General features: G+C 46.2%; 1 protein-coding gene and 1 non-coding gene across 2 annotated transcripts; both read left to right on the forward strand.

Annotated features, from left to right (window-relative positions):
• The first annotated feature begins 39,344 nt into the window (after positions 1–39,344).
• Positions 39,345–39,417, forward strand: Trnaf-gaa (transfer RNA phenylalanine (anticodon GAA)). Its single transcript has one exon. It is a non-coding gene; the product is annotated as a tRNA-Phe (tRNA).
• A 7,739-nt stretch (positions 39,418–47,156) lies between these two features.
• Cad87a (cadherin 87A) lies at positions 47,157–119,135 on the forward strand. The gene is made up of 45 exons (XM_077683509.1): positions 47,157–47,488; positions 64,057–64,105; positions 64,556–64,630; positions 64,776–64,909; positions 67,584–67,652; positions 67,734–67,823; positions 68,164–68,262; positions 69,844–69,978; positions 72,236–72,349; positions 72,580–72,658; positions 73,765–73,877; positions 75,213–75,410; positions 76,456–76,611; positions 77,933–78,097; positions 78,192–78,265; positions 78,819–79,086; positions 80,074–80,219; positions 81,733–81,805; positions 82,874–82,946; positions 83,067–83,245; positions 83,725–83,851; positions 84,372–84,520; positions 85,727–85,859; positions 85,981–86,196; positions 86,280–86,437; positions 91,781–91,930; positions 92,626–92,748; positions 93,889–94,075; positions 95,169–95,389; positions 97,302–97,499; positions 99,088–99,201; positions 99,277–99,397; positions 100,029–100,168; positions 100,248–100,380; positions 102,224–102,510; positions 105,169–105,257; positions 105,350–105,436; positions 110,142–110,274; positions 110,820–110,944; positions 111,207–111,235; positions 111,322–111,355; positions 111,435–111,458; positions 112,224–112,248; positions 114,609–114,827; positions 117,956–119,135. Exons 2-45 carry the CDS (start codon positions 64,066–64,068, stop codon positions 118,127–118,129), a joined length of 5,676 nt encoding a protein of 1,891 aa, XP_077539635.1. The 5' UTR covers positions 47,157–47,488; positions 64,057–64,065; the 3' UTR covers positions 118,130–119,135.
• The last annotated feature ends 2,761 nt before the right edge of the window (positions 119,136–121,896 follow it).

Below are 121,896 nucleotides of genomic sequence, written 5' to 3' on the forward strand. Positions count from 1 at the left end.
TAAAACTGTCCGTACAAAACCGAACATGATATTGTGGGCACCTGGGGTAATTTTACCTAAGCGCCGGGACGGCCATCTCTTGTTGACAGCACGCGGACTAAGACGCACCCGCAGTGCTGTCTTGTATATTGCCCAGAAACGCAAGCGATAGGCTTCAGCCCTTCAGCCGCCACCACTTCACGCTTTACTAGCTCTTTCTCACGGAGTATTATTTCCTCTACGCTCCCTCCTGTTTTATGGACTGTATTGGAAGCGGTCTCGATGTTTTTGGCTTGCGGGAGCACGACTGCCGATATTTGAACATAAATCCAATGAATTGTTAAAGGAATTTTTTTTTTTAAAGGAAGGAAGGAAGAATGTAGAAGAAAGTCAGGAAAGTTAACCTGGCTAGAGCCTAGTTTGCTATCCTGCACGTGGGAAAGGGGAAAGGGGCAAAAAAGAGAGAGGAAAAAAAAGAGGAAAAGTTGGACCAGACACGTATGCCCAGCACTGAGGCACTGACAGTGATTGACACTGGAAGCTCTCAGTCTATAGCCTAGTGTTCAAGTTCGTCGCCCGTAGAAAACGTAATAGTTCCTTAGTCGCCTTCTGAGTGGATGACTGAGAAGGCCAGTGGCACAGAATCTTTCCCTTCGAAAATGGCCGCCGAGAGTCCAGGTTCCTCAGCGCTGACGACAGCTTTTTTCTTTCAGCCGAGTAGCGTGGGCACTCGCATAAAACGTGGCGTATCGTCTCCGATGTGCCGCACGTTTCGCACTCCGCCCTTGCTGCCATTCCTATTAAGTACGAGTAAGCATTTGTGAATGCCACCCCCAGCCAGAGACGGCAAAGAAGAGTTGCGTCAGACCGTGGGAGGCCTAGTGGAAGGGGACGTTGCAGGTGCGGGTCAAAGGCACCAATGCGTGCGCATGTGGAATCTTCTGGAGACCATTGGGAGATAGCTGTTTCCAGGGCAAGAATTCGGAGGACCCTAGCTGCGTCCGTCCTAGACAATGGGATGAGTCCAGTTGTCGCTGTTTGATGGGCCAGCCGGGCGGCAGAACAAATGACGCAAGGTCCGGTTTACTGACATCATTTTTTTTCTTTTTACTCCAGCGCTCCTAAAATTTTATGAATCTATTAAATATTCCCTTTTTCCCTTTTGTCCAAAATTACAGCAGAAAATTCCCCGAAAAAGGGAAAATTCCTCGCGCGGAACATCACTGTGAAGGCATTTTCTCCCAGCATTTCGCGATGATTGCAAGGCTCGAAGCTCGGCCCTCTTGTCTGACATTTCTGTTAACGACATCCCGCTCGTTCTTGGGCACTCTTCGCTCTCTGTTGAAGACCAGGAAGCAGACGCCGCGATTAGAAGAGCACCGCTTTATTGGCGACCTTCTGGTGGATAGCGTAATTCGATTGATGATGATGATGATGTCATGAGCCTCTCCGCCCGTTCGCAATTAGATCACATTTTCCAACACTCTCTAAGTACGCCGATGAGATTAAGCTGTATCGCGCGGTTTCTTCGCCGGGCCATCGCGCCCTGCTGCAAAATGACATCGATGGAATTTCGGCCTGGTGCGACAGTAACTATTTAAAGCTACATCTCTCCAAACCTACGGTTATATCATATACTCGCAAGACTTCTCGCTAATGTTACGTACTCTCTGCCCAATGAACCCGTAAAACGCGCTACTGTAGTGCGTGCTTCGGGGATAATACCTTCCAACTCGCATATGAACTGCCCGACCAATCTCCAAACGCTTGGCGTGATTTCCCGGGCCACCAGTGAATTCGCTGAGCGATCATGCTTCGTCCCACTCTACCGCGCCCTAATTTTACCTAAGCTCGACTTTGCCAGTGCCGTTTGGAATCGTTTAGGTACTTCGTCGTCCTTTCGTCCGGAAATGATTCAGAAGCGCTTTACAAGAATTGTATGTCGTCGTTAATCCTCACTGAACCATTATGCGCACGGCGAGCTTTTTAAACTTCTGAATATGGTTGAGCTATCTGCAAGACTCTCCAGACGAGTTCTAATTTTTGTTTTTAGCTGTATTCATTCAAAATTTGACTGCCCTTGTGTCTATTGAACTCAGTTCATCCGTGAGTGATAAGCAAACCACTGAGCCTGCATGGCTGTTTTTACATAGAACACTGAGCATTTCACGAGCTATAGCCGTTGCCAACACGCGTTTAACAACCTGTTTTTACATCCTATTGACATTTTTTTGTGTTGACACGGTTTTACTTAGGCGCTCTTTGAAAAATAGATTTTGAATACGCCTGCTCTTTTTTCTCCGTTCTCGTGTGCGTATACTCCAGGAGGCCCACCTTTTAGAGCTTGTTCGTGTTGACTCATTCATACTTTGTAGATGACCTCCGAGCTATTCTTCATAACCATTTTTGCGCCATTTCTTGTGTGTTGTCTGTTTGTATCCCTTATATTCTTCATGCGCACAGTGCATCACCCAAGAAGGCCCAACGCCGTTGGTAAGTACTTACAATAAGTAAGTGAGTGAGTGAGCGAGTGATTGAGTGAGTTAGTGAGTGAGTGAATAAATAAATAAATAAATAAATAAATAAATAAATAAATAAATAAATAAATAAATAAATAAATAACCTGCTTTGCAAGCGCCTCGGTACGTGCATGCCGTGTTAAGGTGAAAGCGGGAGGAAATGGGCGCCATAGTAAATTTGCATAAACTGCACGATGCGCGGATGAATATCATAAAGCACCTGCAAACGATGCATATATCCTATACATGATGGTTAACAGATCGTCAGTTCAAGCAAGAGTTACGACTCGCTCGAAAATCTAGCGCCAAAATACGAGAACCATCGTCCCTTGCCTGTTTTACTGGAAGAGAAAGATCGGGTGAGAATCCGGGTACAAAGGCAGAAGCGGCGTCGTGGAAGAAATCGGAACTTATCCCTGCTTGTCAAATGGGAGAAAAGGACAACGCTGCAGGCTGTTAGGTGAATAAAAAAATGATATTTTGCCTGGTTACATTGAAATTTGTTACTTCGCAATAGAATTTGCGGCTTTTTTTGAAGGGGACAAACATGAGATAGGCTAATACTCATGAACAGAAGCCAGGCGAGGTGGGTGTGCTAAGCATAAAAAGTTTTTAAACAACACAAGGACGTCATATTGCCATTGACTTCGCCCGTAACTTTTCCGATTTTCCGCTTTGTAGTTTGCTTTGCAGACCACCGTCACATAGTTTGTCACCGGTAGGGTACATCTTCGTTACAATGAGGCACAGAAGAAAAAGTTTCTTTTTCACTTTTAAATTAGTTGAAAACACTCCACACTGTATGCAGTGTAGAGGAAGTGAAAGGCACCATCACGGACCTCTAGATCTGCCACTCTCAAGCCTAACAAATCGATCGTTAGCAAAAAAAAAAAAAGTATAATTGGAACTGAGAACTTTTCTCTATACGGCAACTTTCAATTGGAAGTTGAACGCTCACTTACAAGTGCGTCGCGGTATGTATTTACAATGGGGCACTCGTTAGACAATAGGTTCGAAGGCCTTTGAAAGGCCTTTAAAATGGCCGTCGTAGCACAGGTATAATACAACTCACGACGAGGAGATTGCAAGCACCGTTCGTTTCCCAACCCCTTAAAAAAATAAAGAACGTTGTCAGACTTTATTGAGAGAAAAGATTTAGCGGCGCTGCGTGCGGCCGGTCTGCTAACTAGTGTTATTTCGCGCATTTTATTCGATTAATAGCAATTGCAGATACATGCAGGGTTAGCCTACTTTTCATTTTTTGTTTGACTCACGGATACGTTGCAGCGAGCGACAATTGTGGGCGTTGAAGCGAATGCCATGTGAATGTCGAAAGCTAAGGAACTCATACTTCTAGCCAATCATTGGACGAAGAAGGAAAAGACAAAACACACGCTAGACTTCAACTAGGTTTATGCCAAAAGGGAGCCAGAAAACACGCATTTCTGTACATGATTCGAAAAAAAAAACACACACACACACATCGGTGGCTGGTGTGCACACGGGTCGGTAAAGAACATCTCCTGTAATGTGACCAGGTATTGCCTGTGCTTCAATTTAAATAGTGATAAAAGCGAGTGCAAAGATTTTGGCGTTTCATTTTCACGGACTAATGCGTTTGTTTTTTTCGAATCATGTACATATATGCGAGTTTTTTGGTTTCCCTTTTGGCATAAACCTAGTTGAAGTTTAGCGTGTGTTTCGTCTTTTCCTTCTTCGTCCTGTGTTCTCTAGAAGTATGAGTTCATTAGTCAGTAACGAACTCCCCAGCTCTCCGCTTTAATATCGAAAGCGCCGAACTAGTGTTCTGTTTGTTAACAAAGCGAACGCACGGGAAACACAGACTATCCAAGGGCCCAATTCTTTGAAAAAGGGGCGTCGTTTTGAAGCGACGGGGTAGCGCCATACAAATGGTTGTGTTTTTTGAGGTTGGGGCGCCGCTTTGAGTTGTTTCGGGACGTGAATACCCCTGCAAAAATGCACTGTGGCAAGGGCGCGATACGACACCCACTGCCCCCCGTCTTTTCGCTTGTCGCTTAGAGTCCTTGTCACGGTGCTTTTTTGCAGGGGTATTCACGTCCCGAAACAACTCAAAGCGGCGCCCCAACCTCAAAAAAAAAAAAACCATTTGTATGGCGCTACCCCGTCGCTTCAAAACGACGCCCCCTTTTTAGAGAATTGGGCCCCAGGAGGACGAATTGCCCTCTTTCTCTGTAGCGCCACCTGGGAATCTGAGCTTAACGACGAAGGAGCGACGGGTAATTTGAAATTCGCAACGCTAATTCCGGAGTGAAGGGAGCAACGTCTGGCGTCGAACAAAATCACAGCAAGGTATCAGCTGCTATCTTTCGAATAAAGCCAAGTTGTATGTTGGCTTCATGGCTCCTCCAAGCCTACGCGCATATCGGGTACAGTACCAATGTTCTTTTCGCGTTACAACGGGTTCATGTAATTTTTATCACGTAGAGCAAACTGACTAACGTCTGCGTACACTGATAACGTGTTTTTATTCCTTAAAAAAGTAAAGCGAATAGGAATAAAAATGCTCTTTATTGATTAAAGTCTGGCAAAAGTTTACGTAAAAGCAGATTCTTTAATACGCAACTTGATTATTTTACACAGGGCACTTGGGCCTAAGGTCACGGGGCATCATCATCTTCATCATCAGCAGCAGCAGCAGCTACTCAGATCCACTGCAGGACGAAGGCCTCTCCCATTGACCTCCACCCGCTCCTGTACCGCGCTGCTCGAGTCCACACTTTACCCCCGAATTTCTTTATTTCATCCGTTCATCGGATTAATGGCCTTCCCCTTCTTCTAGATCGATCTCTTGGCATTCACTCTGTTAGCCTAATTGTCCACCGGTTGTCGGTTCGTCTCATCACATGGCCAGCACAAGTTCATTTCTTTTTCTTTGTTTGAACTATAATATCGCCAACTCTAGTTTGTTCTCTGATCCAGGTAGCAAATTTCGTGTCCCTGAGTGTTATTCCGAACATTATTCGTTCCATGGCCCGTTGATCCGTCCTTTCTAGTTGTTCAGTAAGGCGCTAAGTTTCAGCTCCGTATGTCATCACCGGCAGTACGAACTGGTTGTAAATTTCTCCTTTGAGTGGCAGAATAAATACAAAATATGCGGGATGGACTAATGAATACGACTGGTCTAATAATACGTTCCTGTGGAGAAAATGAAATCTGCGAAATCCAGTCCATGGCGCGAACTAAATCTGATGCGTACCGACACGGAAGGTTCGATGCCAGTAGTCGAAGCAACAAGCCCCATTTTTCATCGCTGCAGATGCTTTCAATCATTGTGTATTGGGCGTGTAAAGCAGTCACTCTCTCCTCATCTGCTCCTTATCTCCCTGCACCTGCAGTGCGTGAACATCGCGCTCACAGGGATGTCTTCCGCATGCACGCTTCCAGCGTTCCTCAGCCCAGTTTCCCAGTGATAGAATGCTCCATCTTTATTGCCTAATTTGGCTTTGACGCGAAAATGGTACCGCGTTCCTTCAAGTTCAATTGTGAGGTAACAAGCTTTTGAACATTAGATTCATGGATCAAAGTCACATTATCGATATTAATTAACGCTTGTGGTCCCGCGCCCGGGGCACGCAACCTAAGCGTTTCCGTCAGATAAAAAGACGCGTCTATTGGCGCGGCGCGTGTATGGCGTTAACCTCTTTTTTGTCGCCTTCGACCGCGTGTAGATCAGAGACGAGATCCTGCGAGAATAAATTCCGCCTGTGCTTCCTCATTTGCGTTCTCTCTTGCGGCCTTCCTGTTTCTCTGTCCTTTCATGAGCACGGCGACGGAAACGAATTCGAAGACTAAGGACAACGGCGAAGTGAAAAAAAAAGAAACTCCCCCCCCCCCCACCCCCCCCCCCCCAAATCAAATACAAATCCAAATTAAGAAGAAAAACATGTAGGCCTTCGTGTTATTCACACCGACGTAATGGAGGAAGCATTATAGAGTTTCTTCTGGGATACTGTTAGCGGTACGTGGATGTTGTTTAAAAACAATTTACAAAGCGTGCTCGATGTATCACCGGGAAAATTCGGACACGTTCTTTCACTCGAAGCAATTTCGTGCTGAACTGAATAAAGACCGTGTTAGGGGCGGAGTCTTCAAAGACGAGGAGCAGACGCTTTTGCACCTCGGCCATTCAGGCGAGTGATCACTGCGGAGAAGAATGTGTGGCCGTTCATGGGAAATTTTCTGCTCCCGTAAACTGGAAAACAGAATAAAGAAAACACAGGTAAGAAAACAAAGTATAAACAATTACCTAAGACGGAAGCAGTTGGAGCACTATTTTTGTGTTAATAATCTGCTACTCTAGACGCAAAGCAATATCGTAATGACAAAAAGGGTGGAGGGCTAGCCGAAGTGTACTTTTAGATACATATCATTCTGTGACCTTTGATTCTTTGCAGGAGGCGACATGCTACCTCTGAAGTACTTAGAATTTATTTCCGTATGAGTGCACTGCTATAACTACTAAAAGTAAGGATAATATTAATAATGTCAATAACTAATTTCCACGAAAAAGAAACAGCAATAATAAGCCACGCTACTAAGAGAAATGAATGAATGAAAGTATTGAGTCAATATATAATGCGCATCCCTACAGAGCAACCCTGAAAGGGATCTCAGCATTTTTATTTCTCTTAGTAAGACGCCCGGTCTCACTAAGAGAATTAAAAACGCTCAGATCCCTTTAGGCATGCGCATTATATGTAAATTGACTCAATAATTTCAATAGTACTCGCAGACAAGATTGCTAATTTGTATTTCAGGTTGTAAGTATTGTATGACTATATTAGGATCGCTTTGTAACTATTCCTTGTGTACGATCCTATTCTGTTAGAAAAGAAACAGCAGCCATTGCTAAACTGATGCTCGGCGAACGAGGGGGACATTTACATTTTTTTCTCGAGGCTTAACTTCTTTCCCACTTGCACTCGCAAGCGCCGCTAGTAACATAACACCAATTGGACATAAGCAGTGACACTTTTATAACTAGTCATTAGTGTTTTAGCATTGCGGGTAGCGTACGCTGCGCTAGCGGAGGCGGCGGGCACCGGGACCCCGCGCCACTAGCGTATGCGGTATACGCTACCCTCAATGCTAGAACACTCTATTTGCGAAGAAACGTCACCAGTCACTGACATGAGGTATCTGGAGGTGAATTATTACAAAATGAGGCCGCAGTAGTTTTTTTTTCCCTGCGAGTCTGGTGCGTGCCGTTACCTGGCATCGAACTTATAGAGAACGTGCGAGTTCACCCCGAAAAGAAACATTTACAAGCGGCAACTAAAGGCATTTCTAACGCAGAGAGAGCTTGAAATTTTAATGCTCACAGAATACCAGGTGAAAATTCATTACGTACTATGTTATCATGTAACTACACTTTAACAACCGTATTGCAGCTATCGTAACTATATTTATTTGGTAACTGACGGTCGCGAACGAATAAAGCACCGCCTCTGCGGCGTTTTAAACAACAATGTGCACTGCGGACCTTTTTTTGGACGCACTTTTCAACCTAAGATATATCTGTTAGAGCTCTGGAGTGCACATTAATAATAAATAGATAATTGTACCCCTCTGTTAGTGAGTTTTAACTCCCGTGCGGCCAAGATTTTGTAATGATTCACCCCCAGATACTATAATTCTCACATATTCTCACACAATTATATTCTCACACAATTCTCACGAATTCTCGCAAAAAAGCTCAAAAGTTGCCCGTAATTGCGAAAACCGTAACACCGTGACGAAAGGATTATTTAAAAGTTGTTTTAGGAACCGGAAGGTATAGGCAATGCAAGGCTTGTCCGTTAGGAACTTTGTACGTGCTACGTGCAACACAAACAAGCACAAAAGTGTTCTTCCTTCTGTTAATTGTGTGTTACTTCATCTGCTGTCTCGATTTTTGCGTGGTCAAACTAGTGATCGTAGAGCGCCCCGCCGTTGTGCTTGAATACTGTTCCTTCCGCGGGCTTTCCCGTACAGTTTCTGCGGTTAAGTACGGGCCCGGACACAGCAGCAATAATCCTAGCGCGCGACGCAGCGCCGTGAACTACACGTATGTGTAGACGAAAATATCGCTCAAAAGATCGAGGAGAAAAGAAAAGTGTCTATCACGGACAGCAAGAAACCATGTCGCAAACCCGGCAAAGTAAGCGTGGAACACTTCCTTGTGGTATAACGATGACACACGACTGCAGCGACAGATTTCTGTCTGGCACCTTTAATATGAAACTCTATCTAACCACAGTCGCGATTCCCGGATATCATTTCAACGCATCATAGATTCTACGGTCAGCTATGGTACACTTCGTTTAAGACTCGCTGCACATTATTGTCCCAAACAAAAGGACATGCAGGCCTAACACACCGCAATTTTATTGTCGCGTGTAGCCGAGCTCGCTTAGCCATTCTTCCCTGTCGCAACTTAAGTCCGTCCCACTGCCTTGCTTCGTGGGCCAATTCGTAAAATTGGTGCCACTACTAATCGCTGGATTGCATGACGAACATTGCTAAACACCGTCGCCTTCAGACACAGCCTGTTGCGTTGCGAGTGAAGATTAAGGTCGCTTCGCGGTTGTGCTGGCTGCACGTTTTGTCTACGGATGGTCTATACCGTAAACGCATTGGTGCGACGCAGGATTCCCAACCCCGGTGGATTGAGGGCAGTTTTTTTTGCCCGGGGCTGAACCTGACTGTGAACCATTGTGTTTTAGTATGCCGAACTCGAACCGGAACTGCATCCAAAAATAAATAATAGTTAGCGGTTTACGATGAAGCGGCGCAAGCGCTGTTGAAAATGTGCGGTCAACGTCATTTGTGGCCTTTCTTCCTATATCCGACCTGGTAATCGCTCACGCATCTTCAGTTGGAAAAATTAGTCCACATCAGCCTATTTTGTGTGAACAGGCTGGAGCCATATTAATAACGCCTCGTTCGTGAATCCTACCGTATTTTCCAACCTCGCTCCCTCAAAGGTTAAAGGAGCCATGACGACAAAATACAAGTTTGTTTTATTCGAAAGATTTCGTGTTTTATAGTGATGCCGTATTCACTGAGAAATTAATCAATATAGGTTAAAGTTTTGATTCTCCCGCCAAATCGTCGTTTTGGTGACGTCTACAATGAGGTCATAACGGCGCGTATACATACGAACTTGCACTGCGCCATTCGGCTCTGCAGCCTTGCTTGCTGTCAGTCTTCCCAGAAGGCGCTAGCATACTTAGCACTCCACCGTTGCAATGTTTTTGTCCGTTTTTCACCTGGCTTGTTTTTGTTACGGTAGAAAGTAATTGCTCCGTGAAACATGGGGTATGCTTGACAAACAGGATCACGTAAGGCAACGTCGCTTACGCCAATCGGCCAGCGTCATATTAAACAACTCCAAAGAGTCGGACTGCTGTGCAGCTAAAACAAGCATAGTGCGCCCAGTACCAACAGCAGTGCACATAGGTACTTCTATGTTTATGTGTATTTTCATAACTTTTGTTGTTTACCACACCATTCTTACTGCTATAAAATAGATATGCATTACATTTAGGCGCAAATAGCTCGTTCGGCAAGTTTATAAGCTCTGACTAATTTGCGTTTGCTTTTGCCGGCCTCCGCCAATCACAGAGCAGGCTGGTATGGCATCATAGGTTCTGTTGAGGGAAATGAGCTAGCGGGTCGCATAGCCATTCCCTTTTTTCCTAATTATATAGCCTATTTGAGCGAATTTCACGTTAAAAGTAGTGTCAGCATGATTCTAACGAGGCAATCTTTTGAATGAACCAAACCTGTGTTTTGTCTTCATGGCTCCTTTAAGGCGCATGGCAAGGTGGATGGCTGGCAGGCGCTTCGCGTACGGGTTTGCACCTATCTGCCACGCTTAGCACACCACCAAGGGTGGTCCCTTTTTACGTACTTCTCTACCTCTTTCCCTTCGTTTCCAGTGCAATAAAAATTATTATTATTATTATTATTATTATTATTATTATTATTATTATTATTATTATTATTATTATTATTATTATTATTATTGTTGTTGTTGTTGTTGTTGTTGTTGTTGTTGTCTGCGGCCGAAAGCTTGTTCTTTAAGCCCTTCAGGGGCGCGCTGCGTGAGTCTATGCTGCACTCGTCTGAAATTTCCTCTCCCGCGCAATGATTCGACACCTGATTGTGCACTACCAAAATGTACGTGGTCTCCCAACCAAGTCTGCTGAGTTCTTTCTCTCTTTAGCATCGTCCACATTTAATGTAATTATCCATACTGAAACTTGGCTCTCTTCAGAAATTCCATCCAGTGATTATTTTACTGATAATTATGCTGTCTTTCGTAGTGACCGTGAAAGCTCCACGTCCAAAAATTGCGGAGGTGGAGTGCTCATTGCTGTGAACAAGTCGTTGAATTGCCGTCGTCGCTCCGACCTGGAAACTGTTAAGGAATTATTGTAGGTAGATGTTGTCGGTGGTACAAAAATGGCATGTTAATTTACACTTTTTATATGCCGCCATCCATTAACTATGCCGAATTTCAGCGCTGTATCGCATCGATGCAGGGTATTGTTAATGCTTACCCAGACAGTAAATTTCTAATCTCTGGGGGCTTTAACGTACCCGGTGTAGAGTAGACTGGTCCTATTCTGCGTTATTCACGCGTGCGTGCATGCCCACCAAATGCATATATCGTCTACGTACATTTAGATTTTCACTGAGTACGGCAGACATCTCTCAAGACCAACCAGGGAAAGTTTAAAAATAGTTGGGCTCAGGACACCGCCCTGGGGGACACCGCGGGTTATGTTCCGCGATGATGTGTCACCGTCTGCTACGCCCATGTAGATGCTTCTGCAGGAGAGGGAATCACAGATCCAAAAGTAAGGCTGAATATGCGTATATCAACATACTCACGCACGTGGATTGCCAATGGCAATGACAGCAGCGGTCAGAAGCTAACTGCCGATCCACTCATTTTTACTTGGCTGTGCCGTCAACCCCCCCTCCCCCCCCCCCCCCCCCCTCCGATTACGTGCCACCTCAAGTCAGTGTCGCCTCCATTTCTGTCTCAGCCATGGAGGCTAGAACCAATTAAACTCCTCGGAGTCTACATTGTAACCAGGAACAGGCCCACAATATGGCTTAATCGCCTTAAGAACTTTGTGCAGCACACCCTCTGACGGCTCTCAAACAAACAGGGGGAGCCAAACAAAAGGCTATCACCACCCTCGGCAGAGCAGTAGCGGTGGGCAATCTTTCGTACGGAGGGACACATTATGGACCTCAACTGCACCCAACGACGCACGCTACAAGTTCTTCACAATTCCACCCTACGCACCATCACTGGCCTTCCACGTCATACAAAAATTGCAGCGATTGCAAGCAGCGACCCTCCCACCAATCGACCGCATCATTCAGGAACAAACGGACCAATACAATTTTAAACAACTCACCCACCAAGGCATGCTCCTCACCGCGTGGGATCAACGAAGTCATATTCCCCTACCTACTTTTCCAGCCCCAACACCCCCCTGGCAGCGGCCCCACTTCACTCAATCCGTCACCTCGCAACCCGTCGCACGCAGGAAGCCCAAGCTTCGACAGCAACGCTGCCGACACCTTGCCTCAACTAAACGACCAGGTGAAAATTGACGTCTACACAGACGCTAGCCACATAAACCCACACGTCAGCACAGCATGAATCAGCCCGGACAATTTATTTATCATGGGAGCCCAATATCACCGTATTCCCAATATTACTTCAACGGACGCGGAGCTCATCGCTATCCACGATTCTCTCGACTACTTCATGTACGATTACCATCTCCCCATACCCCCCAACCTTCGAATCCTAACAGACGCATATATGAAGCTCTCTAGGAACTTTGTCATCCCAGGCCCACCAACCCTTCTGTACACCACATTATTCATCAAATCACTGCGCTCCAAACATCAGGCTGCCAAGTCCGAATCGACTGGACCCCCGGTCATGAACCAGCCGCTCCTGGGAACCAAGCAGCTCACGTGGCTGCACAGGGGGCCCTTTTCACAATAGACTCCGATGGACCCCCGGCGCCGCCCTTCTCGGACCACCCCTGGCCAAACTGCCCTGACGATGACCCCACTCTCGCTCCCGCAATCAGGCTCCGTATAGATTCAGGCAACTGAAACTACAACGCCTCAAGGCACTCACCCCTCCAGGCCACCTCACCTCCTTCCCCACCCTGACCCGAGCATAATAAATCTTCTTGAACAAGTTCCTGACCAACACCTGTACGGCACCAGAGACCATTCGACAATGGTATTATCCACAGCACGCCCCCCGATGTCCCTACTGCCACCACTCCATCGCAGCCGATCTTCACCACCTCGTCTGGGACTGCCCAAAGTTTTCTCGCTTTCGTACATTCACTCCCCCTCACCACGACACCTCAACTCACATCGACCCAACATCCCTCTCACACGACACACTCTTCGAAATCATCATTTATGCCACAAAAAGCGGCTAAGTACGGGCAATTTAGCAGTGGTCTGCACCATAGAGTTTCATACAAATAACTAGAGGGGAAACTGGCGCTAGTGTCAACGCGAACATGGCAGCGGCGCTTACGCTTCAATGGGAATGATGGGTAGTTTTGGAACCGGATTGCGTAGGATCAAAACGAGCTTATGGCTGCGCAAATTGTGTTTTTTGACAAAAAAGCTCTTATTGTCCGGTTCTCCGTTTACAAATTACACGGCGAACAAAAAAGTTAGGGACGAAAAACCAGTTTTGTACGAAATAAAACGGTGCGTTTAAATAAAAGCAGACGCGGAGTTGAGAAGGTTTGTGGAGCAGGTTTGCCATTTTCCACCAACTACAGCAGGACGCGGACTTCTTTAAAAACTACTTGTAAAAGTTTCGACGCTGGTGGTTTGTAATAGTAAGAGAAGTTTTGTGCTCATAAGAAAAAAGAAACCGATTACCTTTGGAGAAGTTATTCTTGCGTGAATTAGTGACATCCATCAAGATGCGTTCCTATCAGCCGCCGGTACTGCTGGTCTACGCCGTAGGAGCCGGCGTTCGCACGAAAGGTGTGGCTGTTCCAAGCGATTCACAAGCGTCGTCAGCTTTGACAATACATTGCTCTGCCGAATGAGCAGCGCCGCAACTCCTAATTAGCAGACAACTTCGCCGCACAGAGCGCCGTCATTTGTATTTTCATGCTCGCTGTGCGGCAATGCATTGATAACCCACCCAATTCGCAACTCCGGTTGTAAACATTCCACTCAGGGCGGCGTCAGTGCACGCGAGGCATGCAGTTCAAGGAGAAACGTATTTTTGATCACTCCTCCCAACACCCCGCCTAAGCAAATGCGTTCATGCAAATCCAAAACGAAAACGAAACTGCCTGCAATCCATAGTAAGTTCCACGAGCCATCAAGCGCCAATCCGAATCCACAATTACCCATCACGCCCATTGAGGCGTACGATCGCAGCGCCAGTTTCCCCTCTAGTTATATTGTAAGAAACTCTATGGTCTGCACGACTTCTGAATAGATCCCTTGATGATGACGTCATAAGGACTGTGCTCCGCCCTCCCCATTCCCTCCTCCCCCCTGGCCTTTGGCCTTCCTTTCTAATAAAGTTAAAAACAACTTGGCTGTGAAGTCAGCACACCCACCCTTAATTCCCACATACATCCAAGGAGATTGGCGAATGCCAATGACAGCTGCCGGAAGAGGCGCACCGTCAATCCATAACTACTCATTTCTCCCAGTTTTAGGCAAAATAAAGTTATCATTACCATCATAATCATCATCATCATCATTGGACTGCGACGTCAACATACCAACTTAGATACCCCTCAAGGAGATTGGGAAGTGAGAGCAGCCATCAGATGCCCATGGCCGATTTACCAATTACCATTGACTTTGACTCAAATTGCACGGGAGAAAGCTTCGCGTTTTAATCATCTTTCTTTTAAGAAATGGGCTTTGAATTTTTTCAAGTGCTTGCTGTGTTGCAAGAGGTCCTTCAAAATTAAAATCATGCACCCCTGCTTCTAACGACGACGCTGGTTGTGAGCAAAACTTTCTCGTGATGGACTATTTGGCTGGTCAATCACACACTGCGACTGTGTGCTACTCTGGAGGTACGCACCACTTTTCTAGAATACCCACAGCAACTCTCCGGTGTGCACTCCGTACGCCTAACGTTTGGGTTTGGGGTGTTCGGCGCGAACCGCTACCTGTAGCTCGGCGTTCGCTGCGACCATATAGAAATGGAGCATCTTTTGTGTGCTCATTGTTATGTAATGTCGAATACCAGCAATAAAGAAAATGTTGAAATGGAGCAATTGGATAGACGCCGGCTTCATAATGCGTGAGACCAACTTTCGATTCCGGCCACAGGAAGCATTTTTTTTTCTTTCCACGCTCATTCATCATCATGGTCACAGAAAGTTGGCTTTCCTGCAGGGCGTACTGGCGTACAACGGCATCAGTGAGGTCACTAAAGCTTCGCTTTAATATTCACCTGTTCTGTACTCTTAAGGTCATCGTACACGTTGCGCTTCAAGGCGGCATTTGCCGTGCTCATTTTTTTTTTTTTTTTTGCCGTTAGCGATTTATCTCTGTGGCAGGTTCCACACAGAAAAAAATCCCCAATCCTGCATAACAGGTCATAGGAGATCAGCGCTGTGGCAGGGGACCATTCCTGCCTGCATCTGTTGCGTTTGGTCTACTTGTCTTTTGTAGACGTCGCTAAATGCTCAAGCCTCGAAGCGCACGAGCGGTGACGAGGTATGGTGGCTGATTTATAGGAGGGGGACTTAGTGAAGGAGGGAGAATTTCTTGACGTACGTGCATTCCGACATTTCTTTGCTGTAGTCCGGAATTTACGTCATTCTGCGATTACCCACCCGCGATTAACCACCTGCGATATATCGGTGGCTAAGGCGTTGTGCTACAGGGCACAAGGAATCGTGTTCGATCCCTGCCACGGTGACCGTTTTTGCGGAAAAAAATGAAAATGCCCGTGTGTCGAGATTTTGTTGAGCGTTAAAGATCCCCAGGTGGCCAAGATTTATCCGTAGTCATTCACTGTACTGCGCGCCTCAAAGCTGGGGAGCAGCTTCGGAGAGTAAAACCCCAGATTTGAAAAAAGAAATTCGGTGATAAAAAAATCTCGAAAGTTATAAGCATACTTGCACAAATGACGACAGGTGCAAATAGTGTCAAATGTGCTCGCTTAAACTGGCCGGCGCTACCATTTCGTATTTAACCCTTTCACCACTGATGTTCTCATTTCAGACCAAACATGGTTTTCTATGTGTTTTCTTAAATTTTAGGGCCCCCTTATTCCACAAACAAAATATGGAGCTGGTAGTGCAAGTACTAACTGATTTAATAATGAGGGAAACTGGTAATTGAAATTTTTATGTTGAGCAGAATCATATTTTTTGCGCGTTTTCATAAATTGTATGGTCATATAATCCCAGAAGCAAAAAATGAGCTTCGTATTGCCCGTACTTATAGATTGACAAACTTGAGAATAAAACTCGACACCTTCGGTTTTTCTAGCCTCAATATAGTCATTTTAGTATAGTATACTAATATAGTAATTATAGTAATATAGTATAGTAATATAGTAGCAACCACAACTAGACAAGGCAAGCGTGGCAGGGGACGGCAGAAAGTTAGGTGGGCAGATGAGATGAGGTGGGCGACCAATTTATCTCCGCAAACTTCTTAGTTTGCGGAGATAAATTGGTCGCAGTTAGCACAGGACCAGGATAATTGGAGATCTATGGGAGAGGCCTTTGCTCTGCTGTGGGCGTAGGCAGGCTGATGATGATGATAGTAATTTTGTCTTCACTAGAGCTTTGTCTTTTTTGTAGCGTCCAGCTGGCGCTAAGACGCAGCAACGGTGTTGTCTATCGCAGTAGGCATCCGCGAAGAACAATTCCCGGAACAATTCTTATGTGGTGGCGTTAGTTGACACGGCCAGGGCCGAAAGAATGAACGACATACAGAGCAGGTTGAACGTTCCACATTTAGCTTTTAAATTCAAGTATTTAAATTGAAGTTAAGTGTTGTTTCCCTCTGTCTCTCGCTCTCTCTCTCTCGGACTCACGCCACTTCTTTTCAGGAATCAGTATTCTCTGTAGTTGCCTGTATCTGTCTCACATTCTGTCACGCGGAGCGCGCCACGAGTCTTTTTTGTGCCATCGGTAGACAGTCAACGGTGGGTTTTTCGACTCATGAGGTAAAGAAGCCGGAAACTTCAAGTGCGGGCTGGCAGGCGATATTCCGTTTTCCCCTCCCCGCGTATATGCATACTGTCGCGTGCCTCTAGTGCAGTGTCAACCCGTTTCCTAGGATAGAAACAATCAGGACGAACGATCGTGCGTCGCTAAAGGAAACGTTCAAACAAATGCTGAATATATTCGCCTCCTTTACCGCGAGGATGTTGACCGGAGAGCGTGCGCTTGTGCGGGGCGCTCGAAATACGCAGGCCTTTTCCTACACGGCCGGGTCCCACTTAATGCCATGCTGGCTGCTGGCTGACCACGCTCGCAGCATGTCCGCGACGCTGCGTTAATACGCCTTGGCCTTTGAACTGGGCAAACAAGACGCTGCCCGGACAGACTGGAGGAAGCTGGAACGGTTGCACGAGTGCTCTTGAAACGGTGGAGAGCACGCGCGTCGTGAGTGCGCCCGGCAACGTTTCTCCGATGACGGGGCCGCATGCAACTCTCGCGGTGAGCGCAGCTCGTTCCATTGCTTTGGGGAATAAAAAAAAAACGTGTGCATACATGCATTTACACGTCACGTCCCCGCCACACACACACACACCGGACAGCTTGTCAGTTCTCGCCGCGAGGTGCGCATGTCTGCACGCATCATTACGGAACTGTTACAACGACGACACCACCAGTCCCACGCGAGGGGAGAGAATGGCTTTGGAGGAAGAATCGGCAAGGTAAAATCAATGCCGTCTATACATAGAGGCTGCAGCGTCCGCGCTCCCGCCCGATGCCCACGTTTGCGCACTTGGTGGGACGTACTCGTGATCGAAATAAAATGCTTTTCCTGTCGCTGTGCCAGCGCCCCAAATATGACACCGCGGGTCAGCTATGCACTGGATGGCCGCACACCGTATGCCATACGGTATGCACGTCGGTGTGCCGCCCAAGTTCCTCCTTTCCCGTTCAGTAGCAGCGAGTGGCAGTCAACGACAACTTCCGAGAAGGAGTACTTGTGGACGGTTTTTGGGCCAGTCGAGTCACCTGGGGCAGAATTCCGCACCATAAGCGCTCCAGCCCTTCACACTGTGGAAGCACGAACAAGCATAACGTGTGATGCGGTATCCGCAGCTTCGTGGCAGGCTTCCTACTGTCTGCACGCTGGCGGCTATGAATAGTGACGGCACGAAGGCCATAAAAAATAGCGCTAAGGTCATACTCGATCAGAAGGATAGAGCGTTCTCTATTATTGTATGCAATAAAGAACAATAACTGATTAACTGCAGTCAAATTTTAGCAGTTCTTAACGCCTGCGTGAACATATTTTTGAGCCGTTCGTTCACTTTCTAAAATCTAATTATGTGTTTGTACAAACGATTACTCCTAATAAATGGCGTTTTTTACGCATACAATTTTTTCTGAACGGGGATCCTTACTGCTGATCGTCTCACGTAGTGGTAAAAAGTTTGGTAAAAAAAAAGCCCACCTCAGTAACCAAGGTTTTTTTTTTTTTTTTTGCAGGAGCTCTATGCTTTTTGGCGCAAATTCTTATGATTCGTGTTCTTACCAGTCTATAATTAATGAATGCCATGACTGCATAAGTGAGAGAAAAAGAAAGTTGGACTGGGAGCTTCCTATTCATATTGGCGGTGAGATGTTTGAGTGGCGCCCCCTGGCTCCTGACGTCAGCTTTGGTACTCGCGCCGTTGTCTGCTACACTCCGCTTGTGAGGGGCAGCAGTGTCTATGCTAGAAATCGACAGTTTTGATGCTTTACTGCATTAAAAAGCGTATATCAAGTAATTCAGCAATTTTGCCAGCTTCTGACACCTCTGAACAATTTCAGGCTGTGTTAGAACTTGTGTTTCAAACAAGCTTGTGTTGCAAACTTTTGTTGAAACATGTGTTGCGAACTTGAATAACTTCAAGTTTTGCAACACATGAGCAGAGAGAGTATAACTTTCTTAAGAGGATCAGTCAGAAGGTCGTGTGTAACTCGTCCTTTCTAACTTACTTGCCAGGTTCAGTGCTCAGAGCTCCTCGATAAGTATTCAGAATACGTAAGCTTCCCTAAAGTATTTTTGACGTGCTTTTATGAAGATTCAATAGTCTGTAATGCAGTGTATACGCGCAGCAGCGGGCCCCTCCCTACACGTGCATCGCACAGCAGGAAATAAAACGGCTGTCTTCTATTTCTTTCGTTGTTGTTGATTTGTATCAGATGAGCGTTTTTTTCTGTGCCCAGTGCTTTACATTTCCTTCACCGTCACAAACGTCTTATTAGGAGGTTTGTGGATGTTTCGAAGGCTCACATGGTTCGTCTAGATATTTTCTTCAGGTTGTATGGCCTGCATTGCCTTCTTCAGAAATTGGCTTTCGTTATGATTGCCTGCAAGAAGGTGCATATCCGTAGCATGCGTTGTTTATTCACATGCAAATACAATCAGAAGGTTTGTGCTACGCCACCGCGAAACGGCGCAGACAACGTTGTCCAGAGTACTCGCAGACGGCTTTTGTGCCCCGGATTTCTATCGTAATATGTTATCATACCGAACTGACTCTTAACTGGAATATGGCATGATTGCGGTGTTGAAGACTCGATACACCCGCTAACGAACGCAATAAATAGTATACGTGCCGGTTTCCAGTATAACACGAATGGAAACCGATGAATATGTCCAAGCATCTCTTTATTATTTTCCAACCCCTTCAGGCGTAGAGAGCAAATCCTGGCCTACTCGGGATGACGTCCCATACATTGAGAAAGTTGCTCTTGATCTTTTTGGTGCAGTTTTATTAAAACGCATATATAAATATGGGGAAGATGTGGCTAAATGTACCGTAAATATCCCTCCAGGTCTGAACAAACATAGCGTTAGTGTATTTTTACCGTACACGTTATTAGCATGGGTGCATGCGTGTGCGTGTGTGTGCGTGTGTGTGCGTGTGTGTGTGAGTGTGCGTGTGCGTGTGTGGGGGGCATGTGCGTGTGTGTGTGTGCGTGCATGGGTGTGCATGTGCGTGTGCGTGCACGTGTCTGCGTACGTGCGCGCGCGCGCGCGTGTGTGTGTGTTATGGCGGAAACATGTTATGGTGGCGCACCCGCAGAATTGATGAAAACTCGACTAGCAGTAGCTCCTCATCGTACTGATTTTAACACTCTATACTGACTTTTTATAAGGACAGAAAAGCAGTAATGAAAAATGGGTGTGTCATTCCTAAGTATCTGTGATTTGGTTGACGAGGTTGAAACCACGATTGCTTTGTTATGCCTCCGTTCCCTGTATACGAGCACGGCCTCTGAGCATGAACCGACCACGTTACTACAGCAAAGCTGTATACCTCTAACCCCCGACGGTTCCATCTCCGTGGGTTAAAACGTCAAGGCGCCAAGGCCTAAGACGCCAAGCGAATGCGTCAGGCTATAGAGCTCAGGAGCCGTTTAAGGAAACGACAAAACAAGAATCGAAACCGCATTATGGATGATAAGGCGCCTGTGAACAATGGAACCCCCACCACGTGTTCCTGGTATAGATTATGTTTGCAGATAATCTCTGAAGGCTAGGCAGGACTAGTGTCACTAAATAGAGCAGTTCTTGCCCAATAAGCCGAGCGCATGCGTCAAGCTATGCAGGACCCAGCATTTGCCACACCTTAGAACACACTTCCGCGGCGACGGCAGTTGCGTGCAGCCGCAGAGCAAGGAGGACAAGCTAAGCCTACCAGAGCTGACCGACTAAAACGCATAAACAACAAAATGGTGGCGCCAATGAACCGTCGCAGTGGAAACAAATGCCACGTAATGCGAAGTGACCATTGATCATGGCGGCGACACGGAACAATAGGAGAAAAAACTGTCGATATTCTGTACCACTTATCTAGTGACACTAGCCGAGCGCAAGCGACAAGCCCGCCGAGACGACGGGAAACGTTTCATACCCTCCTCCATCACCATTTGTATGAAATGTTTTGCTCAATATACCTCCATACTGGTTAGAAGCCTGGTATAAAACCAGCAGGCGCCTATACACACAGTAGGCTATTTGGAACTCAACCTACATTTTTTCCGCCCATAGTGCATGTCGGCATACTCTCATGCCATGACGACGAAAAGTGACCTGATACAATACTTCCGAGCGTTCAGCAAGGTTACAAAAACTGTTTTATTACCATCTCCTTACATACGATTACTGGTAATCGTAATGCCTTGTGCCAAAGCCAACAACTGCGAAGGCCTGGAATTTGTTTTATTCTTGCATTTTCGCTGTTGCCAGTTAGAAGCAGCTGGCTGTTCCCTTTGTTCGAAAGATCGCTCGAAACAGAAGCTGACGCCTATAGCTAGGGCTCTTCGCGCTCCGCACAGGACCGGCTTCGCAAGGAATGGGGCGACGCCGGCAATGTTTCATCCGGAGCGCGATCAGAAACTCTACTTTAAATCAGCTAGTGTACGTAATTTTAAGCCTTTTATTATGATAAAAAGTTATGCACACGCAAAATCTAGTGCGTAAAAACATCAAAGTAAACCGAGCGCAAAGAAAGAACAGGGAGAGGAAGCCCGAGTGAAGCAGACGACAAATGCGAGAATCCCTAAGCCGACGTCACGAAGTCGCGCTTGCCAGCGCCGCCCGTGGTCGCGCTCACCCCCAGTAGTGCATAACGTTCTTTCTAAGCTTTTGTAGTGCTTTCTTCATAAATTATTTCGCCTGTGTACGCGCTCGCGTGCGTTCCAAGGCATCGTATTCCATCATGGCTCGACACCTGATGATGTTATATTCTACCAACTTGCGAAGGGACTCGTGCACAGTGAAACAGTTGGCGTGACTACATCATTTTTTTTACAGCCCCCAAAAACTTTAAGCTTGTTTTAAAGACCCTGGAACTGCATAAAGTAGCGTCATTGTCTATTCTTAGATTTCGCCGTTTTCCGCCCTCTCCGACGTATTTTTCTCCGCAATCTTTTTTTTTTTTTGTCAATTATCTTTATCTCCTGCGAGTACCACCTGCAGTCGGATAACTGGATGTCCCGTGGCAGGGCGACGCATATTTTTTTCTTGGACGCTGGGAAAGCGGCTTTGAAGAGCTTCGCCAATTTTCACGACGCCATTTTGGACGGCCTTGCAGTCTATAGGAGCAGTCGCCGTAGTGTCGGTAGTGCGACGCAAGATGGTGTACGTGTCGCTCCCGCTTCACGTAGCTTTATGATGTCAATTTGCTGTGGCTTCAGCTGCACAAATAGGGTCAGTGATAGACTTGCCGAAGTTGCGTCCGATAAACGCGGCGCGGCTAAGAGAAAGATTTAAATACATAGAAGTGGGCCGTCCAATTTGATGGCGGCGCCATCGGCACGTCTTTACGAGGTAACTACTCGCGATTTTTGTTCGAGTAGTTACCTCGAGTACCCGGTGCTTGAAAATAAGCGTGTACGCTTTACCCACTTATCGTTTCCTCCTGGTTTGGTGTAGGGTAATTTAGTCACAACTGCTGCATTTCTTTCAAGTTTAAGGGGGCACTTAAGTCCTCCACATTCGTCTGAACAGTTTTTGCGAGGAACTTTTGAAATATTCCCATCCTATATAAGCCTGTGACGACTGTACCACACAGGTCCTGAATCCCATGTTTCTATAGTAGGCCTTGAGCATAGCGGACCGCTCATTACGGCGTAACATTGCTTCAGGCCTGAGGTCATGTATTTTGTACATGCGCGCTTACTGCGCTGCTTAACTGTTCACGGCGTAGCAACTGAGGCCGGTAAGTTGCCGTAAGGCTGCCATGTCGCAGTGGTGAACTTCTCTATGAATTTTTCCCTTTCGTTGTCCAATGGCAGCTTTCTTCTGACGCTGTAAGATATTCTAATATGCTGCGTTCCAAAAGCGTGTAGGTTCTTTCACGGATTAAATGATGTATTATTGTATGCGCGCTCTCTGGTGGAGTATTCAATCGCGTTGTTACGGCGTTCGGACTTGATTTGCTTGCTGCGTGGCAAACTGTTGCTCCAGCCCGCGCTTGGGTACCCCATCCTTCTTAGATAAATTTTGTTCGCAATTTTGCATCACGCTGCGAGTTTTGTATCATTTCATGCGTTTTATAGGTCAAGTACTACGCTGCAGTGTTTGCCACACCATTCACATTGTTTTCATTGATTAGTGTATTCTTTGCGATACTTTGTTTCATATAAATCCTGGTACGTACTTGTTTTACGACCCAGACTTATTTTTCTGTGTGTCGTCCAGCTCATTGTTTGCAAATGCTTGCGGCATGGCTTTGATTCTTAAATTTTGTTTTTTGGTCCCATGTATACGTACAAACGTGCCGATATAATTGCAAAATAATTTTTCCGTGTCCCTGCCTCTATTAATACGGCTGTTACGCAACACTCAAGGTTCGACATTTGGTGATGACTCGCGTGGGATGCCACCGCAAATTCACCACTTTTCCCAACCACAACTCAATGACTCAAATGCAAGAACGAAATCTGCAACATAATAATTTGCAATGCTCATGTTTGATGTTGTTGCGCTCCCGAACTCTATTTGTTGTCTGTAACAAATGCCGTGCGCGTAAACAAAATTCGCGCGATGCCCATTCGCGTGAGCCGAAGACAAGACAAGAGAAGATAAAAAAAAGGCAAGAGACAAAAGAAAAAAGATGAAATAAAAATAAAACGAACCAATTTGTTCCGCATTGCTGAATCAGCATGATCGAAGTGATATATAAACCCCGCCACAAAACAGTTCAAAACGAAGAGCAAACCGTGAAAAACAAAAGACTTTCCACTTTTTCAGCCCAATAGGGTTTCAACGCGTGCTTGCTTCACAAGAACCTCAACATGAGGCGGAACCGCCAACGCGAGGAGGCGCACGTGCGGACTACGTAGTGAAAAAGAGAGTGGCGGGGAAGAGAGGGGTTGGCTCTACTTTGGATATTTTAGGGTATTTGTTCCGGTTGCGGCGCCACTTTTTCAGTTTATTTTTGCAACAACCAATTCAGTGCGCGTTTTAAATTAAAAAGACACGCCGAAGCTTCCTTATGTGCCTGTGTTTCTCATTAAATGTGCCCAAGGCTACCCGTAATCTAAGCAATGTTGACGTGTATCAGCCGTGTCACCAGTGGGTTTAATTTGGAAGAGTTTTGTCTATATAAACCTAGTAATCATGGCCTCTATTAGAAAAAAAATGCACAATAAACTTTTTTAGACCCTTTCAGACAAAAAGGATGTAGCATAAGTGGAAAAAGGGTGTTGAGAGGCCTTTACAACCTTTTTCTTGAATCTCAACACCCTTTTCCTAGCTCTACTCCCTTTATGTCGTAAAAAAAGGCTGTGATCAACTTCAACACCCTGGGTTTTTCTTAGGGTGTTGAAAGGGTGTGGAAGAGGTGTTCAGCTGCTCATTGAATAAGGCCTTAAACCTGGATTTAACCAAACTCTATGTAACGAATTCCTGGATTTAACGAAGTTTTTTTTTTAATTCCCCATTGGCAGCCCCGTTGAAACCCATGTATTTGCGACCTATATGTAACCAAGGCGTTGTCACGGTTAACCTTGATGTAACGAATTCGCTACGCTGATGAGCCATTGTTTCTTGCACTTCTTGTGAAAAATCGGCTGCGGAAATGCACTAATTTAGCGAACTCCGCCCGCACCACAAACTATACTGTGCGTTTCCAGTGTGAGTGCCGTGTCGGTAAGGTGCGAGTCCTGCCTGTAGCTCGCAATTTTGAACGCCGTTACCGTCGGCGAGAAAGAAGACTGTCCCCGCCAGGTACAGTATCCCAGCTATAGCAACCTGTCAACAATTTTGAGTACGGCAAAAAGTGTCAAGTTTGCAAAAAGGCGCTCTTTCAGCATAAGTTTGGTTCTTCAAATGGTTTAAGGCACCGAAAAGTGTTAAAACGCAAAAGTGATACTTAAGTAACGTTTGTGAATACGGAGGTAAGTGCCCTTGTTTCTTTTGGGTGCCGTGCAGTTCGTAGGAAAGCAACAGGTGCCAATCACGCAGTTTTTAATTGTGAAATAGATCAATCAAGGGTGAGTTCACCATCCCTGATGTCTAGCATTTTGGTTTTGTTTCTGCTTCATTCCCGGGAGCTTGAACTCGAAACCCGCATGTAACAAAAAAAAATGCGATTTTTTTTAACTTCCTTATATCCAGGTTTAACTGTATTTTAAGCGGCGATAGCTACTCTCGTGTTAACGTTCATGCACTCATGGCGCTCGCAGTTATTCGCAGCACGCACGCATGCACGGAGCGAACAATTTGGGTCAAACCTCCGGAAGCCCCAGTCCTAGACAAACAATGCTAGGTACTAAAACCGCGCAAACATCGTTTTGTTTCATTCGGCACACTTCACTGCCGTCCTGTTGGCGCTTTTCTTCTCAATTGTTAGCCAACTTGGCCAACTTGCCGTTTTGGCGGCCGAACTGACCCCTCCCAAGCCTTTTTGAGTCAGCAGAAATTCTCATAAGCACACCCGAAAACTCGGCCGAAGCTTCTTAAATCGAACGACAAGAACCATTACAGTCATATTTGAATGTCTGCCCACCATATTTAAACACATCTGAACAGGTTGAACTTTTTTCGAGCATTTGGTGACATTAGCTGAAACTTTGTAAGTATATATGCGAAGGCAACATATACATTTGTTTGTGCTGAGAACGTACATTCGTTTTGATTGATTGTAAGGGTTAACGCACCGACGCAACGCAGGCGATGAGGCGCGCCGTAGTGGAGGGCTCCGGATTAATTTTGACCACCTGGGGATCTGTAACGTGCGCCGAAATCTTGTACACGCGGGCGTTTTTGATTTTCGCCTTCATCGGAAAAGCGGCCGCCACGGCCGGGAATCGAACCCGCGTCCTCGTGCTCAGCAGCGCAACGCCTTAGTCACTGAGCCACCGCAGCGGGTCCGTACATTCGTTTGGCGTGTTTCGGTTGCCTTTCGGTCTGTCCTGCTTCGTTCTTTGGTTGTAACTGAGAAAACTAGTGAGTGAACAATGTTAATCAAATTACAAGATTGAATACTTAATCTTGTCCAGCAAGTCTGGACCAACAACTTATTCAAAGGAGAAGCTGAAATACCGAAACACACCAGTTTGGTGCATGGCGGTCACATCAGGCTGAAGTGCGGAGGGTTAAGCGGGGGGTGCCAGTCCTTGCCATAATTTCTGCGTGCATGCACTGACGGTGTTGAAAGTTCGGCCAGAATGTCTAAAGGGAGACGAACGACTGGAACAAAAAAAAAGTAAATCATCGATTTTAAATTCGCGTGTTTAAACTAAAATGAAATCACCAGCTGTCACACGCCATATGATAACATCACCTGATACCCCTGTCAAACGTGCCTTTCTGAGTGCACTTCCACCGAGTGTACTCGCTTAAAATGTCATTCTGGCATAGCTAGGCGGCATGCGCGAATGACACTGACCAAGGAACGCACTCGGAACTGAGTGTGTCCCGAAACAGGCTGTATCCGGGCCGGCCGAGTGAGTAGTCTCGTTAACTTATGTATGAAAATTGTTAAGAATAACATGAAACAGCGAACGGTTAGATGACTAACTAATGTTGAAAATTAATTATAAATTTATTTTTGGTTTATTGTAACAAAATGAGATTTAGCGATGAAAAACAAAAAGAAATAATCTCACGTGTTTAAACTATAATGAAATCATCAGCTGTCACGCGGCATATGATAACATAACCCAATACCTCTGACCAACGTCAATACCCCTGTCAAGCAGGGCCGCCTGCCTGCCTACCATCACCGTACCCATAGTGCCATTTTGACCTTATAATGGGGGGAAGAAGTACATATATCATTTGCAAATGAAAGCAGTTAATAGAGAACACATGAAGAGAACAATTACACATCAGGGCAAATCGCTTACACAAACCAAGAGAAATAACCGTTATTGTATACACGACAGGAACAATAATAACAACAACAAATGAGATACGCAAAGCATAATCGTACATGCGCGAAGCGAAACAAAGCGTTTTTGGTGGCGCAAGTACCAAAGTAAAGAAAGGAAATGCAAATGCAATCACATAGCTGAAGCAAATTTCATCACTTGAAGATAGCGATACGACATCACGAGGCAACCTAATCCATTCACTGATCGTGTTATGAAAAAAAGGCATCTTAAAAAGTTCAGTTCTACATCTATACTCTCCAATCCTAAATGGTGGTCACGCCTTCCAGAAGTGTAGTCTGGTGCCTTTATGTAGCTATCACAATTGAGGCCGGTTTTAGAATGATATATATCATGCAAAAATTTTCATCTGAATGTCTTTCTACGATTTTAAGTATATTCCAGACCAAGTTTTCTTTTGTTTGGGATGCACTAAAGTAAAGAGTATAATTTGAACCACAGAGCGGGCTGCAAAGCTTTGTGCTTTTTCTGGTTTCATTATGTCTGTCACAGTCCAGCGGTCCCGGTTGGTACAAGAATATTCCAGTATTGGCCTTTATGTTCCTTGTTTCTAAAGGAAAGCACTTGGAATTTCTACGTAACATACCAAGGACAGTACTCACCTTAGCAATTATATAGTCAGCATGACCGTGCCAGCATAGTTGAGGGGCCAAATACACACCAAGGTATTTATATATATTCACACACGGATGAAAAATTTGCCCCGTTAATGCTATACGTATATACTTGTGGTGACCTTCATTTAGTAAAGCTCATCTGCAAAATTTTACCAACTGCCATTGATCACACCACTCTGCACCCTTGTCTAAATCCTTCTGTAGTTCATTGTAATCATCGGGACCTTTTATAACACAATACAAAAAGCAGCAATCTTCGAACAGTCGGTTACAAGATGATATGCCAACGGCAATGTCATTCACGTATACAAAAACAATAGCGAACCCGAAACCGAACCTTGAGGGACCCTCGATCAATATTATGCGATCGTTCACCGCCAACGACTACGCATGGTGTCCTACAATTTAACTATGCTTTTATCCATTTAACAACCACTTTATTTATGTTGCACCACGAGAATTTTTCAAGCAGCCAAGAATGGGGAACTACGTCAAAAGCCTTCCTTAAATCTTAAAAGGTGCTATTTACACAACCCCTTTGTCAATGGTTGATGCTAAGTCGCGCGTTAATTGTGTATGTTGAGTAATACAAGAAAAAATCATGCACCCCTCCGTCTAACGGCGACAGTGGTTCAACGTGACGCTTTCTCGTGACGTATTCGTTGGTTGTCGTGTGGGTTTCGACTGAGTTTCAACCATGTCGCAATCGGATAGACACCGGCTACCACAACGCGAGGTACCCAAGTTCGATTCCGGCAACTGAAGCGTTTTTTAGGGGCGAAGCCCCTTAGTGGCTGGGGCTATTGGCGTCTCCTGTTGTCGTCGTCGTCGTCGTAACCGTCGTCTGATGTAGTCGTCTCATGCCGTAGTGGAGGGCTCCCCACTAATTTTAACCGCCTGAGGATCTTTAACGTGCACCGAAATCTCGAACACACAGGCGTTTTCACTTTTCGCATCCATCAGAAAAGCGGACACCGCGGCCGGGAATCGAATACGCGTCCTTGGACTCAGCAGCCAAACGCCTTAGCCACTGATCCACCGCGGCGGGTTTCGCACAAGAGTGACGTTGCTCCCACGCACATAGTGGACGTATTGGAGCTCCTTTACACCAATTCCGGTCCTTCCAGCCAGATTTTGCCCGTGCGGCGACGAGCTTCACGGCGAAATGCGAAATGTTCTTCAGTAAAATGTGCTGTTGGGCTCGTTGGTGCATTATGAATGAATGAATGAATTTATTGTCAAGGAAAAGGAAAGGAAAGACCACCAGCAGGCGTAAATTGTCACACCTAGGGGTGGACACCGGAACGCCTGCTGGTGTGGGAGTTGGGGCAGAGGATGACAGATTCATAGGGAGGAGAGACACAGGATAGAGGTGACATATTTACAGAACACAGGGGAGAGAGGGGCATATTTACAAGTTAACACACACTCACACACACACACAAAGTCTGGCCTTACCAAAAATATTGCGCCAACTGGACATGCAAAGTAAGGAAGACAAACAATGTCTTCCTTGTTTGTCTTTTTTACTCTGTCTGTACAGTTAGCGAAATATTTTTGTAAGGCAAAATGCTCTTCAACGTGAAAGCAAGGTCGATGAAGTTCCTTAATGGTTTAATGAACTGAAGGGCTTTTAAATAAAGTATGCTAGTCAAGAAAGCAGCATGGTACCAGTGTGGTTTATTTGTGAACGTTTACGCTGGTATAGCTAAGAGGCGGGTCCGCACTGATCAGTTTATTCTAGTGACTGACTGGAATTACAGGTATGACCGCTACATTTTACGCGCGCAGGCGCAGGTCGCGCTGCGAGCTAAGCAAAGCTTGCGAGGATGATGACTACATTTAGCGCCACCTCACGGAGCACGACGTCCCTACTCAGCAATTTCTCTGCGCGCTCGCTCCCATTGGCGGCGTTGGCTGCTAAGGGGAAGGCCGTTATTTATAAAGCAAATCACGCGTTTGACAGGGGTACAACTCAATCACCTGTCCCTATGAAGCAAACGTTAGTAGTAGCAAAAACCTCTAACTATACGCTGATTACCCAGCCAATTGCATGTTTTAACGTCACAAAACGCAACAATTACGCAAAGCTCGGATGGGTTGCTGTCATTTGGCAGGTTTTAAACTTCGATCCAAAATAACGCCCCACATTTGAAGCAGAGCCATCCACAGTTCATTGGATTCTAGATGATCAGAAATGTACCGGAGTGGCCACACTCGTTGAGAAGCCGCACTCAACGGTTTATTTTTTAGGTAATTCTGCATGCACTGTAAGGAAAAGCTCTAGAGAACGCAGATTTTATATTTAAAATCATATCATAACACAACACTCCCAGTGGAAGCCATGAACAATTGCGGTATTTGTGGCGTAACCTGCTTGATATGACCCGTCACTTTCTATCCGATTCCAGTCTTAACTTACTTTCTGTTGTCGAGCAGAATATTCTGGCGCTGACAGCTGCCTTCCAGATGTAATTTCACCAAATTTTAATTCCACAAGCACTAAATTTCTCTGATTTGCCAGTGCACTTAACAAGAGATGTAAGAAAAAAGGGATACCGTAGCAAGCAGTGATCCACACTCAGCAGACTACTAGGACCATTGCGACGGTTGAAAGTTCAATTGGCGGATTAGGGACTTAAAATTCAGAAGCGAGATGTAGCCCAAGGCGGCCATCTATGAAAAACTGTCCAAGGCGGCCATCTATGAAAAACTGTGGACATCTGTTCTTAATTCAGTTTTGATAATTAACTCGTTTATGAGACTTGTAGACAGCACATTGTAATAGGCCGCTATTCACGGAACAAGTATTTCGTGTTCTCTGGAACGATAAGGCTAGCGCCGTTCTATAAATCAATGGTCGAAGATAGGCAAAAATTGCGACGAGTGCTTCGATTATTTTCACCTCCTGTGGGCAAAACAAGGAATGCAGGACCTTAACGAGCCTGCATGGTATAACTATACGATTGAAGATACTCGAGAAAAGAAAAGAAAAAGTTCACTTCAGCAAAACTGGCTCAACCTGCGTCAGCACACAACAGAACCTTTCAAGCGCCAACTCTGCATATGAAACATGAGAAATAGTGGGTGCACAACAATTAGACGCATCATGGGAATTTTTCAAGGTGCCGAAACCTGAAGAATTTGCCAAATGTAAGGCAAGTTCTTGAGATTTTAGCTTTTTGGGAAAACTTGAGGAGCTATTCACTGATTGCGGGTATTTGAAGCTAACCGCGCATCGTATGTTTAAGCTTCGCGGCATTTTCTTGGTCTGTGTGCTAGTAGGCCGGATAGATGCAGAGAACGCATTATTCTTGTGTGCCTCAGCGTTGCAGACATGCCGCGCCATCTTTGTAGGGAGTCGAGGACCATTCGTTACGATTCTTGTTCCGTGATCGCGGCGCGGCAGTTCGAAAACAACAGCCGTACGGTGCCTTGATTCATGCGCTGGCATCGAGGCACCCCAAACAGCCGTGAACGAAAATGATCCCGTGAGACCGTCGACAAACACTACGACGGTCGAAGTAACTTAGCACACAATTCTATGTTTAATGCGCGTAAGTTTGAGCTTGGTCATGAGGCTGGTTGTTACGAAAGTCTGCAGAATAATTTGAACCCCACGGGAGTAATTTTGAGGCTTCGCGACCGGTGGTGTTGGTTTAGGAGAAGCGTGGCTCTACACAGATGAAAACACAGCAGGCGATGACAGCAGTGAACGAAATTCAGTTGAAAAGAGCGGGGTTGCATCAGCGAGAACAAAAACAATGTAACTGGTTAGTTAAACCAGCTTCGCTACATTGTATTACGTGGGAATAGTTGCCTGATCCCTAAATTGGGCTTATTACGTGGCCCTCTATAGCCTAGAGGCTGTAGCAGATATGACCAGGGCAGTGGCGTACAGAGGAAGGGGAAGGGGGGCCGTGCCTCCCCCCAGTGATTTTCCGTTTTCTGTGGAAAGGGAAACAGCCGAGGCCACCGAATACGGCTATCGTCACATAATGACTACCGCCAATAATTTTTTTTTTTTTTTTTGCCGTTGGAGATGCGCTGATCCAGCATGTGCGGTTTCCACGGCTGCCCTCGCTGCATTCTTACAATGATGAGAAACAAAAAAAAAAGAAATTCCAAAGTTTAATGGAGTACGCCGCTGCACCCTGGAATTTTTTTAATGATTCGTTGTTTTTATACTTTTTCGTCATCATTATGCTCTCCCTCTACATTTTTTTTTTTCTGATCCAGACCCCTCAGAGATGAAATCCTGCGTAGGCTACTCGAACCGGGTGTCTAGCAACCAGTAAAATCAGGATTGGCTAGAGAATGCTTCGGCACACACACACAAAAAAAAATCCTGAAATTGTGGGATTTCGCTGACAGTTCATTGACAAGGATATCCTTACCGCGACAGTAAAGGCTGGATAACGTTTATTTTACCTAAAATATCCCAGCTTTCGGAGCTCGCGCTTCGTGTCCTGTACTCAAAGCAGTACTTGACTTGTTTGGAGGGAAAGTATCAAACTTGACTCTTCTGCCTCTCGTTTGCTTTCGATTTTTTCGCGACGTAAAAGAGCACGTCACAAAGTGTGCCGATCAATCCCTAGCAAACCCCGAACGAGCACGAACACAAGCAAGTCTATGAGTGGATGCCTAATAATACACGAGAAATCCGCCAGAATGGATCACTATGCCGCTGACGGCTAGCTTCGACCCGCAGTCGACTGCGCGAATAATATCGCACTTTTTCCAGGCGTCTGCTGTATTTACGCTGCGCTTAGGAACTGACAAAAGCTTTTACATTCAACAGCATAAAACGTCTGGCATCAGTCGCGAGCATTTTACTCACTTACTCAATCAATCATCCATCGCGCAAAAAATTGCAAATCACTCAGCTGAAACCATAATTGACAAATGACAAGCTGTCCTACCCTCGTGGCAGCGAGACAGCTTGTATGATAATATCTCAATGTTCAAGTCTTTTACAAAATACACGAAAATACTTTTCGGGTTTATTTATTTTAGTTTGACGTCATTACCTCATTTTAATATCTGAAAAAATGCCTAACAAGCTCCGCGATTGCATGGTTCCGTAATAAACTTTAAAAAATCCACCAATAGCCCTTTGCAGTTCACAATCTGTGACGACACAAATCATAGCGCGGAAAATTGTGTGAGATAGCGATACTCAGTTTCATGGTTCTGGAATCTCCTGCCTTATTAAAAAACTACTGCTCCAGAGAGTGATACATTTGAGCTCTCAGCACTGAAAGCTGGCGATGCAGGGCAACCTATTTTTTCCCTTTTGAACTCCAGCCTAAAAATGCGAAAAGAAAACATAAATTCTGAGAAAAATATGCCGTTTGAGAATATGCGAATTAAACCTCAAATAAATATCCAAGAGCGTTTGCTATTCGATTCGCTTCACAGCAGGCTGTTGGTGATCTTGGCGTTCAATTTTTGTTCTTTCTGGGTTGTCTTTTTCTTAACAAATAAATCACGAATGCAAGGAATAACAGTTCACTTTGCCGACAGACACGCCTTTCCTCTTGGCTTCACCACACAACCTCCGCCTTGTGCTGGCATTCCTGCACTACAATACAGCCATGCAAAGAAGTCTAAGTGGCGTACGGCGAAACTGGGGAACCAGTTTTATAATGCGGAAGCAATAGTTAACTATGTAGGTTGAAAATCCGGTGGTCATGGTACACAAAATTCCCGAAGGATGGTACACAAAATACCGATCGCTAAAAGAACAAAAAACAGTCAAATTCGTGCTCGGGACGACACCGTATTTGTCAGAGGAGTTCCTAGAAACAAAATACCAAATATAGTCGAAAAAAAAGTTCGATAAGTGTGGCTCGGGGTGGGATTCAAACCAGGATCCTCCGGATTGTGAGACGAGCGCAGAAACCCTGGACTACCGCAACTCGATGGTTCAGGCTGACGAAAGGTGGACGTAGGGAATTTAGTTGTGGCCTGCGACTAAGGAACGTGTGTTAGACATGTACTACTGCGGCCTAAAGGAGTAAACTCTACGTGAACGGAAGTAGCAGTTGGCGACTAGCGCAGACCTTTACCTCTGAGAGCGCTGACCAAGCCTCCCAGGCGAAGTAACAAAGAGATGAAGAAAAAGACGCAGAGGGAAAAGCATGACGGTAACAATGAGAGGACACAAAGGTGCAACTGGACACCTTCGTCCAAGCCGATATGAAGAGGGGGGCGTCACTGTAAACACTACCTCATGACGGTACACAAACACAAAATGAGCGCGCTACCCCCCCCCCTTCCCCCCCCCCCCCCCCCCAACGCGACACATGTTCTTCGAATTCCATCGCTGGCTTGCAAGCGGTGATGGACTTTAGAGCATATGTGAGACATGGTCACCCACGGCAATGCGGCTCCGTCAGCAGCAGCATATGCGAAATGTGCCCACTAACGGAAATGCGGCTCCGAAGATAACGGGAGCGGCGAACAGAGTCAAACCAGCAATGAGCCTAGCACCTAGATACCTGAAATCGCCCACCATAAAAAAGACCCCATAGAAAGGCGCAGCAGGGGAGACGGTGGGAAGGGAGAATCCATGAGGTTCTACAGTTCACGTGCTGAAGCTGCTGCAATTAGCTATGAGGCGTCTACCTCGACCGCAGCTATTGAACTTCGATCGTATCTCGCTGCCCTAACAGATTGCGCTCAAGCAGTATACCATGTACAAGGCGAATGAAACACGCCACGACGCCATCCCCAATACAATATGCCAACGCACAATTCGGCAATTCAACATTAATTCTTTCGCATTGATTGCTTCATAAGGAATGATTAGATGTCATAAAGTTTTGATTAGGACGAAATGCTCTAGGCTCATTTGGGGAAAGGGGTGGGCTGGGTTGGCGTTAGGAGCAGACTCACACCTCCCGACTGCTCGCGTAAGGCGGATCATGATGGAGAATCTGGCAGTGAGTGTGAGGATACGGGTGTCGACAGTGTCAGAGCTTATAGGGATTGACGAGTCCTTTGTAAGGGGTATGAATGTAAGGTAACATGAATTTGGGGCATAACCAGATTAGGTGGTGGAGATCAGATCTGGTGGAAATGAAGACGTAAGGGCATTGAGGCGTTGACAGAGCGCCGTCCCATCTTCTGAGCTTTCTAGGGGCATAGCTAAATTGCCGATATGCTTATTGACCAAGACTTCGGCAAATCATAGAAGTTTGAGAAGGGATGCGAAGAGGCTTGGCAGATTAACGGTTTGGAGGCGACTTTTCTGGCATATTTTATTTAGAATGATCCCCATCGCCGGGAATGAAGAGGCCACAATGGAGGCTTGCCGACAAGGGGGAAACTGCGGATATATGTATGACCGAATTTCCTGTGCCACTGTGTGAACTGTGTGATTCTAGATCAGTTCTCATAGCTCGGCGACTACTCCATGCGGATGTCATTGTTGTTGCGGCTGCAGGCAGTAATCTGATGAAGTATTTTGTGAGCGCATGGATTTAAGAAGGCCGGGTTGTTGATAGTTTGGAGAGCTTCAAAGGAATCAGTAAGGATACCAATTTGGGGTAGAGTGGTTGATGTAAAACTCAAAAGTAAGCAAGGCGAGTGGTGGATGATAGCGTAGTGTTCAGCTTCGACAAGAGTAGCATGTGGTACGTGAAGGGTGCGCGAGCCATAACAAATTGGGAGGTCAGGGAATTAAAGTACCCGCCGCGGTGGCTCAGTGGCTAAGGCGTTGCGCTGCTGAGCACGAGGTCGCGGGTTCGATTCCCGGCCGCGGCGGCCGCTTTTCTGATGGAGGCGAAAAGCAAAAACGCCCGTGTGTACGAGATTTCGGCGCACGATAAAGATCCCCAGGTGGTCAAAATTAATCCGGAGCCCTCCACTATGGCGCGCCTCATCGCTTGCGTTGCGTCGGCGCGTTAAACCCAACAATCAATCAATCAATCAGGGAATTAAAGTCCTTGCCGTGCCGCTTAATGACGGGTAATGCTGGCATCGGTGCACATATCTATACCTTCGGCTCGATTGGCCGTGGTAAGCGTGTGAATTTATTCAAATGGCAAATGTGGATCTAGCTTCGCGAGGAATGTGGTGAGAGAGGGCAGAATCCGTCACAATGTGGCGGTGCCATGGAGACAAGGGAGCAGAAATGGTCGCGTACTGTGGAGGTTGTAAAGAAACCCAGGCCACAAGTTGGATTGCAATTTCCCTGTGAGTCAAAGGGCGCTTGAAGGCTGATTGGTTGATTTCCTTTTGAAGGATAGCTTGCAGAAGTGGTAAAGGGGCAACGGCATATAGAATGCAGAGGTATGTGTGTTTGCGTATAGTCCACTAACGGTGCCGAGACTGGTTCGGTGCAAGCTTTGAACCTTGCGGAAGTGTGTGTGCTGTTGAGGTCGCAAAGACGGGCTCCGAAAGTGATAGTATTGATGGCGATGGTGCGTGGTCGAGTTTGGATGGATTTTTGTTTTCGCGTGCAATATTTGTTCAAGAGGCAATGAATGGAATGAAGAATCTTTTTCCGTTGAGCTTTTAGTTGGTGAAGCGAAATAGCCGGGATATAAGACAGATTTACGGGCCTTAGCGTATTGCCGGGTGCTACGAATCAGCGCGCCGCTATGCTGCAGGCTTCGTGCAGGGCTTTTGTGCTTCGTGGCAGAGCCACCACTAGGTGCGCCTCTCTGTCGGTGACTCAAGCTTGCCGCGACAGCCAACAGACCCCAGCAAGCCGCAATATGCCTGGGAAAGGCCGCATCGCGGGCGCCTCTCTGTCTGCGTGATTTAAACTTCGGCGGCATCAGACGCAGCGAGCCGAGACTTGTCCGAAGGATGCGGACGTCGTTGCGAAGATCTCCTCTCTCCCTTCTCTCGGATTCAGCGTGCGCCGCTAATACCGACCCCTCACGAGCTCTGTGAAAGGAGCCATGAAGACAAAATACAAGTTGGGTTTATTAGAAAGACTGCTTAGTTCCGATAACAATGATACCAATATCATCGCAATCTTCGAACAAATAACGGAGATATTAAAGAAAACGTGTGAAGCCGTGGCGACCCCCTAGCCAATTTCACGCAACTTTTCTATGACGTCACGGAACCTTGTTTGTGCGATTGGCGGCCGCCTAACTGACCTGTCGCGACGACACATGACTGGACGTCTGTAATGGGACCTCTAGTTCCGTTTGACCGCATCACTTGAATGCTAACGTGCTGTTAACACACTGAAAATTATGTTTTATTGTTGGCCCGTTTGACGTCATTCTTGCTCATAACACGTCACTGTGGCGCAAAATTTGAAAGTTTTTAAATATTTCTTGCTTTTTTTTGTTAAAAAAATATTTTGTGGCTCTAATGGAGCTGAGTGAGATACTGAATCTTAGTTCTTTCAAATTAAACGAAGATGTATTTTCTCTTCATGGCTCCTTGAAGAGCTTTGTGTGTGTCTGTACCATGTGGCGTCGGGTGCAAAAGCGGAGGAAAACCTGTTTGACCGTTAGCGCTTTGTGTATAAATACGAGCCCCAAGCGCCGAAGGCATTCATTTTGGAGCAGTGAATCAATGCTGTCACTCCTCTCGAGTCCTGTACTATAACCTCGCCCGGAAGGGTATCGTTCCTGCCTTGCTTCGTCTCATCTCTCGCCACGCAGTAAACCAGTTAAGTTTACCTTCGGATTCTTGTCGTCATTGTCAAGGCAGCAACTGGCCGCTCACTACCATGCTACCACTCGCATGACGGAGGGGACGGAGCCCGGTTCTGGGACGCCTTTCCGTATGCAACATGGGCGTAAAGCGTAGGGTACATTCGTTGCGACGCGCCCTGGGGTAGTTTTAGTGCGGCGTTTTGTCAGCGTACGCTAACGCTTGCGGAGCCACCTGTTGAGCCCAATGCGAGCCCAATTAGCCTATTGCCTTCACGCTCGGCAGCCGGCGCCGCGCTGGCAGCTGATCGCGGAGGCCATGATTCGCTTTTCCCTACTTGACTATCCTAGGCAAGCTGTAGCTTTAGGGAGAGATTTTTTTTTTTTTCAGCGCGAGAGCGCTCGTTTTGATTGGAAAAATCTTGAAAGTACGATAAAATGACCCTTCTACCATCATTCAGTATTAGCGGGAAATACGGTATACCCGTCGCAATGTTTTGCTCAACCGCGCAGCCTAAGTTTTGAAGCAACACGCAGTGCTCCGCATACTCATTTTATTCAGCTCGGAAATACCAGTACCATGCGACAAATACTACCAAGCAAGAGATGCGACGCTAATGCGACGAGCAAAATTAATCAGCGGGTAGACTGACACGGCGGTTTAGTGAAACACTTCAGTCGAGTGTAGCAACTTAACAAAATATACAAAGCATTCCTATTTCAGTAAAAACACGTTAATTCGAACTCGGTTAATTCGAACTTACAGTTAATTCGAACTGACGCCGTGGTCCTGGAACAGCTCTATATTTCAATGGGGGAAAACTCCCGATAATTCGAACTCTGCGGTATCCACAACGGTTAATTCGAACTCGGTAGAGCCTAGTACACTCTACCGCAAGCGCCCCCGAATACGTACGCTCCAAGCCGTTGTGTGCGTAGCAACGCATCGTCAGGGCGGCTGCGTAGCTTACTGCGCATGTGCAGTCGCGACCCGCCTCTTTATTGCGTGCGCTTCTGCGCCCAACTAAATTTGTCTATTTTTTGTGCCCTGTTGGCAAGCCAAAAGCTCGGGTGGGATCTAATGAAGCGGTAAGTGTGACGCCACCAAGGAAAAGAGAGGGCTTGATACTTTTGGCATTTTTGGGGGGCCGAATAGAGAAAGAAGTTTCTGTTTCTTCAAGAACTAGTTCGATGCGTAAGAGGTAAGGGAGTTATACTCCTTAAAGCTAATAAAGGCTGCTTGGAGGTCTGCTTGCATTGCCTGCGGGAGAAATAAAGTCTGCTTTTTCCCGTCATGCAAGAAGGACAGTCATTTCACTCGGCCCACACGGTAACGTCGTCGGCGTAAGTTCGGATTCTTTCGCTGCAGTAAATGACTCTTCTCTCTTCCCAAACGCCTGCTTATTGTTGCGCCCCTTGTTCGTCTGCGACCGCGTCTCGTGGCTCCCCCCCCCCCCCCCCCCTCCCCAAATATTATTGTTTACAAACGAAAATTCGGTGCCCTTCCACTCTGTGAAGAAGGATGACCAGCGATGGTGGGCGCGGTCCAAAAACTGGACCACGTTTGTTTATAATTTGCGGTCGAGCATCCTGCTTAGTTAACTGGCTCAACTAAACTTAGAGAGCGAGAGAGAGATAAACTTTATCAACTAAACAAATTGGCCCTTAGGGTGCCGTGGTGACCGGTAGCGTCAGCTGGCCGGCGACCTTGGCTGCTGCCCCCGTGACGCTCTGCTGGATCGTCAGGTCTGAGAAGCCCAGCGCCTTAACCCAGTGGGGCGGTGCGGGCGGAGCAGCGCCAACGTGGCAATAGCAAAACACTGGCCGCACGTTAATCCGAAATGAGCAGGTCGCGCGTCAAACGTATTCCCGTACAGCAGGCGGCTTACGACGAGAGAGGCCGCGAGCAGAAACGGGAACGAACTCGCCTGCAACTCGTCACAGCTCCGGTGGGCAACCATCTGTACGGAGCGCATTCCCGAATTTTTAAATCGAAGCTTTAGTGTCCTCACTGATGCCGTTGTACTCTAATACGCTCTGCACGAAAGCCAGCTTTCTCTGACGATGATTATGAATGATCGTGGGATGAAGTGAAAGAAAAGACACGCTTCCCGTGACCCGTTCATCCGACTGCTCCATTTCGACGCGGGTGGAGCAAACCCCAAGCAGCAGGTGCGGATTGGCACTGTACACCCGAAACCCGAACGTTAGGCCTACGGAGTGCACACTCGAGAGTTGCTGTGGGTATTCTAGAAAAGTGGTGCGTACCTCCAAGAAACACATCCTCGCAGTGTGGGATTGGCCAACGAAAGGATCCATCACGAGAAAGCTTCGCGGTCAACCATCGTCATCGTTATGATTTTTCTCAGTCGGCTTCATTTTATTTCACTGGTTCGGCGGCGAAGCCGTCCTCATAAACACACTTATGCGCTCTCACATGCTGAAATAGTTCAGTTGGGAGAGCGTTAGACTGAAAATCTAAAGGTCCCTGGTTCGATCCCGGGATTCAGCACGTGTTTCATTTTTCTTCTCCATACACTTATTTGATATCACTCGTTCACCGTCATAGCAGTGCTCGTGAAAACACCTATTACATCTGACCCCGCCGAAATAGCTCAGTTTGGAAAGCGTTACACTGAAGATCCTGGGTTTCGGCATTTGTCGCCTTTTCTTCTTACAATTGTATGTTTATCATAATACAACCCTTCAAATTACGTGAACAGTTTAAAGGTGTACAGTAAAAAACGGCTGTTTCGCTCTTAACCCTCCGGGGAAGAAGCATCGCCTGCTTCGCAGGATGTCGCATGCGATGCGTAAAACGTCAAAGCTGCTCATTGCTACGGGTATGCCGGGCCTCGGTTCCTGCATCCAGCTGACTTTGAAACAAAGAGAATCGGCTATCTGCTAACGTCCGACCACCGAGAAAATGCAAGAGTAAAAGAATTGTAGGCTTTCTTTTCGCAAAGGTTTGTGGGCTCTGCCAGGAGGTACTACGATTCCCAGTTCATTTCCAAATACAGTGTAAAAGTTTTTTTTTTTTTTGAAACGCCGTGGAAAGACCGAAAATATTATATCACATGCTCTTGCTTTGCCACCTCATGTGCGTGCATGCACTAGGGTTGCAAGTAATGTTAGTTAGACTCAATATAGCCTCCTGTTTTCTGGTGCATGCAAGTTTTATAACTGGCTTCTAAGTAGGACGGGAGTTTATTGAGGCTAAGCTTAGGGCTCGAGCCCGTACCGGACGCATGGTCGGTTGAAAGTCAGCGGCTGTGAGCGCACAGGGCACGGCTGCCACAACCGACTCGTCCACAAAACAATCGTAGTTTCAGCCTAACCCGATATTTATTGGTGCACACAATAGGAAATAAACTTTAAAATAGTAGAGCCTCTTTTTGCATTAAACAATGTGTCCTTAATTTAAGCAAGCTGTTGTAGAATAGTCAGCGCGGAGTTCGATGTCTACTTTTTCTGGCGATGCACCGTCAAAACTTAGTTACGCTAAATGATGTTGCCATCTTTTTAATAAAAGCGATCTTGTTCAATAAAAATAAACATATTTGAATGAAGTCAAATAAAAAAGGCTGTCAAGAACTGTATTTTCAGACCAAGAGGTAAATTTTGCGGTAGATCTATGACAGCCCGCATTGAGATCTACCACAGATTTAAACATGCGCTATAATGAAACTGCACCCAACAGAGCAAAAGTACTATAGAGTCAGTTCAATAAACCTCCTAACAGCTGTGGCAACGGCTTGTTATTAACGCCTGCAAAGGTTGGATAAGCGGGAAGATCCCACAAGAAAGTCTTTGTACATATTCATTTATCTATTTAGATTCCTATTGTTTGGGTAACCGACAGGGGTAGTATGTCGAAAACTTGTTCGAGAGTATTTGAAGCCTTTAATGGTGTCATAACCAGGCAAGTTGAAAGAGCCTGTCGTTTAGGTCCCCGTTGCCTGCAACAGAAATCTAGTGGCCAAAAGCAGCCTCCGAGTACCGTGGACAACGGTCACTGTGTTGTTGCGCGGTGACGTGTCACAACCCTTCTCCGTGAATTTGCATCTGAAAAAAAAAAAATAAAGTTTTCGAAGCGAATTCACTATGCTGCCTGAAGCTCCGCACTCCCTAAACCTCCAACAAAGGCTTTTATGAAGGCATAAAAATGCAAACGAAAAACGTACTTGGCACAGAAGTAACCTTCACCTGATTCAAATCAACAAGGAAACAAAAAAACTTCTGCGCTATGCAATTGTTGGCATTCGCTGCTTGTTGAGCAGTATTAGAGGCTGTTGCGTCGTCTTGATAGCATTGAAAAAATACTTAAGTTAAGCCTACGGAGTCTGAATATTTAATAGGCAGCTCTGAGCATTCGACTCGCAAATAAGCTAAATAGACAACTAGCCCTGATGTGCGGCTAATGTATTTGTTAGCGTATACAGATTTAGGCCATATAAAGTCATCAGAAGGTCACAATGTATTTGAACTGAAGCTAAATCTCTTTCGCAAATAATGCCATCACGCGTCAAAAAGGGCTCGTCCGAGCACAGGAACTGCAGCCGCGCTCAATCGAAGTGTAGCAGGCGACAGCAGTGCGAGTCAACATGCAGGCTGACGTCAGGAGTCAGAGAGCACCCCTTTAAGATTTCGCCGCCAATATCTATTCGCCGCAACATAGGCCAATAGGTGGCGACAGCGTCGCGCTGCTAGTCAGTAAGTATGTTAACGTATTAACTCTCTGCGGCAGGTTCCGCGCAGAGGGTAGCGTGTGGACGTGCGGTGTGTGCACGCGTCATGTCAATTATTTGGTTATGTGCACATGTGTGCTTTTCAGTTTCCACTGTACTCACCGGAAGCGGCGATAAGCTTGCACTACTTCATTGAACAAGCGGCAATCTGGAATCAATAACTGAACGGCCAAAATAACCGTCGAAGAAATGTGCTTTGGTTTGCAGCAAGCGATTTCTTGAGGATGACTTCGAACAACGAAGAAAAACGTAGATTGGATCAAAATGTGTTTCACCACACTATCCCAGGTATCAATCGGGACGTCTGCAGGACTACAGTGGACATAGGTGCCAGTCACCAGAGTGGTCGTCGTCCCACGGTTGCTTTGAAACATGCTATAGAAGGTGTGACAAGTAATCTACGGCAGTCTGTTGGCGTCGGCACTTGTATACGACACAGGAAAGTCGTACTCTTATAAACGCAAGGCCCAACGACCTCTTCGGCCGATGGGTTCACGCAGACCTACCAGCCACACAGTAAGGGTGGTCCGCGATGACGTAGAAGTGGCACGCATACAATAGGTATGGAAGAAACATTTGAACGGCAAAAATAGTAGTGAGATTTCTGTATCAGTATATTTGCGTTCGACTTTTGTTGGCGATCGGCTGACATTAGCGGTAACATGCTGGGCCGCATCACGAAGCTGGGTGAGTATACTCCAAATTCCACTCCATTGGTGTCGGTGTGAAGTTCGCCAGGGGCAATCGAATCGGAGTGATGACGAACTGGGCTAGAAGGGGGCAAAAACTTGAGCTGCTGAAAGGAGAGCTGAAATTCTGGTGTCCACAAAAAGGGTGTCCATTTCTGAATCAAGCAAGTCAGGGGGTGAGTCGGGCAAAACCTTCAAAAAACCATTGAAAATAAAAATAAAGCCTCAAAACTCTTCTCAGATCTTTCAAGGAACGTTTTGTGCCGAAGTCCCTAACTGCTGAAATTTCAGGGGGGGGGGGGGGGGGGGGGAGGCAGGACAAATGCCGTTCTTACAAACGAGCAATCCATCACAACCGGCCTCACATTCCCGGAGGTGACATTTCTTCGAACTCAAAGTCAACCCCGCTTTTTTAATCCGGATGAGAACAATAACGAGGCACTTTTTATGCGCGTTAAATTTCGTGCCATAGATGATAATGTCCCCTAAACAATAGATGCAAACATTGCACTTTCAGGCCACGCAGAATTGATCCAAATGTAGTAAGTGCTTTGCCCAACCAAAAACGTATGGCGTTAAATTCCATGAGGCCGTCTGGTGTAATGGGGGTGTTTTTTCTGCGATGGACGGATTTATCGGGACTTGCCAATATCCTGACCGGAGATCTCTAGCGGAGAAGTATCAAGCGGCATGAAGGCAGTAGATGGCATCATCTATGCGCGGTAGGGGTATACGACTTTTTATTTACAGGGTATACCATACGCAACAATGATCTACAGAAATTTTCATGAATCGTACTTTTAATTAACCAAGATGGCTGGCTTGGCTGAGGGGGTTGACGACTCGCGAATCACCTTTTTTCTCAGCATTCCTTATGCCTGGTTATTAATTATTTCACGCTCCGAAGGTGACACACGATATGGCTTTTGGTGTACAGGGACAGCATCCTCGGCGTTGATTCAATGCTAAAGCCGAGACGCATACTGGAGAAGAATGATCATCCTGTGCGAAGTCAAAAGTCGACGCATAGGGAGTGACCACTTCGTGTGCAGTTCTATGGCGGTGAAGGGATGCCGTTAATCATGCGCTTGAAGGCGGCGGAATAGTCATGTCTTGCTAAAATTGAATACGGGGTGCGGTCCACCCGTGAATGGTGACGTTGACTTGTTTATCAAAATTTTCGAACTTAAATTAGCAGGGAAGGACTCACTGAAGGCATCCACTGTCCACACATGAATTCGGCGGCCTGTGGCCTCCACCAACGGGCGCCAAATTTTTTTGTAGCGTGGGCTACAATGGCCGAGGTTGATTAGTTTCGCGTGGCTCCTGGAGAGCCGTGCTGCGCATGCGCGAGGAGCAGTGACGTCACACGGCGCACAGAACGTTGCTCGCTGCCCGGCGTCTCTCACACACCCCACGCGCCCAGCGTTTTCGCTGACTTCCGTTCCGCACGTGGCGGCCCGATCCACTTGATCATGCGAGGGGTGGCCGGGTGTGGAACCGATGGCTCGTGCGTCGCAGCAACACCGGCGTGCGCCTGTGGAACCAGCTTAGCTTTGGGGTGATCGGAGACGCTGCGCCGGAGCCGCTTGATAAATATACATGTCACATAATGCGTATACCGCGTGTGTGTCATTGAAGCAGCAGTAAGCATGATAATCAAGCTAATCCTAGACAACCAGGAAAGCTAAAAGTACCAGCTGAACCTTAGCTCACGCTACGTATAACCTGGCATAGCCGAGCTAAGCGACTGCTAATTTTTGTCCATGTTGTTAGCATAGGCCGGCAAAACAGAAAGAACTTACTCAATCACATTTTTCCCTTCATGCTGTATTCACTCAAACAAAGAAACAAAAATCAAGGCCTCTTCGTCAAACCACAAAGATGGTTGAAACTGGAAGCTTTCTTCCGCCGCAAATCGAGTCGAATCAAAGGCCAATGTCGTAAGCGATTCAGTCGTTGTCGTCTGAGTTTGGACACTGACAATGACGATGATGATGCTTTTGAATTGATCGGCACGTACTCATTCGGGAGGATGGGTCACGGATAGTGTTGACTGGGCGCCTGCGCTTGATGCGTCTATGTGGAAACCCATTGCGTAAGTTGGCTTTTCTGCAGTGTATTTTGGGCGTAACGATTTCTATTTTTGTCTTTGGCTTTGGTCTTTGAAGAGTCTGGCTTTTGAACTGAGAAAGCTTCGCGTTTCAACCATCTTTCACTTCAGCCACGATCCTCATCATCGTCAGAAAAAGTTGGCTTTCCTGAGGGGTCGATATAAGTGAGGCAAAGAAAGCTTCGCTTTAAAATTTAAACTGTTTTCGCCGTGTCAGGATAGCGCAATCGGATAGACGCCGGCTTCATGACGTGAGGGACCCAGGTTCGATTCCAACCACGGGAAGCGTTTTTTTTTTCTTGTGGCGCTTGTGTAAAGTTGGCTTTCCTTCGGTGCGTTTTGCCATGCGCCGGACGCATCAGTAAGGCCTAGAAAGCTTCGCTTTAATAATTTCAAGAGACTTAGAAGCGTGGTAACTCCATGTTAGCACCCAATCGGTACAACAAATATTACCGTCCCTTCCTGAAGAAAGATGGGCGAAGCGCGAAAGGTAAAAGTGCGTCCAACCTTCGCTGAAAGTGCATCAAATCGATCATCAACCCCTGAAAGACTGAAATCAAGACTGAAATCGCAAAAAAAGAACGAACCCATGCGACGATTTCTCGCGCACTAAGTAAACGCTTCTACGAACGATCTAAATGTATAGCGATACGTGGTTTATGAAGTAAAGGTATACATACTCCTTTTTCCTTTTTCATGATCGATGTGTGTATTGTCTTATCCAGAACCGTTCCTTTTTCGCGATTTTCAAGTAGCCGTTTTGACACAATGTAAGCCCGGTTTCACCTACGCGCCGTGTGTCCAGAGATCTTATCAGAGCTTTTCGGTGGACCAACCGGTCTATGGGGAAATGCTGTAGTTTTTTTTTACAGAAGGCCATCGGTCGCATTAAGTAAGAAAAAAAAATCGCAGAGTCGTTTCTCTTGGGGTGGCTTCATGTAGTCTCTACGCCGACATTGCAGCTGGGTGAAAAGGTGGCCGGTACGCTTTTCATATATATATTTTTCATATATATATTTTTCATATATATATATATATATATATATATATATATATATATATATATATATATATAGAGAGAGAGAGAGAGAGAGAGAAAGATAAAACTCACAAAGCGCGCAGAAATAGTATAAGTAAAGAGTCGGATACACAGCAAGAACAATAACAAACAAGGTTTACTTACGTAGCGGCAACGGGACTTGCCTTCATCAGAGTAAAGTTACATGATTTTGCTGTCGCAAACATTTGGAACACATGTCTTATATAGGTTTGCAGAAAACTGTGAGAAGGAGCGGAAAATGTTTCGGAAAAGGAGAGTACGCATACAGTCGGGCTACGCCTATGTTACAACAAAAAAAAAAAGGGGGGGGGGGGGGGGAGCGACAGAGAGAAAGGGGTCGTGTTAACAAAGCAGCGTTCAAGGTTGCACCATGACGGGTCAACGTATGTCGCGCGGGCTGCAAGTTCAGACAATGCGGTAAACTGGACAACCGCGGTTTCAAAAGAAAGGGAAGAGTATGCAGTAAGTATTCATATATATATATATATATATATATATATATATATATATATATATATATATATATATATATATATATATATATATATATATATATATATATATATATATATATATATATATATATATATATAAGGGTAGGCAGTCAAGAAAGTCAAGGAATGCAAAAGGGAGAATGTGGTGGGTAATTTGTTATTGTTCAAACAGGTGCAGATTTTTAAAAGAAAGAAAGTGAAGACGGCATGTTAAATCAATGTTACGCATTGATTTAATGTCCGATTATATCAATGCGCTGAGTCGGCCTCCCACCGACACTGCTTGGATGGCGGCTGCAAAGGCACCACAACGGCAAGGTCACAACTGCGCAAGAGAAGACAACGGTTGACAGCCAATATACAGAACAACTGTTCTGACTAAAACTGTTGTTTATTCTTTAAGCACCCGTAGCCACTGAGCCACCCGCCGCGGTGGCTCAGTGGCTACGGCGTTGCGCTGCTGAGCACGAGGTCGCGGGTTCGATTCCCGGCCGCGGCGGCCGCTTTTCTGGTGGAGGCGAAAAGCAAAAACGCCCGTGTGTACGAGATTTCGGCGCACGATAAAGATCCCCAGGTGGTCAAAATTAATCCGGAGCCCTCCACTACGGCGCGCCTCATCGCCTGCGCTGCGTCGGCGCGTTAAACCCCACAATCGATCAATTATTCTTTAAGCATCCGAATTTTTCTGCATTAAAAAAAAAAAAAACAGACCTACGCAATGACGTCGTCAAGCTTCCAGAGGGCTTCTTGTAGTGTTTACGTTTGCAAGGCCGTAATCGTTCCGTGAAGGTCTCCTAGAAGAGGTAAATGCCGCATTTTTTAACTTCCCTGACATAGACGAAGCCCTGTCTCAGCGACGCCTCACGATATGGCTGCAGCACACGTTCTCGCTCCCATCGTGGGTGATCGAACAATAGGTCAATGGGACAGTGAATCGCCTACTATTCACAGCGCTCCTTGACCAGGGAGTGGTCTAGCGGTCTAGCTGGGGGAAGCCTAGCGCGCACGGCTTCCCCCCGTTTCCTCCTCATCGCGACGGACAGCTGGAAGCGAGGGCAGGAATTCCTTGGTCGCCGCGGCTCACCTGAAGAAACAGGTTTGGGAAGAAGGAGAGGGCTCGGCGCGTTCATGTGGCTTCGACGCGAGTAGCCACCATACCGGCCGAAGGAGGGCGCCGCCGCTGGCCTCGAGAAGCTTGCCAGAAAGAAGAAAGTGCGTACAGTTTTGCGCGAGTTTCTTCTTCACCGGATTTCCTCCTGCATACCAAGTTTTCTGTTGACCCGGGCCCGCGGTGGACGAGAACAACAGGCGGTGCTGTGCCCGCGTTGAAGAGACGGCAGCATGTCCGTCCACCGGATTCGCCGCCGCCGCCACTGAAGGCACCGCGAACCTGCCCGTCTGGCCCTGCGACTTCGCTGGGAATCAGCGCTCCGGAAACGCGGAAGTTTTGGATGCGGCCAAATCAGACGCGCTGCACCGGTAAGTACGGCCCGCGTTGGAGGCAATACAGTCGCTGGAGGTTGTGCACCCCTCGCTGTCCAAGCGACTTCCCGGGTTTGTTATTTCAGCCGAATGATAATTTATCGTAGCATTAATCAGACGTTATGTTTTTTTTTTGCCAGGGTAGCTTGTGATGCGCATTCGGGCCTAAAGCTGCAATGTTGCTGTAAGTCAACCCCGCTAAGTGTCTTCTGGGATGGAAGAATTTAAAAAAAAAAAAGCATCGTGCATGTAAGAGCAATGGTCGTGTTGACTGCCGTCAGCCTCCGGCAGTTTCCATTACCGTTGCTCGTACATGTAATGTGCAGGTTCTCAAAACTGAATGAGGAGTCCAAGTTACCAGGATCGCTTACGCTCCACGCAACAGCGCGTTAACCAGTTTTGCCCCACACGTCCTAAAATAAGCACATCCTTGAGGGAATTCCTGGCGGCGTCCGTCAGAGGCTTGCATGAGCGCATTATTCAACGAGTTTCGCAAGATCAGTACCCGCGTTGTTGATACAGCCGCCCTTTTGTTGTCGTTACATCTTAAGGTTATAAGCCGCTTGTCACGCCTGAACTTCGGCTCGATGAGTTGTCAGCGATCGTGCAAGAATTGAGGTCAGTAATTGATTTTTTCCTCATTACGTAACACGTTCAACGTCGGCCTACAGGAAAACAAAGACAAAGAGGTAGATAAAAGGCAAGGCCTGTCGGCCGAGTTCACGTATGTCGGCTGACACGACGGCGTCGACCGTGGTCTGCCTGACTGCCGCGACCCCGCTCCGCCTTGCGCAGAACGAACCGCAGTCGCGCGTGAAACGGTCCACCAACGCACTCGTGTCAGCGGGCAACGGCTTGGCACGCTTGATCGGGAAAGATTGGCGACACGGATAGAGCGCGCGCGGGACTGCACGCATGACCGAGATGCAAATGTAACTGTTGGAAGTTACATGAGGTCGCGATCGTGGCACGAAGTCGTAGGGCGACCTGGCACGTGCTTTCACGAAGATGGCAATCGGACTTCTATATTATAAGCATTGATACTCCCTCCACCTCCCACCAAGAAGATAGATATGTGGACAACGTGGGTTTATTCCGCGCCACTTCTCCACTGCTTACGCTGCGTCCTTTGGCGCAAAATATGCGGCGCGTAGGGAAGGTCGAGAGGGGGCGACAACCACACACGATGCCTTGTGTTGCTGGTCGACCCTCATCGTCCCCTCTCATATGCGCTGCAGGGTTTGAGCAAATGGGAAAACAACTTTCCCATCTCTGAGATGCGGTTGTGGACAAACACACGCGATAGCGCCATTCAAAAATGTCTCCACGCTCCGTGCCGAGGGAAAGGGGTGGTAACAGATTTTGGGTAGTGCCTATTCGAACTTCTGCTAGTGGCGGCTTTTTCGGCAGTGGCTGTCACTCAATTCACTTGCCCGTGTGGTCATCAGGGACCGCGAATTCCTAAAATGATGCTTATTTTTCGGCAAATAAAACGGGGGAGGGGGAGGACAAAATATGAACTTGCGTTTGTTTTGCAAAACTTCAGGGTAATATTTATTTATTGCCTTCCATGCATTTTACCCAAGAAGCAGCATTTTTTTTATCTGGTTCAGTTACGCTTGAGAGATTCAGACATTTTCAATCAAGAGTTTTCTAGAGCCGGAAAGAGTTTATTTTTGGCTTCGTATGGTGGCCTGGCAAGCCAGGCCAACACGACGGATACCAACACGAAGGTTGGTATCCGTCGCGGTACGGTTGGGACATGCATGTCGTGATCGTGCCGCGCAGGACAAAAATACGCGGTTTTTTCGTGTTCCTCGACTTCACAGTCATTGCCTGTTTACGTTAATATACCTTCGCTGCTCCTCCCTCGCGGTATGAGCTTCCACCGAGAAAAACTGTTTTAAAATTTGAGCCGACCAGTTGGTGCATGCAGAGTATACAAATGATAAATTCCGGCTGCTCCCATGCCTTGAGAACATCGTCCAACACAGTTCCAACGGCTTCATATAAAGAATACCTTCTTTCGAAAACAGAAAAATAAGATATGAACACGAAAGAGCCCAAAATGTGAAGCTAAACAAGAAAACGAATTCACTTCAAGTGCCAATTAATTCAGGAACTCGACCGAGCAATATGAATAGCAGTAATCACAGGATTGTGAGGAGCATAAATGCACTAGAAAATCTCGAAAAATTATTCTCAGGATGCCTTCAGACGTAAATGGTGCCCCTATTCTCGAAAAATGCCAACCTAACTCTAGTCTACATGAAGGGAGATATTTAATAGCTTAGGAATTGCGGACCCGGCAGCCTACACTGTTGTACAAAAGTAGTTTAATAAGGTAAGTTAACCACAAAAGTGACACCCTCGTCTCCCAACAAACTATAGCAGTTAGGAGTTAGGAAGGGCTACTCAACTTTGGATCACATTCACGCCATCAACCAAGTAATGGAGAAATCCGTGGAGTACAATTAATTCCTTTAAATGACATTTATAGATTGCAACAAAGCCCTTGATTCAGTCGACACTGTCGCAGTACTGGAAGAACTGAGAGGTCAAAGTGTGGATTAAACACACAGAGCTCTTGCAGATATAATGAGGAATGCCCGGGAAGGATAACCCTTCATAAAAAGACACCGCCATGACAAGGAGACACCATCTCTCAGGGTTATTTGTATCCTGCCTAGATGGGGTATTCGGGTGCTTGATTGGGAGGAGCCGGGGGTGCTGGTAAATAGAAAATATTTTAGCCATTTGAAATTTTTGGATGGCATTGTCTTGTTCAGTGAATCGCAGGTTGACCGGCAAGTAATGATGCAGGAACTGTACTCTTAAAGCTCCGTCATTGGGTTAAATATAAATAATAACGAATCGACAGCTGAAAGAACAGGCGCAGAATTAGTATGAATTTGGATGCATTTGGCAAGCACTCCCAAATAATGAATAACTACGCTGTACCTCTGTAAGTGGCCGAAAGCAGGTCGGTTACCCGATCCACGTCGTTAGCAGCCCAACGGGGAAGCTACCAAGGTTGGTCAAGGTACAAGATCGATCGAGCTGCCCAAACGGCTTAATCACCAAACAGGCAAAACAAATTCCTGGTTGTGGCGCCCCGCGCACAAGTTGCCGCATGGCTTTAAACATGGGGCCACGTGACACGGAAGAATAGTTTTGTTGTCTCAGCGTCATGAAAACTAACATTTGTCGGATGTTTAGGATAAGGGTAAAACGTTGGTTCAACGTTCGTGGTACTGTAAATTGCGTTTTGTCATTCGTCGTATGTGTGGTTGGCTCCGTTTACCTATCGTGCCTTACCTGTGGAAAAGTGCACAGCGGGAAAAGCTCGCGTTGTATCGACACACGCCTGCGAGAGCATAAACAACCACTGCCAGCCTCTGGTAACCCACCCCTTCACTTTCCGGTTCACTTTCGCCATTTCAAGTGCTCTGCAGTTTTTGAAGACACTAATATTGTAACTTGACCCTGGCAACGTTCAACGCACGCGCTCTGTCTGTACTTCTAGAGGAGCTCTCAGACATTAAGTGGGATAAAATAGGGTTAAGCGAAGTTAGAAGGACAGGAGGAGGGTTCAAGGAGCTCACTAGAGGGCATATTTTATGCTACAGTGGACCCCAAGAGAAGAAAGAACACGGGGTGGGATTTTTAATCCACAGAGAAATAGCAGGGAACGCGGAGGAGTTTTTCAGCAATGGCGAGAGAGTCGCGGCTGTTGTGATCAAGCTAAACAAGCGGTACAGGTTAAAGATAGTACAGGCCTATGCGCCAACAACCAGCTATGATGATGAATCCGTATATAGCTTCTACGTGGACGTCGAATTAGCAATGAAGAAGGCAGCAATGCAGTTCACGACTGTGGTGGGAGACTCTAAATCAAAGGTCGGTAAGAAGCAAATGGGACAGGGGGAATCGTTGGAATAGACAATCCCAACAGTCTAGGAGATACATTGGTGTAATTTAAAAAGAGAAATAACCTAGGGTTAATGAACACATTCTTTTACAAACGAAAGAATAGGAAATTGACATGGAAAAGCCCCGATGGTACAACCAAAAATAAAATTTACTTCATTCGAAGTGACAACCCGGGTATCGAGCAAGACGTAGAGATGCTATGTAAGATTCGGAGCAGCGATCACAGGATGGTTAGATGCAAATTAAGGCCGAATCTCAGAAGGAACAGAACGAAACTCGTAGAAACTAAGAAACCCAGGGAATCAGTACGAGCCAGATCGCAGGAGTTTAAAATAACTCGTCAAAACAAATTATCGCTTTTGAACGAGCAGAACGAGGTCAGTTTAGACAGGCTCAATGACAACCCAACATCGGCACTCAGTGAATCAGCAGCAGTTGTGGAAGAAGCAACATGTAGAGAACAAACTGGAAAACTAACTACGAAAACGAAGGTACTAATTGCCAAACGTAAGAACATGAAAGTGTCAAGTACGGTTGATCGGATGGAATGAGCCGAGCTGTCAAACTGATTAACAGAAATAAAACAAAAGACATTCATGCATATTACATTTCAGCGATCGAGAAAACGCTGCAAATAGGGGGAGCCTGAAAGCAACTAAGAGAAAGCTAGCCATCGGCAAAGACAGGACGTACGCACTCAGAGATGAGCAGGGAAACATTTAGCACAATTTGGACGAGATAATTAAGGTAGCAGAACGATTCTACACTAGGCTGTATGCCAGCGACGTTAGACCAGGGGAAACTACTGAGAATGCAAGCTCAACTTGCGATGCCGATGCCCCACTAGTGACTAAAAAGGAAGTTGGAAAGGCTCTCAAAGCCATGAAAATAGGAAAAGCAGCAGGTGACGACGGCTTAACCGTAGATCTTTTGAAGGAGGGAGGAGATGTACTGGAAAAGCTTACTGTACTATTTTCAAATTCTTCAAGACTCAAAGAGTGCCCATAGCCTGGACAAACGCCAACAATATTCTCATTCATAAGAAGGGAGATCTCAAGGACCTCAAGAATTACAGGCCCATCAGCCTGCTATCAATTGTTTACAAGCTGTTTACCAAAGCTATAGTCAGCCGCATAGGTGACATCCTGGATACCCATCAACCCAGAGAGAAGGCTGGGTTTAGGAAAGGGTACCAAACCATGGATCACATCCATGTAGTCAACCAAGTGACAGAAAAATCCGCAGAGTACACTAAACCCCTTTACATGGAATTTATAGTCATGAGACAGCGTTTGATTCCGTACTCACCGCAGCCGTTTTAGAAGCACTGAAAGACCAGGAAATGAAGGAAACCTACATAAGGCTTCTAGAAGACATATGTAAAGGATGCACGGGAAGGATAACACTCCACAAGCAAAGCGGTACATTTCCGATACGAAAGGGAGTAAGACAGGGAGATGCCATCTCTCCAAAACTATTCACAGCATGTCTGGAAGGGGTATTTAGAAAGCTTGACTGGGAAAACATAGGATTAAGGATAAACTGGGGATACTTGAGCCATTTGAGGTTTGCGGACTGCGTAGTCTTGCTGAGTGAGACTGTAGAAAACATGCAAACAATGCTTGAGGAACTACAATCAGAAAGCACGGCCGTGGGGCCAGAAATAAATATGAATAAATCTAAAGAATGAGAAATAAGCATACCAAGAACGTCTTCTTCAGCTTAGGAAACGAAACGCCAGATGAAGTAACAGAATATAACTACCTTGGAGAGATGGTTAGTGCTGACCCCAACCACGAGAAAGAAACACGGCGCAGATTAGGTATAGGCTGGAGAGCATTTGGCAAGCACTCCCAAACAATGAAACGTAAGCTACCTCTGTCACCCAAAAGGAAAATCTACAACTAGTGCATACTGCCGGTGATGACGGAGCACTTGGCGCCTTACTAAACAACTAGAAAGAAAACCTAGGTCGGCTTAGCGGGCCATGGAATAAATAATGTTAGAAATAACACTCAGGGACAAGAAATGAGCTACCTGGATCAGAGAACTAGCGTTGATGATATAATAGTTCAAATAAAGAAAAAGAAATGGACTTGGGATGCACTGTGACGAACCGCCAACCGGTGGACAATTAGGGTAATAGACTGGATGCCAAGAGATGGGTGTGGAAGAAGGGGACGGCCAATAACATGATGGGGGGATGAAATTCGGAACTTCCGGGGTAAACTGTGGACTCGAGTAGCGCAGGACAGGAGCGGTTGGAGGTCAGTGGGAGGGGCCTTCGTCCTGCAGTGGACCTGACAAAGCTGGTGCTGCTGTTGATGATGATAATGATGAATATCTTGTCATGCCATCGAGGCAAGAAAACAAGAGAAATATTGAGGCTTGCTTGTCCCATTCAAGGTAGGGCGAGAAGTACATCAGTGACACATAATATAACTGCGTGGTAAAACAAGGAAAAGAGGCACATACAACACAGGACGCGGCGCAGACTAACAACAGATTTTTAGTCAGTAAATAAGTAATTTGTATGAAAAGCGAAAACTTCACTGCTGCGCACACAATCAACGCATAATACGCTCAAATCATAAAAAACTAAAAGTCATATAAAGGTAGGCACAAGACAACTGCCGTGCTTCGACACACGCGGAGCCCCTTCTTTCCATCTCCGCTTATTCAAAACCAAGAAGCGCTATCTCGTTCTAGTGTAGGGCGATGGCCAGACGGCTTACACATATGTCGTGGTTTTTCTGCATGTAAAGAGCTTCCATGAATACCCCTGACAAAGTGTCTTTGTGTCTAAGCAGCCGGTCGTGGTCTAAGCTACTGTCACTAGATAAGGTATCGAGGTATCTCCACTGGGGCACGCAAGTCAGCAACGGCGGCCATTTTCGTGTTTATCAGTGTTGCGATATTGCCGCATCTACGGCCTCTCCGCTAACTTAGACTGGGTCGTTTGTTAACACTGCCCGAGATGCGGCAAAACGGCATCTTTGGACACACTTCTGCTTCTGAAATGCTGCTACACGCGTTATCTGTGATTCGCGCTCGGAACGATGACAGACAGACAAAATAAAGGGCTATAAAGTAAAATAAAATCCCAACCCGTACCACATACGTATGACGGGTGCCGCCAATTAAAAATAAACTAACTGGACCGAAGTCAAAAGGAGTTTTTAAGAGACGGGAAAAGAAGAAAGAAAGAAGAAAGAATAGAGATCTAACACGCGAAACCAAGCCGAGGGAGGGGCGGCAATCAGCTGTATTTTTTAAAGGAATATGTGAAAGCTCAGTTATGAATAAACATGTTCTTCATACATGTGGTCTTGTCGGAACGATGACAGTCGCGCGCCGCTTTAGGGCAGGGAGGACAAGCTAAGCCTACCAGAATTGACCGACTAAAACGCTTAAACAACAAAATGGCCGCGCCCATGAACCGTCACAGTGTAAACAAATGTCGCGTGATGCGCACTAACCAATGATCATGGCAGCGGCACGGAACAATAAAAAAGAGTGCCGATACTCTGTACCCTTATCTGGTGACACTAAACAACGCGGGTGTCTGGCCGAACAGAGGGGGACATCCGCAGTCCCCACACTCCTTGCAGTGCGCCGCTAGGTGTGAGCTGACGGCGACTCCTTTCAGATTGCATTGGTGTTCTCTCAACCTTATGTTCAGACACCGCCCGGTCTGTCCGATGTACTTCGTGCACATGCGAGAGGAATCTTGTACACGACCCTGCATGCAGGAGCAGCTCACGAACCTCTCCACTTGGTTGAACGTGCTCGATGAACACAGGTGTTCGTTTCCTCCATGCACCTGTTTTTGAACGGCTGAACAGATGCCTCTGAATCTTTTTTTTTTCCGAGAAAACCATCTTGGTTCCTTACCGGGTTGCCACCTTCTTTAGCCGGTGCGAAATGCCATCGGCATATGGGATGACGGCATGGTATGGAATCAGTGACACGTCCCTCTCTTTGACGTGTAAAAAAATGTGGTTTTCAGAAAAAAAAATGTGGTTTTCAGAAGGTCGGCAACGACATTAGCATGTTTCGCTTGTAATGCTTACGAGGTACGCCGGTGAAGCAATCATGTGGCTTTTATTTTCTTCGTTTCTTTATCCTTGTTATCCGTTGCCCAATGAGCAGAAGAGAACTTAATGCCTATATATGCTCCATTTTTCACCAAAACGCGCTCAGCTACGAGAAGTTCTCGTTGTTGTCTTCGTTCCTCTGTGATCACGTAATTTTGCGCTGAGTTTCTGAGGTGACCATCCTAGCTGAAATCAAGGGAAGGCTTGATTTTACAAACCGGGCATGCGATGCAGAGTACCACCCGAGTAACGGAATTGCTCCCGATGTAGGGTGAAAGAAGTAGCGGAAGCCGGAGAACTCGGTTGAAATATGCGATTTTAAACATTCGGGAGCAACGAATGGAAGCGGATGTCGGAGAACGGCAATGGTCTGCGGTAGAGGCCTTCATCCTGCAGTGGACATTATTATACTGACGGTTGTGGCGGTTGTGATAATGGGACTCACGATTTTATTTTTTCCTTTTTTTATTTCTTTTGGTTTTTATTTAAACATTGTAAATTGACTTTATCAGAGCGCGACGCGTTAACAAAAACTTATACCAACAAAAAATAAACAGGACCCCCAATCAATTGTCGTGCAAAATTAAACACTTGCACAAAGTACTGTGGACGTAAAAAACACACCACACGGGAACAGCTTGAAAATGCATATATAGGAACACACATGCTTCAGCCATCGAACTTTCTATACGCAGGAAAAGTAAATTTTTTCCTGTATTCCAGCAGCCCGCCATAGGTTATTGTGAGGACGAAGGTAGCTGTACATCATATTAAGCTGTATTGATTACTACGTCGAGGAAGTATGAAAAGCTGGGCGCTGGCATTGATCTCCCCGGGGTTCTTTGCGCTTCGTTGGAATTGATCTCCCGAGTTCTTTGCGCTTCGAAAGACAGGAAGGGTGAGTAAATAAGTGCCTTAGAGTCAGTTACTGACTTCGACAGGCAGCGTCTTCTACTCTTGGAAGAAGGTTTTTTCGGGCCGCATTCCTTGCAAAGGAAGCCGTATTTTTACGACCACGTATGTATACAATCTCCGCTCTTTTTTCCCCGTCCAAAAATAATCGCATGCAGTCACTGCACAGGCAGCGGCGAAACTCCTTCATGTCTAAAAAAGCACAGTCGCTCAATCCAAACTTACGAAAAAAGCGTGGTTCCTGATCTCACGCTTCGCGCTCCTCACTGCGCAAGCCATTTTCGTGACGCAGAGTCGCCGACCCTGCTAGTAAATTTCTTTACTTGATGTTTGAACAACAAGCAGACAAAAAAAAAATACCAGCTCCCTCACGCATTTTGTGCACGGCGCTTTCGTAACTCGTCAAAGGAGGCCACATGGTGAGTTCGCCTCCTGCGTAGGACGCGCGCAAAAATTTCTCAATTATTTCGAGAGAGAGCCGGCCAAGGCTGTCCGCGAATTTTGTCACAACCGGTCAAAAGAAGCGGGAGCACTTTTTCTCATCGTTCCCGCTACCTTGGGGCTTGGCGTTAACGAATAGCCAAGTATCGCGAAATACTTCGCGAGGACAATGCAGTCGTGAATCGTGTAGGGAAGTGAATGCAATCGAGCTGCACAAGCAGTTCCACGCGCGCAAAAACGTACCATACCTACGCTGAGTGCAGACATGTCATTCGTGCCAACATGGCGCTGTACTTCGTGTGATTTCGCCACAAAAAAATTATATTTATTTATTCATTTATTTATTACATACTGCGGACACTAAGTTGACATTGCACGCCCATACACAACAACAAAGCAACAAAATTGTTTAGTCTACGACTCCTCGTTCGGCTGGTTTAGGTTCCAAATATTCGGTTATGCATTCATGACTATCTCGGGAATAGTCTTTGGAGCTGTGTATTATTATATTTTTGTTTATGTTTCAGCGGACAAGTGGTATTGTAATCCGCACAAGACGGTGGTGAGAAAGGCCATGTTCAACTGAAACATTGAGTTCATCTGAAACAAAAGGGAGTTCACCTGAAACGATACCGCAAGCCTCTTGTGCACGAGTTCGCTCATGAACCAGCTGCGTCTAGCCATGTTCCACCAGTATGTCAGAAATAGCGTTTTCATGTTCACCGTCATGTGCAACAGGCCTACAGAGCGCACAGTATACATCGGGCAAATTAAAATCACGTACGTGGGATTATTTTTTCGGTTTGCGTGTTTTGCCGTTTCTCGCTCAAAATTCCCGCATCTCAGAAACTTAGTAAAACAATCACAGCAAACTGAGATGTTGCATGCAGCAAGGAGTCTGCTTTAGTGTGGACACTGCGAAAATATTTTTCAGAACTCTAAACAGTTCTTGTGCAATTTGGTGTCAGAAGTTACTACCCATACAGTTTCCATGGCTCAGAAACCTGGTAATTGAGCAACGTGCTGAATTCAAAACAGCGAACAAAGCAAGCTTTTGTCACCAATATTAGCTGCCCGAAAAAACTTTGTGTTTTATTTAATAACTCCACAGTAATTACGGTAGAAAGAATTGAGATGAGTCGGAAACCTGCACCTCTGTAGATAATCTATGAGGGCATCGGAGAACTTGTAAAGCCCACGATAAAACAAAACCGAGGCCCAGCAGTTAAATTTTACGTATAAACACTCTGTTTGGGCTATTTGTTCTAGTAAAACATCTTGAAATTCATATTTGATTTGTATCCCCCTTACCCCTTTTCTTGATATCGCATCCTTTCGGAACACAGTGTCTTGATATCGTATCCTTTCGGTACACAGTGTATGTGGGGGAAAATGCCTTTATTGTTCATTTTGTTACAAAGCCAAGTCCCAATGATGATAGGGAGGTGCGGCTCTTGTTGCCATAACATTATTTTATTTGAAAATTGACAGTTCATCCCGCAAGCGCCTATCTGACGGGGTAACCTGTTACTTATGTACGCTTATATTCAGTTCCATTCCAGGCCTAAACTTCGTTATCCGTCTTTAGTTTGTAATGGACCAAGTACACCCTCTTGCCCTGGTTCTATAGTTGCTCTGTTTTGCCCTTCGCGCTTCCCCAAAGCTGTTTAAGTTTCTTGGTGTAGACTGGGAGTAGTCGCTCTGTGCTTTTTTTCGTAAGTAACTTGCATTCTCTTCTTTCTGTTAAATACACGAACGCATGCGATAACGGGTCGTTTACTGCGTTGCTTGAGGAGTCTATGAACGTATACAAATGCGTTCAACGGATTCACATTTCGCGTCAAGTTTGTCCTTTAACACTTCGGTTTTTTCTTTAAATCGGTATCAGTCTTATTATCACTGCCGCGAATAATGCTATATCTCCTGCTCCGGTACTCAAGGTTACTGAGCTTTACAGTTTGAAAAGTCATTATTTTTTCGATAAATTATGTGAAATGGAATTGTTCAGGCTTGCACGAAATGGAAGAAGGCTGAGAAGCTATATTTTTAATTTCAATAACGACACCGTGATAGACGCTTACTACTTTCTTTATTTTCAAAAGCTGGTTTTTCATATCGAACATTTCGTCCCGAAGGGAAGCCTAATCATTCAGCACCTGTTGAAGCAGTGCAGTCTGCATGGGACCAAGGTTAACTTCAATGTGTCTGCTAACAAGCAGTCAAGCTACAAAACCGTAGAGTACGGGCATTACGCGCCGAACCAATATATACCGGGGCGTTGGGGCGCGCCGTAGTGGAGGGCTCCAGATTAATTTCAAACACCCGGGGACCTTCAATGTTCGCCAAAAAGTCGACGCACGTGCGTTTTAGTACCCACTTACTTCCTTCAAAAAATAAACAAGCGTCCGCCGCGGCCGGGATCGAACCTATCAGCGTATTAGGGCTCAGCAGAAAGCTACAGAGTGGTCACACGCCATCTCAAAAGCAATAAAAAAGCCATATCGAAAAATCGGGGGGGGGGGAGACGGTACAACCCAGATACCGCGGCAGTCACGGTGTAACGAGTAAGGTGGGTTGTTGGACGAGTTGGTTCATATTACAGAAAAAATATTTAGCGCAGCGAAGGACATGGACGGTGGACGGACGGGACGAGCGCTAGTGCTAGGACCAACCTAGAGAAAGCAGACCAGTCTCGGTTGTGACGGTATACTGCCCGGATTCGCCTTGCGCACACATAATCTGAACTGGTGCGTTTCTTCTTTTATGCTGGTCGTGTCCGATGACCTCACGCTGCTTTGCTCAAAAGGTGTCGCTGGTGCAGTGGCATCACCAGGGTATGGTGGTGCCGTAGAATACACGTTCGTCAACTCGTTGTCGCAGGAGTTTGTGTGCACCACTGAAAAAGTGTATTAACTGAAAGTTGATGTTTTTGATTTCCCTCAACGAAGAGACAAGCAAACACATTTATTGTGCCGTGGTAAACCAAGGCTTCGAGTGATTTAGCTCAGTAACTGTCATGGTTTATGTTATTAGTATTTCCTTTTATGAAACAGTTGAGGCATGCGCAGTGGTTTGAACGCCATATTTACAAGCCTAAAAACAAGACCTGATCATGCGGCGTAGCTTCAACAAATTTTATTTTATTTCATCATGAGTACATCACAAAAAAGTCATTTTCAGCGCGCCGTTTTAATTTTCGCTGCATGACTTTACCAGCACCACTTTTCACTTTTATCTCTAAGGCTACACACCAGTTCTTAAACGTCTGCTTTCCGAACAGTTTGATAATCGTAACAATCACAGCCTCTGTCATGCAGGATTCCCTCAGGATGCGCACACTTTTGAGCAGTTGCGTAGTAGCTGGCTTTAGTAAAGTGTGCTGATGCGAAGATACAGTAAAACCTCGTTAGTGTCAACCTAATTCATTTATTCATTCATCCATCCTTTATTCGAAGAGACCGAAATACATAGTGTGCTACAGGGACAGAGACTAAAGGCTGAATCGCCTGACGAGGACTCTGCCCCTCTGCAGTTCAACAGCTGTGCGTGTACATTTGACGCAAAAGAGATAGGCAGTTTGGGTACCTGTACAGAGCAAGTTTGCACAAAAAAAACAAAAAAATAAAAAATAAAGCAGCTTGTCTAGTAAAATAACACCAGCGGATAAACTACATTCACAACATATACAAGCAAGTTCACAACATAATATAAAGCAGCTGATACAACCGATACAACAATAACAACAACAAAAACGCTTAAAACATGATCAAAGAGTTACACCAACAGTACATGCATTTCCTCATGACACATGTGTAAAATTACACAAATGTTTACAACGTTTCGCTAAGCACGGTAACGTCATTCACAAAAATAAAGAAAAAGAAATCTCAGCCAGATCACGTTAACAAAAGATGGTAGGCAATATCAATTGGCATAGTGAAGACCCAGGGACTGCAATACATTTTAATACGCTGTTTAAGCGCGCTTACTGAACGTGTGGGATCTATATTACCGTTTAATTGATTAAGTATAAAAAGTGTCTGGTGTGTAGTTGTGTGTTTCCCATAATTTGTCCTGGGGTTCGGCATTTTCCTCTTTTTTTGTCGTATTGAGTAACGAGAATCCTGATCTACGCCCGGCATATACAGCTTATTTTGTTGTATGTACTGAAGCAGTTTAAAATAGTAAAGCTGGTCTGCTTTTCAGATGTCGTGTTTTAAAAACAGAAGAGATGTTGGCAGACTGGTAGTTTCCATGATAGTTTTCAAAACATCTGAGAACTTTCTTCTGTAGCACAATTTTATTATAATTTCCTGACGTCGGCCTTCCCCAGATCAGTAATCCTTAACATAGCTTCGTATAGAACAAAGACTGGTAAAGTAGTTTTTTTTTTTAGCCAAATCGGAACTAAGGTCGTTAACTTGTACAGAATGCCAACTGTTCGAGCCAATTCTATCCATAAGTGTTCAACGTGTGCATTCCATGACAATTCCTCCTGAAACCCCACGCAAAGGAACGTTGGCTCTCTAACCCTTTCAAGAAGCTGGTTATTAAACGTAACTTTGAAAGTGGAGTTTATCGGTTTATTTATAGGACGAAATATGATGTACGTGTTTTTTTTTGGCATTCAATTGTAACCTGTTATATTTCAGCCAATTTGACAGGCGTCGCATGTAATCGTTAACGCTGCTTTCAAGTGACGTAAGATTATTGGACGTGAAAAAAATATTAGTGTCATCTGCATAAATTATGAGTGATGGTGAATGAGGTGTCAAAACAATATCATTTATATCTGTAAGGAAGAGGAACGGTCCTAAAATCGAGCCCTGGGGGGCACCCTGTTTCAGCATTAATTTTGTAGACATTATACCATCAACACTCACAGTTTGGTAACGGTGGTGCAAGTAGAACTTAATAAGTTCAAGGGCAATTCCACGTACTTTTAAGCAGCAGGTCATATTGTATGGAGTCAAAGCCTTTCTTAATGTCTAAAAACAGCCCAAAGGTGTATTTTAGATTTTCCATGTTAGCTAATATAGTATCCTTGATAAGAAGCAACGCCTGCTCAGTCGAACGCCCTTTTCGAAAGCCGCAATGGCTGTCTATTATTATACCGCGTATATCAAAGAAAGAAACGAGTCTGTCCAAAATAACACCCTCAAAAATTTTAGATAGCGTTGTTAACACGGAGATTGGGCGGTAATTTGATGGGTTTTCTGGATCGCCACCCTTAAATATAGGGGTGACTTTTGCAACTTTTAACTTTTTTGGGAAGACACCAGTGCTTAAGGTAAGATTTATTATGTATTCCAGAACCTCAGAGATAAACGGTGCAATTGACTTTATCTCGGACGGGCCGATGTCATCAATTCCTGCTGTAACGCTTAGTTTCAGCGTCCTTATCAAAGATTCTACCTCCATGAAATCAGTAGGCCTTAAAAGTTTGACTCGGAAATACATATGGCAGATGTCATAGTTTCAGCATCATCGTTATTGTTACAGCTGTTATATGAACCTGCGCCCAACAGCTCGCAATCAGCTCGGTTTGCGCGGGTCTGCTCGGTGTTGGGAACTTTACGCTTAGTATCGCGGTGGATATTTGACGGCCGCTATCGTTCACAAAATTCGCACTCGTAGCAAGATGCCAATTCACACAAGATGCTCTAATAGCTAACCTGTTTCCCAACAAATCATCGTTACTGTTCCAGAAGTTATATGAACCTGCGTTTACAAAATGCGCATTCATATCAAGATGCCAATTCACGCAAGATGCCCTAATAGCTAGCCTGTTTCCCAACCTTTCTATGATCCCCTTTTCCTGCACGTTTCTCAATTTGACATGCCTATGCCGCGCCCAGAACAGTCGAGCGCGTGCTTTATGCTTTAAAGTTTGTCGCCCAGCTGAGCCCAGCACCAAAATCTCATGGGCGCTTTAGTACGTAGTCAGAAAGGAACAACCCACTTCCTTTCATTTGGTTATGATGGCTAGACTCCACGACCACGCTTTACAGCTTCCCTTGACTTCTACGCTGAGCAATTTTCTGGCAACCCTGTACCTTTCTGATTTCTTTGTGTTTCATTGTCTTGTTCTTTCTGTACTCCGGGTTTACTGTTACCTCCACTTATACACCTTTACTAAGAACGTTTCGTGCCCGCTTGCCTGGGAGAATGCAGTTCGTATGTTTCCTACACAATACCTCCTCTCTCTGTCTCTCCTGCCGTGCTGTACATAGGTTGTTCGGATCCACGATAGCCCAGCTTTCTGAATATTTTGTCAGCTTCCTTGCAATCAAGTGCTATCGTGAACTAATGGGGTACAAATCCTAATAGTTGACTCCCTTATAATTCAACCTTGGTTGCGTCAAGCGTATTACTTTCGATAAAGCTTACAGATCACACCAGCGTCAAAATCAATGAGAGTCGACTGCCAGCTTTCCGCAGGATTCACCTAACCAGGTGTCTTGTTCGTTTCATGGCATGATTAAAACTTGTCGCCACCAGTTCCGCAAGTAGATGGTTGTGGCTCTTGGATGGGTAGTCGAAGAAGAATACTTTATTCATTTCCGGATTCCTGTGATATCAATGGGCTGACACTATCATTTAAAAAGAAGAAAAAGGTAGAACCCTAGCAAAAACTGAGCTTACTCTGAGACAGCTATGGGAAGACCCATCGGCGACTGCTTCTCCTCACCGTCAAGAGCAGAATGAGGTCGTTCTTACAAATGCTCACACTTTCATGAAATGAAGAAAAAAAAAGAGGCTGTACCTCTGTGACATGCCCTTTTCCAGCTCACTAGCGGAATTAATCTTATGTTTCATGGGGAGATGCCTGCCTGAAAAGACAACCCATCGTTTCTTAATGCAGGCTGTAGGTTTTTTTCATATGGCTGATATTTAATCCATTTACGGTCGAGAAAGCCAGCTTAGTTTGTATACTGCAGCCCTTTGTATTTCCTTAAAAGGTCGCTAGATTAAATGACACTTAATTGGATTTATTAATGAGGAAATTGAGAAGTCAAGAAATTGACGAAGGCCGCCTGTGGGCATACAGATAATTTGACAAAGGCCTCATTGTCAACTTATTTTGCCTACCACAGTTGATTTGATTCAAAACGCATTCATGCGTTCTGTGAAACAACTCCTTCATTGATATTTGTTTTGTTTCGAAATCGTTGTTTTCAGGCCTGAACCATGAAGCTCGTTTTTCTGGTCATCTCTGTGGCGCTGCATTGTAAGTATATTTTGCTTCAGCTAGGGGCTCAGCATACCTAACGCTTTTTCGCATCTGTTATAAGTGAGCGTGTTATAGGGTCCTTTCACGCTACTGACATTCCGTAACTGAAGTTTCATAATGAATTCTTTTGCATTTAATGTTGTACGGTGGTATTTTTACAAGTGAAGGAAATTGCAATAGCAGTTGCATGCAGTGGTTTGTTTCAGCACCTGGAATTTCTTATTTTGTGTGAACTAAAAGCAAAAGAATCCTAACCCCAATAATGTTTTTCAAAGTTCATTTCCAGGGTGACTTTGTATGTCTTGTCTGGCGTTAACTGGAAGCTCTCTCTGGGAGAAATCTCGTTGACTCAGTTTTACGAAGTTTATTCAATATGAAAATATGTCACATACATCATGTTGTCCTGCTATGATAAATCCTTCCCGCGACATATTCATTTTCTTACAGTAGGCAACGCGAATATGCCACCCAAGTTTATCAAGACAATCGACCTTGCTGTGATACCTGAAAACACCCCCGTTGGTATGTGCCACATGCTTCTCTGCTCACCATGCCTTCAAAAGAGTCTTACTTTCTCTAAGAACGCTCATTTTTGACATTTTGTTGAAGTAAATTGAAAACAAAAAATAGTACAGAATAAAACTGCTCAATAAACGTTTGTTTGTAGGAACATCTGTATTTCGCCTAGAAGGCGTGGACCCTGAAAACTCGCCAGTTTACTATGGGATCGAAGGAACTGACCTTCTTTCCGTGGATCGCAACACCGGCGACGTCACTGTGATAAACAACATTGATCGTGAGGTACGTTATCGGTTCGATTTATGGCGCCATTTTTCTTGGTGTGTTAGCTGTTATTGCGAGTGTCTACCTGTATGCCGAGGCTTGCGTAAAAGATAATATTAAGGAAATACTGCTATTCCTCAGTATACACTGCACAAGAGTGCGTACGGTTATTGAAGTTGCGATTAATTTTCTTGCAGATTGAGCAAACGCAAAATATATTGGGAACAAGTCCGAAGGAGACCCTCCCCTTCCAGGCTCCCCTGGAAGTTTATTTTACTGAAATTATGAAGCATTGCACTTGCACTTATCGCAGCCTGTGGATGAAAAGTGCGACTTAACTATGCTTTCACGCGTGATTAGACAGACAGACAGACAGACAGACAGACAGACAGACAGACAGACGGACGGACGGACGGACGGACGGACGGACGGACGGACGGACGGACGGACGGACGGGCGGACGGACGGACGGATTGATATACTGCTAAAGAAATGAAGCTGAAACAGCTACCGCCTCCAAAATACAGGCTCACGACATGTCACGAAGGGAACACCAGCTATCAATGAAAAACAAAACAGGGTTGCATATTCCACACCATTGCTTCGCCTGTGGGGACAGGCCGTGTCAACCGCTGTTGAATGAAACAAAAGTGCTGAGCAGAAGCCGGGAACGAGTAGCCTGCGAGTTGGTAGAAGCCTTTTTTATTCATAAAAATCATAAAAATTGTGTGAGCGAGGTATCTGTTACGTTGTACGGAAGTCAGTTTGAGTTTTTGAGCAAAATGGTGCATTGATAAGAAAAGGGCAAGAACTGGCTCCGTTGTGCGCATGTGCAATATATGGTATATAGTCATGTTCGTTTTTTAAATAAAGCTAGTTGTGTGTCTGCGCCCGTCCTGTCCCTTCCTTATTTTCTTGTCTTGTACGCGCAGTTTTTTCACCCTTGGAGAAGTCACAAAATGTATCTGGAGAGAACTCAGGGGTGCGAATGTTAGGGTAAGGTAGGGAGAACAACAAATCTAGAAGAAAGGCCGAAACAGAAAAGGAGAGATGCGAGGAGGAATTAACGTTTATGTCAAGGAAAACGGACGATGGGGGGGGGTAGAAAAACTAGGAGCGACACGGGCTTATTATATTAAAATCTGGGCTCAAGACCAGCCGTGTGGAAGAAAGTTAAGAGAGGTTTCAAAGTGTGAGATCGAAAGCTCCCGCCTCCAGGTAAAGACAGCAGACGACATGTCGAAGAAACCTATTTGCAAGCTTCCTGCCGATTTTAGTATCGCGAGTTCTAATCCATTCCATCGAAGTAATTGGTAAGAAAAACACGACAGCGGATGGTGGCTGCATTCTCTCTCTCTCTCTTTCCCTCTCTCTCACACACACGTGCACGCATCCTTCTCCTCCTCCACAATATGTCCCCCAACAGTGTGAGGAGCAAATTACCAGCGATTGCTCTCCTTTGAGGGGAGTAAGGATCATGGCCCTGATCAGGAGGGGGATCATGGTCCCGCTTTTGAATAGAGACACTAGGGGTCGTTTTTGATGCTAATCCCCCATTGTCCGTCATGAGGAGCACGATGTCTCTCCTCGTTCCGCTCCTCTCTGTCTCCATGAGGGGCCACGACCGAGATACAAACCGTTAGGCCCAGGAGCAGGTCATCTCCTGGTAAGGCAAGAGTAGGTCAAGGTCATGTTGACGCGATGCATTGTGACGCACGGGAGTACCTGAGGGCTCAGTTTTGCTTGTAGCCGCGCATGCGTAATAATACTATATGACAGAGTACTCGACACAGCTGACAGTACCCACAAAACAGGGCAGCTGAGCTTTTAATGCCGCAAGGAACAAAGCGCATGACGCTTTACTCCACAAGCCGGGGCTCAGCTGAATTAAGAGGGCATCTACTCTTTTCGTTTTTTTCCTTCCAGTTCGCAGAATTTATGTGAAAGCACTTCCTATCTTCTTGTATCCTTTGCCAGGCACAGCCTATCTACTTTTGGCACAAAGGCCACAGAACAGCTCCGGTATACGCTCCTTGGCGATCACACATTAGTAGAGGGTTTCTCGAACCTATTAAGACACAGCATTGATGTGTGTTCCCCAAGGACAAAAGCGTATAGTGCGCGCTTAGACAAAAAAATTTTCTGTTAAACATTTCTTTATGAAGACGTTTCTTAATTTTTACGGCAGTAAATATTACAAAACCATAGCATATGCTCACTGGGAGCAAGAGCTCACATCCTTATGGCTTCAATGGTGATTGCCAAGTTCGTTTCGATCGAAGCTGCTTTGAGCTACCTGAGTTGAAGGGTCGGTCTGAGGCCGCTGGCGCATCTCGTGACGTATTGCAGCGACTTTTAAATGAACAAAGTGCCACATGTCCCCGTTACAGGAGAGGTGGTTAATTTTTGCAGCACAGGCGGAAAAGGTTTTACCGTGTGTGTACATTCCTCGACATCAAGAAAATTGTACTGCACCTAGTTTAAGGTTCTTTTGCCAACATTGCAAAAAAGCGACCTATCCAATGTACAATTACTGACCTAGTCAATGTATGCCTGTGAACCTGAATTTTCTTATGCAGCACCAGCGGGAGTGTTACAAAGTGCAAAGTGCTCTGCCGATAACACGCATTTTTTCTTTACGAGATGTGTCATTTGTGATGTGCAGTGCCAACAATGTAATTTACCTCTATAGGTAACAGACACGCTGAAGTTTTTTGTAACCCTTGAAGACATCGTCGGCGGAGTTCACCAAAATAACATTGTGAGTGTTGCCAGATTTCGTTTTATTCACTATCACTCTAAGAAGACATTGCACAAAATTGAATTTGATGTTTCTGATCAGGTCAAAGTTCCCGTGAGCGTTATTGTTCTGGATGTCAATGACAATATTCCAAGGTTTCAAAACGTTCCGTACGAGGCGAAGATCTCAGAGGTAAGGATATTATTTCCCTCAACCTTTTTTTTATTTGTAGTGGCAAGTCGGTGTGCATGCGGTAGTGAACAGAAGTATTGACTGTATATCCTCATTGGGTTACCCACGTAACTAGTTAATAAGATATAAATCCGCTTTTAAATAAAAAAAGCAAAATGACCAACAATAATTTAACCAATACGATTCGAACAAATCATCTTTGCTGGTCACATTGTTTTTTTTCTTTTGTCCATTGCTTTCAGAGTCACTATTTTGGGACAGCTGTCAAAAATACGGTCATTCACTTTTCCTCCCTCCTTTTGTTTGTGCTAAACCAATGGTTTTTTTGTCTATTATTTAGGACACTCAAGTAGGACACACTGTGCTCAGAAATATCAAAGTGACCGATATGGATTCTGTAGGAAACGTACTGCAGGTTCAATGTTTGCCAAACGACAACGTGAGTATCTTGTTAATGGTATTCGTCACTCCGACTCATCCCCATAAACAGAACATCAGGTAATGCAGGTCACCTATCGCGCCGTTATTCCGTTAACTCCAGGCCATGCTTTGATTATAGGAATATTATCACAGCCAAGGAAGCTTTGCGCTCCGAGATCTTACGGGTTCTAGGAGTTGTGTTCTCGGCATTCTTTTGTTGAATAAAATGACAGCCAAACACAAAACTCCGCTACCTGAAGTAAATATATGTTAGAGTTTGTGCTTTTTCTTGAGCGCAGCTAGTAAGTCCCTCAAAAGGGTTCCCAAATTCGTTCGCTTCTGGATACAGGAGCGTAGAAAATAAGTGGTAGACGAAGACTTACCACAAGCACTGAAGGCGTGATTGATAGGGACGACATCATTAAAGTAAAATACGGAAGGCACGCAGGGGGAGGGGGTAGCAATCGCGCCTACTTCCCCTTGTGTGACGCCCCTTCGGCAAAAAAATATATACGCCTTGCGACAAGGGAAAATGTAGTGTATCAAGGTTTTCTTTTCAAAATCAGAAGAGAGTGAGAAATTTACAACGTTTATTCTTGCGTGCGTGTGTTACGTTTGAACAGACATGGCTGCATTGCTGGTGTCTTCAACATCGAACTTGGCGGACAAATCTAGCCATCTTTGTCGGGTTAGCACATTCTTCGATTACTGCATGTTGTTTTACTTAGACAAACAGCTCACCAAGATTGAAGTTTGTAAAAGCAGTGCACCACAAAAAGGCGGAAACGCTCACTGCTCGCACCGCACTTCACAATTACAGGTTGGGTGGTTGAAAGGGCAGAAGGGGCTTATGACTCTTCCCCTGCACTTCCAAGCAAGGAGAGGTAGACTGAGAAAAAAAATACCGAATCTGCGCCTCCGGGACACCGACCGTGACTTTCAGCAGATAAACGTGGTTTAGGCGCCCAGTTTGAGTGTCCGAATACGTGCCTTTCCGGAGCACGAGATTTGACGTTGGCAATTTTGAGAGACAGAAAAGTGCAATGCAGTTAAAGTGCTGCAAAGTTTGAATGAATTGTTCGATTTCATTACCAGCCTATCTACGCCCACTGCAGGGCAAAGGCCTGTCCCATTATTCTCCAATTACCCCGGTCCTGTGCTAACTGCGACCAATTTATCCCCGGAAATATCTTGATCTCCTCTGCCCATCTAACTTTTTGCCACCCCCTGCAACGCTTGCCTTCTCTAGGGATCCACTCTGTTACTACCCTTAATGACCAACGGTTATCGTGCCTTCGCATTACATGCCCTGCCCGCGTCCATTTCTTCTTCTTAATTTCTACTAATATTTCCTTAACACGCGTTTGTTCCCTGACCCACTCCGCTCTCTTCTTGTCCCTTAATGTCACACCTATCATCTTCCGCTCCATTGCCCGCTGAGTCGGTCTCAATTTAAGTTCAACCCTCTTAGTGAGCCTCCAAGTTTCTGCCCCGTAGGTGAGTACCCGTAGGTGAGTATTTAGAGGCCCTTTTTTCGCAGCAGCACCGACGTGGACCTCGGAGATGCGGATACAACCGCCCGTGACATAATCTGTTTCAGGTCCCTGAGGCATGCAACAGCTTCTCCGTGATGGTTACAAGGTCTAGTACCCAGGAGCTAGACGCATCCCTAGTGCTGCGGAAGGCGCTGGACTACGCTCTCCGTCAGGTGTACGAGGTGTACCTCGTGGCAGACGTAAGACACCGCCTCAATACGCATGCACACTATATACGCACAGGCGCACCGCATAACCATGTTTGAGCCAAGTATTTCTGCTAGAAAAGCTGCATTTTCTGGTCGCAAAGCTATGTTCGTGATCGTGTGAGCAACTTTGCCATCTCATAGTATTTGCAACGCTTTACATATTTAGTTCAGTGCACCAACTTTGTAAGAAGTGAACCTTTCCAAAATTGTTGATTTAGACGAATTCTAGAGAAGTCAAAAATTTACCAGATTCCGTAGTTTTGTATCACTCAGAAGAAAAGAAAAGGTTTGATGATGTCCAAATTTGCCAAGAACTGCGACCAAACGCTGAATGCAACGGCGACAGTTCGTCATTGTTTATTTTAAGTGTTCACATGATTTATTTATTTATTAAGTATTTACTACAAAAGCTCATTTAGCTTTCACTACCATGAATGACTGCTCCGTTCCCGAAAAAATTGAGCTTTTATAAATTAAATATGTGGCTGAAGTTGCCTATATAGCGCTTGTATGTTTAATGACCAGTTTAGGCGCGCCTTTGAAGCTGACTACTTTTGGGTGGTATTAAAAAAATTAGCAGCTTTTGTGAAAATTAATGTAGCGTGTAAGCTACAAACCGATTACGCATATACGAGCGAGGCAGAAAAATAAAAAAATTAGAACACTTGTAAATTTTTCTGAACATTTTGGCAGATACAATCACCCTCAAAGTGCTGTTTTTGAGAATAAATACATTTATTTCATTGTTTTTTTAACTATTGCCAAGTTCAATTCCGTGAGGTTATTGTCGTGGTACGCAAGTCACTCGCCTCACTCTCCCTGTGCTGCATTATGCAACTCAACTTCTTGAGCACTTTCAACTAAAAATTCTGGTTAGCCATTTGCCGTTGGGGTACACATTCGCCGGTTCTGCTCGTTGAAAAACGCTCAAGTCGCAGTTGGCCTTCGAGCGACATACCGTCAGGTTTTAATTAAGTGACGAAACCGTTCGCTGGACTTCACCTTGCTGAAATCTTCTTCTTTTAAATCTTCTGGAAGCGTTCTGACAGTTTCGTAGTAGTTTCCTCCCAAAAGGATGCGGAATTGACTTGGTGCGCACTAATCTGTCGACGAAGACCACCGGTGAATAGGCTCAAGGAAAGCAAGGAACCGCTCCAACGAGCGTGTAATTTAACGACACCACTTCGCCATCTGATGAAGAGAGAAGTGTAATGACGCGAATAGCAGCAAGCGTTGGTTCTAATATCCCACCTCTGTAAAAAAGTATGGGTATTTTAGGGGCAAAGCCTTTTAGGGGCTCGGGCTGTAGGCGTCTCCTGTCATCGTCGTCTCATGCATACACGGCACTAAAACACCAGTACACTCGTTTTCTAACGCCTCGTGCTAGAACGTAACGCGTGCTAAAAGAAAAGTGTATAATTTATAAAACCGGTTCAAAATAAACTAACAACCGACGCTTCTCCCTCGCCACATCAGCGCGCGCCGTGGGGCAAGGGAGAGTCTTACAATCTTTGAATACTTACACACTGCATGCTTCGCCCCTCCCCAGGTTTCACGTTAGTGGAGATGGCCCGAGACTTTTTAAAGGGCAGCTTACATGAATGAGATTCCATGTATTTTTCAGGCTTGCGAACAAAAACCCCCGAGGCTCCACTGTCTTTGAAGCGCGAGGCGTTATATAACGAACACCATAGAGAGTGTCCCGTCATGTTTCAAACGGCCTATGATTATGATGGTGACCACGCAATTAGTCTTATAGAACACACCGGGACATTCGTTTTTTTTTACGGAAGGAGCTCTCATTTAGGATCGATCAAGTGCGGCACCCGCCCCGTACGCGTCAAGAAATTAGACGATGAAGGGGTGCTACTGCGGGACGGATACAGGCTAGGGTTTCATGCATTTTCATTCTGCGCCTGCAGAACGCCTTGATGCCAAGACAACTTTATTGCAAATGCTCAGCATAAAGCGGCTCTAACTGTGTGTGCCTTCCTTAGGGATGACGGCCGTCAAGGCTTCGTACCTTTCACCTAAATTATGTGTCCCCTCTATGCCGTGTGCTAACGAGCTTCGCTGGTCATCCACTTTCACAGAGCAGAATGGTTCATGATTTTTTTGGTCCTGCTCGTTCGTCTATATTGACTCACTTGTTGCGTTCATCCTTGCCTATTCTGCTACTCATATCTGCTGTTTGTACTGTTTTTTTTTTTCGGCTCATACGTGTAAAACGCTACGATTTATTTTAAAGGATGGTTACTTCAATGCTACCACAATAGCCGTGGTGAAGGTGACGGACGTTCAGAATCGACCGCCTGTTTTTCTGGGATCCATGTCCGCCATCGTTAGCGAAGACGTACCAGTGGTGAGTTTTTTTTTTAAAGCACACATCATGTAACGTCTCACCCATAAAATAAAGGGAAACGACGGTGTCCCTTTATTTTTTTATAAACAAATATTTCATTACACAAAAACGCCTCCAACAATTTCAAGGGTCTTGTCTTGAAATCGCATTTTGTGAATAACGGTTTTTCATGTATCGCCGTAGAGTGGCTATCAAACTTTATGTTATTTAAATCTCAATTTCTACCCCAGGGTACGTATGTGATGACCGTCAAGGCAACTGATGGGGACAGAGGTGTTCCAAGGAGCATTCGCTATTCCATCGTTTCAAGTAAGCCCACAAGCTTTGAAATTCAAACACCTTCGTCTTATAATAATACCATTTTCGATAGAAAACTTGTATTGTAATTAAAAATCGAGGCTAATTAAAAAGGCCATCAAAACAACCCGCAACTGTGCTTTAGTGTAAAAATTTGGCAGCTGCTCCCTCCATTCAGTTTTGTCCAGTGGCAAATGACGCGTACAACGGAGGAATTTGCATATAAAAGGACAGGTTTCCAATTTTCTTCTCACTTTTTGACCTCTTTTACATCCCAAAATTTTTTTGTGGCCTATACGTGGGGATCAGACATAAACAGTCAGTCAGTACGCCTACTACACGTCAAGGGACGCAATCCCGCAGGAACAGAAAGCTGACCTGTGGGCGTTACTCTAGCGGAGTGGTTCACACTTCCTCACCATGGGTACCATGCTTCTTCAAACGATAAGCCTTTCGCTTAGGCTTACGTCTTACCAGAATTGGACAACTAGAGCCCGCCGAACACTTCATGTCTCAGAAAGAAAACAAGCATTTTTATACTTTTTCTTCTTTTTGCTTCGACTGCGCATTACCAGATTAGATTATGCGGCACTTTCACGTCGGTCTCTCGCATCGGGTCTATCGTGTCGAGACTAGAAACACGCTATGGTAACGTGTTTGTGGCGCAGTTGTTGAGCCACAAAGGAAAAGAGAACACTCTCCCGCAAAGGATCGCGCATTGGTACGAGAAACTAACGACGCCGCAAGCAGAGACAGGAATGTAACCGTCGCTGTCGCGTCGGTGACGCGGTGGGGAGAGAGCGAGAGCGTCCCCGTGCCTCCGAATGTAACCGCCCTCGGGCCGATGCGCCGGCCCGGGAAACATAACGGGGCCTCGTCGCCGCAGGCAAGCGTGAACGTTACACAGATCCGGCAGCACGGGAAGAACATCGGGCCCGCGACGCCGAGCGCAAGAGACGGCGTCGAGACGGCAACGGCGCTGCGGCTGGGAAAAATTTATCTAAAGTGTGATGCAAATGTAGTCGTAGTGTCGTACCGTCGTGCCACCAATACAGCTTCGCTGGTCAACCACTTTCGCAAAGTGTAATGGCCCATGAAGTTTTGTCTTCTAATTTCAGATCCCGAGAACTTCTTCGCAATCAACCAAAATACGGGAGTTTTGACAACCGCAAACCTACTCGACAAGGAAAAACTGGGCTCTTCAAACGGTGTGGTGACCGTTAAAGTCAAAGTAAGTGCTGCTGTTGAAACGCTAGAGCCAGTTGAACGGAATTCTATAGCAGATGCATAGTATATATACGCAAGAGCGACAGCTAGGAGATATCTCTAGCTGGAATACCCCTTAATTTTTTAAACACGTATACAGATACGAAAGATACCGAAACAAAAACGTTATTTTTTTCTTCGTTTAAGACTTAGGGATGTCACTGTCGTTAACTTATTATCAAATTAAATGTTCAGTGAAGCACCTCGCAGTTTCCCTGGTCCTCATATCTTGCTCACAAGACTAACTTCCTGCCATTTTTTATCCTTCTTTCATATCGCAATGATTTGTGATGTAGTCAAGCGATAAAGAAATATCTCGGATGTTGCTATAATTTGAATATCCCCGCACTTAATCTGCAGACAAAATAACAAAATGGGAATAATCATGGTACGCGAAAGGTTTCACGCCTTCAGTGCTCTATAAAGGGGCTCCGAATGCGCTCATATTTTCACACAGACTTCAAGGAGGTCAACCCCTGCTACAGTGAATAGACCATATTAATGCATCAGGGGTTTCAATGCAAAACTGTCCATAAACTGATAGTCGATACTATAGATATTTTTGACAGCGATAATGTCAACGATCTACGAGTACACCTAGACACTGTAGAAGTGATTGACTATTCACTATAGAAAATTATTACGTAATTAGCAAAATCTTGTCGAAGCAACATTTGCATTAGGCTCTTTCAGGTTCTCATAAGGTTCCTCAATGATTATTTGGAAGGTTCTTTTAAAATGGCTCTTTCAAGAGACTAGATCTTGCGGGAGGGATAAGGAGTTTCTTTGCTGCCTATCAAAAGTGCTATTGGCAACATTAGTATACCTAACTGTCAATGATTTCACGACAGTTGACAATCGACATTACTATGCGTAACAATTAATTACATTATAGCAATACTTTATACATTACAATAATCAAAAATAGACAGTACTATATAAACAGTTTTGCGGTAGTCTACTATCCATTGGATTATCACTGTCAGCTTCGCCGTAAAATACGTGCTGTCGATGGCGCATTGACACACAACCATAGATAGTGTTCTCAACAGTTTTTGTTGTTTACAGCTCTTTTGTGAGTTAACCATTAATAAAATTGATGGTAGTATCGATAGTTTTGCATTACTAATCAATAGTCCTGCGTGTACACTAGAAAGTGCACATAGGTCTCAGTAAGGGGCAAGCGCCTTTGCCTCACAATTTCGCCTTCCCAAGGCTGGCACCTAGTAATGTTGCAAACTTTAGAGTCGGCATGTTTGCCAAGGAAGGTGCTTGTAGCTTCTACGCCGACGCCGCCCAGGCATCCGAGTTGGAAGGGGACCGGACGCTGGATGAGCCGGGCTCGTCTACAACAGCTGCGCTGGCCATCACGGTGAAGGACGTGAACGACGAGGCGCCCACGTTTAGCCGGCCCAGCTACAGCGTTCGCGTCAACGAGAACATCCCTGTGGGCAGTCCCCTGCCGAACCTGGACATGTTCGTGCAGGACACGGACGCGGTGAGCCCGCGGCCCTCGTTTCTCCTCATTTTGGGCGGTTAAGGCGGAAAATAATATGGGCGCCAATCACTTCCTCGCGAATTTTGTTCGAGCTGAAATCACCCGCCAGGGTTCTACCTCAAAGAAAAAAAAATCAAGCCCGTTTTCGAAAACAGCGTCCAAGGATATCAGCAGAGAATAGCTTGCTCCCTTTCGGAACGGAAGAGGCGACTGCATGATGTCGTCCAACCCGAAGCATAAAAAAAAGCTTTGAAGTGAAATTCACGGTGGGTAGACATCTGACATTGTCTTTAACATCGTGGCGAGGGTTTACAAAGTTTCTCTCAGAAGAACCTTCTTTTCGCGTTTACCCGAGCGCAGGAAATATCAATATAAAACAGTGCCGTTACTAGCAGTGAACTAGTAAGCTGGGTCATGCTTTTTTTGTTATGTATTGGTCGGTGTGAAACAAGCGATGTCTGTCTGTTTAGCACAGGCTGTCGACGCGTTGATATAACAACGAAAACTGATGAAAAAGCACCTTAGTACAAATGTAAAATTCTTGCACTTGTTTGCCCACCGTTCTGTTCCCAGTTGATAAGGGTTCCTGGGGTTTTAGCGGACGATGCGGTTTTCTGAAGAAAGTCACTCGTGCATGGCATTCTACGCTTACGTTAGGCAACTACGGGTTGTTAAATTATACCGTAGCCGTTAACTACGACGGGTCTCACAGCCCGGGCATTTCATGCGAGATGTCCATGTCATAGGGCGTACTTGATAAAGTCTTGAAACGACATCCCCTCCTCCTATTTAGTCGCTGTAGCACCAGAATACATGAGGAGGTGCATGCGCTATTTTCATTTGATTTGCTCCAATGCCCACAATATTTTTTTGTTAGATAATTAAAAATTATGAACCGAGATGCCCTTTCGAGGCCGACTCCTCCTGAAACATATTGCCACTTTACGCTCCCCTTAACATTTCTTAGACTCTGTTAACGTCATTCATTCACTTGAAGCACGCTCGATCTTGCGGGGTATTAATTATACTTCCCTTTCTTTTTCAGGGCTCAAACTCTGTTTTTAACATCAACTTGATGGATTCTTCTGGAATGTTTGCGGTGGAGCCCACCATCGCGACAGGGTCAACGTCCGTCAGCATTCGCATTGTTAAAGGGCCACTGGACTACGAGAACCCGAATCAGCGGAAATTTATACTGTTGGTGCGTAGACAAATACCACATGCAGTGCTTGCTGAAATTGTTGCAGTAAACAAAGCTATGGCGATACGATTGACAACTGGTCCTTTAAAAGCATAATGTAAAACTCCTTCCATCTTTAATTAGTATAGTAACCAGCTGGCACTATGGACTGTACTGGCACGAAGGCTTTATCATCACAAAGGTGGAAAAAAAGGTACACGCAAGGGAAAAAAATGCTCTGACGATTACTATACTCCCAAATGCGAAACTTGGGCGCAGCACGAGCTGCAGTCTTCTCGGTCACGGCTCACATCTGCTGCGTCTCAGGAAGTGATCGCGTGATCAGCGAACGCGCAGCGGCGCGCTCTACTCTGCTCTGCCGCTGCCGGCCAGCGTGTTGCTGCAAATCGTGTTTTACCCTCCCGCGCAAATGTCACGTGGTTCGTATTAGCCCAGCACGGGGGTGCAGCGAGCACGTTAATTGTTGCAAATCGTGTTTGAACCTCCCGCGCAAGTGCCCCGTGGCTTGGATGGATTAGCGGCGAACGCAACAGCGTCTGGGGAAAGTGCCAGAGCCTTGACGGCAACGCTTGAAACAAGAGTGACGGGGAGGCAGTGAGAGATGACGCCATAGCTGCGCGTGCCACCCTCCTCCTCACCATTCGCCAGACGCTCCTCTGCGTTTTCTTTCTTCCATCGCTGCTGCGTTCGCTCACTCGGTTACGCGGACATAAACGCCGACGCCGCGAAACCCAGGTGACGGCTGCCAGAGTGCTGCGCCCTAAAAGAATCAGTGTCATTTCACTCTGTTTGGAAGGATGACCAGGGCGCAGTGCAAGGAGTACACGAAACAAAACGCGTTTGTTAGTAATTTTGCGATCGAGCATACCTTCTGGCTAATTAGCTGAAAGAAGCTTGGAAGGGCTACAGTTTTATTCCAGGGGACGATCATGGGGCTGTCCGTTTCCCTCCCACGTCGTAGGCATTTTAACGTTTGTGTAACCCAAACCGATCGACCACAGAGGGAAGCAAACAGGTCGCATCGGGCCGTCAGACGTCCACGTTGAAATCTCCCCCCAGCAGAACGGGAACACCAACGGTGAGCGCTTGAAGCCTACCTGCGCACGCACACCCTCCCTATCCCCAGCAACCGGCGATGTGCGCGTGCTTAGGCGTGAAAGACGCCCGGCCAAAGCGTCGCTCGTGGAGCTCACCAGGAGATAAAAACCCTCGATAGGCATAAAAATGGCACAGGCAGGACTCCAGTTAACGAAAACGCGGTACACCGTTAGGCTCACGATGCGGGTGAGGCCATGTCGTGATTGTTCTGTCATCTTTTCAGGTGGTTGCTGAAGAGGCCTTCACGAATCCTAAGCTGTCAAGCACAGCCACAGTGACAGTGAACGTGCTCGACATCAATGACAACGCGCCAATGTTCGAGGAGGACAGCTACACAGCGACGGTGGTCGAAGATGCTTCGCCTGGCAGCGTGGTCACCACCATAGTGGTAGGTTTTCAGTAACATTGGCGCTACACACTAAAACGACATGCCACAGTGCCAGCCTGAACAATCATTTATCGCTCCCTTTCCTCGTTTCCAGGCTACGGACAGAGACACAAGCCCTCAGGGTGAATCCGGCCTGATGTACTCTCTCCTTGGAAACGGCGCAGACAAGTACGTTCAACCGGAGTACATTTAAACAAATGCCAATAATGGTTACAAATCGAGTTCGCAGACATGGACATATACACTGGCACTCAATCAGTTCCTTTTTCGCAGTTAATTTTGCAGTACCCCTTTAAGTAGGGAGACAAGCAAACTCCGCCTATTACGTCGGTGGAGGAGGTGGTCGTACAAATACCTATTTGCCGTTTAGAAATTGAATAAATAAACACAGAATAGAGGACAGTCTTTTAGTGTCATTTTAAGTTGAATTCCAAGACCTGTGCCCAATCGCGTGAGGGGCGCACAGCAACAGCGTTGGCGCCCTTTCGTAGTCGCATATAGCGCCCGCATCCTGCCACTGCGCGTATAGCTCTGGAACCGCATCTATTCGCTTCACGTCGCTTTTGCGCCTCTTGGTAGATCAAGTTTTAAGGCGCCACGGAATGAACGATCGATGTACATAGTTGCCACACTACGTACATCGTCCCCTAATCCACATTCTCCTATTCCTAATTCGCCTCGTGATTCAATTGGCCTTGCCGCCTCCGCCTTTGCCCGGCAGGTTCCACGTGGACCCCAGCTCGGGCGTGGTGACGGTGGCTCATTGCGAGACGCCCGGGCGCGGCAACTGCCTGGACTTCGAGGCGCGGCCCGCCTACTTCCTCTCGTACCAGGCCACCGACGACCGGGGCCGCGGCCAGAGCGCTGTGGTGCCGCTCACGGTCCGGCTGACGGACGCCAACGACAACCCGCCCGCTTTCGAGCAGCGCGTCTACACGGCCCTCATCGACGAAGGCGACGCGCACTTCGATCCGCCACTCAGGGTCCAGGTGGGCAGTCGCCTGCACCGCGCACGCGCAGTAGCACAAGGGACGACTGAAACGAAAACAGGAGGGGCAACCTTGGGACCGTAGCATGAGCGCCCAGCGAAGCTGTAGGCAGTGCCTAATAGGGTAGTATAGAAACGATTATCACTGGACATTCGCAATGAAATGATTCGTAATTAGCAGTGTGTAAGTTAATAGATAATTGTACCGTTTCCTCACATAATATTCATTTTTGAGTGATTGATCAGCCACAATTACCACCAATTGACTGGTTTCGGTCATATTTATTATTTCAGAATATTTGAAGGCACTAGATCGTGCATTGATGACTTATGCTTCTACCTACTGCACTGGGGTGGCACAGGTCTGTAACGTTAAGGGTCTTTGAATTCTGAGCCTGCGGTTATCCAGTTGGTATTGTGCCACCTTAATTGCTGCATCGGAATTCACACTTTTCAACCACGATGGTTTTCTCATCTTTTAATTGTCGTTTCTTTTTGATACTCTAAGCTAGAACCTACAGTTTACATTAAAAACGCCCGTGCTGTGTTAGAAAGTGCGCAAAACGGTAAGTAATGCGTATAAAATTCATGTTAATGTCTCTAACTCAACATTTTTCTACAGGTATTAAAAACCCCTAAAATGGCGCCCAGATACAGGAAGTGTTTTTTATCCTTTTCTCGGCGTTCAGTCATGCCGTGAAGTACAACATATACTCTGCATGCCAAGAAAGACAGATGGCGGGCAGGGCAACTGCAAAACGAATGTTTGTTTTGTCATTCCTGTGTCTTACAGTTGCTCTTATTTTTCCCTGTTGCTACAAAAGCGATTTCTTTTGTTTCTCGTCACGAAGATAGACGCGTTTCTGATTTGCATGGCCAATCAAATGGATCGCCCGTAGCCATGCGGACGAGTAAATGCGTTTAAATTTAAAACGGCTGCAATGCTTACATGATACGAATGCCGTTTTTTTTTTTTTTTTTTTTTCAGGCACGAGATCCCGATGTGACATCATTCATTAAATACAGCATCGTATCGGGGAATAGCTACAATCTCTTCACCATCAATCCGCAAACAGGTGACATTACGGTCACAAGTCGCCAAGGCTTGGATGTTTCCCTTCTTAGGACGGATCTGTAAGTCCTGGCCCTTGCATTTATGTTCTTTGTTAGCGCGTTTTTAATCGTAGAGTGTGATTAGAGTTCCTCTTTCTTGGTTTGGTGATTTGTGGACTTCGGGGGTAAAAATCGGACTTTGTTTTGATATCAGGGGCTGATATCGAAAAAGAGACTGTCGAACTTGCACGAGTTATTCATGCGTTCTCTGCAAGTATTCACCCTCACCGTGTTACGACTGAGAGCCCCTTGAAATCGAAGTTGCTGCTGAGCTGACGCGAGGACCTCTACGGTATTCCGAGAATTTCCAGAACACAGTACACAGAGGTCCGAACTTGCGTCCTGGCAGTTCTCTCCAAACGATTCCAGAAGAAACCAAGTTTAAAGCACGCTTTTATATTCTGCCAGTGAAGGAGAAAGGAGTTTTAGTGGTCAGATAGATAATTACGTGACATTTCTGTCCAATTTCATTAGGAAGTACTCCTGGTCTGAATTTCACACTGCGAGAAAAATCTTGCTTCAGACAACAGCTCACATCTGTGACTAGATTAAGATTTAGGGGTGCTAATTTTTTTTAATGTCATTCGTGTTTCAAATATATCGCGTACTATCGTGTTTTAAAAAGAAAAAACCCTAAAAGTTATGTGTGCTTGGCTTCGAACGCAAGTTTGTCCGACTGCACTTATTGTACCTCGCGGCATTGCCGTCGTCATCGTGATCATCACCATGATGCACTGCTCCCCAAACACGGCATACTCGCTAATCTGAGGATGAGAATGGAGATCGTGGTGCCACCCATCAGGAGACGGCTCCAGGAACTGCTGACGCAGCCGGCGCCTACGGTAGCCAGTGTGCGGAGAAATCGCGGGTGCGGAAGGCGCGCTCCATCAGGTAATGCTACATCTAATCCGCAACTTCGCCAGCTTCGCTCATTAGGACGACCTGCGACTTCTCGAATAAAACGTAGCGGTAGAAATAATCAATACCCACCGTACCGATCAGTGCGTAGAACCTAGTGGCCAGTTCGAATGCGTCTCTTCGCCATGCAAACGTTAACGAACGCAAGTAAACCCCACTGGTACCGTATGTCAGGTGCGGAACGAGGAGCTGTATCTCGCGCACTCCCCGTACGAGAGGCCCGTGCGTGAGGGAAGACTGTGGAGCAGAATGACATGCAATGACCCACCCATGCAGCTCCCAGTGAGACGAAAACTCCAGCTGTAAGAGGAGCATTACCCTTCCCCTCAAGCGGGACAATGCCATGTACCCCGCTCCACGCTCACGTGAATAGTCGATTAACGAAAGGCGTGTGTGAGTTGACGTCGGTGGTAATGCGCCCATCGTCTACTATAACATTCCTTATTGTAACCAATGCCACCTAATGAGAAATTAACTCTGAATTTTTACACCAGCCTCTCATACACCAGCACACACAACTTCTGGCGTTTATTTTATTAAAGACATAATAAATATACACACGCAGGTCTTTTGGAGCGTGAATGATCTTTCTTTTCCGTTTTTTTTTTTTTTACAGTATAACGTTAACCATTCAAGCTTCCGACGGTGGTTCCGGTATCGACACTGCCATAGTGAAGATTACCGTAAGGGTGAGTGTGGCATTTCTTTGTATATAAGAAACACTCTTAGTGGCGAAGCGCATCTCAGTGAACCTCCGCAACTTTCCGGCGTTGATTTTCTAAAGCCGAATTCAGTTTATATCTTCGATGTTTGCATTGAAAATAGCGGTACTCACTGACGCCAGTAGTTCCTGTAGTTTGAATAAGTCAGACATAAGGTGACCTCACTTTTGTTTTAAAGGTACTCTGCAACACTTCCGATAAACGTTTTCACTCTCTCCTTCGCGTCTGGAAGCACTGCGAAAGGTATAGTTATCGCCATCACGGAGCGGCACTGCGTCATCCGCTTGTCGCAGCAGATCCGCCTTCCGTTTCTAGTTTGCTTTTCCTTTTAAAGTGGCTATCGAATCCGTTCATTACTACATCTGAAGGAAAGCCAGACAATAGCGGCTACACCACTGCAGACGTAATTCGAGCGCTCGAAAAACGCCAAGACCGGGAAACGGAGAAAAATCTTTCGAGCAAGTTTCTAAGCTATCTAATTGGCATAGAGCAGTAATTTTTGGCTGAGGTACTTTGCGACCCCTTAATCTAAGTACTGGATGTGTTGGTTGACTACGTCCTGCAAGAATTTAAGACTTCGAAGAAAGTTGAAAAATTGTTGCACAGGGTCCCTTTAAAGCGGCACTGCCCTTTAGAATAGGTGTTTCATTTGTTCTTTTATCGAAAATAATAAATGTGACGCGTCTTGGCCGATGATTATGTTTCTGAAAGCCAAAATTTTCGCAACATGCAAATTGTCGCATTGCATCGTTCCTTTAAAGAATTTCCGGAGAAGACTTAAAGTTTCAAACAGCGGCGCTACAGTCGTCCGCCACTGTGCACCCAGGAGAAAGAACAGCAGGTCTAGCATTAGCGGTGCGCTTAATTCGAGAAAAGAGCCGTGACTATCGCTCCCGTGCGTACCGTACCCTACCGTACGCTAAAGCAAACTGTACGATGTTTTGTTGAGAATAATGTACATGCACCAAAGAATGTGTTAATCGATCACTGTGGTGATTTTTTTTTTCCACTCGCTGTAATTCATTCAACAATTAGGATGCCAATAACAACAGCCCCATCTTTCAAAAAGACCGCTATGTGGCCTCAGTTCCGGAAGCATCTCCACCAGGTGGGTGAAGGATAAGCAAAGCCTAATGACCTCTCATTGCGCACAGGGCATTTCAGGAACTGTTCAACCCCCTCCCCTACCCCCTTTCTTTCTACTTTTTTTTTTTGTGAACCACTCTAGGAACCTTGGTTGAACAAGTGTCCGCGACGGACGCCGACGCGGGCGCAAACGCCCTCATCACATACCGCATCCTCAAAGGCGCCTTCGACGACTTCGTCATAGATGCCAACACCGGAATCGTTTCGCTGTCAGCGACAAGTCGTTTGGACTACGACAGGAGAAGCAGCTATGTTATGGAGGTAACAAGACCACGGTTCAAAGGCGCCACGTTTCTTTCGTTGTTGTTGTGATTCCTCTGCCACTCGTGATCGGCGTCCAGAGTTTTTTTTTTTTTTTTTTTGCGCATTCGAAGCGTATCTTGAAAATATTATTTGAGCTCAGAAAAGGTTCCGCAGCATATATTATAGATGCTTTTAAATCAAAGACATAAAATGACGTTCGTAAATTTCGCGATCTTTTGTGGACATAAACGTGATTTCTAATGTGGTGGGTTCACAACGGCGTGCATGTTTGCGCATAAGAGTCGTAACTCTCGGTTCAAGATATCTACTGTGTGGCCAATTATATCCCGTTTTTTTCACTCGCTTTGTTTGAAGCAAATCGGAGAAAGGACCGCTCACAGAGATTACCGCTCACGCGATTGGACGCACACGTGCTTCATATAGAAGTAACTCTCCGAATGACCACTCCTGGCATTTTCGTTCTTTGTCGTCCCCAGATTATCGGAGTGGACGGAGGAGTTCCCGAGAAAACGGGAACGACAACTCTCAGCGTGAACATCCTAAACAGCAACGACAAAATGCCGTACTTTCAGCCGACGACGCAACGAGCGCAAGTGTCTGAAGGTACGTACGCTACACCACGAAGAATGGCCGCCCACATGTTCTGTTCGTGATCGCTGCTAGCGCAAAGCGCTCATGGCACTGCGTGCGGAGTTCGTCACCATGGTTCGCACCGGAGAACGCAACGCATTTAAGAATGAAAGCGCGGCCTACATGGAGCGAATTTCGCTAACAAACTTCGCCCAGCAGCAGCAGCCGCCGGTACGACCCACGGACTCCTTCGCCTGCCTAAGCCCCACATATGCTAGTTCACTCTACCACGGGGGAAATAATGATTTCCTCTATGTAGATAGCGAAGCTATATCCGGTCTGTCGTCGCTGCGGTCACCCGGCGGCCGCTATCGGGCAGGTTCGCCGTTTTTTCGCTGTCACTTCGTTCCACGCGGGCCGCGCTTAATGCGAATATTGCGCGAACGATGTAGTCAGGCGGGATGGTATCCGACATTATGCTTGTATTTTGCTTCCTCTTCGCTGCCTCTCCGAGTGAAGCATCGTCGACGACGTGGACGTTTCGCGCACGCAGGGGCACCAGTCGGGTACGGATTCTACAAACTGGTGGCAAAGGACCCAGATGCCATATCCCCAGAGTTCTTGAAGTACGGCATCGCAGAACCCGTGACAGCTATTGCGAAAGACGGAAGAAATGTGAATGAATCAATTCAAGCTTACAAGGTAACTAACTCCCTCACGTCGCGAGCTTTACTATGTGCATATTTCATAACACCGATGTTATGGCTTAATATTAGCTCCTTTACAAACTTTAGGTTCAACTGGCAAAGCTTATTCTTTCGAACAGCTATTAGTTGGTTGTTAGAAGAAAAAAATAAGCCGAAATAAGCCGGCGATCAAGAAGAAAGCTGTAGGTCAAAATAATTTGTTATCAATTCTGTGTGACCTGTTGAGTGAACAAAAAAACAGTACATAAATACCGGAAAGTTTTACAAATATGCGAGCGATTGGGCTGCCTGGTTGATGTATAGCAGAAGTGCACGAACATATAAATTAGACGAAAATAATGGTGAGGGAGGGGAGGGGGGGGGGGGAGCCAGAGCGCATGCGCGCGCAAAAGGTTGCCCACAGGAATGAAGTTGCACAGTCCAGCCAAGGGGAAGAAAGGAACCCGCCTACGCAGCTTTTCTTCGGAAGACATGGATGTTACGTAGGAGGGTTGCTCCTAAGAACGAATGAAGGGCTATGGTCCAATGTGGCTCGTTGAAATACAACCGGTGCCTGTTCCAAAATAAATGAACACTTCGTAACACGGATAAATTGTGAAAGTAGTAAGAAATATGTGTAAATTTTTAAATAGTAACTTATTACTCATGGCCTCTTCTCAATGACCTAGGATTTTTTCCTTGCTTTCCTCTATTTCTCCAACTGATCAGCCTTTCTAGATCTTGTTTAAGAAGCAACATAAAAACAAATGTTCTCATCTATACTTGTTCGTCTCTGATTTATAATAGCGCCATTTTTTAGCAGCAACATCCTTAATAAACTGCGTGAAGACAGAGGCGAAAAAAAGACAGGTCCGCTTCTTTCCCGTCTTCCGACTGCTTTCTTGAGAATGCTACCCAACACCAAACCTCATGGTAGATTTTTTTCAGACACCCATCATGGCTTATGCGGCGCCTCCCTACCCACCCAGGAAAAAAGAAAATGGAGTGTTCCCTCACAAGTCCTTTCATAATGGCTAAATTGACGCGACGAAAATATTTAGCTGACTTTAAAAAAACTACAAGAAATAAAATCCCTGAAGGTCACTTACTCTACCCTCTTATTTCTGTGCCCCGCCGTGCATTAGGCTTTTGCATTGCCTATTGCAAAAGTTTCTTTCATCCTACAGTGCTAGTAGCTGACCCTGGTACTCTGTTTGCTCAGGCATTTTTCCAAGTGGACCCTGACTCTGGCGAAGTCAGAGTTGCATCGAGGCTGAACCGCGAAGCTGCTGCCGTCGTCATGCTCACAACTGTGGTGACCGATGTCAGCGCAGTGCCACATCAAACTGGCCTAGGTACCGCCGAAGCGCTTCTAATATTTCCTCGCGCGAAAAAAAGAGGGGGAAGGGGATTTACGTTTGTGTGGGAAGTACTACTGCACGCAACTTAGCACTTACTTCCTCTTCCTTGCTTTAGGCACCTTGGTGATAACCATAATAGACCTGAACGACTTCCCGCCATCGTTTCCACCGCCATGGAGCCCCGACCACCCGGAGTTGTCCATCAGCGTCATGGAAGAGCAGCCAGTTGGAAGCGTGGTCGCCTCGTTCGTTGCCACGGACCCCGATTCGAACATCGCTAGTTACTCAATCGAGCCTGAAAACCCTTACTTTGCCATTGATAAACTTTCTGGTAAGACAAAATATATCCGCAGGGCATACTGAGGGCTGTAAATGTCGATCAAACTGTTGCTTTTTTTTTTTTTTTTTTTTCAGGCGTGGTTACAATACACAGAAGGGTTGACTACGAGCAAGTGCAAGAATTACAGTTTTCGGTGGTAGTGCGGGACACTGGAGTGCCTCAGCTGTCGGCGGTCGCGTTGGTCACAGCAACTGTAACCAACATTAACGACAATGACCCCACGTTCTCCCAGGTAAGGTTCCTTTACATTTTTATAGTTATTAACATGATAGCGTTATTTGGCCAATTTCTCAGTTTTCCCGTGCCTGCTAGCCGTGCGCTATCAGCCGTGCTCACCAAGCGTCCGCGGAAGCACGTGCGTAATCGATGCTGACAGGAAACTATAGCTGAGGCATCCAGCTTGCCCGAATAGAGAGTCCACAGCAGCGGCAACTGGATTGTGTAAAGGATAACAATGATACTACGGCCGAGACGGGCAGACGGGCACTTTTTTTTTTTTTTTTGCTTGAGCGGTTTTGTGCCATTTGATAAAAAGATTCCGAAGCAGGGAAACTGGCTACAAACCGTACAAACAGCCCATAGGTCTGAAATCTGCTACAATGGTTGCCGGACAACTAAAGCGGTCGCGACACCGATCACGTCGATAGAAAACTTTATGAGAGCGAATAAAGAATGCATTTTAGATACGGAGCATCTCATGCTCGGGGTTGTGTCCCTCCGTATACCTTGTCGTCCGCCGTCCGCACTCTACTGCGCATACGCGTCTCTTCAGCCCCGTCAGCGTTTGCGCTGACGTCAGCGCAGTCCACTATAAAAAGAAATAGTTAGGCGGCGCCCGGTTTCGATCCCACGACTCTCTGGCCGCAACGGGAGGTACGTGGCGCTCTTCCCACTGGGCTACAAACCGACACGGGAGAATGTGCTACGAACGCGCCTTATGTCCTTCACTCATTCAAGCTATGTCAAAAAGCTACTGATACAACGAAGGCACGCGAAGCTGAACGTCAACGGAAACGACGAACTGAAAACTAATGGGAACTTCAGTCGACCCCATGGCTGCTTCGCATACTACTCAGGGTTCCCCTACGGCAAGATGGTGTATTTTTTTTAATATCGGGTTTGCAGCTGTACAGAACAATATACACAAAGAGCGTTTAACTCTCGAATATTCTTAATGTGACGTCACTGCTAGTTCAGCTGCCGACCGACGATGCGCGCATGGTCGCTTGCGATGAGCCTCAAAACAAGAATTTCAATGGCGTCTCCTAAATTCCAGAAGCAATGAATTGTGAAAATATTTGGGATTGATGTTCTCAAAAGGTCGTTCAAGCAGACACAATTAAGGACAGACAAATGTATTTTCTCTTCACTACCCCTTTAATTCTTCGGTGCGCACTCGGAAAAGTCCTCAGCGCTGTGGTTCTACGCGTAGAATGCATGGGCGAGATCCTTTTGTTTCTTAAAATGCTTTAGGTACTAACTGCGGTTTAACAACCTTGCACTAGAAGACCCAATTTCTCCCGTATAGTTTAAAAGCGAAGCTTTCTATGTCTCACTGGTGACGTCTGTAGTCCACCTCAAAACCAGCTGCAGGAAAGCCGACTTTCTCGGACTATGATGACGATCGTGGGTGAAGTAAAAGAAAAAAAACGATTCCTGTGGTCGGAATTGAGCGTGCGTCCTTCACTTCATGGAACCGACGTCTATACGATACGCCATTCCGAAACGGTCGAAGCTTTCTGTGTCTCACTGATGGCGTCTGCAGTCCACCTCAAAGCTCACTGCAGAAAAACCAGCTTCCACCTGTAAAGAGTACTCTGTCTCAAATATACTCTTTCACAGGTGAAGCCTGCTTTAGGATTTCGTATCAACAGAGGAGTCCCTCACGGGAAAGCTTCGCGTTCAACCATCGCCGTCGTTAGATGGAGGGGTGCATGATTTTTGTCTTCCTTGGTCGGCTACGGTTCATTTCTTACGGTTGTATAACGACTGACCACCGTTGACACCCGTACATTTGAACCAATAATCAGTTAAAGGCACGTGACATTAACTGGACCAAAAAGCCAGAGAATTTGGGGGTGTTCTTATTGGTAAGTAGCTAAGAGAATAACTAGACTTGCTAAAGCTCTGCGACGAGCCTGAGCAAGGCGACCTTGTCGGCTGTGTCGACGTTCCGTTGAACCGCATATTTCGGCCCCGAAGCAGAAGTGGCCATGTAATGTGCTAAGACCGAAACGTACGAGCATAGAGCCCGTCTCGTCAAGGCATTGTGACTGGAGAGAGGGTTGAGTATGACTTCCGAGAGCGCACCGAAAAAAGCGTATGGGATGTGTCGACGAGGCACTAGCAAACCGAAACGCAATGGGTACGAGAAGGACTACCGTAAAATGAGCATGTACTGTCTGACCATTTATAAGGCGCAGAAGTTTACGTAGGATAAACTGGAAGGTGCATCAGTGCAAAGAACCTGAACACGATGCATCCCTCAAGACAACGTTACTCGGCGACCTTGCTTCCCACTGCTGTCACTGCGCATGCTCGGCACGGACCAATAACATTGACGTTCTAAACAAATGCAATAGATTCACACGTGACGTTGTCGACGCATTAGGGGTTAACACTAAATGGAAAGCTTGCGTTAGTACAGCTTCCATTGCGCGGACAGAAAACAAAAAGGTATCTCTACGCAATAATCCCGTGAACTGATTTAGTGTGGGTTACATTTCTCCAAGGAGGGCAACGTTCCTACCCATATATCTATGCTTTGACGTCAGTCAAGTCACTTAAAAGGGCCATGAAGACAAAATGCAAGTTTGGTTCATTAGAAAGATTGCCTCGTTAGAATAACACTGACACCACTTTTAACGCAAACTTCACTCAAATAAGCTGTATAATGAGGAAAACAGAATAGCCATGCGACACCCTGGCTACTTTTCCGGACTGAACCTATGACGTATAATAGAAAGCTCGTTGCGATTGGCTGAGGCCGACATAATACAAAGCGAATCAAACAGGGATTATAAGCTTGCAGAACCAGCTATTCGCACTTAAATTTGGTGCACATTCTTTTGGTAGCAGTAAGAATAAAGGGGTAAACAATGGAAGTTACGAATGAAAACGTAAACATAGAAGCACCAGTGCTTGCTGAGCGCACTATGCCTGTTATAGCGGCACAGCCGTCCGGCGCTTTGGGGTTGTCTTACGTGACCCTGTTTGTCGAGCAAATCCAATGTTTCCCGAAAAGATTACTATGAACCGTAACAAAAATAAGCCAGTTGCAAATCTTGTCAAAAACAAAGGGAGTGCGGACAGCGGTCCTGAACGGTATTGTGGCGCCCTCTAGAGGACAGGTCGTAAGCGAAGCAATAAAAGACATTTCGTCGTCCGCTAAAGCCCTAGTCAACATACTTACCATTCGTTTCAAATGCCCGCCCTGGATACGTCATCGCTGACGTCACGAAACACGCGAGTTAGCGGGATAATTGAAAATTTGGCTTAAATTGTTTCATTCCTCAGTGAATAAAGCATTGTTTGCTGCCGGGCAAGCGCTGGGGGCACTATAAAGCACCTAATCTTTCGAATAAAACAAACTTCTATTTGGTCTTCATAGCCAGTCTTCATATGTGCTCTCTTTGACGTCCTTCATACTACCATCACGCGGGCCTTATGCCTGCCACTTTCACTCGCGATCGAACGCGATCCAGCTCGACTCAATCCTGGTTCCCCCAGCACAACTCAGGTTCTTAATATCACGACAGAGCGGTAATAATCTAGTCCCGCTGGGCAATTATTCTCATAGATGGCGACAGTTTTGAATAACTCCTCAAACTGTATATAATAAATTGTCTAAAATAAACGAGTGATAATAACATGATAAGGGAACGGTAGTTCGGGACGCCTCTTTGCTAAGACCGTCGGGAACTCGGGGACTCCACAGAACGAACTGCCCGCGATGATGATAATCTACAAATTATGATTATGATGGGTATGTGCAGGTATGATATGATGGGTATGTGCACTATAGCGGATGACAGTTCGTACAGTCCGTAAGACTCCTGTGATGCAACGTACCAAGAAAAGCTTCAAATATTGAAGTATGCAGGTATATCTGCTTTTGAATACAAAAAATTGCACTCTCTGAACGTCTATATTCTATAATAATAAAGTAGTATATTCCTGGCAGTATACGTATATCCCATTACAGTCTATTCCACTTATAACAATATCCAAGTGCCAAGGAAATCCCATCGTTATAACGGATAATTGTTAAAAGCGGGTTGCGAAATAAAAAGACGGAACAGAGCTCGAAACATTTTATTCGCATGCCAGCAAGGTCGTACTGCTACTAATTTGCGGAAAAGAAGCCACAGTCGGTCACCTTTGTTTGCCGCGGGTGAAGCTAGCGCAAATCTGTTCCAAGAGCATCTATAGGTGCTTCACCTAGCTGAGGTAAATGTATGTCCTTAGCGGAAACAAAGTCTCCGAGGGACTGTGTCACGCATTGGGCCTCCTACGAAGACACTACCTGAGTAGGCTGCGCAACCGCGTCATTAGAGTCGTCACTGTTGCACTTTTGGTGCACAATATAAACCGGATTCAATCGCTATATCCGGTATCGTGGCACTGGAGCATTGTAATAAGCGGTTCATTTTACAATAGAAAGGATACAAAAGTTGACGGTGCCATAGCTGTTCATCGTTATATCCGATATATTGTTATAAACGGTATCGTTATAAGTGGACTCGACTGTATAACAACAAAATGGCGTCGCCACGCCTGCTAATGGCTGTATCGAGTGCAGCTGTTATTGCTGGTGCATCTTGCGTAACTGTCACTGTTGCAAGCAATACGATGGAGAAGCACGGTCGAAGCCAGCCGTCGCCGCAAAAGGAAGACTGACACACTAAAACACAACACGTCTTCCTTGTTACTGCCTCCGCCTGGGCCATTCATTCAACGTCACCTTCCAATGAGGCTGTCGCCGTAATAATTTAACTCTCCAATGGGGCATACTGGCCAAGTGTACGCGGATTCTATACCGGCTTCTGCGGCTGTTTTTCTCATGGAGGCGCAAAAAGACACGCCCGTGTGTCGTGTCGTTAATCTGGTGCACGTTAAACAACTCCCAGGTGGTCTGAATTAATCCGTAGCCCTGCTCTACCATACCTTCGGCGTGTACAATCCTTCCAATGTTTCTCAAATAATTTCGATTACAAATGCGATGTTTGCATGGGGCTCTCAAGCTGGCGACCATTTGAATTCGACGCATGTTTTACCTCGCGGGTCCGGAAATTTTGACAGAAACTGTGGCATTACGTATTGCTTTGCCCGCCCTTCAATTTTATCGTTTAATAACTTCCACCATATTAACTTGTCAATTGTTCAATAAGTAATCCTAGTCGATTTCTAAGTAGACAAAAGGTTAATTTCGGCACGCAGATCGACCCTTCGGTGCAACAACACGGCTACAGTGAACTAGAAAGTTTCTAAAGCACGTAATCCCATCAAGCATGAATTACAAAGTTTTTGGGTTCATTTGGTGTTCATTGTTTCCGTGCTTGCTGCTTATTTCCAGAAAGCCTACCGTGCTTCGGTTCAGGAGAATGCCCCTCAGGGTACGTTTGTGACAAGAGTCGAGGCGAATGATATCGACGCGGGAGAATTCGGCGTCGTTTCCTACTCCCTGGTGGGAGAGAAAAGTGGTGATTTTCACGTCAACGAAAAGGTACGTGGTAACACAAAAAAAATTGCGCCCACCTCCCCGCGAGGGGAACCCTGTGTAGATGCGACGCATCGTGGGGTTCACTTGGTGTTTCCGTTGGATTGATTCTGAAATCGCGTGAAACGTGTCGGGAACGCGTATGATTATTATGTTTTATGATTATTATTATGTTTTATTGGCCAATCTTGGTCAATCTCTCTAAGTGGTATGCTTGGGGCTTCGCTGTCGCAACGACCTTTACTCCATCATTGTTGCTGTAAGTGGGAGCTTCTTTTCTTTTATTGCAAGTGTTAATCATTGCCCCATCATGCGTTGTATCAGTAGCTTCTTGACGTAGTTTGAATGAGTCAAGAATATAAGGCGCGTTCGTAGCATTTGATTCTGTCTCGGTTTTGTGGCGCAGTGGGAAGAGCACCGTGTACCTCGCGTTCCGCCCACAGGGTCGTGGGATCGAAACCGGGCGCCGCTAACTATTTTTTTTATGGTGTAGGGGGAGGGGTGCGGACAACGCCGTATGGAGGGACAAGGCGAGTGAATGAGATGCAGTCGCATCTACACGGAGGGTGAAAGACAAAGATTAGACTGAGCATTGTAGATGCGTCACTGACTTCCATGAAAGTGAACGAGTGCAGTGGGACTTATAACTGCTGCTAAAATGTCGCAAACTTTTGTTATAACGGCATAAATGTACCTTTCAGGGAGAGATCCGCGTAGCAGGAATGGCCAATCTGGACAGAGAAATGACTCCCACCATCACCCTTCAAGTGGTGGCTACTGACATGGGCCACGACACAACAACGAGGAGATCAGTCTCCGTCCCGGTAAGCACGCATTCTAGTCCATCACAGTTTTAGGGGCGAAGCTCCTAAAGCCATGGGTCTGTCCATCCCTTGTGTCTCGTGGTACGTGACCGCCGCATGCTTTCGGAGAGGTCGCAAAGTGGGCCGCGTTGCACGCGCAAGAACCGGCTGCAACCGGCAGCGCAAACTCGGCACCGGGAGCGCGAGCTTGTCTGTGTTCGCCAACAGAGGCGCGAGCGCACGTGCACTGCGAGGGGGAGATCACGCAAGAGATCACGCCACGAACGCAGGCAGTCGTTCTCGGAGATCGAACGAGACGCAAGGACCTTTGCTTGTTTCCTCTCGTCTTGTTCGGGCACAAGTTCGCCCTAAATAAAAGTTCTTTCTTTACCGTTGTGTCCCATCCTACGTGACAAATTGTGGTGGAGGTGCGGGGTAGTCCTCGATGGCGCGGGGTCTTTCACCAGGTCTGGGCCTGGCAGCATTGACTCCGAAAATAAAAGTTGATTTGTACAATGTACGCACACAGTCTTACGTCTTTCTTAATGATGTAATGGGCGAACTTTCACGGGAGAGTTACGGTTACCGATGATCTCCCCCTCTCGAGCTTCGCCCCACTTATCATCATTCATTCCGTGGATATGGCGTAATTTTTGTTTTTGGAGAAATGAAAGCGTTTCTATCAGCTGCTTTCTTAGGAAACTGATGGGACAGCCGCAATTGTTTCGATCAACCGATGCGCTTTGTCTTCGTCTTGCGGTCCCTGTGCAGCTGTCACGTTTACTGTGCGTGTCGACATTATGCGGCAAATGGCGATTTAACACGACACCCGCACACTCCTTGACACCGTAAGAGCGGTAAATCCGTGAATCCACCGACGACTGGCTGCAGCTGTGGAGGAGTTCCTGTCGAATTTGTGCCGCACTTTGTGCTGAGAATTGCAGACACAGCGTCCCGTGATTGTTGAGGTATACATGGCGGGTCAGCGGAAACAAATGCTGATCTCTTACCGTTCTCCAGAAAGACCGCTCGCAGCAGCAAATAAAACGTTAGGAGGAAAAAGGGGGTGCCAATTTCTTCATACAGAAATAAAATTGTTCGCGGTGATATTGCTCGGCAAAAAAAAAAAAAAAAGAATGCGGGATTTGCTGTGACTTGCAGGTGTATCTGACACTACTCGACGACAACGACAGCCCCCCGGTCTTCACGAAGAAAACCTACGAGGCCTCATTCGTAGCAAACAGTCCGTTGGAGTCTGCTCAGAGCATAGTCCAGGTGTCGGCAACGGACGCGGATAACGGAATCAACGCCGAAATTCGTTATTCCATCGTCGCTGGAAATGAGAACGGTGAGCGCCCATCAGCAGGCTTGCTCGAGCAAGCAATGAGGGATCCTTGTAGTAACAATAGATAACAGCTAGTGCACGCTGAGCCCCACGAAAACGCTAATTCTTTCTTCCCCTTTCTTAAGTTTTTAAAGATAATTGTTGTCACGCATTATTTACGTTATAGAGAGTGTAACAGAAGGTTTTATTCTCCTACATTACCATTGCCTTGTGACAGATTACACTAGAAAAGTCTGCGCATAAGTTCCCATTATCCTCCTCAATTTTATTTTTAACACCATACATATCATTCAACCGGGTCAGTACTGCAGAACGAGAGCGTTGCCGCACTCCAACGTGTTTTAGACGCATGAAGCAGGACCTTGCAACTATATTGTGGAGCGCGTCCTTTAAATTAATAAGCGCATGGCTACAAACTTCACGTATCTACATGTGTCCGTTAAACGCACTGGAACAACATACCCGTTGTTGGTGCGTAACTCCGGCACAAACAATGGGTATGTTTTGTCCCACGAAGGTGTGGCAACGAAACATCGATTTGAAACCCCATTCACCCATTGCTCGATGCGCAAGGTAACCCCCTGGCGCATCGTGGCAACTAACTTGACCGTTCCTATCTGCTCTGTTTCAACGTACAGAGCGGTCATAAAAAAGAGAAAAAATATCACTTGTTTGCCCGCAAATGCTAAACCAACAGTGTCCGACAAAATAGTACGCAAAAAGCCATTTTCGCATTGGTTATAAAGTCAATTATATGCCGTGATTAGCTTCAGCAAGTTTTTCTTTTGCATCAGGCCGCAGTTAAGTACACTAAATATTTTCATCGGTCAGCTTTTCCGAGTCGCACCTCAGCAGCCTCTCACTGAGTCCAAACAGCAAATATGATTTAATAATTAAACGGGGAAGAGAAGCACGCGGCTGTGTACAGGGCAAAGCTCTATGCGCAGGAATATGTGCTGCTTTCGCACGATATTCCGTGGCTGGGGCAGCCAAACCATCATTCAGATTTTTACAGTGTTGCAAGCTCACAGTATTCGCAAGTGTGGCGGACACGATGAAAGGCCCGGAGTGTGCAACTCGCGGCGGGGTTGCGCAGGAGTCCTGGCTGTCAACCCGAAGACCGGCATCGTGTACCCGGTGAAGAAGCTCGAGAGCAACCGCAAGGAGTACCGCATCGGGCTGGAGGCTCGCGACGGCGCCGGCACGGGTCCCAACACCGACAACTGCGTCGTGCTCATCCGGCTCATTGAGATCAACCTGGACAAGCCGCACTTCCTCACGCCCTCACTTCCCAACGCTACGGTCCAGGTCCTCGAGGTCAGGAGGCGCGGCCCCTAGCACCTTCCTCCCCCCCCCCCCCCCACCTCTCTCTCTCTCTTGCGCACCAATGCTCACGTTCACACTCTGTGACCAATCGAAGTGGCCCAGTGTGCAAATGCGACGAGTGGCGCGGCCGAGCATTCAATTTGAGTGCAAAAGGGCATCTGCGCAGGTTCATTGCGCAATGCAAAGCGCCTTGCACGCCTTGCGTGTTGTCCCTGCGCACATGCACTTATTTCAGTCATATCATATGCTGGGCTTCGTTATTCGCCGAATTTTCACACTAGGCCACTTCACTTGGTCATTCTTGAGCGCTGTGGTGAAGATGACCTACGGGGACTTTTTAGAGTGCATACTCGACTGGAGGGCGTTTTCCGCAGTTTTGACAAAATGGTTTGCTTTGTTAACTTTGCACCAAAAATAACGAGGTTGTGCTTATTTTAAAACCCAGTTACAGTTCTTGCATGAGGAGATACGGATAATTTAAGGGCTTAGACTTAACCGCAGAAGCAAAAAGGAAAACCCTAAAATACAATTACAGTGCCAGGGAGCGGGGGGGGGGGGGGGGGGGGGGGAGAGAATCTAACCCAGCACCTTCGCACGTAACTTGGAAACAACGCGAACAAACTAATACACCGAGTAAAAGAGACACAAACACGGTGATGTTCCCTCTCTTTCTCCAGAGTATTCATCCGTTCGCACTGTTTTCCAGCTTGGCAAAATACGAACTCGCTCATGCTTCCACTTTTACAATCTGTGTGCGATACATGGACACATATGTGGTTGCCAATTATGTTAGCTACTTTAGTATACACACACCGATTCAGTGTACCACTACATAAGGCGGTCAAAAGCGGACATAAGTTAATGACTTCATATATGCGTTCGGTTCCGTATACTATAAGAGGATGCTGTTCACGAGGTAAGTACACTCTTTTAAAAATCGCCACAGGTGGGCTTCGCCACAACACTCCAGAACGACCAATCATTATTTATTTATTTATTTATTTTAAGTGCTCACCAACAGCACAGGGCCTTCTCGGGTGATGCACCGCATACATAGGTACAAAGAATACGAACAGGCAACATACATAGATGCATGGATACAAAGAATACAAACAGTACAAATATGGGCAGCGTATAAATCAAAAATTGGTAAATGTGGAAGTGCAGATAGATATATACAAAGTGTAGTGTTATCGAAGGAGACACAAACATTTTTGAACGGTAAAGTCTCGGAGGACGTGTCTGGAGTATGCACAGGAGAACACGTACGAACATGGGCAAGGTAGCGCTGTATGTGAGGAAACACGAGAGCAGGGAGAGAAGTGCAGGAGCGACGTCTCCACAGCATGCGTATTCAAAATATCATACATTTCAGAGAGCGCTTAAACAGTACCAAATCGCTGCAAAAAACGTCTATAGGAGATATCGTGTCCAAGTGTGCAAACTAGGCTAGAGGTATCGCTAAATTTTTAAAATACGAGGCTGATCATTTTTTTTTTTTCAAATGGGCAGTTTCTTTTTGTTTTGTTTTGTTTTAATATTAAATGTTCAAATTTTTGTTGAGAATGCTCCAACACATTTTTTTTTAATTAAAAATGACGATTTGCGAAGGACGGCTTGTGTTACTAGTAACCCTGTGGGGAAAATTAACATTTCTAGGCAGTTAATTTCTCCGCGTTAAAACACACCCTTTTTGTCATCTATTCCAGTGCCTACTGCTAGATATAATGATTTCTTTACGAAAACAATTACTTTCCAGATAAATTTTCACTAGAGGTTCGTGAAAAAGTAGCGGCCGCCTTGTAGGTAGACTCTTCGAAGGGTCTTTGACAGAAAGCTGCGTCCATGAAGACGAGAACTTTTATACACAGGTACAATAAGCTTGACCTCGCATTCTTTTCAGAACCAGACGCACTCGAGCCACATCATAATGACGGTGGAAGCTTTGGACAAGGACCAGGGCGACAATGGCCGCATCTCCTACTACTTCAAAGTGGGAGACAGGAACGTTGCCGAAACGGACGAGTTTCGCATCGATGAGGTCACGGGCGAAATTCAGGCAAAGGTGCTTCTCGACAGGGAGACGAGACCGCGCTACGAGGTACGCTGGAAAACATCGCTACGTTTTTTTTTTTTTTTTTTTTTTTTTTTTTTTTTTTTTTTTTTTTTTTTGCAGAGCTCCCGCAATGCATAGAGAGGAAGTTTATGCAGTCATCCGCGCACTCAAGCTGGTAGGGACAAAGTTACCGAATAGTGAGCGCTGTTTGTCCTCAAGTCCCACTTCGTGTTTTCTATGCGTAAGCATACGAGGCTCGAACCCGGCGGATCTGTTTGTCTGAATGGGCGGACGAAGCCTCCGGAGCCGCGGCTGCTCTGTGGGAGCGTGAGGTCAGCGGCCGAATCGGAAATCGGAGCGCATTCGCTTGTGTGGCTGACTGGGTGCGTGTGAGAGAGATATGCCGTGGCGCGCTCGCGTGGCGCGGCGTGGCGCGGCGAGCGGTAGTCCTCGTGTCGGCGCATTGGCAAAGGGGCAAATCCCTGCTTAGGCACCTATAACGGGCCTAGAAAAGATACTTTAATGTTTTTAAAGTGCAAACTGCGTGTCTTGCAAGGTACACACGTAGCTGGCATTAAAGTAGTGCCCTGCGGAGCACCGACGTTTTAGTTATAGGATTCGTAGGCGCACAGTTGGGATTGTGGTGAAGTGTGTTAACATTGGCGCACCGCTTCCGTTCAAAGGTGGTGTGCGCTGTTCTAAAAAAAGGGGCGTAGTAGGGCTGCGCTATAAAAAGGACTTGTAGAAAGGCTTGGTAGTCATCCACAGTTGTTTGCAAGTATAATGGGCTGTTTAGGCGGTATAAATGAGACAAATATAGCAAACAACATGGGCTATCCGCGTAATTAGCAGTGCTTCAAATCCTGCTAATTTCGCGGATTTCAGTTCAAAGCCTTTTGATACTGCCAGGTTTCATGGGCTGTTTACGAGGGCCCGGATATATGCAAGAAGCTTATGAATTCAGTGTTTCCCAGTTTTAGGTGGAAAGACCAAATAAAGAAAAAGAGAAAGGCGGGATAGAAAAAAGTGGTGGAGTAGTTGTGTGATTGGGCGTGATCCGCAAAACTCACATTAATAATCCGTTACAACTGGCGTAGGCGAAGTCATCCTTTCAGCATGCCAAGACCTCAAGCCCATTGAAATATCGCCAAGCCAGAAGTAGAAGGTAAAATGAAGCGGTCCGTTAACGGCTGCAGAGGCCTTACTGATTCATGTAACCAGATGTAGCCCCTTTCGCTAAGGAGTGCGTGGCTGTTACCGAGAGGTACAGCAGTACACTGTGGTTCACTGACTACAGCAATTAAAAATATAATACCACCCATGGCGAAGCCGCTTGTCCGGGTCACCAAATTGTAGGCGGCCGATGAGGCGGTGTGGCCGAGCACACGTTTATTACGGTTGCGTTGGCTGCGCCATGGACAGGACGAGGCGCCTAGAACGAGGGTGCCGCTCCAGACCGGCTGCCGAGTGCCGAGTGTATTCCGGTGTGTCAGCTGGCCAATCTGCTGATGATGATGGTGGCGCTACACCCCCTTACCTCAGCCAACCGTAGTAAACAGAATGCAGAATACAACATTTGTGTCACTAGTGTACTAACTGCTGGGCCATTTTTTTTTTTTTCTTGTCCTTCTAGCTGGTGCTCGTTGCCAAAGACCACGGCACACCGGCGCCATTTGAAACGCTTCGATTCTTGACAGTTGTCTTAAAAGACATCGACGATAATGCGCCTCTGTTTCCGCGCACTCAGGTACTGCTAGCCTTTCCATGGATCTTTTTTCTTCTGGGTTTGAAAAAAGTCTGAACTCTTTATTTCCACTTGCAGTCCACAACCCCTTACGTGTTCCACATCAAGGAGAATTTGAACCCGGGCTTCCCTGTTGGGAAAGTTACAGCGATTGACCAAGATGTCGGGGAAAATGCCATGGTCTATTACTACATTATAGGTACGGTTTCCTCTCTTCCTAATTAATAGGTATACAGCGCTCTCCCACAATATTCAAGCGAGCTACTGCCCTTGTGGTAGAGAGAGGGGGGAAACGAAATTTTAACGAACACAATAAAGGTGGCCCAGGTGATATGGCTCTGACCAACTTCTCTGTGCAGAGAAAATGGTTCAAAGATCAAATGCAAATATTGGAGTTTTTCGCACTGAAGCTACACCTGGTCTAAGAGGCACGCTGTAGCAGAGGGCTACGGATTGATCTTCATCGTGCGCTTTAATCTCGACCCACGGGCTTTCATGCTTCGCTTCCATCAGAAAAAACGGCCGCAGCGGCGGAGATCGAAGCCACGTGCTTGGGCTCAGCAGCACAACGACTAAACCACAGATCCACCGCAGCGAGTGTGTGGGGAAAGGGGGGAAGAGGGCAAGGAGAAAAGATGAGGATCGCAATAAAGGACTAGATAGTATGTGTAGCACGTACTTGCAACGTGGGGCATCTTGAAAGACGCAGGCTTCTGGATGGTTTGACTACTGGCCATTGTAACCGTTATGCTCGTAAGTCGAAACCTTTCGTTGGAGCGCCTCTGTGAGCACCGGCATTTCATGGCCTACGTATTAACTCAATTCTACAGACGGAAACTGGGACACGCAGTTCACGATAGACAAGACGCAAGGAATCATCTACTCGAACACCTCATTCGATCGTGAATCCAAGGACCTGTTTGAACTGGTGGTGAAAGCTTCCAGCAATCCCGATTACTTGGTCTACGCGGTACGTGAGAGTCATTTCGCGCTATAGGCGCTGCCCTACGGCACGCGCTGTGCCTGACGTACTCTTCACCATTACTTAGAGGCAAGCGGACGGCCTGCCACCAAGTATTCGGAGCTACAGCGACTCGGACCGGACGGTGGCCCTCGTCAATGTCCACATCGATGACGTGAACGATAACGCTCCCGTGTTCATCAACACCCCGTACTACGCAGGTATTTACTAAACCTTTGACTGCGTCTTTACTTCAGTCCAGAGGCTTGCACACCGCAAGGAGGACCCTTAGCTATGGAGGCAAATATCTCGAAGCGAATGGTGTTTTGAGCATAAAGTGGAAGTTGCAATCTCAACAGCCCGGGGATCTACGTAACCATCTAGGGATCCAGAAACCACGATAGATGACTGGAAAATATCAAATAAAGCGTTACAAATTACAAACTGTATATGCACCACACAAAAGTAGCGCCCATGCCCCCTGTTCATGCTTTTTCCCTCTGTCTTTGCGGGCTGTTAAAGGGACTCTGCGACACTTCCGACAAGCGCTTTCACTCTTTCCTTTGGGCCTGGAAGCACTGTGATAGCTTTAGTTATCGCTAGCACGGAGCGGCACCGCGCGATTTGCTCGCCGCATCAGATCCGCCTTCCGTTTCTCCGTTGCTTTTTGTGGCTTATAAGCTGCTACCGAATGCGTTTATTTGTGCAACTGAAAGGAAGCCGTCCGATAGCCGCTACATCGCTCTAATGGCGTAATTCAAGCGCGCGAAGAATGCCAATTCCGGGAAAGATAGAAAAACCTTTTGAGCGAGTTTCAAAGTTATCTGATGGGCATATATCGGTAATGTTTTGGCTGATGTACTTCGTGACCCCCTATTTTAAGTACTAGGCGAATTTGTTGAGTAGTCTGAAAGCCTTTAACATTTAGATAAAAGTTGGGAAAAGTGTTGCAGGGTTCCTTTAAAGTATGAAGCCATTAGAACGTGATCGCATTTAGATATCGACGCCGTGTGTCATTAAATGTAGGATACTGCCATCATTACGGCACATTTGCAGCATCGCTAGTTCGAATGTCTGTTTCATAGCATTGTATCTCCCACTATTGATCTGTCGGTTATTTGTGAAGGTATGTAAAACGTTCCACCTGCTAGCGATAAACCTTGCGGCTTTTCACGCATCTAAGAAGCATTGTGACTGCAGAATATGAACTTTGACACGTACGCACTTAGACGCAGCAGTAATGACTTTTATAGTTCAGTATTATGGCCCTCATTTCTGCGTAAACTTTGCCGCATTACTGCGTGTCACCAATGTTCGGTTGAACACCTGGAGACTAAGGACGAATTTAAACTAATGTGCTCTTTTACTTGCATACTCGCGCACCGCTAGAATTCTGAAATTGCTCGTTCATTTTTCAGCAAGTAAAACATGAACGGAGCAAAGAAATTAAGAACGTTGCAACCGCTTTACCGCACCAGGCATACGGGAACAACAAATTGGGACCACGATCTAGCTTTGGGGCTTGCGTCATGCTGGTTGGTGCCTTGTAAGGCTGGCGTGTTTAATGCCTGCTTTAATCCAGCATGCCTCTAGGTCTGTAGGACCCGAACACTCTGAGCACGTAATCCAAAGTTGCGTATTTTATGCCTTAACTCCTTGTAAGGATATTGGACTTCTCCTGTAAACGTTGAAATCAAAACTAAAAACACCTTGCCTATAAGCACCTGCCATTGTAAAGGGCAACTGGAATAATTAGACAACCAGAAATGATCAAAAGAAGTGTAAACTCTGGAAAGACAGTGAACAAATAGCCTCCCCGATGCACAATTGCATTTTCGGCTATTCACTCAACTTGTCCGGGCTAACAGCAGCTAACTGGCATCCGCGTGCTGAGAAAAGACCCTAAATGTCGACATGTTCAAACTGTGCAAACTTGAGAGTGCCATGTTCTGAAAGAAAACCATAGCAAGGTAGCGACAAAAAGCAGCAGGCAGCTCGGCGGCGGTACGGTGGTGCGTGACAGAAGGAAAGGCGAGCAGGGCCGTGAGCGGCGGTTATTCGCAGGGCTACGGTTCACGGCCGTGGAGGGAGACACAGTGTTCACTGTTCGTGCCCGGGACCCGGATGAAGAGGAGGGCGGGACCATCGCGTACCGCATCGAGCACGTGACGCTCTTCCTGCCGGGATCGGCGGGCGGCATTCGTCCCATCCCAGCCTCGTTCAACGTGTCGGCTGATGGCCGCGTGTGTGCTACGCATCCCATGGCTCAGTACAGCCAGGCGCGCTTCACCGTCGCCCTTGAGGCCAAGGAGACTACGCCACCGCACCGGGCCGCTCGAACCACGCTCAAGGTGACTTTTCTTTTTTACTCCTAAAGCACTTTATGACCCATTAAGCTAGAACGTCGCCGTCGGAAGCCGCTTAATCATGGCTCCTTGGGAAGCGAAGCCTTCCATAGCGCAAGCTTAAACTCGTCGGTAGCGAGAGGTGGCCGTCCACGCCAGCGGAAGAGCGCAGTCAGACGAGCGAGCAGACAAGCAGCGACATTCACCACCGTCGCCAACTATCCCGTTGCACGGCGGCAGAAACGAGCAGCGGTGCAACTGGTAGGAGATAGATCGAAGCCATTCGAAATCTCAAAGGCGAACGATGAAGCAAAGCGTCTCAGGCGGCAAGGTTACGAGGGATGGTAGAATAGCCGCTGATGCGCTCGATTGGACATTCATGCGTTTGCATTCCACAACCCATAACTGAATAAGTGCGCTCGGACTTTTTTCCCTTTACGCATGAAATTGCTTTACCGGAACTGTACCATAGTTTTTTTTTTTTTTTAAGTGCACAAGTTACATCTTACGAAATGCTGCCGTGCAAGTTAGCAGACTACCTCGTGAATCTAGCCGCTATTTTTTTCTTCGCTCGGGGGTGGAAATTTGCGACACAGACGTTCGAAATAAAAGTTGGGCTATACCTTTAGGAGGATTCGACCTCATTCCTCTGGATTCTAGAGTGGGAACCATAGTGCAGCGCCCGTATTCCGCTACTATTTTGACGGCACAGCTGCGGAGTTTTATGCACAGTTTTTATACTCTCTTTTCAAGAGTTTAGAAGGGAGAAAATCAATTTTTCTTGTCTTGGAGGTTTTTGCTGAAATAAAATTGGTATGCTTTGTTTATCAAAAGAGAAATTGTGAGCTCAGCGTTAGCAGGCCGTTGATAAGTCGACAAGTCTGGCAGGCTATCCAGTGTCAAGAAACGACAACGTTCCACATGGCCATGTGGCCATAACGGCCGGAATTGGATTAATCCAGGGCCGAGGGCCAAAGGTGTTTTTTTTTTTGTGTGTGTGACATTTTCGATGGTTGCTTTGCCATGTTTTTAATACGAAGTCAATGCAGTCTTGTAGTTGTTCGTGGACTCAAGAGTAAAAAGTAAACAGGATACGTAAGCGCATTCCAAGATGAGAACGCGAAGGCATTCGGTTGAACTTTGTACGATGCAGACTTCATAGTGCGTGCGGACAATGGCGTCACTCCTATCATACGATGCTTTTCTATTCCTTGTGTTCAAATTACGCGCCTTAGACCAGCTTGCACCATTGGGTGCATCGCACGAGAGGCAGCGCCCAACCACATTCACAGCGCCATGTTTCTGTACTTCAGGGTAAAACTAGAGTACGCGCATCTTCTTTGCGTTTTACTGACCCTCTTGGAACCCTTTCGTTAATAGAAAGTTATAGCAGAGCGGAGAACCGGTCCCGGTACGGTACCCGGTACGCCTGCGCATGCGCACAACCAGTTTGTTCGACTCGGCGCAGACGCAGTGGCGCCGGTCGCCTACCAGGTACCGTACCGGGACCAGTTCTCCGCTCTGCTATTGCTACTTACCCTGTCACCGCTCGTCCTTGGGTTAGGTTCCCATGCCTGCCGTTGTTATGGACGTCATTTGTGTGTGGCAGATGTTGGCGCCGGTATCAGTCCTGGTATGAGAGGTCACGTGCTTTCCGGACACAGCCTGCTAGGACACCAGCTGGGCACGCTTTTAAATGCAGAGCATTTCTTAGCCTCGCCTCTTCCTGCGTCGGACGGCGTCCACAGCTCCGCGACCGCAGCAGGTGCGCCTCTCCTCCTTCCCTCCTCTCTCTCAACAGCAGCTGGCGCGCGCATGCGTCATAGTCAGCCCGTTCGCTCCGTCGCGGTCTCGGCGTAACAGGTGCGTGATAGCAGCGCGGTGGGGCGTGGAAGGGCGCGCGCTGCTTGCGCATGCACGCTCTCCCTCCCCCCCCCCCCCCCCCCCCGTACTGCTCTCCCTCTACTGCGCGCGCTGCAAATATAAAGCGGCTAGCGGTCGCTCGTGCTTCAGTCACTGCGTTGCTCCTTCCTTCCTTGGTTGACGCTCGCTCCACCCTAACGCGACTTTACTCTCCTCTCTCTACCCCAAACCAACACCAACGCAACTACGACCCAACTACCCACCCTAACGCGACTTTACGCGGCGTTAACGACCCCCAATGCTCTGCATTTACTCGTGTTCCCCTCGCGGGAAGGCGCGGGAATTTTTTTTTCACTGTCCTAGCCAAGTACGGCTTCCGCATTAAAAAAGCATACAGTGCAGGGTGGATATTCCACACGTTCATGCGTTACGCAAAAGGTCTCTGTATAAGCACCAATCAGAAGAGAGCGGGCACAAGACACGGTGACAGTAGCAATAAAGTCTTGTAATCCAGCCAGAGAGAACGATGAACTTTTTGAACTTGACATGTTCCGTCATAAAACCTTTTTGTGTGTACATATAGATGAAAACGATGTCATTATAGCATTCATAATCTGTGTTGTGGACCACGCTGCCACTGCCGGACAGGCTACATTCGTATTACTGGGAGGCGGCTGGTTTCTGTCAACTTTTTACGCAAAAGTAAGGGAGAGTGAAAAAATAGCCGGTTTACGAGCATTCTAAACTTGAAGAATGTTCTGACCTACAATCGGCTTATATTATCTCCACGCCGTACTCTAGGTCTGGGTCTACGAGCCCGATCAGCTGGTGCGGGTAATCATCGCCCAACCTCCGGAAGAAGTCTACCGGGATCAAAGACAAGTCATAGCGTATGTGCAGACCAATTTACAAGTCACGAACTCAACATTTATAAGTTCTTCACGTTGTGATACATGTTCCATTCCTACGTTCTCTCATTTAGGGTACTGTCGAACGCCACCGGAGGAACTGTTGTCATTGACAAGCTCAAATATCATGTAAATGACAAAGGAAAGCTCGTGAAATCTTGGTAAGTACACTAGTAGGGCCTTTTATTAATACTGGAACAGGCGCCCATAAAGTTGGATACACTTGTTGGCGACATCAAAACACTTTTACATAAGATATCACTGGAAACTACTCGGAAGGGCGGTGGTTATTTTGTAGCAGGGGCGAGCAGAAATGTAGTACTTGGGAGGATTCTGAGGGTCCCGAACCTTACGTTTGGCTTCTGAAAGCTTGTTTCAAGCACCTAAACTGGGAAGGCAGCCAGAAATAATATATACGGTTAAAAATCACGGACGTACAAGCTGCCCTTTGTCGTTTTGACGCAGGGCAGTGTGTACGAGAAGGATGCGGTATGAGTGTTTATAAATGGTATAACTTGCACAGCACTGCTAGTATGCGCTAAAATGCCCATACGGTGCATTGCCCGTGAACTATCCCGCCATGATGCGTGCTTACTGCTGTGTCATGTTATTGATGAGGAACGGCCATTTTGTACGGGCCGAGCTATAATTGGCTTGAGCGACGTAAGTGGTGTTCCATATCGCTTCGCGATTGTGTGTGCAGTTAGCCTTTTTAAAAGCGAAAGGTTTTCTTGGACAGCCAAGACCGAAAGTTAAGGCGAAAACCTTGCATGTCTCATCAAACCCGAAAAGTGACCGCAATTGTAGCCGTCGCTGCGGCCAATACCAATGGTACCAAAATGGCCGCGGCCATAAGAGACAACATTTAAAAAAAAAATACATTTGGGATCGCGTGAGATTTGAATCCGGGTCTCGATTGCGTAACAGAGTGCGTTACCACTCCATTATCTCGGCACCCTACCAGGGGAGGAACAAGGGTTAACCTGGTGCATGTCAATTGATGCACCAGGTTAATCCACCAGATTAATGCACCAGGTTAATTAATGCACTAGGTTGAGGAACTAAAATCAGAAAGCATGGCCGTGGGGCTAAAAATAAAAATGAATAAATCTAAAGTAATGAGGAATAAGCATGCCGAAAGTGCCCTCTTCAGCTTAGGAAACGAAGCGCCAGAAGAAGTGAAAGAATATAACTACCTCGAACAGATGGTTAGCGCTGACCCGAACCACGAGAGAGAAATCCGGTGCAGTATAGTTATGGGCTGGGGACCACTCGGCAAGCACTCCCAAATAATGAGAAGTATAGAGCGGAGTGGGTCAGAAAATAAGGGCATATTAGTAGAAATTAAGAAGAAATGGACGTGGGCAGGGCATGTAATGCGAAGGCAAGATAACCGTTGGCCATTAAGGGTAACAGAGTGGATCCCTAGAGAAGGCAAGCGTGGCAGGGGGCGGCAGAGAGTTAGGTGGGCAAATTAGATCAAGAAGTTGGCGGGGATAACTTGGTCGCAGTTAGCACAGGACCGGGATAATTGCAGATCTATTATGGGAGAGGCCTTTGCCCTACAGTGGGCGTAGACAGGATAACGACGACGACGACGACGACGACGACGACGACGATGATGATGATGATGATGATGATGATGATGATGGAGCTACCGCTGTCACTCAAAAGAAAAATATACAACCAGTGCACACTGCCAGTGATGACATACGGATCTGAAACTTGGCGCCTTACTAAACAACTGGAAAGCAAACTTAGATCGGCTCAACGGGCCATGGAACGGATAATAATTGGAGTAACACTTAGGGACAAGAAACGAGCTTCCTGAATCAGGGAACAAACTAGAGTAGATGATATCATAGTTCAAGTAAAGAAAAAATTCTGCAGAGAAGCAGAGAATTATTTACTAATGCGTAGCATTCTTATGCCGCTTGTCTTGAAAGAGTTTTTTCCTGCCATTTTTTTTTCTAAATCCTGTCTGACCAATTGTCGCCATTTACGCTATTGCAAGGATTAGAAGTAGAGCTTTCGCGAAATCTGTATTATTGTGCAAATGCAGGGCGTTGCACGGTTCGCAATTTTCGGTATTTTTATGTTTCTTACATTTGAGTTTTTCAAAACTTTATTTTTACCAATTATCTCATTTACGCTAGCATATCGATTATAGGTGTAACTTCCGAAAAATTTGCATTATTGCGTAAATGCGATGTGTTATGCGTTTTTCCTATTTCTGTAATTGCTTAATAATTTTCTTATTTTTTTTTAGTTTTTCAAAATTTTGTCCAACCAATTATCCCCATTTACGTTATTATAAGGATTACATTTGGAACTTTCGCGACATCTGCATTACTGTGGAAATGCAGGGCGTTACACGGTACGCCATTTTCCGTAATTATATTATATTTTTGTTATTTTCTTAGTTCATGTGCAGCTTTCCCGCTCATGGCAGTCCTTTCAACAGCGAATACTTTGCAGTTATTTAGCGTAATTGAAAGTTATTTTGCGCTGCTAATATTGGGGGTGAAAACTTGCTTTGCGCACAGTTTCAAGTCTTGCACGTTTTGCGGCTAGGTTCCTGAGCCATGGAAACTATCCCATAGAAATGCGTGGGGAGTAAGATTTGACAGCGAATTGCACATACAATATTCAGAATCCTGGAAAGTGCTCATAGTGTTATCATCTCCACGTTGACTTCTTGCTTTGTGCCAAATATCACTTTCCTGCAGTGGTTTCCCTAGGTTCCTGAGAGGTCGTAATTTTGAGCGAGAAAGCTGGGTATGTTCTCAAAATTTCGTTCGACCAATTACCTCCATTTACGCTATTATAACGATTACAGGTGGAACTCTCGCGATATCTGCATTTTTGTGGAAATTCAAGGCATTACACGGTTCGCCATTTTTCGTAATTATTTTATATTTTTATTTTCTTAGTTTATTTTCTTAGTTTCTCAAAGTTTCGTTCGACCAATTACCTCCATTTACGATATTATAACGATTAAAGGTAGAACTTTCGCGACATCTGCATTATGTGCAAATGCAGGGCGTTACAGTTTCTCTATTTTCCGTACTTTTTTATTTTTATTTTATTTTATTTTTTTTTTCAAAATTTCGTGCGACCAGCTACCTCCATTTACGCCATTATAGCGATTACAGGTGGAACTTCCGCGATATCTGCATAAATGCAGGGCGTTACACGGTCCTGGCTGTGGGGGTACTCGGCAAAGAATGCTACGCATTAAAAGAAATGGACTTGGGCTGGCCGTGCAGTGAGACGAACCGACAACCAATGGACAATTAGGGTAACAGAGTGGATACCAAGAGATGGGTCTAGAAGAAGGGGACGGCCATTAACCCGATGGAGGGATGAAATACGGAAATTCCGTGACCAACACTGAACACAAGCGGTGCAGGACAGGAGCTGTTGGAAGTCAATGGGGGAGGCCTTCGCCCTGCAATGGGCCTGACCAGGCTGTTGTTGTTGTTGTTCACGATGATGATGATGGTGATGAGGAGGAGGAGGAGGAGGAATAACCGACATTTCCGCTTAAAGTTATTCCTCTCCGTCTAAATTTATGTGTCTGCACGGAATCCAGTTTTGGAGGTATTCGCGCCGAAGCTACACCTGATGACAATAATGACACATGGTTACAATGACAGGTTAATTAGTGATTCATTAGTAATTGATATTAATGATTAGTATGATGAGGGTAAGAAGGATTAAGATGGGTTAGAGTGGATTTATGATTGGTAGTAATAATTTTTGAGGTGGGTTAAGATGAATTAAGATGGATTTGGGTGGATCTAAGTAGGAATAAATATCAATTAAGGTGGGGTAATGATTGATTACTTATGGAAAGAAATGATTAGTAAGGTGGGATTAAGGTTGACTAAGATGAATTAAGCTAGATTAAGATAGATTTAGGCAGGCTAATATGAATTGGGGTGGAATAAGGTAGAAATTGGGGAAGCGTAGGATGGATTAATCTAGGATTAAGACGGATTAGGGTTGGGTTCGGTGAAGTAAAGTGGCATAAAATGGATTAATTATGGTAAAAAAGCGTGGCTGCTGTGTCGACCGGTAGACCTGTATAGAAAAGGTACCTGTCACAACAGTACGCTAGGCTTTCACGTGAGCAGACGCAAGTGTCCCGCAAATTTTTCAGGTTCTCGTTATGTGTTTCTGCCCTTCGAGACGATTTGACGCTTAATCCGAACCCATATTTTCGTTCATGCGCAGTAATACATACACGTGTCTCACCCTCTCGTGCACCTGGCGGTAGAGGGTAGTACAGGAGGGTCGCGATTGCGGGAAAGGAATGTGGGCGCAAAAGAACAAAATATCTGCCTCACTCGCATCACTCTCACATCACGGGTGTAATGCAATTGAAAACGAAATGTATTGGACTCTTTTTGCCTCAATGAGATCAAAACAGAACTCCTGACAACAAAGAACCCCGAACGAAGCTGAAAATACTAATAGAAGCGAAACTTTCGATGTGACCCCTATGTTGAAATCGGCTAGATTATTTGGTGATGTAAACGAGTATAGTGCTTCCCTTTTCCATAAGCTCCAAGGCTTCCCAAAAGACAAACATTCTATTATGAAGGCGCTCGAAACTGGGGATCCTAGTGCACCGAAATCCTCAATCGCAGTTACTATGCAATGCGACCGCCTGTGCGTCTGTCTGTCCACCTCCCTCGAGTGGTTTTAGGCGTATCTTGCAGCGTACCGATCTAAGGCGCGTACATTGTTTTTTCGCTTGTTTATCTACGCCGTTTGATTTTGTAACTTCCTCAATAAAGCTTTTACCCCTCAGTGGTCTTCTTTTGCGGTTTTAACTTCTGTTCGGTGCTCTTTTTGCAGGACTGACTTGCACATTCACGTTCTCGACAAGAACGACCGCGTCATTCACACGCCAGAAGTGCTCGACGCTGTTGATTCGAACATCAAGCTCGTCCGCTTCCAAAACCCCGAGCTGCAAATTCACAACGTACTGGTGAGTATAAGTGCCGTGCGCCAACTGATTTATTGAATGCACATCTCTAACACAAAAAAAGGTTTGCTGCTTTAAGTCGTGACAGGCGCTAATTTGTAAGACGCGGGAGATGTAACGCATAGCAACCATACTGATAACGATGTCATTTAGACGCTCTGGCGGCATCACACCCAACAGCACCAAGGTAGCCTCCTGATAGTATGCTAAACCGAACTTGACGTTTTGGCCTGGCGTAACGCCTTAGGTTGATGTTCGTGCGCCGTGGGTTCGGTCCAAACTGCGTGTTGGCACTTTTTTCTTGTCACTGACACTTAGTAAGTGGTAAATTTGCAAAGACTAACCACGTGCATTTGTATGAGTTTTTTATATCGCGGGAGGTTCGGTATCTTATAGGCCACGTCAAACAGAGGCGTTCAATCCCACTGAAACACGCCCAGGCATTGTGGCACCTGCATCCTACGAATTTTCGTGGCGAGCGCATGTTTCTTAACGCGCTGTGGCCCTGGCAATCGCCATTTTTCTCACTCCGGATCAATACTGTGCAGCCCGCTCGAGCTGGAATCACAAAGCAAGAGTTCGACCTCGCCTTGGCAGTTCTGATCGCCATGCTGGTGGTGATATTTGTCGGCGTTGTCACGATGATGGTCTGTTGCACCTGCCTGAAGTCATGGTATGCTTACAACACTCTTCTGCTCTTTGGCCTGGTAGTGCACACATAAAATTTCGAACATGGCTTATACGCTCTGCTTAGAACAAATAAAGAAATAAAGGCCGCTTGTGCTTCTTGGCCCACTTTAATTTTTTTAAGGACACTGCAGCAAATCAAGCCCCATTCTTAGTAGTAAAATATTAGTTTCTGTCCCGTCAGAATTAAACGAAATTAGCAGAATGTTTTATGTTTTGCGCCTTCCTTAATTAACTTTACTTTGCAGGTACGCCTACAAGGCCAAGGAAGCTTTGGGTAAGTATTGGCCCGTATTTCGCACATTTTGAAATAAGAGAAAAAGAAAAATAGAAGGTTGACGTTATGCAACTACTCTTACGCAGTGCGGCACGACGAAAGTCCTCCTGTGACAACCACGTGAGTTTCTTGCGGCGCATCAATGGATGAATAATGGAGAAGTGCAAAATTTAAATTTTTACTTTTTTTTCTTTTCTAGTGAGAACCCACTCTGGACTGAACAGTAAGTTTTTACGTTTTCCTATCCTTTCTTGCTCGCGTGAAAAAAAAAGCTTTTAAAAAGATGATTAACACTTTCTTATTGCTCTACAGATGTCAGTAACTGCTAAATTCTTTGTTTGCAATTAAGCTCTCTCTCAGTGCTCGAAATACCTCCTGCAAGCAGATTTGTGTCTGTCATTTTTAAGGGGATCATGAAGACAAAATAAGTGTTTGTTTTACACAAAAGAAGTAGTCTTTGGTAATTCACTCAACTCTAGTCCGGTCTCGAAAGGCTTTGTTCTCACGGAAAAGTGTAGTACATAACAGAGCTTTATTATTACGGACCGAAGCTGCACGTGGTCCACTAGGAGCGTCGCAGTGGAGGGCCGGGAATAATTTAGACCACCTGAGGATCTTTAACCTGCACCGAAATCCCGACAAATGGGCGTTTTTTTTTTCGCATGCATCATGGAAATGGCCGCTGTAGAATTTACTTTAAGATAGGTACATCAAAATGCCACGTGCAGCCGCTTTCCGGGACCACAATTCAATACGAAGTGAAGCGATGGCACCGTGATCTCATTTATGCTGCTCATCTAGCACGTTTTTTCTAGCATCAGCGTAAACCCTAAAGATGGTACCTCGAGATCTCTCGCTGTAATAAAAAACTACAGTATTTACTTACCTCCACCATAAGCGTCCCCCCCCCCCCTTCACGCCCTATACGTAGTTGCGTCTTCGTTGAATATCTTTGCCGCCTCTCTAACATGTCTCACTTCTCTTTTAGGAAATTGAAGATCTACGAAGAGCAGGTGAGTAACATGTTCACAGCGCTCATGGCTGCCCTTTTAAACTGTACTTCAAACTGTATTTCAAACTTTAAACTGTGCTTCACATGACCATGGGTGCACCTTAGAGAGTTATATAGACCGGGAAGATGGACCGCCACTCCCCGCTCCCCTCGTTACTGGAATGGGCCGATGCATTGGACTGCGCAGCCTTCCGTTGGTTTTGTCGTATTTGCTTCGGTGCTTTTAGTGTTTACGTGGTGTTGTGAGTGGATATGTGCGGTGAAACAAACTCTAGGCAGGCGTGTTCACTTCTTAGATGCAGTAACGGCTACGTTAACTCGTCGGACTCTTCTAAGGTTGGGTATGGGCCTCATTGATATGAGAACTTTTTGTGGCGCTGTACACCTGGCTCCACCCGATTCGAGTACCAATCAAATTATTAATATTAGTATTCATTTATACCAGTTTAAAATATATACACTGGTTTGAATGACTAAGGTTTCTACACAAGCCTGAACGATTGGATACCTCGATACGTGTGCTTTGAAGAGAAAGGAACTTACGTACGAGTTCGATTACCGTGTGGCCGTTGAAACTTTGCGGCAATCTAGAATTTCTTTCTGTAACTGTAAGCTTTGTGCCTTCTGTTTCCATGAGTAACAGCATGTGAGCCTGAGAGCTAAAGCCAATCTCCCGCGTTGGCAATGGTCATTTTATCGAGAGTCAAAGTAATTCAAACACCCCACAGCCCAACCTACAAACCCTTTTCCCCTCCCCCTCCCCTCGTTTTACCACCTGTGTGAAATAAGGGCTAGCACCGATAGACGGCCAAGACGTTAAACATGTGGCAGATGTTGAAGTCGTAAGCATTGTTGAATGCGTAAGCATTATTTGCCGAGTATCTCAACGCAAACCGTGCAATGCATTGTCAATACGTTTATCGTTATAAAACTAAATTTAAATCACAGAAAAAAAAATATAACCAAACAGAACAATAGACAGCCAAATCTGCTAAATCTGGCAACTACCGTCTGCTCCACCTGAAACGCTAGGAAACAACGATAACTTAAAAATGAATTACTAAATCACAGTTCTACGAGATCGTGCGCTTTCATGTGCGTGAATAAAAACAAAAAAGAGAAGTGAGGATGAGCTGACGAAATAAATGTGTATTCCGAACCTGCGCTCTCACGTGGTGAGCTGTCTGGATTTAGGCGTTTACTGCCTCCGAGAAAACGCAACGCTGGTGAAACGGAAAAACCGCATCAGAATTTTTACGCATAAAAGACAATTCTCAAAATTTCTGCTACTTTTCTTTGTGCCACAGGCTTTGTTTAGTTCTACAACTTTTGACAGCGGTTTCGGTACAGCGCAAGTGACGCAGTTTCTGTTTAATAAAGCGTAGGGTGCTGCCTGCGGTAAAACGCGACCGCTGCATTCAGTTGTGAAACTGAAGGCAGGTTTTTGGTACCCTCCTGTCTCGTCGTTCATCTACACAGTATTTTTTTTTCTGAAAAACCATAACCAACCAGCCAGCAACCGAGTCTTATTATGCAATGGTCTTCCAGGTCAAGCAATAAATTTCATTTACTTGTCATGCCGTATTTTTTCTGGAAACAATGCTCGATCACTGTTGTAAATATATACCTGTAAGATTAACCACGTTTCTACCGTAAGTAATGAAGTTACGTAGCGTCGTCCCTCAGCCTTCTTCTTTTGGGTATATCTTAAAAGACCCCCCCCCCCCCCCCCCTCACCAACTTTCTCTTTCCCTCATGCACGACGCCGTTTCTTCATTAACTGCCAAAGGCCAGCGCCACAGCATACTTGGATAAGCTGCCCACGCCGGCTTTGCAGGAGCATTTAGCTGTAATCTATTCCTCGATGCGCCAAACTGAACGCCGGCAAAAATACTGCATGAAAAATTTGATCGAACGAACGGACTTGCATTTCCAGATCGACTTCCATCTTGGCGCTTTGAGCGTCGTCTGCCACTCGCAATTACTGGGTATGGGCGTAAATCATTCACATGGCATGCCTCGTAAACGTCGGCTCCACACTCAAGATTTGTCAATCTGAAAAAAGTCATTGTGTGTTATCTGGGCTTCGCAAGCCGCACCGCAGCGAATGACAGAAAGCCATGCACAAGTATCGCGCTCACCGCCACCGGCATTCCACTAACGAGCGGTTTGCCACGGGCGGCGCTGTTCGCTGAACAAAGTAGCCAAGTCGCCACACTAAAATTTTACTCGCCACGAGCCTCTAAAAGTGCCCAGTTTCGCGACAAATCGCCAAATTTGGCAACCCTGTCGACGCTGAAGCGACGGTGGTGCCATACAACGGCCACCCAGTCCCTATGTACAAATGTGCGTGTTCCGCAGGAACTGAGCATGAGCGTGGCCCCGGACAACCAGGTGACGACGGAGGCCGACATCGCCGCTTTCAGCTTCAACGATGACACGAGCAGCGCGGTGTACGCCACGCTGAGGAGAAACAGCGTGAGCCAGATCGGGGGCGCCGAGTCCAGGAACGGCTACTCCACACTCACCACCCGCCCAACGGCGTCGTCACGAAGGCAAAGAGAACCGGACGCTGCGGATGTAAGTGGTCATGTGAACGAAGCCATGTGGAAAATGGAAAGTTTCATGAACTTTCATGAAAGGCGTGTAGGGGACCCGAAGCATTAAAAGTTACCTATTTTTTAACCCTCTCCACCAGGCCCCTATGGCGTAGTGGCGTCATCCTCGCTTTGCACCTGCTCACAGTTCCTTTCCCGGCGCTAGCAATGCATGAACTTTATTTTTACAGCGATGCTGTTTACCTCTAGCGGCTAGCCCTTGTATGCATTCCCAAGGTGAGGTAACCGAATCAGAAAATGGCCGCCAACAGAAATGTGGTTAGGGCCAAAACGTTGGTTAGGGAGAAGGGCGCTGCGCAGCAGCAGTCGAGGCGCAGGAGAAAGATTGAGAGAGGGTGGCGCCGGAGCTGTGGTGAGGAGAAGAGGGCGCGGCGTGGTGGTAACCGCGCGTGGGGAGGAGGGAGTGTGGCGTGAAGTGCGATACAGCCGTTCCCGACGCCAGTCACGACCTGCCGGCTGGCCGCAAGACCCAGCAGTTTCGTGCACTACTTTGGACTGTCCCCCTCCCTCTCCCGTCAATCGTTGTTTTGTTTCAGGAACGTGTGCAACCCTATGAAACCGAAAGAGCTCCACTGGGTAATCCGCCATAATTAAAGAAAAACACTTGCGCCGCGAATTCTTCCGCACGCACGCACGCACGCAAGCGAATCCTAAATATGGTTCTGCAAAGGGCAGTTCTTCCCTACTATAAAAATATTGGCGCCTATCATATTGGCGCCTATTTTCTGCCTATCCTCCTCCTAGACTTAGTCTCCATTGAGGTGCCCTCAACCCGAGGGGCAGTTACCGGCTGAGTCAAGCCTCGCGAGTGCGGTGGTGTCAACGTCTTCTTGTCAAGAAAGCTTTATCTCGATGTCTATGAGCTCGAAGCTGGGCAACTTTTTCATTGTTTCTTTCTATCTTGTCTGTGAAAAGCTAGGGAACATTACTAAGCTTTAAAAAAAGATCAACTTTGCGCTTCATTTGAACAGAAAACCGTGGCTCGGGGGCTCTGTCAGTGCATATGTAGCTAGGCTTTCTAATATAAGTTGCTAAAGGCGTTGCGCTGCTGAGCACGAGGTCGCGGGTTCGATTCCCGGCCGCGGCGGCCGCTTTTCTGATGGAGGCGAAAAGCAAAAACGCCCGTGTGTACGAGATTTCGGCGCACGATAAAGATTCCCAGGTGGTCAAAATTAATCCGGAGCCCTCCACTACGGCGCGCCTCATCGCCTGCTTTGCGTCGGCGCGTTAAACCCCACAATCAATCAGCTTTCTAATATAGAGAGTGTTGACCGGGACACCTTGAGCGCGGTCACATTATCAGGAAGTGGAAAGAGAGGCAGGAGGGTAGAGTTCGCCAATGCGAAAAAGATAAGAGTCACTCTTTCTCCTCTGGCCGTTTAGCCAGTTTAGCCGTCCGTCACGGTGCCTTGAGTGAAAAGTCTGTCGCCGGAAGCGGGGGAAGCTCGTGCATATGTTGCCGTCAGAAGATCGCACGCGCTCAAAAAGGTGGAATGCATCCGCTGCCCAACTATTCACACTGGTAAAGAATATTTCTTTCACGTGTTTTTAGCGGGACATTTTTAATTTTATGCCAGTTTACTGAAACAATTTTTCCTTTGCGTTTCCGAACTTCGAAATACTTCGAAAAATTACGAATAGTTCTTTTCGATTCGAAGCCGAATCGAATATCGCGTGCAATGTTTTTAGGAGGCATTGATCGCGTGATTCGCTTCGATATAAGAAAGCTTCGAATATTCGCACTCTGCTGTGAACCGCATCTGAGTCGAACGGAGCTTATGTGCGATTAAAGTGCGAGGGCATCCTCAAAACGCTCCTACGTAATGAAAGGAAGCGACCTAACCTCCATGAAAGGAGGAAATACAGGCAGCCAGTGCACTGTCCATTTACGGGGAAGAAACTTAGCTTTTGCGAGACGCCCTGAAAAAGCGCCAACCGTACGTTGAACGATGGTGCCCGTACTGCGTGCTAAGCCATTTTTCTGCGATAAATAAAAGGCGGGCAAACGTACGAGTTACAGGGGTATCAGAGCGACAACGACAAAGCTTTTTATTTTAGCTCGCCTGTCACTACGTGCTTGGCCCGTGCTTGTCAAGTGCGATGCCCCGAAAGCGTTTTAACAAACGCACACTTCCTCAGACAGCCCTTCATGCCGCTGTTTACGTTTTACCACCGCTGCTGCAAGCGACCAGGAGCCAGCACGCACACGGCGCGCGTGGCCTGGCATGCCCCGCGTCGCTAGAGGAATCACAATGAAGAGAGAAGACAACCCATCGCACAGCGAGGCGGACAACCACTGTTGCCGCAGTTTTTTCCACGCGCGTAACGCCAGCGTCACAGCCAACGTGGCTCCCAAAAATGAATTCCTGTCTGCATGTAGAGACTTTTTCTCGTTTCTTCGCTTCATATCGTGCCGAAAGAGAGAGAAACACCTGCAGTGAACGCGGGGTTTTGTTCGATGCGACGTACAATATAGGGCTTTCACAAAATGGAGCCCTTAACAGCATATCACTGTAAAATAAAACCGTAGCGTTATTCACATTTTGCCAGAGTATTGCCCTAAAGCTCTCGTCAATCCGAAAATCATTTTTAACAGCAGAGAGTTTGGAAAACATTTGGCAGCACCCCTATCAATGTTTCGCGTTCTCAGGAGCAATATCTCTGCAAACTTCTGAGGTAAAGTCGGGAAACGTGTATAGACTGTGAAGGCAACTGAAAAGTTTTATGGGACCTGTACGAATGCATTCTGCTTGCAACAGTGTTCTGCACAGCAGAGGCGAAGGACGCGAAAGGTTTGCTGAATTGTTTTTGCACAAACCTGCCGATTGCCGTTATCCAGATGAGGGTAAATGTGAGTTCCTCGTCTGGATAATGGAGAATTTGGTGCATAATTTCCTTTCTGCAAGGAGCAAGACAAGCCCGCTGCTGGTAGCTGAACTTGGTCGATGTGCGCATTGCCGTAATGTAATCCTCTGTTAGTCGCGTTTTGTAAAAGTTGCAGCATCTTGGTAGCGGTGATAGCTGTCCTTTCCACAAATCTGTGCGCTTGAATCTTTGCACGTTTTTTTTTCTTGTTCCTCATCTACACAGAGCCACGAATACCACGAGCTGCACTCCAGCGACGCCCGTCCAACTGGCGATAGCACGCCGTTCAGCACCTTCAGGCCCACGGGAAAGAACACGCCCACAGAAGGGAGACTGTTCCAGGAAGCGAGCCCTTCACATCAAAACAACGAGCCTGTTCTAGTGGCTGAGCTATTATAGTTCTATACTGACACCTATCCAAACGCCAACATTACCCATTTGGTAGCGAAACACTGCTAAGCACAATTCGTTATCCTTCGTGGTATTTTGTTTTATTTCTCTGTTGCGTGTATGTATGCACATGTACGTATGCATCCGTTTGCGAATGTTCATAGATGTCATTTAGAAATACATAACTTTGGTGCCGAATGATAGCTCACAAGCAAAGAACTGCCAAACCTTATCAGCCATTCGTCACATGCCACCCACTTGCTGTGAGAACCCAGCTTGTGCACAATTATTTTTTTTCCAGACCCACAACGGAACAGTAAGCAAAGAAAAAGAAACGCAGCCCAGAAGCGTTGTTGTGTCGCTTGCAGCCAAGCACACCCCTTACGCTGTGGTTTCGCGTAAGTTTCTGGTTCGCCGAAGATGAGATTTTTGTGCACTTTGCCAACAAAAGAGGGCCTTTATGCTTAGCGTAAAAGTTTTTTTGTTTTTTTTTGCTGCCTAATGGGAGTAGTTCAGTTACACTCATTTAAAGATTGTCTGCGATCAGAAGTAGTTGCGTATGTACAAAATCGGTTCAGGCAAACATATGAGCCCTTCTATAGTCTGTCTTTATCATGGAGTTATTTTGCCGCGACGTTGTGAGAAAGCACCTCCTTCGTCAGATATGCAAACTGTGGCGGCATATTGACTGAGATCAAGCTGGAGTGTGTTTGCGTGTGTGTGTGTGTGCTTCCCCAGGCACGCATGAGGATCGTCGCGCATAAAATATGCGCAGATTCACCTGTGATGGCTTGCCCACCGTATACCAGTTATTTATTCCTCTTTGTCAGAGTTTTTTACGGAGCAGCCTGCTTTGATTTTGTTTCTGAGGGGGGATAGACTTTTTATTCCTCATAAACGCCACGAAGAGAAGTGCGCGACCTGCCATAATTCATACTTGTTTCTATACCTAATACGCTATACCCATGTCGGGACGAACTTCTCAGAGCAATAAAACAGTTGTTCAAAGCTACAACGCCTATGTACGCTGTTTTCGAACGTTACTTTCCAGCATCACCTTCCACTGTATCATCAACAGTACTTGCAGTAGCAGCTCCACCTCCCCGAGGCCACGGCTTAAGCACAGCCCTTCACAAAGTTGAACTTGAGCCAGCGGGAAATGAAGCACAGATGTTTTGCTGTGACCGCGTCAGGTGCAAATCTATCGGCGAAAAGGATTAAAACGACCTTCTTGCTGCTTGTTGACAAAACAGTAATCAACAGTAGAATAGCTCAAACGTAAGGTGCGTAATGAAATCGTACGTGCACAACATTCCCTTTGCACAAAATCTTACACCATGTACCCATTGCAGTTGAAGGGGGAATAAGGTGTTCGTCTCTGTTAAAGCCGGACTAAATTACCCTGAAGCTTACGTTACATTCGTTTATACACATCTCAGTAAGGGTGCTGTCGCAAGTGTCCAATGATCTGTGCTCGCTGAACGATGTACCTGCTCTTTGAAACAGGGAAAATAAAGTAATAATATGAGTAATAGTAATAAAGTATAGTTCTATCCATGATGGCGAGGTAAGAGTAAAAGCGTCATTGCACATTAAGCGCAAACACCCGTAGTAGTTGCATTAGAAACGATTGCCGAGTGGCATAAAAATATTATCACTTGGCATAAATATTGTTACGTGGCGGCAGGACAGTGATGAGGCCAACCATGGGCGACGATGAAGTGATGTATTTACAAGATGTTGCCGCAGAGCGATGCGATCTATTTACAAGCGGCCATGATCGCTCGGGCCAGCCGCATCCTCTTCGTCGTCTTCGGTGACGGGTTATGGCGCTGTGGGGCATTGATAGGTGTTCCGTGACAATATATTATCCCAGGAGATGGGGTTGAAAATGGAGACACACGCACACCAGTGCTACCTACCCCTGTTTATTTCGAGAAATCAGATATTATGTTGTAAAAGGCGCTTATTGTGCACTCCAATGAAATGGAAAATGCCAGTGAACATTCAGCCCCGAGACAGAGGGTGCCTTGAGGTATATACGCTGTTGCGATCGAGCCTTTAACCTGTGGACGTGATCTTGCCTGCGATATTTTGTTATGTCACGCATCTCTAGTGTACTTAGGGATGGTCTTGGTGCATTAAAAGTATAGAAGCACCCAAAAGGCGACTAATTGGTGAGTTAGGGTGGCATAACGAAATCGACAATGCATAAAACGAGGATTGCGACAAGAAAGACACAAGGCCTGCGCTATTTCTTTTTCAACTTTTGATTTCACTATGATAGATCAGTGTCATGTGACGCCGACGCTAGGGACGACCTGTGGCAAGGTGCCAGCAGACCGACTTTTTGAGCGGGCCCTGACGTTCTCCCAGAAGAAAACCGATGCATTTCAGCGTCTGCCTACCGTGATACACAAGACTAGACGTCATCGAGTCGCGTACCCAACAGCATATTTACATTGATAACCCCGTTTAGCATTGCAGACTTTCTTTCCGTGCGAAGCATAATGGCTAACAATTCTTGCCGGGTCAAAATGCAGCCTCGTATGGCTTCTAATAGGTAGAAAACTTGTGCGCGATTCTGTACGTGTTGCGGGGCCATAGGCGTGCTGCCCCCCCCCCCCCCCCCCCATCATCTTATGGGGGCGCCAAATTTGCCCGATACCTTTTCTCAATGGAACCTGACCCGTACGGTTATGACCACGCGTGTTTTCCCGACAATGGCAGCCGAAGAAGCCTCGTGTAACCTTCCAAAAGCTGTTACTTTCAGCCCCGGGAAGGCGGGGACCAAAAGCGGGCCGTTGTGAGAAACACGTAATCATTTGATTTTCATTTTTGCATCTATTGCGAAGCTTGTCCTATTTCTACTTTTCCTCGTAAATAACGTGTGTACCGCAGAGCAAAACGTCCGCGTAAAAAGGGGTTTCAGAATAGGCAATGTAACGTTAGGAGTTCTTACGCATTTAAAAAGCTAGCGTTTGAACGGTGCGCACTGCGTTCTTACCGGCCGTTAGGCCTTCAGTGGGAAGAGGTCGGGATTGGCGGGGGAAGGGGGGGGGGGGGCAGTAAGACTTTAGCCTCCCTAATCGTTGCGGAAAACGGCTGTAACTTGCTTTCTTAAAAAAATATTGTCGTGTAGACTGCTGAAGTTGTTCAACAAACGGAAAATATAACCAGGAAAATATAACCAGGCAGTTACAAATTACATTCATGTCAACGCATAACATGATTTACCAGCGAAGCTGACTGGGATGTGCGTGCAATGGATTCAATGGTTTATCGACAGTTATGCGAATTCGGTCGTAACAACGTTACACGGATGCTACAAAACATGCAGAGGCTACGACACCCAGCCGATTGTCATGACCTATCTCGTTAGTCAGATGGGTAATGCGGTTCCTTTATCCGGCTTAACGAAACAGAACTGCCAAGTAGCTTGTCCTATTTCAATTCTCAACGAAACTATCAGTATAGCTCTGCATTTGCAGCACAATATTCTGAATGGTAACGTACCAGACATGTACACACTACCCAAAAAATAATTAAATACCGTTACTCATTACTTGCTCAAAAAGTAATTACGTTACTCGTTACCCATTCTCAATAGTAACGCGTTAGTTACCCTAAAAGTAACGAGTTACTTTTCACGTTACTTTGACGACCAAACGCATAACTGTTTTTTTTCATGGTTCACTGTTTTCTTCCTAGTCGTCGTTAGCAGTAGTAGCTGACTCTAGAACTTTTCATCGGTTATGTTTCCCCGCTTCCTCAAA

Source organism: Haemaphysalis longicornis, unplaced genomic scaffold (assembly GCF_048455015.1).
Source record: "Haemaphysalis longicornis isolate Haplotype H1 unplaced genomic scaffold, Haemaphysalis longicornis Haplotype H1 scaffold_1, whole genome shotgun sequence".
In the NCBI taxonomy this organism is placed as follows: Eukaryota; Metazoa; Arthropoda; class Arachnida; order Ixodida; family Ixodidae; genus Haemaphysalis; species Haemaphysalis longicornis.

What these genes read in the sequence shown, in the direction of transcription:
- Cad87a (XM_077683509.1), top strand. Translation starts at nt 64,066, where the DNA reads ATGAAGCTCGTTTTTCTGGTCATCTCTGTGGCGCTGCATT. An exon ending in CTTGGAAACGGCGCAGACAA is followed by an intron (nt 78,266 to 78,818) that starts GTACGTTCAACC and finishes TTTGCCCGGCAG; the next exon opens with GTTCCACGTGGACCCCAGCT. An exon ending in CAACACCCCGTACTACGCAG is followed by an intron (nt 100,381 to 102,223) that starts GTATTTACTAAA and finishes GGTTATTCGCAG; the next exon opens with GGCTACGGTTCACGGCCGTG.